At 46.9% G+C, this 143569-nt stretch overlaps 2 protein-coding genes across 2 annotated transcripts; one reads left to right on the top strand and one right to left on the bottom strand.

Annotated features, from left to right (window-relative positions):
* Window positions 1-31603: 31603 nt before the first annotated feature.
* On the top strand, window positions 31604-58278 carry ATP1A1 (ATPase Na+/K+ transporting subunit alpha 1). The gene is made up of 23 exons (XM_074167526.1): window positions 31604-31856; window positions 38255-38362; window positions 39504-39563; window positions 40582-40785; window positions 41143-41256; window positions 41831-41965; window positions 42156-42273; window positions 43760-44028; window positions 45053-45251; window positions 46737-46846; window positions 48244-48378; window positions 48910-49102; window positions 49592-49767; window positions 50295-50431; window positions 52292-52442; window positions 53005-53173; window positions 53776-53930; window positions 54284-54407; window positions 55181-55326; window positions 55445-55575; window positions 56164-56265; window positions 57394-57485; window positions 57939-58278. Exons 1-23 carry the CDS (start codon window positions 31845-31847, stop codon window positions 57965-57967), a joined length of 3069 nt encoding a protein of 1022 aa, XP_074023627.1. The 5' UTR covers window positions 31604-31844; the 3' UTR covers window positions 57968-58278.
* A 14453-nt stretch (window positions 58279-72731) lies between these two features.
* On the bottom strand, window positions 72732-143131 carry CD58 (CD58 molecule). Its single transcript, XM_074161998.1, has 12 exons — window positions 143077-143131; window positions 130275-130574; window positions 129391-129642; window positions 126923-127018; window positions 121169-121228; window positions 120903-120959; window positions 118039-118086; window positions 116050-116118; window positions 112985-113053; window positions 112578-112643; window positions 73273-73325; window positions 72732-72767 (listed from the first exon to the last, which is right to left on the bottom strand). The coding sequence occupies exons 1-12, from the start codon at window positions 143129-143131 to the stop codon at window positions 72732-72734; spliced, it is 1161 nt and encodes a 386-aa protein (XP_074018099.1).
* Between the last annotated feature and the right edge of the window lie 438 nt (window positions 143132-143569).

Here is a 143569-nt window from a genome sequence, read left to right as displayed (position 1 = left end):
TATGGGCAAGGGAGCCCAGGCACAGAGCCACGCTGGAGTCCCCCAGCCCTGGACCAGCACCATGCACAGGGCCATGAGATACACCAGTTCGGAGGTCTCTGAGGCAGACCCATGCTCTGCGGGGTGGGGGGACCTCTCCCTGTGTCCTTTGCTTAGGTGGCAGTGGAGGGGACAGCAGCATAGCTTTACTTCACGGGGGCCATCAGACAGACCTTCTCCAGATCCTGGCTGCCCTTCTGACATCACTGCTGGGCTGGTATAAAAGGTGGCTTTCTCAGCCCTCTCCACATCCATTAGCACTTCTCAAAGCAATGAGTTACCTAAACGAGTGATTGCAGCACCAAAATAATATTGCTGCCGCTTTCAAACCTGCGGTTGCACCCAACGCCCCTGAAGAGGGGAGGAGGAGGGAGGCTTCTGCTGCAAGCCCAGGAGGAGAGCTGTTAGTCACAATGAGATGGCAGAGCTGGGTGGGCAGCAGGGGCTGGCTGCTTTGGTCCGTGGCCTTGCAGAAGCTCTGGGAGGGACAGAAATCAGGAGTGATGTGGGGGCTTCCCCCCACACATAGGCATTCCCAGTTGTGTGCCTCACCTAGATAAAGAAAAGGCAGCTCTTTCCAGGCTCACTGGTGCATTTCCTGCCATCGTCACACAGACAAAATCACAATTTGCTTCCTTCTGAGCTGTCCCTAAGATGTAGTTTGTGCTGAGGTAGAGGCAACCTGGAAAACAGACTTTCCCATCAGAGCTATAAACTTCCTTTAAACCTTGACTCAGAAAACACTCAGATTTCTTTTTCTTCCCCTAAAGTTCCCACCATAAAAAACATTTGCAGTGCTTGCTGCTTCACATCTCAGGGCTGTAATACGGTATGGGCATTTTAGACCCACAAGGGTTGGTGCCACACTTCGTTAAGCTGGGGCCCTTCCTAAGCGCTGGCCCTCTCGGTCTGGCTTGGTCAGGGAAGCAGTGGGCTGGTCTGATGGTGTCTGTGAGAAGATACGCTGCATGGTTATTGTAGGGCAGCTCGAGATCCTGCAGACAGCTGACCTGTAGCTGCAGGTTTACTATTGCAGGCTTGCTCTCGAGTGTTGCTGTGTTCCCACTTGTTTAGTGCATGATGGCGATGGTCTGATGATGGCTGAATCACTGATACTGATCTCCCACATCTTCCTCTTTCCTTCTCACCTCCCGAAGGCCACTTCAAGTGTCTTTTGGAGAAAGAGGAAACACAAAGGGCTCTGCAAGCCCACAGCAAGGAATAAAGCATCTGTTTGGGTTTCCCTGCAGGCCCTGACTCCTTCCATGCACATGTGTGCACATGCATGCCATGGGCACCATTCCTATTAGAAAGTCTCCTTTGTGAGCTTTCTTCTAGCTCTTAGAGAAAGAGAACTTTTCCTGTGCTTCAATTCATGCGTTGAATTGAAACTGGGTTTTCCTGCTTCTCCCCTGCGGGGACTAGAAGACCAGGATAGGAGTTAGGGACAAGGAGGAAGCGAGGGGGTCCCGGGTGTCCTGTCCCATCCCTGGGGCTGCGATGGAGCCACCCCCTTGCAGCCACAGGCGTGCAGGGAAGCTGGCTGACACAGGGCCAGCAAGGCTCATTCTGGGACATCCCGGAGCCAGTCCTTCCTACATCCTTGTCAAACAGGTCCAAATCCAGTTGGCTTCCCAGCAGCAGAGCTAGGAAGGGCCTGAGCAACCATCAGGCTGCGAGCCAGTCACTTGGTGACTGTGCGATGCCTGCAAAGCTGGGTTCCTCAGCTCCAGCAAGCCCTCCGTCTGGGACAAAAGCCCCAAAACAATGGCTTGGCTTCCCAGCGGCCGGTGACCAGAAGGATGCCGCGTGCTGAGGCAGTCAAGCACGCAAGGATTAATGACAGCTAGAGGAAGCCGCTCTCTGGCTGCACCGCTGTGGGATTCGGCAATACAATAGCCAGAAGGAGCACACAGGCTCCTAGGCTTTTTCTCAGGGTCTAGGTAAATAATCCCCTTCCACTGGAGCTGTGTGGATTCCCATAAAGCTGAATAGAAAAAGCAGTTCCCAGGCTTATGGGTAGTTATCATTGTTTCCCAGGCCATGTAATTATTATTTTGACTGTCAGGAACCTGGGAGAAAGAGCAAGGGGCACAATATTTTTCCAATCAGCTCATGGACCGCAATTTAATTCCACTTAAAAGGAGCCAGCTGTGGAACAAGAAGCATGGCCGGTGCCCGTGCCCAGTGCAGCCCCTGCAGATGCGCTGCCCCCTGCACCAGCAAGCACTGAGGGCTGAGGGCGCATGAGGGAAAACCACATCTCCACATCTCATGAATTTGTCTCCAGGTCTCAGATGCCACAAAAATGCTTTAGAAATTGCTGCAGGGCAGAGCGAAGCGAGGAGGGAGGAAGGAATGTGCTCAACCCGGCAGCTTGTGTGCAAGGGTTAGGAAGAAGCAGGGGGCATGGCTTTCTGTAGCCATGGCCGAAATATTTTGCATGGCTCCCACAGGAGAAAGCAGCTGATGGGCATTCATTTGCAGGCAAGCTGGCAGCGTGGGAAGACAGGTCTCTCCTGGCACCTACGCGGAGCTGGCAGCTTGGGGCTTTTAGCAGGAAGAAAAGGAGGACAGGAATCCCCAGCAGCTCCGACATGTGTAGATGGTGCAGAGCACTGGTTAGATCACGCTTCTTGATTACCGGCAAATTAATTTGCATGGCTGGAATAAAAACGATGCTGTGGGCAAAATCCTGCCTTTACAGGTCGGAGCAATTCCCCTGGCAGCAGTGGTGGGACCAGCCTCAAGGAGACTCGAGCTGGTACCGTCCCACCGCATAGTGATGCACACACCGGCGAGCCCGTGCAAAGAAAGAGGATACATGCCCTGCCGCTCACATGTGCCAGAGCCGGCCTTGCCACAGCCAAACCCTGCCCTTGGGAGCAGCAGGGATCTGGCTAGCAGAGGAGCCGGCTCTGTGGCACAGCATGGCATGGCACAGCATGGCACGGCACGGCACGGCACGGTGCGGCACAGCACAGCACGCTTGCTGGGGCAGTGCGTGGTGAGGTTTGCCTATGGCCCCAGCACCTTCCCTGCTCTGCCTGGGGGTTCTCCCCCAGCTGAGGTGACATCAGGAGAGGGAAGACACGATACAATTTGAAGAACATGTGGCTGACTTGACAACTTTGGACACTGACAGGTGATGCTTGAAATCCATGCAGGGTGAACAGGGTCTGTGCGGGTCTCCCATCTGCTGGCTTTTCGGAATGGCTCACCCTGTTTGTCAGCAGTGCCGTCACCCAGTTGTCCAGATCTGTTCACGATTCATGGCAGAGATGGTTTGGGAGAGCAACAGCCAGGAGGGAGACAGTTGCTGGAGTGGATTCGTCCATCTCCTCTCTCCTGGGCTCCTCGGGGGATGTGTGGGTGTTGACCCCGGGGATGGGAGCCTCCCACCTGAATCTCCTTTCCAAAAGGCTTTCACCTCCTGGATATTGTGTAAGTGCTTTCCAGTGCCAGCACCAATTTTGGCTGCTCAGGTTACAGGGGGATTGCAGGAGCCACTTGAAATAAAGGAGCAGCATTTAAAGGGGCAAGACCACAGCCCCAGAGGGTCTGTCTGCTTGCAGCAGGCACAGCTGCAAAATCTGCCGGCTAAATGCAAAGCCTGCGATGTGCTGGGCTTGCAGAGGGATTCGTGATCTCGGAGAGTTAAAGCAAGACTAGGGAAGGCTGCTTTTAGCAGGTTTGAGGTGCAGGCAACCCAGGCAGTGACTTGCCTGAGGTTACAGGCAGCAGCCTCCTCCCCAGCATTAGGATTTTTGTCTGCAGTCTGGTTTCAAGGCAGTTGGTGGTTACTGATATTCTCAGAACCATGCTATGGAGGGAAGAAATGTTGGCTTTTCTGCTTCCAGGTCTGGGTAAAGAGTTCTCCAGCTTCAAGGGCTGCGATTCCCTCAGCCTCTGCAGCTCTGCCAGCGAAGGGGGAGCCAAGTTCAGGAGTCTGCCTTGTCCCCATCGCCCAGATGGTAACATTGCCAGTCAAATGGAGAAAAATAAATGCCTTTTCCCTCAATCCAGTTCTAGGGCAGATTGGTCTTCTGGGTGAGATTGGTCCCATTGGTCCCATGGGTGAGATTCTGGCTCAAAAGGGAATCTTCTCCAAATAGACCTTCTCCGGGGACTTTCCTGGCATCATGTCCTCTGCAAACCTTTCTCTGCAGACCTTTCTCTGCAGACTGTGATACTGTCATGGAAACAGGCAGCTGAAGTTGCCAGACTGTTGGAGTGGAGCACGGATAACCCATGCGCTGTAGCTTTCCTGCTGAACGGGGATGGAGGCAGGTGGGCAGGGAAGGGTGAAGAAGGTTGCCTGATGGACATATCGCATCCCTGAACCCCATGCTGCATGTGTAACCCTTGAGAAGGTAGGGCATGGCCCAGCCAGTGGCAAAGCAATCTTTCTCCATGCATGCTCCTTTGCAGGACAGGACCTGTCTGGACCACTCACTCCTTGGTCATTCAGCGGAGCCAGCCAGAAGAGGGGCTATGTTGGAACAGTTGGCAAGGGCCAGGTTTCTTTAAGGGAGGTAGATGCCTATGGCATTCGTCTTCTGCCAAGGACAGTTTGGGGGTGGTGCCGCAGGAGATGGGCACCTTCTATATGGTTTGAGCTTTGAGCAATGGGCTTGTCGATGCTTCACAAAGACACTCCCAGCAACACAAATGACAATAAAATTCCTGTTGCCTTCAATTGCTGTCATATTTGAGCCATTGTATCTGTTGACAATATGCTGTGGGGAGAGCTGAAGCGCTTCCAAAAATGTCTCTTCAGAGCCAGCCTGTGAGTGATATAATTCTTTGGTACCCTGTTGAGGCACCAGTGCAAACATCAGCTCAGCACCCTAAGTGGCAGCGGCAGTGGGATGCTGGAGAGAAAGAGAGTCCGGGGGGCATGAAGGACAGAAGAGAGAGTGAGTGGAAGGATGGAGACTATAATCTAGACCTCTTGCTTTCCTCTCTCTGATAGTGCTCTCCTCCTGTAGTACTGTATGGTGACAGAACCTAGAACCTGTTTATATTTTGTTTCTGTTCCATTTCTCTCTTTGGGCTTGATAGAAAAAAAAAAAAGCAGCGGATGCAATGGAAAAATGAAGTGAGAACAGCAATGCTCCTAGGTCACCCTCTTTTTCCTTTCCACTGCACTTGCCAAGCACAACCCATTTTGGTCTCCGCTAACAACGCTCCATGCTGCACTACAGCCTGCTCCAGCCCCATGGGGCATAAGTTGAAACAGAAACTCCTGGCAGCCTCCGGGGGAAATGCAGCAGTGAGGAACTACTGGGGCATGGGGCTTTTACCCTGAGTCCAAAGCCGTGGGGTGTCACCACTGTGAGATATGCCTGTCAGAGAACTTTATGAGGGTTGCAAATGGCCTAGGAAGACACAACGTCCAGCAGCTGAGCGAACGGCCAGCTTCATTTCAGAGTGCGTGAGAAATGGCATGGCAGTTATGATGAGGCTGTTGATGAGCCTCGGGGGGTTTATAGACCAGTCTGTTGTTGTTAATCAAAAATATTTTTTTTTTTTCTTTTTTTCCCTCCAACTGTCCACAGTCCTCTCGACTCTGAACTGCTTGGCTTTTGGTCTGTCCCGAAGAAGAGCTTCAAAATACAAATTGCTTCCTGGGAGCATAATCCAAGGTAGAGACCAGACAATATCACATTCAGATGCTTGATCCCTTGCACTCAGTTTTAAAGAGCTTAAGTCTGAACTCTCTTCAACAAAGCGACCTTTGGCCTGTGGTCTGCAGACTCCTTATTTCTGAAAGCTCCATGAAAGGTAATTAAGGAGAGCAAGCCTTTCGCTGGCCAGTCTAAATTCACTGTATGGGGCCTGCGTCCTCAGAGGGAGAAAATCTTGTGAAGATCTATAATCAGAAAGATTCAAAGCCACTGGTGCAAGAAACTGCAGGCATTTACAGGAGAGATGGCTGTGCTGGCTGTGCCATATATTTTTGTTCCCGAAGGAGAAGTTTTGCCTGCTTTTAGAAAGCACGGCAAGACCTGATTGCTCTCACAATCCTCCCTTAAGCACTGGCTACAGACTAAATGGAGGATGTTTTCCTTCCCTGAATATCTGTTTCCTTCCTAAATAAACCATGGGTGATTCTGTTGGGTTTTTACTATTTTTTTTTTTAATGGGAGAAACACAAACGAGTAGGGATCTTACAAAGCTTTTAATAGCTGAGTTTGGTCCCTGTGTACTATGAGGACTGGTGAAATCACCGAACACGGAACAGGAAAGAGGCTTGGGATCGGCTAACCCATCCTCCTCTCCAAGGCAGGATTAACTAAACCTATCCCATGCTTGACATGTTTTTTTGACATGCCTTTAACAGCCCTCCAGTCCTCCCGCCTACTCAGGAAGTGATTCACTCACCTTATTATTTAGAGATGGTTCATGGTATTGACCTAGATCTATCTTCTCACTGCGTCTTAGGCACGTGAGTTTGACTTTTCCCCAGTGGGCAAAGAGAACGGGTTATTCCCTTCCCTTCTGCAGTGACCTTTCACATGTTTGAAGCCTATTACTGCGGCTCCTCTCAGTCTCCTGTAGATTGGATGAAAACACAAGGCATGCTTTCTAGACCTCCCATTGCAGTCGGGATGCGGGGGAGGAGCCGGGGGGCTGTGATGGGAAAGCAGCTGGGCAACCCTTTGTGCAATTCTTCCACTGTCTGTGATGGTGATGATACAGAGGGAGTGGATAAAACTAGGATAGGTCAAATGCCACCCGTGCTCTGTACTCACAGATCTCAGCTGAGGGCAATTCACATGCATCAGCACCAAGATGCCTTTTTGCAAACCATCCAAACACCTGAAGCTGTGATTCTGCAAAACTCCCCTTGTCCTCATGAGTCACAGGATAAAGGAGCTGATGGATTTGGACTCTGTTACCTGGTCTGTACCCTCTACTGATATGAACCCTGTGATCTCTTCTGCTCTGACTCTTACCTCTTACACCACTAAGCTTCCAGGAAGGCTTGGACTGACACTCGAACACCCGCTCTGCGTGGGCAAGTTCAGACACAGGTTTTTGCAAGCAGGTCTTTGCTTCAACCACAGACAATTTTTGTAGGGATGGTTTGCTTCCAGCCCCATCTGTTGTTGTGGGCTCACACATACAGCTCGTGGCTTGTTCTTGCCTCCTACTACTTGGCCTGCCGAAGTCCCATCCTTGTTGCAAATACCATAGCAAGGTACTGTGCTTCTTATCATGTTACAGGAAAATTGATCTTTTTCATCCACAGAGACCTAAAACTGCACTTAACTATTTTCTGAGTCAGTGACACTCTCGAAGCTAATGAAATGTTAGGATTTGTTCCATGGTTTCTGCAAGGCTGTGGCATGGTAAACCTAGGCTCATCCCTTCTACGTAGGTGAGGCCAAACTTTGTTTATGACAGGACATTGCCCCATATCTAACCTATTGCATGGACACACTTTCTATCTCTAGTGTTATTATCTAGCTGTCCCACACTTATGATGGTGTCACCCCATCAATATTGCAATGGGGTGCAATATTGTCTCGCAAGACACAATCATGTTTGCAGGTAACATTTCAACAGCTTTCCTTAGCCAGGCTGAAGCACAGGGCGTGTTTAAGGTGTTTGGCTAAGTGCAGATTGGCATGCTGACAGGACCTTACACTGTGGCCCTGTCCTCCAGAGGCTTCCCCTTAGCTTCAGCGCAACATCAAAGCATCCTTTCTGCAACCATACAGACACACCTAATGGCGTGCCTTGCACTTCTCCTGTGGCCAGGACCGTGGCCTATATCACCTAAGTGTGCTTGTACTGATATCACCCTCTTCATGCACTCAGAAAGAGAAGCCTCTCACCCACCAACAGTGTGGTAATGAAATGGTGGGTTTGGTCACACAGGTGGCCTGGGAAATGCCCAGCTATAGAGTTCTCTCTGCCAGGTGTTCCTTCCCTTCACCTGAAAGGATTTTGCCGGTGCAGCTAGATATGGCATCCATCTAGCATGGAAGTGCTACTGCTGGGGAGGTTCTGCCTGCAGAAGGCCCTGCAAAGCCACTATGAGGCTCCTGCACTGGGACTTTTCTTGGGATACAGTTGTCACTGCACAGTGTACCTTTTTAATTCCCCCCAGTACGTACTCGTACAAGCTTTCAAGAGCGGGTAAGTGCTTTTCACAACCAGAGCGATTGCATGCTGCAAATAAGGTTGTACTCCATGTCGGTGGTTGGATGCCCCCTCCCAATGGCAGTTTTTGGTTGGTCACTGACACACATGGGGACCACACCACATCCTCAGCAACCAGCACAGCAGTGCGTCTGATGGCTCGGCCTCTCTCTGCTCGGTGCTGAACAGCTTTGCCTCCATCCCCAGAGCAGCTGTTTCACTGGCCTTGGAGTTTTGATCGACCTCACAGGTCCCCGCTCAGGTTGCATGGAAAAGAAACATCCTTGAAGCCGTAAATGATGACATATTACTTCTATTGAGGGCAAAACTGGGAGTCTCTGCTCTGAGATGAGTTTTCCAGTGGAGATGTGTGCAAACAGACATACTCTGTGCGAACTCCCGTACCGGTCTGCTTTCCACCTGGGGTCTGAACGAGTCACATCTCTACTGCGGAAATGCAGATGCAAATACAAACTCTCCTCATGCATGCAGAGCAAACACTGCCTGTCTTTTGGAGTTCCCAGCTCCAAATGATGACTTTTTAAGTTTCCGGAGAAATTTATTCTGAATTCATGTTCGAAAAGGGCAGAAACTCTTCATGTGTTTCCATGTTCCAGAAAAGGCAGAAAAGCTTTGATGACGACCTACCCTTTAACATGTTGCTTTTGTTCAGAGGGTTTCTGACACCGAAAGCCGGGTCTGATGCTTGCTTAGCTGCTCTGAGCAGTGTGAAAATACTGTATTATGTGGTTGTGAGAAAACCATGATGAGGCTTGTCCACTTGGGAAATTTTACTGACATAACTTCTTTGACTGTATGAATTATGCTGGCATAGCTAAACAGATGATAGATATGACCACATATTATATGACATTCCTTAGCTAACAATACCGTGCAAAGAACATGTTGTGGGCAATACCCTGTTTTGATGTCTCTGGCCCGCGTAGACAGCGGCTTCCTCAGACTGCAATCAATTCCCAAGATTGCACAAAGGTTATGGACTGCCTCCAGGCTTCCAGTTGGGGACAACTGTTGTGTATAGGGGTATAGTAATAACTAAACTCTATAATTACTTCTGATCATATTCACATCAGGGACTTTAGGACCAGGCCTTTGCTACATCTGCTATCAGTTAAGGATGCGTGATCTTTTGCTTACTGGGCTGTCAGCAAGTCTCTGCTGTCTTGTACATGGAGGAGTTGAAATAAACTACAATTTTAGCGTAAAGCCCCATGTGTGTTGCTGTGCAATATAGCAGGGAGCTACCTTGAGAAGGAGTTTCTTAATGTAGACCTTGCAGGAGAGTGGCCAGCCAAGAGAGTTTTGCATCTAGCAGCCTGCAATCAGCCTCACCAAGCACCTGCATGAAGAAAGGAAAATAATTTTGTGGTCTGAAGGGCAGCAGAGGCAGGTCCCAAAGCAACCAAGTCCTGCAAAGTCCAAGCAGGGATCAGACCCATGCAGTGAGCTATTTGACAGCAAAGCCAAACAACTCTTTGCATCCTGCCTGGTCGTCCTTGCCTGTGGACACCTTGCCGGCTTCACCAGCTGATGGGGAAAGCAGGCTCACAGCAAAGAGAAGCGAGATAGCCCTCTTCCACACCACTCAGTCCCATGTCCCTTCCATACTGTCAGCTCCAGAGATGGGCAAGACACAAACACAACTAAAGTAGAAATGTAAGACATCTTTTTTAGCTGCAAGGAAAAAGAAGACTCTGGTCTTTTACGTTCCCTTATGTGAGATGGCTGATTAGGAAAGGGCAAAGCTGGGAGGCTGAGCGTGTAATCGAGATCTGTGTTATGCCAACGAGGAGCTTTGCTACACACGGCGCCATTTGTTATGCCGCTGTTTGGCCAGGGCTCCTGCTGCTCAGCCAGTCATGCAATAACCTCTCGCTCTCATTAATGCCAGATTGAGTTCCCCCCGCCGCTCTCCCGCTGCTTTTAATCATGTGGCCACCGGCCAAGGACTGCTGGGGAAAACCCTACCCCTTAGGTTGGGTGTCAGCTGATCCTAAATAAACCACAGAGCTGTCAGGATGGGGGGCACATAAAGGAAAGCAGCTGAAATGGGGACAATTCACAGGAGAAAAAGAATGAAGGTCAAAGGGTTGAAAGTGGAAGAACAGGGAACCAGGAGAAGACAAGGAGCAGAGCCCCACCATTCGTGCCCACCTCTCCCTGGTGCATCCAAAGTGCAGGGAGAGAAATAGTCGCTGTGGTCCTCCCTCTTCATTCTCTTCCTCCTGAGGCTGCATATGATCAGCCTGCCCAAGGCCAGGAGGAGGCTGCCACGGTCTTGTGACATGGTGGGGCCACAGGTGGAGAGAGTGTGAGTAGAGAGGTGGGGAGAAAACCCTTGGGGGAGCTGGGAGAGTGGCTGGGGCATGCCGGGTGTATGTCTGCCAGGGTCTCGCTCATGCTGCACAAGGGATTTGTGCCTGGGGGCCCCATAAACCATGCTATGACCGTGTTTGTTCCTGCTGCTTCTGTGGGGTGTGGAGCTGGCTCACAGAGCAAGCAGTCCTGCTTGTGCCCTTCCACATCTGAGAGTAAGGGCTGACTCCATTTAGGGGCTGGGAAAGGGAAACAAGTGGAGTCCAACCACTTGTAGTCCAGAAAGGCTCTGATTTTGGTGACACCTGCTAGGACCCTCCTCTGGAGCAGTAGGGTCTCTCTGCTATCTGCAGGTGGAGGATACACCATGGGGACTCACCAAGGACATCCCTCTCTGCCCCTTGGTGGTTGCAGGAGACCTGGTTGCTCTGAGATGTTTGCTCTGGGCTGGAGAGGAATCTGTGGCAGAGGCAGGCCTGGGCAGAGCATGCAGCTGGTGTCCCATGGAATGGCACAGAGCACAGGTGAAGGGACCCGTGTGGTCGGCATTTTTGGCCCCACTAATGTGGGCAGGGGAGGCTGTCATATAGGTGACCAGGCAGTCTCCATGTGCACCAGGTCTTCTGTGTGAGGAGGAATGCTCTTCAGCATGTGCCATGAGAAATACCTACAAGCTCAGCTCTCAGCACGAGCCCTCTTGCCTCAATGTGCATTGAGACAAGGGTCCCTCGTGATTCAGAAGGCAGGGCCAGCCCAGAGGCACTTGCTGTACAGGGGTACAGCTGTAGCACTTGTACTGTGGTGGTATTTTTAGGGGCAATGACACTTGTGTTCCCGGGAACATAGACACAAGGTCAGTGTGACCCTGGTACTCCTTCCTATTCCCTGGCCCCAGGCAATTCCCCCTCTGAATTTCTCACCAGCCTCCTAGCTGTCCCTAACAATTCCCACTATCTGCGCACGGGGGAGCTCAGGAGGGACACAGGCCACCTGAACAAAAGGACAATGTGGTGGACTGACCTAGGCCAGCTGCCAGACACCCAGCCAGCCGCTCTCTCACTACCCCAACCTCAACAGGACGGGGGAGGAAATAAGATGAAAAAAACCCCCTCGTGGTCAAAATAGTGGCAGTTTAACAAGAAAAGTAAAAGCTGCACACAGAAGCAAAGCAAAAAGATTAATTCCTTCACTACTTCTCATCAGCAGGCAGATGTCCAGCGACGTTCTGGGAAGCAAGACCTCAGTACACATAGTGGTTACTTGGGAAGACAAATGTCATAACCATGATCACTCCTCCTTCCTCCTTTTCCTAAGCTTTTACTGTTGAGCATGATATATGCTATAGTCATATGGTATAGAATATCCCTTTGGACAGTTTGGGTCAGCTGTCCTGGCTGTGTCCTTCAAACCTCTTGTCCACCCCCAGCCTACTTACTTGTGGAGTGCAGGGAGGAGACAGACAAAGCCTTGACACTGTGCAAGGATTTTTCAGCAGTAGCCAAAACACTGGTGTATTATCAGAGCTGTTTTAGTCACAAATGCAAAACACAGTACCATACGGGCTGCTGTGAAGAAAGTTAACTTCCTAACATCCCAGACAGACCCAGTACAGACAGCAGCATGTCCTTGTCTTTTTTGTTACACACGCTTGCAATCGCTTACCTTTTGGGGTTTTTTGCACATTCTTGCCATCTCATTTGGACCTGCGTCTGCCTCCCCAGTGATACCCACTTCTTAAATGCTATCGTGTCAGCTCCCTCAGGTATACAGTGAACCATTCTCTGATGTCGTCAGCAACCTCAGGAGTGCTCCCGCTCAGAGATGCCCATTTCCCTCGCAAATGCTACCACAAACACCCGCAAACAAGCCATTACACACATTTGTACTCATACACACCCATTTGTTCCTACCATAAATACAGCTCGAACATGAATTTGAACTTCTGCACTGGCAAGCTACTTAGCAACCTGAACTCTTAACACAAACCGGACTGACTGCACTAGTGAGCAGCACTTAGCAATAAAAATCACGTTAGTTTCCCTTCTGGCTTCCCATCCAGACAATGTGGCAGCCTGGGAGTCATGTTAGGTCAAGAGATGTGAAAGTCTGAACTAGCTGCAGCTGCCTCTAACAGCTCTGGAAAGTTCTTTGTCTTTGTTCAGTTTTGATCCTGCTTTAATAGGCAAGAGTAACTGGTTTAAGGCAGCATGCAGAGTCCCTGGGAAACCACTGCTAGAGCAGACACTTGGCTTTGTCGTGTGCCTGAGCACCTCCTGCAGAATGGGGACTTTGTGTTTGCGTTTGGAAGATAACTAATTCATATAGGAGATTCATGAATATTCAGCTTGTGCTTATGTTGGGGAGAAAAATCCCTAAAACAAAGAGGCAAATTCTTTTACCCTTCATTTGAGGGAATGCAGTTCTCAGCCTACAGGCTGCAAGTAGCCTGCGGTTCCTGTCTGTCACAGTAGGATCCATTAATGACCCGTGTTTTTCCAAGCCTGAGCATGCATCGCTTTTCAAAAAGGGGTGCAGTCAGCGAGGGCTTGGAGTTAATGTTTCTGGATAAAGGAGAGTTTGGAGGTGACTCCAAGAGCATAAGGAGGCAGGCTGAAGTCAGTCCACCTAGCTGTTGCAGCCTGTCTGGTTTTGTCCCCTTTCTGTGGCTGTACCTGTCCTGGGAAGCTGTGGCAGAGAATTCTCCCAGCAGTGTGGACATGGCTTTTTCTGCATAGGCACTGTAGCTATTCCTCCATGCAGTGAAAAACAACTGGTGAAGACTTTGTCTTCACTGAAGAGGTTTGTCGGTAGCATGCTAGTCCCATATGGCCTCCTCCCCCACATTTCTTGCACAGCACACATTTTAGAGCTTAGACACACTGTCAAGGTATTGATGCTAATAAACTACTAATAAATAATGATTGTACCTTGTTTGTCTATGCTCAATGACCCTGCAAGTGCTGTGAACTCAGAATTCTTTCCCAGGCAATATCCAGCTGATGAGCAGGAGTTTGCTACGCCAGAGTGACCTGGGTACATATCCAGGCTCCTGTATACATACTTCTCCACACACAGCAGTTGTTGACATTGTTTGCAGGAACTTCCGAGTGAAATAAGCTTCCCTGGCAAAAGTGAAATAAGCTTTCCTGGTAAAAGTGTTCTTTTGCAGCATAACTCTACCTGCACTTGGGTTGTTGCTGCTCTGACAAAGTGCTGTCTTCCCTCCTCTTCCCAGCCCCCTTCCAAAATGATTACACTGGTAACACTTTTAAATACATCCTTGTTTTCCTTGTCTTCACCCCCACAGGAACTCTCCAGGCTCCTGTAACTGTTCAGTGTTGTCCAACCAAAGCGGTAGAACAAGTTGGGTGACCACTGTGTGACTGATTGCCACCCCACATTGAGGAAGGCAAACAGTCAGGGTGTTCACATGGGTGAAGTGGGTGCTGCTTGTGTCAAATGAAAGCGGTGTTACTTTTGTGGATCTCTGGTCTGGCCCCAAAACTCTTGTCCAGTGGTGGCAGGTGAAGATGGTTGCTAAATGTGTTCAACAGCGCTGCCTCCTGGGAGTGCAAGGCACCTGCCCAGAGATGCGTGTGCTAGGAAGGAGGCTCTATGTGACCTCTAGTCTTTGCTATATTTTCCCACTTGCCAGGAAATGTGCGTGCAACATCAGGTCCCATCACCAGACCCTCCTCCATACTCTCACCCATTGCCTTTCTTTTGCAAGGGTGTCTGTGTGCTCCTTTCTCCCCACCCCTCTTTTACCCCAGATTCTCCGCTTTCTCCTTTTGCTCAGCTCCAGCTTCTCCATCCCACCCCATACTGCAACCCTCCATTCCCCCTGCCTTCCTCCAACCCTGTCTTCCCCCTCCATCACCATTCCTCTTTTTGTTTTCCCAGGGAAGGGGCCATCCACCTGCTGACCAAGGAGGAGGAACAGAGATGAAGGAGAGACCGGGTCCATGGGCAGCAGGACCTCATGCAGCATAACCACATGCTGGTTTTGCCCTGAATGGTGATGGAGCGGGCTGTCACACCGTTATTGTGTTGGCATGGCAAAGGTGGGAGGGAGAAGGCAGGGGATGAGGGGGAAGAGACTTGAAACTTCAGCTGCCCCTTTGTTTTTTCACCTCCTCCGGTTTATCTGGTGCCCTGTGGAATTTATGAGCCTTCCCCCTGCAAAGGACTGTTGTATTTCAAGTCACATAGTGCCTTCCAGCCGGGTGATAGACCTCACATCGTTCAGCCAGCTACTCTGCCCTTTAACAACCTCGAAGGGCTTAATGAGCAATAACAAACTTTCTCCCAGCAACAGATTCGGGAAGACTGATTATCTCTCTTTTACAAGTGGGGACACAATGTCAATCCGTTCCAAGTCTCTGTGGCAGAGCTGAGCGATGGAAGCAGCCCACGATTTCTCATACATTACTCTGAGCCTGCTAACAATTCCTTGCCCTTTCTCCCTCTCCATGCTCAGCTGGATACTTGCCCAACTCAGGGAGAGTAAGGACATTAACTCTTGCCACTTGAAGAGACAGAAGGCAGGTAAGGCAGAGGAGAATGGGAACGAGTCCAGCAGAAGTCAGACGGAAAAATCCCATCTCAGCAGCAGGAGTTGGCATCTAGGTATTGCTTTTCAGGTAACCCAGGTGAAGGACCTTAGGAGTGTCAACCTTATCTGTTTCTTATGTCATGGTGATACTGTGTTGTGAAGGGGACAAGGGACATGGTTTGAGAGGACACAGCCCCTGCAACCTGCAATTGGAAAACCACGGCTTCCAGAGCAGTTCTGCCAGCGCTGGTTGTTACAAACAGAGCAGCCCCTCAGTGAAGTCCCAACACCAGCAAGCACGAGGGGCAACCTCCCGACCAATCACCCCATGTCAGATCACTAATCAGGGTCCACCTTCCCCTCTCCAGGCAAGGTCATGCATGACATGGGTCCCAGCAGTGCCAGAGCAGCCCTGGCAGCAGACTCTTCCCAAGCACTGTGCCTTTTTCTGATTAATGGGACACATCTGAGGGGCACTGGGAATTAGAGAACGGCCCCACAACCGGGACCATGTCTCCTGCCAGCCCTGTAACATGGTGAGAGAGGTAGATGAATGCCAGAGATGTGGATTTCATACCCCTTGTACAAGGTTTGAGGCATCCCCAGCTCCAGAGGAGGGAGGTGAGCCCTGAGCATGTGGGGATGTGCCAGGCTGACCAGAAGCCCTCTGAGGACATGGGTAGGTGCCAATGCAGCCACCTGCATGCTGGGTGAAGCACCAGGTGCCCCAGCTCCTGGTGATTCTGTGATTCTGTAGCAGGTACAGGGCTGCAAGTGTTGCTGGTGGCTCCGTGCCCCTTGCCAGCTCAGCTGCGGGGGTGGAAGAACACACAGGCTTCCAGCAAGCACAGCGCCTGGCAGGTACGGCTTTCTCTGAGCATTACCAACCCAGCCTGCTTTGCCTCTGGACCTGGGATGGCTTTGCTGCGCTGGCACAAAATGCAGCTGCATCAGTGCTGCTGTGTGTTCCCCGAGAGCACTAAGGCATCACCCTGCAACCCTCCCTTTCCCTATGTACACAGAAGCCTGAGGGCCCATCAATCCACCCCTCCTCTCTGTCTAGGCAGGTACAGTGCCTTCAGGCTGTAGGAGGTAGCTGTAAGACTGTTAACTCCTTCCTCTCCTTCCCGAGAGGGAAATCCACAGATGCAGTCATGCCAGGCAGAGCTCCTGTGCAGGCTGTTGGCTTGAGAGAAGTGTCCTGCTCTGTGTATCACCTGGCACTCCAGATGCCCCAGTCTTCTTCCTGGATGTTACGTTTCAGAGGTCAAGCAGATACCCATGAGATCCAGCTCTCTCATCATCACTTTCCTACACGTGATCTCTCAGATTCTCAGTGCCTGGGACAGGGACACATAAGCTGCAAGCTCGGTGGGTTTGCATTTATTTTTATATTCATAAAACATGAGAGGCCTGCTCTTCAATAATCTCCGATACTGCTGTACTGACATCCTCTCAGTGGGATTTGCAACGGGATAGCTGATGGACTACACGTTTCTTGGATCGATTTCAGCTTGCCTTCCTCGTGGCTCTGCCATGGCTTCTCTGGTTACCGCATGTAGGTGTGCATGAAACGCAGATCAGTAACGCACACCGTGCCTTCTGCTGCCCGCGCTGGTGGGACAGAGATAAGGAAAGCCACCTGCAAAGGCTCCTCAACCTTGCCACCACAGAGGGGTCGTGCAAGCCTCAGTGCTAAGACCTGCAACTCAATCCATGGGCACGGCCTTTTTGGTAAATCAAGCCAGGTGTCCCAGGTTTCTCATTCTCCTGCATTATTAATGTTTTGCTCAGGGATTAATGTGGGTCAGGCTCTTCTTACGGGCCTATGTGCTCATTTCAAGTGTAAGCTTATCCAGAGTTTGAAGGTGGCAAAAGGCAGGATTTTGGTTCAGTCTTTTTAAAAAAGACTGCATGAAGTTATGACCCAGGGACAAGCATCCTCATAGAGGGATGGGACCCCTGTTTCAGTTTGGTTTCTATTCCCTTGACAGGGAAATTTTTCACTTAGGGCCACAGGGAATTTTATGTTGGGGTCAGAATCCAGACTAAGTTTGCATTATATTGGGTTAGACACCAGAGAGGTGAGCAAAATCTTTAAGAGAAAGCAGCAAGCTGGGCAGAGGGCTCAGAAAAGATGACCTCTGAGGAACACATGATAGAGTCTGGCGTGTTTTCCTCTGGACATAACAACTGGGGAGAAACCAGAAAACCTGCCCTTTCGTAAAAGTTGTGTGCATTATCCTCCATGGCCACAGAGGCAAGGCAGGCCTGGCTTGATTTATAATAAGGATGATTTATGGAAGGCATTTGGAAAATAGTTTCAAGTTTTTAAGGGCTGCTAGTCCTCCAATAAGTACCCACAGCCTCTGCTGTTTTGCTACCACCCATCAGTTCTTAAAAGTCTCTGCAGTTCGGGCAGGGTGGGGTAAGTATCCTTCATCCTGTCTCAGAGCAACGGGTGGGTTAGATCAGCATGTGCTAATCGGTGAGGCAACTGGGTACGGCCCATGGCCTTTTTCCTTGGAAGAAGATGTCTTTTGGGGTATGCACTCCATCAGCATCCCCTTCATTCAGCTGTGTGGGGCTGGGTGACGAGAGCCAGAGATGTCCCCTCTGTAGGAGAAAGTGTGGAGGCACCTTGTGTACAAATGCATGGCCCCATGGGGAACTACACTTTCTATTTAGATTGTAGCTGGAGTTTCCTAGGCTCTGTGGTGAATACACACCAACTAGTACATGGTGGTTTAGACTTAAGTACGGCTAGAACTGGGGCAATGCCTGTGCAGTGAAGGTTACAGCTTGATCTTCATGATTCAGCTCTAAACTCTACACTTTAGATCAAATTTTTCTTTCTCTTTGAGCTTTAAGGCAGAAATCTAGTCTCACAGTCAGACTGGTGTAAAGGTCTAGTAAAAGTGAGTAACATCTCAGCTACACAGTGCTAAGCACAGAATTAGCTGCAGTACTTTGATTATCTCTTTTATTACACTATAGTATTCCTTCAAGGCATTTCCTTTTATAGTGGCAATGACCCCGTTCATACACATTAACTTAGGTGGACTGACAGCAAGGAGCTTGGCTTTCCTGCCCCAACCACATCAAACAAACAAAATGAATTCTGCATCAAAAGAGGCACAAGCACTACTTGCCAGCGGGAACCAGAGGTGTAACCTGCATCCACTTGCATAGTTGTTTTCCACCTCAGCCTTCTCTGACCATTACATTTGCTAATGGCCTTGCATCTGCAAGAGACCTTTTGCAATCACTGGTCCTGAGCAGAGGAAATGAGGCTCCACATGGCACAACAGGAGAGTGGAAATTTAAAAAAATAACAGCGCAAGGTGGAACACCAGATATGCCCAGGTCCCTCTGCAGTCCTGAAGACCTTCGGGTGAAGAAGGGGAGCTGACATCTTTCTATTGCCCTCCAGCTTGCCACAGCTGCCTCATGGCACCGTGCCTGGAATACTCATCTCTGATCACACACTGGTGCTTGTTGTGCTGTGACGATTTCTCACCACCTTAGAAGCTGATTTCAGGATTGCTCAATGGCTACGGATCACTAAGGCACCCATGTTTTGCTACAGGGGACTCGGACAGTGGTGCCAGAATCTGGCCAGCTCCCAATACACTGCTGCCTGTGTTGGCAACATGGACAAAAAGTATTTCCAAAACTGAAGTGCAGAGCAGACTCTCTCTTTGGAAAAGCAGTAAACAAATCTCCCCATCTCTTTTACCCAAACAATCCCTTTTTTTTTTTTTTCCTTTTCTATTTTTTTCCTCCTACTTCTCAGGGGGTTGTGCCCTTTTATCAGCCTGTCACCTGGGAGAGGCAGAAAACCCAACATGACAGAGCCATCTTTCTTAGGGTGGAAGCTCTCCCAAAAGCCTCAGCATGTTCATGAAATCCAATACCTCAGAGAATCACCCACCACACTCATGCTAAAACCATTTCTTGAAAGATCGTGTGAACCAGTTTGTTGCGTAACTCTTCTTGACCATCAAACAACACCCTTATTTATAGTACATACACTTACAACAATAAACCTCCCTTTTGAACTGCATTGGCCAATATAGATTTAAAAGGCCCTTTTCCTATTAATCAACATCTCAATTTGTTGTTTAAGCATTCAGTGCTTTGGCTTGAGAGGAACTGGTCTCGTGACTTCCCGTAGGACTAGTTGATTAGGTTTGCAAAACCTTCTGTTTCCTGCACTGTGGTTCTCCGGGAGAAGATGGTACCGCTCCAATTTAGTAAGTAATGCCAGCTTCTTGCTCAAAACACTTAGCTTGCATCAGGAAGCCTGTGTTTTGAGTTTGGAAGTATACCTGGGAAATGTTGCCCCAAAAATGAAGGAAGAGGAAAAGGATATTTCTTCAAGCTGTTAGTCAAGATTTGAAAAGTCAAGATCTGCAAAATTCGAGAAGCCCTTTCTGCAATAGCTCCAGCCTGTAAAGGTCAGCAGCAGAGCATTGACCACTTGCAAGCAGTCCCCTCCATGCCCACTGCAGCTCCTTTGGTCAGTCAGCTGAAATAATGTGTTTCTGCCAGCGCCCTGGGCACTAAGTCAGGCCCCAGAAGACACACTTCTCTAAGCTCCAAGCTGGTGGCCTTGGCCAAGGCCAGCTGTCCATTGCCCAGATGAAGTCCCCTGTGATGGCCAAGAGAGCCAGGCTAGCTCAGGCTGGGTGGCAGGTCCTGGCCAGGCGCAGCACCTGAGCCACCCTGGTCCTGCTGGATCAGAAGCACCCTGAACCCAGACAAGGGCCACCATAGCTGATCAGCTCAGGGTGCCCTCTGCTCCACTTCCTGGTCCTGCTGGCCAGCACGGTCGTTTTGGCTTTCCCATCACTCAGCTTGTTCCAGCACCAGACCCCTTTTATTTTACCTAGAGAACAGCTGACCCCCTCCACTTCTTTCCCAGTCTTTTCCATCTCTCCATTGCCGGTGATGTCCTCAGGGCGAGGAAATACTTTCTTTTACGCGTTGGTACAATACTTAGGGAATGATTTGCATGCTTTTATGGGTGGTGCATGCCCTTGCCTGGAGATGCAGGAAAAGAGGATTGTATGGGTGTGACGTGCATTAGCTCTTCAGAACATACCTCGGGGAGGCTGTCTGGTGAGTTTGGTAATGCCCTTGGAGAGGCTTGTGTGCACACTGTGAGGGTAATAAGCTGCTAAGAATGAAGACAAGGCCGGTGGTGTTTGTTACTGCCGTCTTCCTACTCATCGGGGCATAAATAACAGAGAGGAAGCTCCCGCTGTTTAATGTAGCAACTGGAAGCAAGGCACAGCTTTCTCACCTGTCCATTGGGATAGACTGGAGATGAGTCAGGTTGTTTTCCTCACTAGCTCTTTGCAATATATATACTTTTATAGATCTTTACTTCAGCAAGGTCTTATTCTTAACATTTCCAAGTGTAAGTATTCCAGAAGAGCTATCCCAGCAAATATTCCTCACGGGAGTACTGCTTTTGCTGTCACAAGAGAGCTCTGTTGGTTTAGCTGATTTTGATAAGCGAAACAAAAATGACTATATATTTGCAAAAAGTCTTATAAGTGGATTCAACAGCATTTGCACTAGGGTTTTTACAATTATGGAAATTTCAATTTCTCTGCCAAAAAAAAGGGCGGGGAGGGGCAAAGATGTTCCTTAACAATATTGCTATTCTGGCACAAAAAAGAGACTTTTACAGACCTGCCTTAAAATTAATTTTCCCAGGTATTGACTCAACTCATGATTAGCGTCTCCTCCACTAAACACTTTCAGTGTAACTAAAGACCAGGCTTGAAACAAGCTAGCACATTCAGCAGTCCTCCTGAACACTGATGCACGGGAACAAGGTCTGAACTCTGACACCGAGCCCTCAAACCAAAATAAAATCCTCGGGCTCTTTAGAACTGGGAAAATTCATCTTTGGAAATGCTGGGTCTGGTGTTTTTTGCTTTTATCTGCAACAGAGGAATCTGCTGGATTTGAGCATTGGATCAGAACATCTTGAGGCTTAAGGTTGGATCTCAATCATGCAGCTCGGGTCTATCACTAACCACAATGGGCTTTCTGCATTGGTACTTGAGGACTTGCCCGTGCAGACAATAGCTATGTGCTGGCAAGCCAAGGTCTAAACGCATCTAAACACTATATAATCATAAAAAAAATACCACACTGAGGGATAGGGAGCTGGGCTGCTGTACTGCGTGTACTTGGCAAATACCTGTGCACTATGTCATTAGGGGAGCAAAGCACGTTTCTCCTGGGACATGGTATTCCTCCGGGCTGCTCCCTTGATCTACTGTCTCCAGCGTAATTGCCACTTGGAGTGCTAGATGTTAATGCTATGGCCCCAGGGAGCACTGCTTTTTCAACAGCCTATGGGAAAGAACAAAGAGGGCAGCAGGAGAGCGCTGGGAGCAAAGCACCTCTTTCTTCATCAGGAAAATCCCAAGCTACGAGTCAGCAGATTTACCACAATTTCAAGCACTGCTAAAACTTCATTACAGCCCTGATACAAGTATGTGTTGCATGAAAGCAAAGCTGTGCTTTGCCCCAAACCAGCTAAAACATTGGAAAGAACCATTAGTATCCTGGTGAAGAGCTGGTATCCACCTAAGCAGAGGCTGGGCTTTCAGGTTAACCTGGAACTGGATTCCCAAGCAGAATATGGGCAGATCTTACCTCTGCCATGAAATTTCCACGAAGCTCAGGCAAAACAAGTTTTGGTGCAATTCACTGCTCCTAACTTTAGCTTATTCAAAAGCTTAGGTCTTTGAATAGGGCCAGAGGTACTGGAGAAACATGGGGTCTTCCACAGTCACTCACCCCACTCTCAGTTCAATGGTGGACATCAGTAGAACAAATTGCTTTTTGGAGAGGTGCTTTCTAGTGCGTATGAAAAAACCATGAATCCTACCCTTGCCCCTCTCTGCTGTGTTTCTTTCTGCCTCCTGTGGAACGTAGACAATGGCGCGATGTGTGGGATAATAGCTCTTAGTGTGGGACTACACTTGGAGATAAAGTTTGCCAGATGAGTAAATCCACAAGTAGCTAATGCAAGTGCAGCTAAGCAGCTATGAGAGCACAAGCAAACTCTCAGAAGGGTGTACCACACGCACCTCTTGTTACTCATGGCAAATGGACAGCATCCTCCCCTCAGCAGGCATTGCCTTGGGCAGCCAAGGGAATTGAGGCATTGTAAATCCACGTGATCTTCCCCAGCAATAACTTGTCCCCACGTGCACAGCTTGCGCTGCTCTTGGCTGCCAGCTGGTCCTTCAGACTTTTGCTAATTTGATTAAACCCAGGACCACATTTTCTTAATCTGGGTGTAATCCCTCAGACAGACCTGATCACAGCCTCTGGCTGATGTGCAACTCTTTTATCTAGAGCAGCCAGAAGCGCTGCCCACGAGTGTGATGGCTGCATGATAGTCTGCCTGGTACAGCTGGGTGGAGATGGGTGGCCCCCATTGGGAAGAAAGGACCTGCCACCCTGTTCCCCTCAGCAGCATGGAGGGACTGCTAGGGTGCCTTGCTGGTACAGGGGAGTGCCTGGGGCAGGCCAAAAGTTGTAACTCAGAAGCACATCGGGACAGACAACTCAGAGCAGCCTTTTGGCCACCTCAGAGCAGGGCTGTAAATGCCCTTGGCCTGTACAGCCCCAGGGTAAGAGAAGGTGGAGGAAGAAAGGGAGCAGCATCTTCCCCAGAGCTTTTCCTCGGCAGCTGGCTCTGTCCTGCCAACAAGGACCGTGTGACTTGCAGGCCTGGAGGAGGCAACGCAGATCCTTCCCTGGATTGAATCTGCATCACCATTGCTCTGCACTAACTTTTGGAAAGATGATGAGCTCCCTGCTGCTGTGGTCTGCCTGCAGCTATGCTCAGCATAGGGTCGCGCAGGGGTGCAGGGCTGGCAGTGTCCAGACACGCTCCTGTGGCTGTATTGTACGTTCATGCCCATTCAAACCCTTTCTTTGCAACGCATGCTGAAGCTGATTAAAGTAAGAGAGCCTCTGTGTTCTCTAGTCTTTGCGCAGAGTAAGAAGCAATACAGACAACACTTGCTAAGACTTCACTCTAATTTTCTGCAGTCTAACGAACTTCATCCACAGTAAAGGCGAAATTGCAGCTTCATGCAGGTTCCTTCTGAAACTGTAGGGGAACTACATCTTGTCTTTCCCATTGCAGTAAGCAGCCATCCCCAGCTTATTTGAAAAATGAAGCAAACATATATGCATGTATTTGTGTGAAACTGCTGGAAAAATCTCTGGGCTAGCACTTGTCCTTGGGGGCACCAGAAATCCCAAGTAATGCCAGTGAAGGAGAGGGAGTTAAGCTGCACTCTTGTGACAAAGGACAGAATGGATTTCTAAGTATTTGCCTTTAAAGACATGCTATACCTCTCCACCATGCAAAGGCCCCCTTCTCAAGATCTCAATTACTGGTAGTCAAGGCTGCTTCTTAGGCTCTCGTTGGAGTTCTGAACACATAGACACAAAATTTTTAAAATGACATTTCTGTGAAAGCCCGCAACCTCGTCAACTATGCCTGTTACCTGAGTTGTCTCTCTCTCGTCAATCCTCTTCTTGTAATTAATTTCCTGACTTTTTTCCATTAGCTAATATTACAGAGTGTTGATAAGTAGCTCTTTTCTTTTGCCCCAGAACAGTGGTCAATGCAAACAGGTAGGTTTTAAAGTCCTTGAAGAGAAAGATGTTCTGCAACCTGAACTTGTTACTGAATCAAAATTGTGTTGCAGATATGGAGGACTCGTGAACTTAAAGCAAAAATCTATAGCTGGTCAGCACTTTGCTTGCTCATGCCTATTTGAGTTGCTCTGGGCAGTAAACACTCTGGGAATACAATGCATCCTTGGGCTATAGCCCATCTGCATAGAACAATTTTGCTGCTGAATGTGCATTTCTTGCTAAGGGTAACTGCTCATCTCAAGGCTATAATGATACTGATGCACTCACGCCATGAACTGCAACCCACTGTTCTGGCAGTTCTCTTGCTTTATTTCCCCGCCGCAAGAGCTGGAATGAATTGTATTTGTTGGTGAAGCTTATTTTTGCTGGCTTTCCATCTCAGGCAGTGAAGGATTTTATGGAGCTATCCTGTCTGTTTCAAAACGTTTTTTTAATCATCCTTTTTCCCAGCCATTGCATTGTCCTGAAATAGCCCCGTATATAAACACCAATCATGTGTATGGGCTTCGTGTTTCCCAGGGTACAAAACTCTCTCTACAAACACGATTTAGGAGAACTACTGTGAGCCTGCACCTTCTGGCCACCAGGCTGGCTGGCTGCAGCTGGTATAGCTGACATCCTTGCTCTTCCCTAGACTTCTTGTGCATCTCAGCTGAGATGACAAGCAATTTCTCTGCATGTAAACTCCAGGAGACAGGAGTACTTCTGAGCATCAGGGATTTGCACCATACTCAGACAGTCCCAAATCCGGACTGGAGTGAGACTGGGGTGTTTCCTAGCCCCTTCCCCAGTTCTGTCACTTCTGCAGGATCCCAGAGGCATCTTACTTGAGGCCCTGCCTCTGTGCCCCAGGGAGACGAGCATTTCCTTACTATTTCCAGGTAGGCATGATGCTTTTCCAAACAGCTGTGAAGCACTTGGGCATTATAAGCTGTGGGACCCATATAGGAACTCTGCTTGATTACCAGCAAATCTGGGGGCTCCTGCCTCCCACACTGTGGTGGCAATGCCAGTTTGTGGCAATGCTGCCTTGTGCTGGCAGTGCTGTTTGTGTGGACCTGATGTGAGAACAGATCCCCCCAAAAAAGTCTCCAAGGACAAAAAAATGGGGGACGCTTTCTGCATGTTTGTTTCAAGTGGGATTGGTTCTTCAACCTGTTTCACAGTGTTTGTCCACAGCACTTGGGCCAACATAGCTCCTGGGAGAGATGGGAAGTGCCAGGGCAGCAAGAGGAAGGGCCAGAGGATTACGGCAATGAGGCAAAGCTTTTGCCCTCCTGGTGCTGATAGATGTTTTGGGACATCCAGGCACAGCCCCAGACTCTCAAATGATGAGATTACCCTCTTTCTCAGTGAGACATGCTTCGAATGTACCTGGGGGATATGCCTTTCTTCATCTTGGTTTCCTCTTTACCACACGCTGCTTTTTAGACAATTACATAGAGGAACTCCTAAAAAGTCTACTCTGTAGTGCTTGCCTTACAACAATACCCGATTTTGTAGATTTTTGCAAAAATCTTCATGGGGGTTGTATTATCCCAAGAGTGAACCTGCACAATGACTGACTCCCATTTCAGAGCCCAATACTTTCAAACTTTTCTCTATAATCCTGAGGCTGTATAGAAGAATTTCCCTGGTTCAGGGCAAAAAGAAACCCAAGAAATCAGTACCACTTCTAAACAACAACTAGCTCCTTCCCAAAGCTCAAACGCTCCCATGCCAGTTGGATCACTACCAGTTGAAAAATGTGTCTGGTGGAAGACCCAGAGTAAGAGTCTGGACCTTGAGAGCAGGGTCCTAATCCATAACCTATTACTGTGTGTGGCACTTGCCAAGAGAGCCCACACAGTGAGGTAAGGTTGCACCACACTCTCTCCTCTAATGAGAAGCAAGTCCCTGATTCAGCAAAGCACTTAAGTGTTTCGATGAACCAGTGCCAGATTGAACATCTTGTGCAGAACTCAGTTGTCTAGTGAACAGTATCAAATATTTTATTGATGGATGCAGACTTAAATGAAAATTAAAGACGTGGCTATTTAAGGCTGTAGGTGCCCAAACACATATTGTTCGTTTTTTATTGTATTAAAGTAATCATTTGTACGGGAACAGAAGCAGCCACCTCCAGAAAATCCATCCCTGTCATGCTGGGAAGAATATTCTCAGTCCTCCCCCAGTGCCCTGTCAATTTGATGGCTTATGTAGCTTGCTTAGAAACTCAGCACATTCAGGCTATTTCAGATCAACAAGTTTCAGTCATATCCTTTCTTTTCCTACCAGGAACGCCCAGCTTTCATACCCTTATTGGTTGCATAAGGTATGGGGAAGTGAGGCATGGCCTCCTGTAGGCCAGATCAGATATTAGAAAGTATGATCAACATGGTGGAGCACCACTAGACAGGTCTCCAGATCCTGCCACCACCCTTACTTGGCAGTCAGTCAAGAGGCAGGACGCTGAGCTCCGTGTTGACCTCGGTCTCTGAGGCTGCAGCTAGTGAGGGTCCCCATCAGCCTGCTTTCCTCTCTGTAACATCTCTGGCCATCCTGATAAAAAGGGCTCTCAAACTCAGAGAACATTAATCCTGGAAAATGAAGCATTATGGCAGGTGAAGATAAACCTCAGCCTATTAAAGCTGGCTCCCTCTCATTCACTGTGCAGCCTTTCACCTGAAATGCTGTGTGCAGCAGTGCCTCATAACTTAAGGCTGCAGCACAGAGCATGCAGACAGGTGGAGAGAGCAGAGGTTGGACTTTGGCACATCCTGACTTCGGGATTGAAGGCTTTGTCTTTGAAAACATATTTTTCTGATGCAAAATTTTAATGGCAAGTTATCGATATCTTTGATATGTTTGAAAACATATCTATAGCATAGTAAAATGTCAAACATAGCTTTTTCTAATATAGCAACACATATGTTCTTCTCTCTCCTTCTCCACCCTATAGCAACAATCTTCATTCCCCTTTTACTGATCAATAATACACCCATTGGCCCTCTCAGCTAGGTAAAAAAACAGTGGAAGCATGGATCGAAAAAAAAAGAAATCTGGCATTTTTCACCAGCTTGTATATATACTTAAATGCAATCACCTCACTGCCATGGAATATAGGCAGGTGCAAATGGGAGGAAAAGAAAAAAGAGTACATGCAGAGGTTTTTTGCTCAACCTTATGCTCTTTTAAATAAATTTCCATACAGCCACTAGCACTCAAACAATTTGCAGAGAAGGCGTAAGTTACATGGCACTCGGTTTATCTGCTCAGGCATGGCAAAGTGCACACACGATATACACTGCGGTTCCAGGCAGTCTAGGGATTTCAAAGCTGCTTTATCTCCCAGATAACTCACTGGCAAAGAAGGGTGAATTAAAAACAGCGTCGGTGACTAAAAATGGAACGGTAGATTGTGATTACGGCCTTTAAAAAAGAAGTGTCACTTAAATGCATGTTACAGCTTTGTCCCGAGCAAGAGTTTAACATTTTTCCTGAAAACATGCAAATCCTTGAATAATGTATCTCAGTCTATTGGTAATGGCTTTGCTTTTCATGCTCTCACACCATCCCCGCCCCCCACCTCCAAGTAGTTTTGGGGATTTACGAACCGTAGTAAAAACCCATCTCCTAGCAGCCGGACAGAAACCACACTCTCCTGAATCCCACACATTGATCTGATCCACTACACGACTCTAGTAAGCCTCCACCTCCTCTCTGGTAAAAATACAAAAAATCCACAGTTTTTAAGTTCTTGGGCTGAGCCACGTTGAGCTTACTATTGAGAAAGGCTGCGCAGCCTAAGTTCCCACCTACGGAAGTGCCAAGTGCTCAGGAATTTTGTACAGGCAAAACACTGAGGCACTCGAAATGACGGGAATGCTGCGTATTTCTGCCCTTCGCCTCTGCAGCCTGCAACACCATTGCTCTGAAGGAAGGTAAAGCCATTTATGTGCAGCAGCAAAGGCTGGAGCCCTAATTTTCACAGGGCCTTTGAGGAGTCATGTTTTTGCAACAGTATTTGAATGACTGACTTGAAAGGCTTCAGAAAAAAATGCAAAATACTGTCAAAAATGCAAAACGTTTGTATCCCTCAGCCAGGGGGAAGAAAAAAGCGCAGGAAGGAGCTTAGCCAAGCCTGACCGGGTGCAGTGGATCTTGATCTTTGCTCGCCCCATAGTTAGATATTGTTTCCACCCCCCATTTAATGCACTCACAGCCTTATCTTTTAAAGTGATCTCATTAAAGGCAGGGGACAAGCCAGCAGGGGGTGTGAGGCCCGTAATTATAGATGGAAGGTCGATAGAAATACAGTTACATACAATCCCCTTGTCTTCTCTGGGCCCCTTCTTAAGGGAATTACCCTTCAAAAAGCATGAATCCCTTCTGGCCGCCTTTCTGAACCACGCTGACAGAGAGCTCATGGTGGAGCACATCTCGCTTTGTCTACGCTGCTGCCGCTTCTGTTGCCTGCTTTAGTTTGCTGTAGGTAACCCCATCCTCTGGAGGCTCTTGAGATAAGGTACAAGTGGATGGCAGAAAATAGCTTATTTGGGCCCAGCTCCACTCTTTGTTTTGCTGAGTAAGTGGGAGCCTCTGCTGTGAAGGGCGCTGTACTGTCCCCAGGCAAACTGCCCCACTGCGCACAGACTAACTGCCACTGAAGAAGCGGCTGCGGTTCTCAAGGCGAAGGCCAAAGCGTGGCTCTTGTTGCGACACACGCAAAACGCTGGTGAACAGAGATGTCACAGAAAGAAAAACCAGGTGGCAGACGACATTCTTTCCTGTTCTGTGTAGTATCCACTGCTGGGATGCCAGTTTTCCCAGCAAACGCTGTCCTAGGCTGTGGCAGTCGCAAAGGGATAAAGATTTTCTTCTCTGTGTCGAGCTACACGCAGTCTGTTACGGGAAGCAGCAATATGCCTCAGCAGAAGCTGTTGTATCCAGCAGCAAGAGCAAAGGGCTTTCAGACCCTTGGACTCTTTAACTAGAACCTGCTAAAGTTTTTCTGCGTGCTTGCCTTCCCTCTCTGTGACTCCGTTTTCCCGTCCTTAAAGTGGCCATAATAAAAATTCCTTCTGTAAAACACTCTCGGCTTCTTGAAGTAAAAAATGCAGCAGAAGGGCCGTGTGAGGACCACAGCAACAAGCACTCACATAACACCCTGCACTGCTTACCTAAGCCCACCCTTCTTGTTTCATCACAATGTCCCATGCTACCTACCCCTGGAATTCAACTGCTGTTCAGCAGCGCACAACCGCACCACAAACAATGAGCAGTCCAAAGGGGAAAGTGATGTATCACTGCAAATCTGCAAAATAACAATTTGTGATTACTCCCAGAACAAGGACACACAAGCCAAAGGCCAGGAATTTTCAGGTATTAAAACCTGATTTGGATCTGACCCACTGGCAGGAGTGAAGTTCGCTGTACATTATCTCTGTTTCCCCCTGCCAGGGTATCAAAAAGAGCTTGTAATTGCTTGTAGATACTGAAAACAGAGCTCTCCTGATTTTTCTTAAGTTAATCTGATACCTATTACAGGAGGAGAACACAAGTACTCTACCCTCCCTGCCTGTTTGGACATAATAAAATTTCCTTTGACCTGTATGGATTTGCTCTCTGTTTAAATCACTCCCAGTAAGAGAACTGAGATGCATTTTCTCCTGAAAGAGACACTAGGTCTGGGTTTACAGCACCACAGCTGCACGCTACAGTTTCATGCCATGAAGAAATGGCAAAGTGTCAACTATCCCAAGGCAAAAGATGGATCAAACTGATAGTGTGCCAAACCAACTACACTGGTTAAGTGGCACTTCCAGTAGAAACATGGCTCAGAAGTTGTCTGGAGGTCTTCTTTTAGTGTCCTATTGATGGTGTTTCACCACCATTCAAAGAAACCTAAGTTTGGTACACTAGATTGCTCTTAAGGACTGAAATGATGTTAAGGAGTGAAAATGAAATGAATAGGTGATTTCAGGCTCTGAAAATTTCTATCCAGTTCCTTATGCCCACCCCCTTCTCCCCAAGAGCCAGGCCTTTCATGGGAAGAGCCTGGCAAGAGCCAGGCCTTTCATGGGAAGTCTTAAAAGAAAACCTCAAACATGAGTAACGAGCAAAATGAGAGCGCTGCCTCAGGGTCAAGACAGTGCAGCTTGGAAGGGAGAGAGCTGCCCAGGTGCCATGTATTTTCTAGGTAAACTCGTAAGTTTCAGTCTCCAAGTCTGTCAACACAGTGCCAGATCCAATAAAGACCATCAGAAGCATAAAACAGAACTTATGCAGAAAACTAAAAAACTGAAATGCTGGCCTACCATCTAAAATTGCATCTGATGTCACCGCTGGTTTTTACTTCAAAGTTCACTATGTACAGTTCCAGTAGCCCCTCAGTACTGAGCAGGCTGAGCCCCTTGTAAATCTAGCTGGAATTGCAAAGACAAAGCATCCTGCATGTCCACAGGAGCCAGATCTATCCAACGCTCTAAGCTTTAAGCTCATCCAAAGATCTAGGGCACAGTGACAGGACCACACTCCACCAATGCTGTGGTGCCTCCAACACCTTTGAAAGGCTGTGATGGTTGTTGTGGCATCCCTTCCCCTTATATACATGAATCTGTAACAGTCTGATAAGCTTTTGTCCAAGATGTTTAAGGCCTGAATTCAGTTCTCTTCTACTGAGGGGAGTGTTGACCCTTGCTCACCACAGAAGCGTATGGAGCAAGAACGTCCCTAGCACCCCCATAGCTAATTTATGGGGCCCTCAGTAAGCGAAGCCTCCTGTGGGGAAGAGCCTATTGAAATGCTTTCTCATTTCCAAGCTCATACAGGGTCCAGGAAGTTCTTCTAAGCTATCAAGAATGAAAAAGAGCAGGAGCTGATTTTCTTTGCCAGTGCATCTAGACAGAAGTAAAAAGCAAAGTGACCAAACACAGAGTCACAACTCCTGCGTCCCTCTTTCCCAGACGTTGAAGCGTAAGGGCAGGATGATGGTCCCCTAGCCAGGCTCCCTGAGCAGCAGAGGGCAAAGACACCCTGTAGCTCCTCACCGAGTCCTCGAGCACCAAGTGTTGCGACCGCCGCGCTTTAAAGTAGTTTCTGGCAAGTATATGCACATCTCCCAGCGTACGGAGCGAGCTTTAGCCTCGGAAGGTCTGGAGCACCGTGGGCGCCATGCCACCCACAACTGCCCCTCACAGCCCACCAATGTCCCCCTCACAGCCCACCAGTGTCCCCCTCACAGCCCACCAGTGTCCCCCTCACAGCCCACCAGTGCCGCCTCCCCCCACCGTGCCACAAGCTGAGGTTTGGCTGGCAAAGCCCTTCCGGAGGTCTTGTGAGTGGGAGCAGTGCCGGCAAGGAAACCCACGGAGCACCCCGTGGCTTCCAGCGGCCACGATGGCAGAGATGCCCCCCCACCCCCGACGTGTGGGCAGCGGAGGGAAAGCGCGGCCCGGCCCGGCATGGCGGCGGCGCTGGGGCTCGGCCCGGCGCGGCGCCCCCCGGCGGCCTCACCCCGGGGGAGGGCGGGCGGAGCTTTCCCCGTCGTCCGAGGATCCCCCGCGCCCCGACCCTCCTCCCCCGACCCCGGCGAGGCGCGGCGCGGCTGGGGCAGCCGAGGTGAGGCCCACGGTGCACCCCCGGGGGGGGCGGTGAGGGGGGGCCGGACCCGCGGGCACCGCCGCCGCCCACAGTCACCGCCCCCCCAACCCGCGCTCCGGTCCCGTCCCGTCCCGTCCCCGCCTGCCCGCCGCCGGGGAGGGGCGGGGCGGCGGGCGGGGCGCCGTGGCGAGGGCTCTTTATGCGGCGGGAAGCCGGCGGCTCTACGAGCTGCGGGCGGCTGCGGCGACAGAGAAGAGGGACCCGGACGGGGGCAGAGGAGGAGGAGGCGGGGGGGCGGCGGCGAGGCGAAGGAGAGGAGCCACCGAGGAGGAAGGAGGAGGAAAGAGAGCGGCGGCCGGGGCGCTGCCATTGTTCCGCACCTGCCGTCGGCCCGGGACACGTGGCGCCGCTTGAGCCCCGCTCCTCGCCCCCCGCCGCCTGACCCCGCACGCAGCCGCCCGGCACCATGGGCAAGGGGGTGAGCGCCGGGGCCGGGGCGGAGCGCATGGGCTCGAGGCGGTGGCGTGCGGCCGGGAGTGGGAAATTCAAGGAGCCGGAGCGTGGCCGGTTCCCCCTTTTCCCTCTCCGCCTGGGGCAGGCGGGGCTCCGCTTTGTCTGGTGCCGGGCTGGGGCGGCCACGTCGTGTTGTGAGGGGGCCGGGGCGGGCGGGTAACGGCCGTTGGAGGGCGGCGCCGGTGCCGCCTGCCCCCGAGCAACGTGCGCTGGCCGCCGCCGGGAGAGGAAGTAACGGGCTGGGGCGGCGGGAGACGGGCCACGGGCGGAGCTGTCTCTCCACGCGTGGCCGGCCGCCGACATGGCCGCGGTGGGACGGGGCGGGAGGGGGCGGCCTGTGCCGGTGAGCCCGGGAGGAGGTGGTGGCCCAAACCTTCCCCGGCTTTGAGGCCGGGTTCCCCCCCCCCCTCCCAGAAAGGGGGGGGCCTCCTCCCGCCGCACACCCCCGGGCCCGTATGGGGCCCGCAGCCCCCGGGGCTGGTGTTATCTGATGCCCTTTTGGAGCTGAGCTGCGGAGCGTGGCTGCTCCCCGGTCTCCCAAGAGTACTTTAGACTTCTTGAGACACGAGGGCCCGTGGGGGGGAAGGAGGGTTGTTTGGATTATTAAGGCTTATTAAGGCTAATTTGCCTATTGGTAGCGGTGAAGGCGAGGTGGGAGTTGGTGTCGGGAGGGAGGTGGTCGCCCCCTCGCTCTGTGATGTCCGCCCTCTTCGCTGGGGTGATAAACGCCTGCCAGGAGGCCCTGCGGCGTTATTTTGCCCTGAACCAGCGTTGTTTCTACCTCACAGCCCACAAGGAGGCGGGGTCCTTAATTCAGATCCTATCTTTTAATTTAAAGAAAAGTGTCTCTGAAGGCTCTGGAAAACAGGGCTGAAGACTTTTTCTGAAGTTGGGTGGCGTGGTCAAATGCCCACGTGTGGAGCACAAAACACCTCTGGGGTTGCTCCAGTTTTATTTTATGTTGGAAAAAGCAAGGACCAGTTTCAGGGGTTTATTGTTTGGATGTTTGGTTTTTTTTCCCTTTCAAATAACTTCCCTGTGTATCTTGTGTAGTTGGAGGAGGGTAGACTTTTATTTACTCTTCTTTTAGACTCATTCCTGGAAAATTCCCAAATCTCTCTGCTTACTGAGGGGAGTGTGACGGCGCGGGGTCTTGAGGTGGTAGCATTGTCCCTGCCTACAGGTGTTCTGTGCTTCCCTAGCCCTGTTCAAACATTGACTTGACTTTGCATTGTCCTCATCCATGCGGTGGCAATGTTGACATAACTGCATGAACAGTTGGGGACCTGTGAGAACATGGCTGAGCAGACAGTTACTTGGAAAAGTGGGTTGAGGAGTGCGTGGGGTGGGTTTGGGGGACTTTTTTTTTGTGGGTTTTTTCCTCAGTGAAGTATTTTTGATGTGTGTCAGCCCAGCGTGATGTTTTGCAGTCTGGTGGGCAACAGGCAGCATGCACAGTAAAAGGTCATCAAAGAGCTAAAACATTGAGGGGGTGTTTTAAGGTGTTGCAGTCTTCTAGATGCTTTAAATTGTCAAAGAAGCCTTGGAGTTGTGTGTGTATATGTATGACTGCTGTGCCAAAGGCTTCGGGGGCTGCCTTGGCTGGACTAATGGGACGTGCAAACACTTTCTAATGTGGAAGGCTGTTAGCTGTCTTGCTTGTATTCCAGATTTCATAGGTTGCATGGATAGTAAAGCAACTGGCTTGCAACTGAAGCACCGACACGAGGTAATTCAACAGTGTACAGCTGCCTCAGGCTTTCTGGTAGCAAGCCACAAGATTTGTTTCCTTAGCGGTGAGAATGCATGGAGGTTATTGGGGACCCCCTGAAAAAAATGGGGATGCGAGAGAGCAAGGCTGTGAAAAAGGCAGTGTGTGGTTGCAACACCAAACAGCATGTGCCTGCCTGGAGTTAGGGTGCCCCAAAAGGAAACCTCTTTTCCACGCAAGCATGGGATGGAAGAGAAAGTAGGAGCGTTAAGTGTGAGAGAACAAGTTCCTTGTCTCTGCAGCTGTGAGGAGAAGCCAAGTGTCTGTTTTACTTTAAATGGTAACAGGACGAGGGGAGGGCCGTGAGCTGCCCGAGTATGTTGTTCAGCCCAAAAAGCAGATTATCCAAGGGGGTGTGCGTAGTGGAAGAAAGCAGACAGGATTTCATTTCTCTTCAGAGCTGCCTGGAAACTGTCTGGGGAGAGCAGCGTGGTTCACTCCGTCCCCCTTGCAGCACTAGCATAGTGCACAGTTGCCAGTTGTGTGCTTTGAGTTGCTTCTGGAGGTCAGGGCTAATGCCTGAACCCCAATGAAGGCTTTTTTCCTGTCAGAAACTGGGAAGGCTTGTTGCATAATGGACCAATTGAGAGGAAATTATGCAAATCAGAGCAATCCTTATCTGGTGCGATTAAGAAATCTTAATATACTACTCTTTTCCCTCCCCCATCTCTTTCATTCCCACTTCTTATTACTATGGCTAGAGGATTCTCCTTTTGCCAAAGAAAACCCTGGGCCTAGCCATCGCACGTTTTCACGAAGCGCAGTGACAGGATGAAGGGTCTCTGGCAAGTGGTCTGTACCAGTGGTTTGCAATCCCATAACTCAGTGGGATCCTGACCTGCTGAAAACTGCAGAAAGCCATGCTTCACCCGGGCTTTTTCAAGGAGTAGTTGAAGTTACCAGCTCCTCTACGGGAGGACTGTGTCTGGCCCCCCACTGATCTTCATGTGTTTGACAACTACTAGAGATTTCTGGATTGATGGTAAAGGTGCACTAATGTTCCAGGTAAAGAGGCGTGGGAGATGACACTCCATAGTTGGCAAAGCACTGAAAAACCAGGAAGAGTTGCTCGGCTGTGCGGCAGTGGTGTTTGGAAAGCCAGCTCTGCACTTGGGTCCTCAAGCAGCTCCATGAGGAGTAGGACATGCTTATCCTAGTATCCAGAGAAGGCTCAAGGTGTGTGGGTGGTCCTGTTTTGACCCTGTTGATGAAAACCCTTGCAAAGTTTAGGTAGCTTGTCCTTCCATAATTTGGGAAGCAGCAGTCTGCTCATAATGAGCAATTATTAGCTGTTAAGTAAAAACTGCTCTGCACTGTCCTAGATGCTGAGTCTGTTTGATTGATGCAGCTGATTAGACTTTCAATTAAAGATACAAGATTGAACACAGCTCTTAGGAGGGAGTAAGAAGGATCCAGGGAAGGCATTAGCATCCCTTGCTAAGATTACGTAGGGTCATGGAGTGGTGTTTCCAGTCCAATAGGCATAGTCCTTATCATGACTCATCTGGTTAATATATTTACTGAAGACTGTCTCATGAGGCAGCAGGACAGTAACTTTTCTGTTTTCTCTGCACAGTTGGTTATAATGACATAAGTACCAGAACAGATCAGGCCTCCAGAGACTGCGTAATTTATTTTGGCTCTTACTTGATATTTCTTTTTGGATTAGGTGATGTTAGAATAAGGGTACTTCTGAGCTTGCCTGCTGATTTGCACCCCTCCCGTTTCCTGGTCAATCATGGCTTGTGTTGAGAACATCAGCTGTGAATGGCTCAATTAATCCAAGGCGGAAAAGCATAAGCTGTATCTGAAAGACAATAGGGTTTTCTGGGGGCTGTATAAAACTTCTTACACTGGTGTGTACAAATGTTGTGCTTAAGCCAATGGAAAAAAAAAAAAACTTGCATGGGGGGAAAAAAAAAAGGCTGTGTTGTTTTTTTTCTGTGGCAGTTTTGATGAGTCAGAGTTCCTAGGCAAAGTCAAGTAACAGGGGTGACATTTCTGATGAAACAGACCTTCCTTTGTGTTTGGGCCATGTGATTAATTTTCGATAAGATGTGAATCTGGAGTACCGTAGGCTGCCTTTTCATTGTATGGCAGGAAAAGGAGGGGAAAGCAGGGAAATCCTACAGCACTGAGGGGTGAGATGAGCCCCTCATCCCCTGGCAGCCCAGCCAGCAGGAGCCTTTGCTCAAAAGATTGGGCTCATCTTGCCAGAAGAGAGGCAATGGCCTTGAGGGCACAGAACAGGGGCATGACTTTGACTCTGATCTATGTCTCAAGTTCAGATTTAAGTGATGGAGCAGGAAGTTCAGTGTCTGTGAAATCAACCTATAGCAAAACCTGAAACCAGTGCTACTGGGTTACCTTTTCTGTAAGGGTGGGATGTGGTACTAAAGCAACAGAAGGGAAGGTATTGTCCTGTTTTGCTTTTAAGCTGAGGAACTCTGAGCTCCTCACTTGGGTGCTTAAAGAAATGAGTAACTCTATCCACTTTTTGTTCTGACTACAGCTGATTGCTAGATTTTTTGTTCAGGTTGTTGTTTTTTTTGAAGCAAATCATGCTTGAATAAGGGCAGTGAGCCTTTTCATGTTTGCCTACTTGCAGGTCATCTCTGCAGCTGAAAGAGCTAAACGCTTATATTCTTGGGCTGTTCACTGCTGCCCGCGATAAGCTGAGCGAGTGTACTTCTCACAGAAGTTTCAAAGAACAGTGAGGTTTTTACATCACCTGCAAGAGCTTGCCAGGCTTTTTGGGAGGAAAGGAGTGAAGCTGAAGGTTGTGGTCTGCTAGTCAAGACACCAGCTCCTTCACCTTCATTAGAAATCATTTCTTGTCTTAAGCAGTTATCAGGAAGCATGTGTTTTGTGCAGGACCGTGTTTGGACTTGTCTGCTAGAGTTCTAGCAGAAGTCAAAGTTGTTACCTTTGGAGACTGAAGGAGAGAGATGCTTCATGGTGACTTTTTGTGAATTGCCCCATGGCAAATTCTTGTGATGCAGGAATGCAAAGGCTTTCGCTTTTTTAAGAAGTGAAATGGGAGTTTAGGTGAAGGGACGAGAATGTCAGGAATGCTGATAGTCTGTGGTTTGGTGTCCAGGGAGAGGAGGCAAACAGCTCAGGCTCTGCTCCACTTCCTAAAAACTGTTTCCTGCCTTTACTGAACAGGGCAAGAGAGGGCTTCTGTGCATGTGAAATGTATGACTGCTGCTGCAGAGTGGTGTGCACAGAACTTTCTCGGAACAATAAAAGTCCTTGTCTAGATGTGACTGATGGATTCTTTTCTAAAAGTCATGATTTTTCTCCCTTTTTTTTTTTCCCTCGTGGAGTTTCACTTTTGGTTTTGGTTTGGAGTAAATAATAAAAATTTCCTGTGCTTGCTGCTCAACAGGACAATTTTTGGATCCTAACAGTAGCTTCTGTATCCAGATCACTTTCAGGAACTCAGTTTGTGATTTGAGGTGCTTGTGCAAAGACCAAGAAAGGCAGTGCCTTTGAAACCTTTTCTTAATCTTGTTAACGGTTTGACTCTGGGGCCACTAGCTGCTATTCCATCTCAAAATGCTTCTCGGGGATCTTATTGGGTGAAAATCTCATTGCATAAAACTTGGCAGGGATGTAATAGGTCCCATGCAGGAGGGAAGGGAGGGGAAAGCTGCTATTGGAGGCTTGTGAGAGTCTGGAAATGTATGGAGTACCTAATGGAGGAACTGCACTGTGAGGCTGTAGTGGTGTCTGGTTTTGGTACCTTACAGGGTGTCCGAACTTCTTGCAGTACATGGTTATTTCTGCCTGTAACTCTTCTGTACTTCTTTTTTGTATTTCAAATGATGTTTATATGTGGTATGTCATGGTTTCTTTGTCCTTAGATGCTTGTTTACTCCATCATGACAAGATCTAAATCTCATCATGATTTCATGTAGAATTAATCAGAATGAAAGTGAATGAACATGCGTCTGAATAAAGAGGCTTTAAGCGTATCATCTGTTCTGTGAAGTGTAAGCAGGACTGAGCACAGATCGAATCTGTGAAAGTGTACTGCTGCTTTGTATACCATTCTTGCTGGTCAAACTGCCATAAATTGAAAGCAGATTTCTGTTGCGTAACTAGCCAGCTAGAGTGCCAAACTGAGAATGAAAGTGTTGGAGCTTATCCCCCAGATTCAACCAGTTAGAGATACCACCTCTTATTTATCTTCAGTTGATAGGCTACTCCTTGCCAGAGGATGTGGAAGACTGAGGGGGGGAGGAGTTAGTGCCTTGAAGGGAGCATACGTATTCACTCAGGAATTGGTTTCTTCTGCTCTTCATCACTTTTCAGCTTGAGCTAGGGCTCGCACATCAAGACTGAATAGCATGTAGCTTGCTTTCCTCCTACCTAGACTTGCATAATGTCTGGCTGTAATCTGTGTATCAGGGATGCTGTTGAGCAGACTTGTCTGCTCACTAGCTTGGTGGTTTTTTTTAATTGAAGTGGTATAACTTTAATAAACCATAAGAATTTTGTCTGCCTGGCAGTCTCGTGTGCATAGTTCATATCTACTGCTGTAGAAGTTGACTGTATTTCTTATGGTACTGTGGCTTCTCTTGCAGGCTGGAAGAGACAAGTATGAGCCCACTGCTACATCAGAGCATGGCGCAAAGAAGAAAAAGGGGAAGAAGGAGAGGGACATGGATGAACTTAAAAAGGAAGTCTCAATGGTAAGAGTGTAGGGCATGGAAAGAGCAGCTTTTAGAATATTTACTGCCCCCAAAGCCCTGTGTTTTGTATGATTAAAAGAGAAAAGAGCTGGTGTGCTGACAGCATGCTGTGACTGAAGGTGCTGGTCTCCCTTCTGGTCCCCTCTGTTTCCAAGCCAGACATGCTGCAAGTGTTTCGTTATCAAGATAATCATGCAGTAGCCCTGAAAACATCACTTTTCAAAAGGCACTTGATGCAGAACCCAAGTCTCTGGTTGCCTGCATTACCTGTAGCACAGTGTAGCTGCATTTCCTCACCCAGGCAAGCACTGTCTGGATAGCAGCATTTCAGGCTGTTTTCATTCCAGTTGAGTCTGTACAGCTTCTTTGACTGCTGGCGTCTACTCAGGCTGACCTCAGTATTATTATTCCTTCTAATCATGTTTGAGGCTGTGGGGGGTGTCTCTCATCCCCATTTGTAAATGCTAGATGATGTTATACATGTGTCTACGCATATCATCCAGCTTAGATCTGCTTTCTTTGATCTTGATACAGGTTTTGGTTTTGTGCTGTGGATTTGAGTCTGGGCTCTCATGGATTTGGCCCCCTCTGTTAGGGAGAGGCAATACTAAAGCTTGCTTGAAGATGTGATTTTTGTGTTCAGCAGCAATGCTCACTTAAAGCATCTGCTCCCTCCCCTCTTTGGGGGAAGAAACACTGTTTAAGCTGGCAGCATTACTTAAAAATGTGTAAAATAACAGGGTTAATCTTCTGTACATTCCTGCCTTCCTTTCCAACTCCTTTCATTTCCCATTCTCCCTCACCCTCACAAAAAAAAGCAAAACAAACCCACTGAGGCTTCACAGAATCTACTGGGAGTGTAAAGACTGCACTGAGGTATAGTCAGAGCTTGTTTAAAAAGCTGTTATGTTGTACCCAAATAGTCACAAGAATGTTAAAGATGAGACCACTTTGAGTTGCGGAATGAGATTGAGACTCTCTTCACAGAGAGGATGAGCTAGAGTATTGCTATCTCACTGAACTGCTACAGATAGGAAACCTGGGGTGGAATTGCTGAGCTCTTGTTGATCAGCCTTCAGGGACTGTGATCTCCCCCCCCCCCCCCCCCCCCAATCCCCCTCAACAATTTCTTGTCTTTCAGGATGACCATAAGCTGAGCCTTGATGAACTTCATCGCAAATATGGAACAGACTTGAGCCGGGTAGGTAGACTTTGTTTTCCCTCCCTCCTTGCCATGATCTGAAAAGGAACAGTCTTGGCTCAGAGCACTTCACAAAGGGAGATCTGGGTGGTCTGTGGGTTTTTTTTTTTTCTCCTTTTTTGTTTAATCTCCCCTCCTCCAGTTAAGTTTCCCAGGCTTTGGGGGAATTGTTGAGCACACAAATACTTTTCTTCATCCTCCCACTGTACAGCCTGGCTGCAATAATTTAGTGACTTAGTTTCTAACAAAGTCACTGTTATCTGCCTCTGAATTGTTTCAAGGTCAAGTTGATTTTTGGATTTATTTTTTTTCCCCTGAGGAGCTTTTAATAAAGGCAAATGTTTGTTATATTGCAGATGTAGTCTAGTGAGATAGCACATGCCTAGAGACTTAATGATGGCTAGTGGCAGTTAAAATTTTACCCTTTTATAGTAAGAGATATGCAAATGTCCTACCTAGCCTCAAAGTCCATTGCAGAAGTACTGCAGTAGTTTTGCACCTTTGCTCTTGTTTAATGTGTTTTTTGCATGATTGCATATAGCAACAAGTCTGCTCTTACTCTGTAACAGCAGAGACTTGCATGTTTCTGTCGAAGACCTTGGTTTCTGAGAGCTGAACTTGGAAGGCCAATCCAATGTGTCAGGATCTTTATGGCCCCCAGCTTTCACTTGTTCCACAATTTGATAGATTGCACTGATGGATTGCACTGGGCTGTTCCTCAGAGCTCAAAGTCTACTGCTGTAGCCTTCTTCGGTGCCCTTCTTCGGTGTTTGTAGCCCCTTGGCCTGCAGGCTCCTCAAGCAGGATCCAGCATCCTATAGCTCCTCTTTTGGCATTCAGCTTTCAAATCCTCACTTGTGTTGCAGAGCCCTGGCATCTGTGGAGATCTGATACCTATTGGCATCTCCTTATTGTGGCAGGACTTTGCCTGCCTTTTCGAGCAAAAGATGAACAAATTCAGAGCCACCTTCCCCAGTCAGTCTTGCCACAATGTCTATAACAGGAGCCTCTCTTCTAGGGTTTGACTTCTGCACGTGCAGCTGAGATTTTGGCTCGTGATGGCCCAAATTCCCTCACCCCCCCACCCACCACTCCTGAATGGGTCAAGTTCTGTCGGCAGCTCTTTGGAGGATTCTCGCTCCTATTGTGGATTGGTGCTGTTCTATGTTTTCTGGCTTATGGCATACAAAGTGCCATGGAGGAGGAGCCCAACAATGATAATGTAAGTAAAAATGTCTGTTTTACCTCAAAGGCAGGCTGAGCAGCCTGTTTGGCTCAAAGCAAATTAACTTCCTCTAAGCAATCAGCTCAGAAGCTTTTCCCATAAGCACGGGAAATTCAGTGGGTGAGCTTTAACACATCTTGGAGTGCTTCCACGTAATGAAATGAACAGCCGACTTCCTTCATGTTGTGTTAACAACACTAGCTTGCGGACAGCCTTTGTGTACAAAATGTACAGAGTCTGCAAGTACCTCCATGCTTTTTTAATGGGGCACTTACATATCAAGCAATTTATCTAGACCAACTGGAAACCTTTCAGGCAGATCATCATCTGATTTGCTTTCTCTGCTCCTTGTAGCTGTACCTGGGTGTTGTGTTGGCAGCTGTGGTTATCATTACTGGCTGTTTCTCTTATTACCAAGAAGCAAAAAGTTCCAAGATCATGGAGTCCTTCAAGAACCTGGTGCCTCAGGTATGGAATACCTCATTTCCTTGAGATCTGCCAAGCTGTAGCTTGCTCAGGGTTACTAACTTATTTTAAACATGGGCTTCAATTGCAAAAGGCCTGGCTGTGAATGGTATGTATTGGTGTTTAGCAGACAAGGTGTCTCTTGTGCCAAGCTGTTAGTGTGGGTTCCTAGCTCTTAATGTTGGGGGATCTATGAGACTCCTTCCTCTTAATGTTGCAAGTAACTATGTTAATAGTCCAGGGCAGTTCCTTTCACCCTGTGAGTTCCACCATTCATAGGACACTTTTCTTGATAGTCTAGGGAGTTTAACTGATGTGATAAGCACTGAAACTCAGATTCCTTAACGGTCAGGGTCTGTATCATACCTAACCATCTGACTGTTACCTTGGCAACAAGGAACTTAAATATCAAGTAAACAAAAATGGCTGGTTTTCTTAAATAACATGTATCAGAGATCAACATTTTGGTATGAGTAGAAATGTTGTAGAACCATAGCACAACTATTTTAAGATACTCAGATCTCTTAAACCCCTTAAGAGTGCTTCTGACACAGGTTGTTTCTTTTCTGTTTTTCAGCAAGCTCTTGTAGTCAGAAATGGTGAGAAGATGAGCATAAATGCTGAAGGTGTTGTAGTTGGAGATCTAGTGGAGGTGAAAGGAGGAGACAGAATTCCAGCTGACCTTCGGATCATATCTGCACATGGTTGCAAGGTACAGCAGTGACAGGCTGTCTGAAAACTCCATTATGAAGGATAATGAATTAGTCTGGTTTCAAAGAGTGTCTTCTCTGCTGTGAATGGGTGGTGGAGTGGAAGAGAAGGGGGTGCCTAGTGTTTTATCTGCTTTCATTGCTGATGGCATCTGCCTCCTTGTGTATGACAAAGTACTCTCTTCCACGTAGGTGGATAACTCCTCACTTACTGGTGAATCAGAGCCTCAGACCAGGTCTCCAGACTTCTCCAATGAGAATCCCCTGGAGACCAGGAACATTGCCTTCTTTTCTACCAACTGTGTGGAAGGTATGTGATTCTCCTACTTAAAGTATTAACGGTGCTAGGGATTGAACTCCATAGGTAAGTAAGCAACACAAGTGCTGTGTGAGTTTAGTGTTACTAGTTGGTAGCCTACTACCATGCAGGAGTAGGCTGGAAGTTCCCAGCAAAGGCTTTGACCATTCCAACTGCAATACTGTACAATGGGCAAAGAAGACTCCACAGCATTAACTGGGTGGTTGTTTTTATTCTTTCTTACTCCTCCTAGAGGAGTAGCTATGTGGTGTGTCTTTGAGCATGACTGCCTTAATTACAGAATCATAGAATGGTAGGGGTTGGAAGGGACTTTTGGTGATCATCTAGTCCAACCCTCTTGCCAAAACAGGTTCACCTAGAGCAGGTTAGACAGGAATGTATCCGTGTGGGTATTGAATATCTCCAGCGAAGAACATTCCACAACTTCTCTGGGCAGCCTGTTCCAGTGCTCTGGCACCCTCAAAGTAAAGAAGTTTTTCCTTACATTGAGATGGAATTTCCTGTGTTCCAGTTTGTACCTATTGCCCCTTGTCCTATCACTGGGCACCACTGAAAAGTCTGGCCCCATCCTCTTGACACCCGCCCTATAGATACTGTTAAGCATTGATGAGATCCCCCTTTCAGTCAGTCTTCTCTTCTCCAGGCTAAACAGACAGGGGTCTTTCAGCCTTTCCTCATCAGAGAGGTGCTCCATTCTCTTGATCATCTTTGTAGCCCTTTGCTAGACTCTGTCTGTCTTGAACGGGGGAGCCCAGAACTGGACACAGCACTCCAGATGTGGCCTCGCTGGGGCAGAGTAGAGGGGAACGATGACCTCCCTCAACCTGCTGGCCACGCTCTTTTTAATGTACCCAGGAGACCATTGGCCGCCTGGGCCACAAGGACACGTTGCTGCCTCCTGGTCAACTTGTTCTCCACCAGGACACCCAGGTCCTTCTCTGCAGAGCTGCTTTCTAGCAGGTCAGCCTCTGACCTGTACTGGTGCATGGGATTATTGGTCCCTATGTGTAGGACCTATATTTCCTCTGCTGACAGATTCAGAGCAGCAAACTGCCTTCTGTTCTTTCTTCCCCCAAAAAACCCAACCCTGCAGTACTGAGGGATATTCTTGGTCTTTCTCAAGGGCCTCGGGGAGAGAAAACGGGCCTCCCCTTAAAATAGGGAAGAGGATGCTGGCTGCTTTTTGAGAATGACTTTGTCTAATTCCCTATGCAATTGGCACTTGATTCGCTGGGGTGGAAGGGAGAGGGCATATGGCTTGGCCAGTCACACAGGAGTCTTGCGCAGCGCATATCTCCAATTTATTTCTCATGCTGCTAAGAGAGGTAAAAAAGCTGCAGTAGGAGACTTTGCCATTGGAATGTCTACCTGCATTATCTTGGGCAAAGCTTGCTAAACTCTAAGACAGGCTGAACAAGCTTAATTTAGTGTGTTTTGGGAAAAGGTTTTTGTTCTCTAAAACCTGTCTCTCTCCTAGGCACTGCTCGCGGCATTGTCATTAGCACTGGGGATCGCACTGTGATGGGCCGTATTGCCAGTCTGGCTTCTGGACTGGAAGGGGGGAAAACTCCAATTGCCATGGAGATTGAGCACTTCATCCACCTCATCACTGGAGTGGCTGTGTTCCTGGGTGTCAGCTTCTTCATCCTTTCACTCATCCTTGAGTACACATGGCTGGAGGCTGTAATCTTCCTCATCGGGATCATTGTTGCCAATGTCCCTGAGGGGCTGCTTGCAACGGTCACGGTGAGTGAAGCTGGGAAAAAAAAAATTGAGTTACATATATACACTTAAGGAAGTAGAGTGCTTCATGCTCAGTGTGCAGAGGTAAACACGAAAGTAGTGGAAGGTACTCTACATGGTGAGCATGTAGGGCTAGATTTTATAAATTCAATGTAGTCAGTCTAGTTGCCCAAATCATTGTCAAGTTCTGCAGCGGTTTTTCCAATGAAGATGGGTTCCTAAGATAGACCTTCTCAGAGACTTGATAGTGTAGAATTGAAGTGAGCAAGTTCTGGACTTGTCTTGCCTTTTTCTGTGGCAAGAACAGGCCTTCCTGTTAAAACTGTTCAGGGGTTTCTACGCCCTTATGCACACCAGCCCGTCCAGCCCAGAATAGCTGGCAGAGCAAGCTTCACTCCAGTCTCAGCTTTTGATCTGGCGCCTGTCAGAGATTCTTGTAAGTTTTTGGTTTCCCAAAGAGACGGTGGGGGTATCTAGGTGTGCTCAGCTGCGTAGAGGGTGGTTGTGGATAGGGCTAGAGGTGTCTATCCAGCCTTAAGGAGCAGAGCAGCAACTGAGCTGGGGAATGAGCAGTTGGGAGCTACAACCAGATAAGAGCCTCTGGTGAGAAAGGGTAGCTGGGGCTTGTCACTTCTTACACCAGTAAGTTGCAACTCTGTCACCAGAGTTATTTGGGGCTTTCTCATATGTGGCCTGCTTTCACCTATTTTGAGAGTTCCTATGATTAGGGAACTGCAACTTAAAAATGTTAACCTGGGGCATGTTATTTCCTTCCTAATGCACTGAGAGCTGGGAGACTGAAACCTTGTGAGTCCTTTCTGGAGGTTTTGTGATGAGGAAAATGGGGAGTTTAAATTTAGCAGCTGGGCCTAAATGTAGCTGTTTATTTTGCACTGGCGGGGTGAGCGTGGAGTTAGGGAATCGCTACAGGGCATGGAAGCTGGTTGTCATTCCATGCCTACAGTGAGTTGGGTAGCAGGGTATTAAGGCACAAGTGCGTCTGACCTGTCATCTTCCTTGTCTCCAGGTCTGTCTGACACTAACAGCCAAGCGTATGGCTCGTAAGAACTGCTTGGTGAAGAACCTGGAAGCTGTGGAAACCCTGGGCTCCACATCCACTATCTGTTCTGACAAAACAGGCACTCTGACACAGAATCGCATGACGGTTGCGCACATGTGGTTTGACAATCAGATTCATGAGGCTGATACTACGGAGAACCAGAGTGGTAAGACCATCTCTTTGCGCTTGAGGCATCCCATTAAAAAATGGCTTTTCCTGGGGCTTCCTGTACTTCTAAGAAACAAAGTTTCTAGCTCTCTAGTCCAAGTGAAGTTCACAGTTCAAGCACTTGTAATATATGATCTACAATGAGCATTAAAAGACTTGGGGTGACACATAGAAAGCTTTGCACTGTAGCACAGTTCTGTTCAATCAGCAAATTCCATATAGACTCTTTTTGCTCAAAATTGCTCTATTGGAACTTAAGCCTCTTGAATGTTCAGCCCCTTACATCTGTCCTATATGTAGAAATATTTGCTGCTCCATACCTCAGAATACTTGATTATTTTTGCCAAAGTGTATCTGATGAAATTGCCCCATCTTAAGTCTGCTGAAAGTGTGGAAAGCAGAGGTGTTGATCCTGATAACAAATTACTTGAGACTGGACATAGACGGAAATTTCCCATGTTGAACTAGATGGCTACCCTTGAACAGGGGTTTTCCCAGAACATCCTGGGTGTGTTTGCAGAGTGGTAGCAATGACTGAAGTGACTGTAAGACAATTCAGCAGGAAGTTTCTTCCAGATATTGATAAGAATCTGAAATCTGAGTGCTGTGCAACTGAGAGAGGCACTTACTTCTCCAGAACTGTTTAGTACTACTAAATACAGGAGTTTCCTAGCTGTCATCTACCTTGTGAAATGTTGTTCTTGCAACATGTTATTAGCATAAACTTTTCCCAGTGGTGCTGCTGCACCCTGCTCATTGTCCCCAACCACTCCAAAACATTGTGCTTGGCTGAACCACTTCAAAAAGGTGCTTTACTGTTCTTGGTCTCTAACACTAGTGCAAAGTAACAAGCTATAAATAAAGTGTTACTTGGAAGCACTTGGTTTTGGCCTGGCAATGGTTGGCTTGGCTGCAGTAGAGGTAAGCCTCGAAGATTTCGCTTCATGGAAAATATATTAGCTTATCAGTTAACTGTCTGCTCAATTCATCTCCCTTGAAACCAGGTTAAGAGCAAGCATGGGAGAAGCAGTATCTCTCTCTTTATTTAAGCATTGTTCCTTTGGGAGCTATTTCATCCAGTTTTTGGGTGATGGATAGAGTGAGACAACCTGGAGGTGGAACCCAGCATCCCTTACTCAAGCCCCTCTGAAGGAAAGTTACCTGTCTGGAATTCCTTAGCTTTGTCAGCCTTGCCTCTGCTGCTGCTGGATGCAGCTGTTACTGGAATCTTGAAAGCAGGGGTGTTTTCTTGCACTGTTGCTATTTCACCCTTGGGTCTTATGATAATGTGCTGCTCATCAACTATCTCAGAAGGGAGGAGGAATGAAAGAGATGTAGTGTGCTAACAGGCTCTAAGTGTTTCCCATTTCTGAGGTAAAGGCTTCTTGCTGTTAAGCCTGTGGGATTTTGGGCGTATGTGATTATTTTTATTTTTTTTGTGAGGGCGAGTGGGGAGACTCTGACATTCTTCCTCTGCTTTCAGGTGCTTCCTTTGACAAGAGCTCAGCTACTTGGACAGCTTTGTCCAGAGTTGCAGGTCTCTGCAACCGTGCTGTGTTTCAGGCCAGCCAGGAAAATGTACCTATTCTCAAGGTGAGTTCATAAAAGAAATGTTTGTCCTGTTCCCCACCACCACCCTCCCATCATGGTAGTAAGATTACATCCTGCGACTGCAAAGTGGAGGCATCTGTCACTCTTAATCTTCTCTGCATTCTAGCACTCTTCTAGGAGAGGTGCTATGGGCAGAGGAGATGGGACTGAGAAGATACATTCCCACAGCAGATTCCCTGCCATCCACTAGCATCTACAGTCTGTTTAGGAGGTCACAGACTTCGGACAGGGCTAGGAAAGATCAGAAGGCTTTCCTAGGCATTTCCCAATATCTGGCTGTTCCAAGAATTGCTATCTCTGGCATTTGTACACTTAAAAGCTACAAACACCCGGTTCTGGGAGCAGTAGACACCAGAGCTGGGGGAGCAGCAGCTGTGGGAGACTGTCTTTGGCCAGTCTGTTCTTGCTGGCAAGTCTTGGCTTTTTAAGCTTTTCCTGGATCAGCACTGGTGCAAATGCCGGCATAACATCAATTCAGATTTCTGCTTCTGAACTGTGCCCCAACCAGGGCTGAAATTAACTGTACAGTGCTTATAATCTGTCAAATATTAGTCATGTTGCTTAGTAAGTAAACTTCTTCCCAAGGTCATTCTGCTGCTATGGCAATAGAAATGATAGAACAAACTCTTTTTCCATAGCACTCCTCTGACTATAACTTCAGGTCATGTTTTTTAGAACTAAGATAAAGAGCTGGAGTTCTTTCCATTTAAGGAAGATCTGGAAAGGAGGAGTTTTGAAAGGTCTTTAGATACCAAAAAGCAGTACAAAAATGAAAACAAAATTCTCATGAACAAAATGACCAGAAGGGCAAGAAATATTTGATTTAAATTGCAGCAAAGGAAACTCAGGCAGGGCATTGAGCATGCGCAGATCTCCAGAGCTATCTACAGTCTCCCTATCTACAATCTACCAGTGCTAACCTTACAGGGGAGGAGGCACAGACAAATTAAATCTTCTCTGCCAGAGGCTTGATAAACTGATTTTATATTGGGGTGAGAGATCACATACAAGTGTTTCTGTGTGCATTTCATCAGTCTTCATCTCACATTTGTTGTTCTTTGTGGCAAGCAACATACAGCAGTTCTCAAAAGTTTACCTTCCAGCCTCTCTTTCTCTGACTCCACCTGATTATCTGACTTTCTCTGCCCTTTAAAAGGGCTTCTCGACTTTGGCACCAGAAGACTGCTACTCTCTCAGGCTAGGTGGCCTGACATCCTGAAATGCAGTATTTGTCAATACTAGATAATAGAGTTATTTATTCTTTGCTCTTATATCATGTTATGTACAAGCTGGGACTGGGCTGAGATGAGTTTTTAAATGTTGTATCTTCTGTGGTGAGTCTACTGGATGTATGCTTTGATAGTTGTCTCTTTCCTCAGAGAGCAGTGGCAGGAGATGCTTCTGAGTCTGCACTTCTGAAATGCATTGAATTGTGCTGTGGCTCTGTCAAGGAGATGAGAGAAAGGTATCCCAAAGTGGTGGAAATACCATTTAACTCTACTAACAAATACCAGGTAAGCATGTGCCCTCTTGAGGAGAGCTGCTCTGTGAAACACTTATGTAAATTTGCCTGCAATGTGCCTTGAAACTTGTTTTGGTACCCAAATCTTATCTAGCCATTACTTTCTTGTAGACTGCTCAAGACTTAAGTTAAAGGACCGTACTTAGTTACACTGTGTAAGAGCTTCTGGAGTTGCCTTGACACGAAGGTGTCGGCTGCTGAGAAAAGATCAGGCACGCTTCCTGCCTGTGCAGCACCAGTGCACAGAGAATGGAAGAACTCAAATCTGGGAATAGAATTGAACTGTTGGGAAGTGATCTCAGCAGGTAGAACTTGGATACAAAAAAGGCCATTGTGACATGTTTGGTTTTATGTTAATATTAGTAATTCCTTAGTTTGTGAACCTCTTTGAAGTTAAATGAAAATTAGAGCAGAATATCAAACTGTCCTGAGCTATTGCAGTCACAAAACACTTGAGTGATGGTGATTACTCGTGACTTTCACAGTACACGTCTATAAAATGGTTTTGTTTCTTCCACCCTAGCTGTCTATCCACAAAAATGCAAATACATCAGAATCCCGTTACTTGCTGGTGATGAAGGGAGCTCCAGAGAGGATCTTGGATCGCTGCAGCACCATTCTTATTCATGGGAAAGAGCAACCACTGGATGAGGAAATGAAAGATGCTTTTCAGAATGCCTACCTTGAGTTGGGAGGCCTCGGGGAGAGAGTGCTAGGTAAGGAAAAGCAACCTTAAATTGGAAAAAATTTGTCACTCATGCTTCTGTGCAGAGTCCCCACAGATTGAGTGTAGGGTTGTACTCTGTTCCTGCAGTGTAACCATAATGAGTCAAGGTCACTTCAGCTATTCATGTAGGAACAGTCCTGTCTCTAGCCTTTAATTTAAAAAGCAACCTGCAGGGTCTTGCCCAGCAGCTGGGTTGCCTAGATCAAAATGAAGCAAAGCATTTGGGACCTTCAATCTCCATGGGGCCACATGGTGTATTAGATTTGCTCCACTGCATGTGAACTGAGCTGTGTCTGGGCACCTAGCAACAGCTATTAGTTATCAGAATATGAGTGTGACTCCTGCCTCAATAGCCCTGGCTAAACCTCTGATGCTGCCATGTTATTCTTGTGTGGCTGTTTGCAGAAGCAATAAGCGTTCGCTCTCTCTGCCTCCTGATATGTAGGAACAGAGTAAATGTGGGTTTGATGTGTTACAGGATTCTGTCACTTGGCTCTGCCTGATGATCAGTTCCCTGAAGGCTTCCAGTTTGATACAGATGAGGTGAACTTTCCTGTGGAGAAGCTCTGCTTTGTAGGACTGATGTCTATGATTGACCCTCCTCGTGCTGCTGTGCCAGATGCTGTCGGCAAATGCAGAAGTGCTGGGATCAAGGTACTTCATTCCTGGGTTCAAAATCACCTTGCTCTATCCTTATGACTATAAAGGGCTTCCCTCACTCTGTGTTTGCTGTAATGTGAATGAAGTATTGATCAGGATTTAACTAATACTACTTCAGGCTTCGTTTCTGAGTTAAATACAAACATTTCTATGTTAATGGACTGAAAAATGAGTTAGACTCCAAACTGCAAGGGCACTGGTGGTGTGTGCCTGAGCATGTGACTTGTCTTAGGTGTGTTCTGCATGTCCCACAGTACTGACTGAGATGAAAGAGTGGAGCACAGGCTGGAAACGGAACTGGATCTGTTGACTCAGGATTAACAATTTTTTGTCTTCCATCCACCACAATCCCGTGCACACTGGTTACAGGTTACTGCCTGTACCTCATGTTTGCTGTGTGCTAGGGCTTCCTAGTAGAACAAAAGCCACGTGGCCTTTTCAGTCTCAAGGGACGCTGCCTCTTGGGCAGTGTTGCTCTGCAGTACAGGCAAGGCTTTCACGGTAGTCTGTTTGCATTTCAGGTTATCATGGTTACTGGAGACCATCCGATCACAGCCAAAGCCATTGCCAAGGGTGTCGGCATCATCTCTGAGGGCAATGAAACAGTAGAAGATATTGCTGCTCGACTCAACATTCCTGTCAGCCAGGTCAACCCTAGGTACTGACTGGTGGGGAAGGCTGAAACTGTTCAAAGAATTAAGCATTTGCCCCCTCCTTGCCTTGGATAATCTCTAGACATCTAGATATCTCTCTTTAGACGTGAAAAGCTTGGCATCTCCTTAGCTCAGCACGTTGTGGCTCCTTAATCATGAGTTATCTGAGGAATGTACAAGGCTTTCTTGAATGCGTATGTCTCTTGTGCATGGGAACTAGTTAGGAGTAAGCCCTATACAGAAAACTCGAGCAGTTTCTTCTGTCCTTTCTCTGGCCCATAGCTGTGTGTCCTGATGGTTTGTCCCCAAGTTGGAGGAAAGAAACGGCTGGTTGGGTGGAGTCTCTTTGGAGGTCAGATTTTACCCCCCAAGCTGAACACTTGCCTCACCTGGTTCGTGTCACTGCACAAGTAGCATGTACTGGCTGATGTAGGGGGCAGGAAAAAAGTGTCTAAAGTGATATGGGGGAGGGAAGGGGCTGTTTTGAGCAATGCTACTGTAGAGCCTGAAACCATGTACTCCTGTGATTCTTTAAATGGAGGCTGGGTCTAGTTTTGCCTCCAAATGTATACTTAATCAAGGTTATTTAGTAAGATAACTTACAGGTTCATGGGAGAACTCTAGTAAAAAGAAGACACTTAGTTTGTTAGTCACAATCCAGACTGAATGGGCTACCAAAAGTAAACTGTTAACTGTTCTATGCTGTTTAGAGAAAAGAGCTGAAACATCACCTATAAACGTGATCCCTCAAAGCTCAGTTCTGCCCCTTTTGCTCTCAAACTCTCTTCTGGGTCGGACTGCGTATGGACAAAGGGAGTAGGACTTGGGCTGGGTAAAGCAGTTGACACTAGTCAGTGGCTACAAGCAGAATAAATGTGAAAATGGAATTCCTTTCTCTTTAATGTTTGCCTTTATGTCCTAGTGCAGAACTGAGGCATCTTCAGAAAATGTGCTTTGGCATACATGGGCTGTTTGCAGAATGGCTGGGCTGTCTGCATTGCTTAGTTTGACCCAGCCTGTGTTTGGGCTGGAGAGTAGCCATGTAGCTTATGAACTGTGAATAGAGACACCCTGTGGAATGAATTGTAGGGGGAAGACAAGTATTGTGGCTGGATTATTCTCTCTCTATATTTTTTTTTTTTTGAGGGTAACTTCACAAAGTAGCAATGCAGCCTGGGGATCACTGGGCTTTGTGACTGAGCAGGTCAGCAGCTGACTGTAAGGGTGGGGAAGGAATTTCCCTGTCTAAACTGGGTGATGTCATGAGCTGCGTGGATAGTCTCCTAGACCTATAAGGGATGGTATGCTGGGTTAGAGAGGTGGTATTTTGCTGTAGCATGCAGGGGACCAAACCAGTCTAAATATAACATTGCATGCTTTTCTTGCTGAAGAGTGTAAATGTCTGAACTGGCATAGTGTGAGTGCTCTCTGAAAAGCCATGTGTAGATCATCAGTCTGTTGCAAAAAGGATTACCTGTGGAAGACCACAGCATCTCTTATGGAGTTGGAAGCTAAATTGGCTAAGCCAGGGGTTCCTTTCTTGCAGACAGGCCAAGAGCTGTGGAAGCAACTAGTTTTTGCCTTGATGCTTTTTAAAAAGCCATAGAAATAATTAGTCTGCTCATGAGGCTCTCTGTCTGTTGCTTGGTGCTGTCTTACTGTCTTTTTCTTTGTGTTTCCCATCTACCTGTAAGCTTGGATCATCAAATTTCTGTGCAGAGGCAGCCTGGATTAGTATTTAGTTACAGTAGGAGCTGGTCTTTCACTAGAGCACTAGGGAGCCATAGCTTTATGGGGCAAATGCAACTAATGAAAAACTTGTTTTACTTCACAAGTTAAACTATGATATTGTCTCTTGATTGCAGGGATGCTAAGGCTTGTGTTGTTCATGGCTCGGATTTGAAGGACATGACTAGTGAGCAGCTGGATGACATCCTGAGGCATCATACAGAAATTGTCTTTGCCAGGACATCTCCTCAGCAGAAGCTTATAATTGTGGAAGGCTGTCAGCGACAGGTAAAGAGAGGGAGTCAAAGGACTTCATATTGGAGAAGTCCCCAAACATATATATGCTATATATGCTGAATAACAAAAGCTACTGTATATATAGATTGGTAGTTCATATCTATCAGTGTTGCCTTCTGAAGTGGTAGGGCTTAGTCTTCTCAGTGCCCTTAGGTAAAGGGCCGGACTAGATTTGCCAGGAGCCTTCAGCTGCTGTCAGGCTGCTCTATGAGACACAAGTATAAGGGTCTTGCAGGAAAACATCTTCAGTTTGTATTGAGGCCTTCTGATCTTAGGATGTTTGTTAACACCCTTAATTCCTAAATGCTCTGGAAATGCTTGGGAGAGGAGGATTCAACACGTTTATATGTCCAACATCTATTTGGAGAGAGTGGCACGGTTCTCTGATAAGCCTGATCAATGGGAAAGAGGTGAGGAGAGGACAAACTGAGGTCTCTATACAGTAAAGTGAAATAGCTTTTTATGCTTCATGTCCTGAAGGATGGGAGAAAGCTTTTCTGCCAAAAATATCTTCTATGATGATTTCAGTTTTTCTATCCCTCTCTTTGACTAGGGTGCCATTGTAGCAGTCACAGGTGATGGTGTGAATGATTCCCCAGCGCTGAAGAAGGCTGACATTGGTGTTGCTATGGGTATTGCTGGCTCAGATGTCTCCAAGCAGGCAGCTGACATGATTCTGCTGGATGATAACTTTGCCTCCATTGTCACTGGGGTTGAAGAAGGTGAGTTTATAACTGGTGCGCGGTGTTTTATAACTGCTTCAGCAGTGTTAGTTACTGATTGCCTCTGAAATAGAGATGTCTGGAGGGCTGCCCTTTGTTTCAGCTTGTCTCCTTGAAAAGTGTTTTCAAGGAGGGTGGCACTTTCCTTCTCCTTTCTTTCCGTGGGACCAGCATAACCCTTTGGGATGGGTAACAGTAGGAAGCAGCTGAGTAACAAAAGCTACTTTGTCCTTTTGCCTAACACTGACCCTACAGTCATCTTTGCCAGCTGAGTCTGACACAGTTTCCTCCCTGATGGAGCAATAGCTCTCAAACAGAAGCAGAACCAGGGGGTGCTCCAGGGGCTCTTGATCTTCAGAAACCAGAACTCTATATCCTGCTGCTGTATGCAGTGAATCCTGATTGCTGTAACCAAAAATACTACTTTGTGTAGGTGATGCTGTGCATGGAGCGCACAGTCCCACGCCTACATCCAAGAGAACTCTTCAATTTGTTGCACTAGCATTTTGCCTTTCAGTGTTATCACTGAAGATGCCTATGAGCTACTTGGTGGCCTTCTGCTGATAAGTGAGAGTTATGTTGTTCGTTCTTTGTTGACCCAGGGCGCCTGATCTTTGATAACCTGAAGAAGTCTATTGCTTACACCTTGACTAGTAACATTCCTGAAATCACACCGTTCCTGATCTTCATCATTGCGAACATACCCCTTCCACTGGGAACAGTCACCATCCTCTGTATTGACTTGGGCACTGACATGGTGAATGTCTTTTTTTTTTTTTGTCTCAAGAAGAAATATGGGTATTGTTAGGTATCCTGAAGAGAGGACAGGTGGAAGGAAAATGCTTGAATACAGTTTTCTTTAGTGTTCTGATTTAAAATAAGAGGCCATTTGATACTCCCTTAATCCACACTCCCTGTCTTGTGACTCTCTGTCTGAGGATCCTTTGGTTCCATGCAAGGACAACCTGGGGATGGGATAAGGTTCTTCCCAAATACTACAGCTAGGGCTTTTGGGCAGTGTTCTTTCTCAGCCTGAAAATGTGGGGCAGGGAAGGCTATATACAATGGAAAATTGAAATGGTTCTAACAGTGGTCCTACCACCTCCAAAGGTCCCTGCTATCTCCCTGGCATATGAGCAAGCAGAGAGTGATATCATGAAGAGGCAGCCCAGAAATCCCAAAACAGACAAGCTGGTGAACGAACGGCTGATCAGCATGGCCTATGGGCAGATTGGTAAGCTGGTCTGTTTTCTCTGTCACTGGTTTGAACTTGGGGGAGGGGTATACACCATACTGAGTCAGTGACTGTTCTGCTTATTTTGGTAGGGTTGAGGTTTGGGATGTCTAAACCAGAACCTCGGGCTGTTAAGAATGTGCCATGATTCTGCTTCCATGGCATATAGCGGTGGCTTGTGCAGCTTGATCCATTGAATCGCTTTCACAGTAATTTTGTTTAATTGCATAGCGCCGTGAAGGAACTGGCTGACAACCAGCTCTCCTCTGGTTCAGACTTGTTCAGCAAGAACATAGATCCCATTGTTAGTTTAATTAGAAGTAAAGGATTCTCTCCAGCATACCCTTAAACGCACAGTATTAGGAGCCTTGATTAAAGGCAGCTACAGAGATGTGCCCAGTTCACAGGATGGGAGCTCATGCTTAATTGCAGCAGACCTTGGGAACCTTCTTGACTGTATTTTGCAAGGGTTGAGGGTGGGCAATGCTTAATGAGAGTACAAAGGGAGTTTTATCTTGTGTCCTTGAGTACCATGCCATCACAGCACAGAACAGAAGTAACTGTGTACAGAGTTGGGAGCAGAGGCTGCCCAGCAGAAAGGTTGCAGCTGAGTTTGATGTCAGTGTGAACTATTTCTATAGTTGCTGCTTGGGAGACTGAGACTCACAAGGAGTAATTTTTTAGGTGGTTGGGGTGTTCTACAAATTGCTCTCAGTTATAATTGCACTGCGCAGTAGCTTCATCAGTTTTGTTGTTCTTTCTTACCTGTTTAGGTATGATCCAGGCCCTTGGAGGTTTCTTCACCTATTTTGTAATCATGGCAGAGAATGGGTTCTGGCCTTCTGGCTTGCTAGGAATTAGAGTTCAGTGGGATGACCGATGGATTAATGATGTGGAAGACAGCTATGGGCAGCAATGGGTAAGTTTTGAGGTGCAGCTTCAAGCCAGAATACTAATGCCAGCTGAACTTGATGTGAGCACCATAGAGCAAAGGAAGCATGTCTGAATAGATGTTCCCTGCTTTGTGTGTTTTCTAGACCTACGAACAGAGGAAAATAGTGGAGTTCACTTGCCATACAGCCTTCTTTGTCAGCATTGTGGTTGTGCAGTGGGCAGATTTGATCATTTGTAAGACCCGAAGAAACTCTGTCTTCCAGCAGGGAATGAAGTAAGTCAGGCTGTCTGTGAAGGATTTAGAATTGGACTCTGTGTATTCTCCAGCACATGGCATTCTAATTCTTTGTCCAAGCAGTGTCTGGGCATTTTGGCATAAGTCTTGAACAGTCTGGTGCCTTGGTGGTGGATAAAAGAGGGGCTGGGTGCTCGCTCTCTTGTGGTACCTGCTACGGTTGTCAGGCTGAGACAGAGTGAAATGCTGACTTTTGCTGGCACTGTGGGAGCTATCCCACCTCAAAGGACAGTGGTGTATTGCAGCACACAGCCTTGTGCAGCAGCAGAGCAGCTGACCTCAGGAGATCTTGTGGCATGAATCCTAGCCTCCTCCTGAATTTGTGATGAAGGCAATTGCTGGTTGACTTAGTTGTGAACTGGATTATCTTTGTCTAGAGACATAAGACCCTCGTGACAGCTCTGTGCTCTGCCATTGGCTTGGGAGGCCGATGATAGTCCCTACTTGATGGACTTCTGGCCTAGACCAAAACGTCTGTTTCCATTCACTACCTGTGGCAACTAGGTGTTTTTTAGGATGTCATCTGTTAAAGTACTTTGTCCCTGACTGCTTTCCTGTTTCTACTAGGAACAAGATCTTGATATTTGGTCTCTTTGAGGAGACTGCTCTGGCTGCCTTCCTCTCCTACTGCCCTGGGATGGATGTTGCTCTAAGGATGTACCCTCTCAAGTAAGTTGCATCATGCTTTTTGTGCAGCAGGCTGTACCCCAGAACAATAGCGTTTGGGTGGGGAGATGGACAAAGGTAATTGTGGGCTTGTGGAACATGAAACCTCTAGTCTTAACTTAGGAGAGCTCAGACTAGAAGGGGGCAAATGATCCTTTGCTGTAGTGTGGCACACAGGGGGTTTGCTTTGCTTTACTGCTTGTGGAAATTCTTACGGGGAGCCTGCAGTTCAATGCCCCACTGGAAATTAGCTACACAACTTCAGTTGTACCAGTGTGCTGTAGTGCGGTTGCTCCTGAACATACTTGACTGGAGTATTTTTATGGAGAGGGGACTGCACCTCCAAAGACAGCCAGTTGAATTGCTCTAAAGCATAGGCCAGGTGACTTCTTCACTAAAGAACTGGTGATGATATCTTGTGCTTTTTCTACCTTTCAAAAGACTTTACTACTTGTGCTATTTCTTTGGAAGATGCTTTGTAGGTGCGGTTGACCAGTTAGTGCATGGTAACTTTCCTAACGGTTGGGAGGGTGCCAACATCTTAGGCATTGCCCAACAGCATTGCAACATTTCATGGCAGGGTTTAGTCTCAGACTTTTAACAGTCCTCTGGCTTTAAGTGCTGTGAAATTTTTCATGGCAAAAAAAAAAACCTGGTACATCTTGCACTTCATTTAGAAGTGTTGTCTGGAGTTTGGTGCTGAAGTGTGAGCATTTCCTAACAAGAAAGCTAGCATCTGCCCAGTGCCTGTAGCAGCTAGATGTTAGCACGTGTAAATCACGAGGGAAACCAGTGCAGTTCAAATAAGCAAGGCTGTGGGCACAAAGGTTATGTGTACTTAGAGGAAATATTGCTAGATTAATAGGTAGGGAGGTGCTGGTACAGAGATGAACAAAGGTGCTATGACACACCTTGTGTTGGAATTAATATCCAACCTATTGCAGCAGAAAGATTGGTGGTAATTCTTGGCTTGGAGGATTCTCAGCTGAACCACAGCCTTGTGGGAGCTGGCACACTGGCAAGCTGGGTCATGCCAGCCTTCCTGCACTCTCCTGTGCCATCAAGTCAGAGCTTTGCTAGGCACAGAGCATCACTGCTGCCTGTGTTCTCACTGTCTCCTCTCCCAAACAGGCCGACGTGGTGGTTCTGCGCTTTCCCATACTCCCTCATCATATTCCTGTATGATGAAGTCAGAAAGCTCATTATCAGACGCAACCCTGGTGGTAAGAATACGCTGCTAATCTGTGTGTTTCCTTCCCCACCTTTTCGTGCTGCTGAGCTCTGTGGAAGCTCTGACAATGCTCAGGGACCCCCAGTGCCAAGCGCTATGTGGGGATGTATTTCGTGTTTTCCCTTCCTCAAGATTTATAGTGCTGTTAGTCCAAATTAAGGACTTTCTCTGTCCCTCTCCCTGTGTTCTCCCACAGTATATGAAAGTACCAATGCACTGAAGTAGATGGAAGAGACTGATTAGTGGTTGGGTAGTTTTAGAAAGCTGGAACAGGGCCTGAAATCTGCAGCACATCAAAAATTTGGCAAGATTTTTCCATTGTGATGGGTGGCTTACTAGCTCAGATGCTACAGTGCAAGTTTTCAGAGCCTAAAAGGAGCTCTAATGAACCTCATACTTGGTCTGCTTTAAGATTAACTCTGCTTTCTCCCTCTTTTTCCTTTAGGTTGGGTGGAAAAAGAGACCTACTACTAAAAAGCGCCTGTAAAACATTCCACGCACAGCCCATGCCACCTCTCCACCATCTCCCCTGTGTGCGTACTTCCATCTTTGCAAGTGCAGAACTGTGCCTGGGCAGGAGTAAGCTGAAACTGAAGGAAACATGAAGAAACATGGACTGGAGGAGAAAGCAAGGGGGAGGTTGGGGTGGGGGGAATGGCCAACCATCAGTCCATGGGGATGAGAGTCTGAGTAGTTTTATGTGCCTTTTTGTTTTTGTAAGAGGAAGCCGAAGATTTTATATGTGGATTTTTACAAATAAAGATGGATTATAAGAGGATGCCCCCACATGGTCTTAGGTGGATGTTTTTCTCAAAGCGAAACCTGGTTCAGAGCAACCTCCCCTCCCTGCTTAAGGTGTGATGGTAACAGCATGAGCTAGCCCCTGGCTTCCCATTTTTGTAGCAGAGCTGCTTGACCTGGCGACAACAGCATATGCAGTTTTTAAAAGCCCTCTGTAGCTCAGTGCCTAACGTGACAAACTGCTTGCAAGCTCAGGAATTTTGTTGGCTTCTAGCTGTGCATCTTGGCTGCTTTCTGTAAAGGTAATGTTGAGTGGAGAGAAGAGCTGGTGGCTGGATTGTGACTGACTTGCTGGGCTCGCAATGAAAACAGGCTTCCACTGAATGGCACTTGGATCCAAGCACCCTCGTTCTGAAAACTGTGACACTGATTTTCCTGCTTGCTTTGCCAAGCAAGGGGTAGTGTTTCCTAGTGTCCTCTTTGCATGCACACACCTGTTCCAGTGGGGCACTTGCCCTATACCCATAGTGTCTCTTGCCTGCTGTGGAGTGAGAGCAGAGGCTGATCATGGGTACAGGGTTCTGAATATTTTGGTTTTGAGGAAGGTATCGCTGTTGTCTAGACTCCAAGTTGGCTCTGTGGCCTGAAATCAGCCATGCTGTTTCCTTCTGTATGTTTTGATCTATTCTTTAATGCCTGTATGGCTCACTTCCGAGAACTTGGTGGGAGAGCTGGCCGCCTGCATGTGGACAGTCGCCATGAAGTCCTAACTCCATATTCCTGGTGCTGTTGTGCTGAAGCCACCTGGAGATGCTTCAGGCCCATGGTCCTCTTCCTGAACTGCTGGACTGTCCCTCTCTTGGGTATGTGTCTACCTCCGCAAAGGATCCCTCCAAACCACAGCACAGAAAGGATCTGCAGTTAAAATTGCATGCTGCTGTCCCTTCTTTCCTCATTCCTTTTTATTTTAAAAGCAGGTCACTTCTCTCATGTACTGAATGATATAAACTCAAACAGCAACGAGAGTGCTGTGGGGGTGAAAAAGGGGAGACTGAGGGTGGCAACTGTTTTAACATGTTTTGGACACTCATGTGGAATGCGCAGTTGGAGATCATTAAAAAAATTATAATTAAGTCTTCCAATTATTGGAGTCTGCCCATGCGAACACCTGAGTTGATGCAAGTGGACTTGAGATGAGCCTAGCTGGGAAGGGGAGATGAGGAGTTACACAAAGAGAGGAAGGAAGAAGGTGGGATGGATTTTACTGGATATGATGATGATGAAGCGGTGATGCAGAAATGACACTTGTTTGAACTTTTTGATTAGTGCCTGGGACCTGTTCTTCCCCCTGGCATTTCAGCTTTAAACAGCCTTAGCTTCTTGCTAGAATAAAAGATATAGGTGAGGAGAGACCCCTGAAGGTCCAGCTGCCTGCTCAAAGTGCAGCCATTTTTTAAAGCATGATCAAGTTGCTGATGGCCTTGTTCAGCTGAGATCTGAATATTTGCAGGGAGGATGGGCATCCCACACCTCTGAGTACCTGTGCCAGAGCTGAACCTGTACCCTGTGAGATTGCTAATGTTAAAGGAATGCTTCACTTTGCTGTGACTCTTTAACATCCTTGCCTGGATAAGGGAGGCACTGAGGGAGCTGTGACTGGGGCAAATGGGGCTCTGATGCTTGGGGAAGGGAGTAGGTAACCAGGGCTGGGGTGGTGGTAAAGGCAACACAAGATATTTTATGTTGGCCCTAGATGTTTGTCAGTATTTACAAGCTAAGCCATATATAGTAATTAGAAACTAAAATTATTAAATGTCATGGAATGCAGAATGTAAGGTTTGGCCTAAAACAGTTACAGGATTTTATAATGAGTGACCCTCATACCACTCTGTAGGGCTGGTCCTGGGAGGTCACGAAACTGAACAAGGCCAGGCAAATCCCTTCCTTCCTGTCATGGTGCAGAAGTGGAGTGACTATTTCAATGCATGTTCATTTCAGTGGTTTTCCCGGGGCTGAGGCTGCTGTGGTAACTATTTGCTCTGTTCTGCTCATGTTTATAGAGTCGGTATCAACTGCATGGGTTTTGTGTAGCTCAACAGATGAGCTGCATAGCTCAACTGATGTTGAAGCTACTGTGGATGGAATGGGTCATAGAATTGTTGTGGTTGGAAAAGACCTTAAAATCATCAAGTTCAACTGTTAGCCTAGCATTACCAAGTCCACCACTAAACCATGTCACTCACCACCACATCTATGCATCTTTTAAATACATCCAGGGATGGCAACTCAACCGATTCCCTGGGCAGCCTGCTCCAATGCTTGACAAACCTTTCTTGTGAAGAAATCTTTGCTAATGTCCAATCTAAACCTCCGCTGGTGCAGCTTGAGGCCATTTCCTCTTGTCCTGTTGCCTGGTGCTTGGGAAAAGAGACCAACCCCTACCTCGCTGGGACTTCCTTTCAGGTAGTTGTGAAGAGCAGTAAGTCTGACCAGAGCCTGGTCCCAGCTAGAGCAGCAGGCATAGACCATCAGAGAGACTTAAGATCACGAAGGTGATGAGCCTGGGCTGCACCACAGAGACCTGGGCACAGCTTGGAGAACACCTGGGCATCGTGCTTGCTCTTGCCTTGAAATCCAGATGCAGAGAACAAGAGCAGCCAGTCGGCAAAGATGTCCAGGGCCCTTTGGCCTTTCAGACTTGCAGGGGTGGGAACACGGTGCTGTGGCTGCGCTGTCCCCACAATTTGGCTGATGGTCACGGCTGAACTAAGCCGCCCCACCACCACCACCCCTGCTGCTGGACTCAGAGCACCAGAAGACGCAACGCCGCACGGCCTGCCCACTGGAGGGTATTTCCAGTGTGCTCGGTCACCCCACGCAGAGGTGGGCGGGTGGCCAGACGCGGCTTTGACTCAGTGGCCCATGATGGAGGAGCTCAGCGCCCACCTCTGGGTGTCTTCAGAGGTTGATGGCAGTGCCTGGTCACCAGCCTCCCATGTGCCCCTGACAAATCGGCTGCGTGTCCCCCAGCTCTGTGCCTGGCCCAAGCCTCGCAGCCCTCCTGCTTTTTTTGGGAAGCCAGCTTGGCTGCCCCAGGGCACAGGGCCAGCCATATCTGTGGCAGTGGCATGCTCCACCTTCGCTGGCAGAAGGGAGGTGAAAAAGCCCAACTGGAAAACACCTGAATTTGCTACACTGGTGCCAGAGGTGGAGGTTTAATCGCTGCCCTGGGGGGGCTTGGCAGCTGGGCCGAGCACGAGCAGCAGGCGCCTTGCACAAAGAGAACGGGGGGAAAAGCTGGAGCAGCTTCACTTCCCTGACCTTGGCTTTGGCAAGAGGCTCCTTCCCCAGCCTGGATGAGTTAGGCTTCAAGGGCAGACCAGTTTGCAAGACCTTGCAGACCTCTCACCCTCCCCGCCTGACACACGAGCAGATTGGAAAACCCATAGAGAGTCCCTGATGGCTCCTGCCCAGCCCCCGGCAGGGAGGGGAGGCAGGGCTGAGCCGTGGGGCGCCGGGGTGGCCAGGGGCAAGCTGGTGCAAGGATGGTTTTGAATAACAAGAAGGTCACGTCTGCAGTGATTAAACAGCACCGGACCTTGAGTGTCTGTCACCAGTCGGCCGGGTGTCATCGCACCACTGGCGGGTGTTGTTTTGCCTGTGGTTTTGTCACCATGCCGGGGAGAGTATGTGCAAGCGGCCCCGAAGGCAGCCTGCGTTTTGTTCTGCCCCTTTTTATGTGACTTATGGGCTCCGAATAAGGCTGTGGGCTCCCTTTTCTTTCCCACCCAGAACCTGAGGGCTTTCTGGGACTCTCTACATGTTGTCTCCTCTGAGAGACTTGCAGGCTGAGTGTTCCAGTGGTTTTCTAGAGGAACAAAGGATTTTTTTAGGAACCAGTTTGGAAACCACCTCGTGTGGCATGCTGGAGGGGTCAGACCCGTCCTCAACCTTGCAAGCACAAAGGCATTAGAGCAAATATCTGTTCGACAAGCCTTGTGCTCAGGAGGTCCAAAGTGGTGGAACAGCCACCACTGGCAGTCTCGTGGCTACGTCATACATAAAAGCACTTTCGTGGCGGGTCTGGCAGGAAGGCCAGCACTTACAGCAGCTTCCCCTTGGCGCAATGGGCTCTTGCCACACAGCTGAGCTCATCCTCCTGACTCTTTTTCCACTCTCAGAGGATGAGATGTGCTTCTGGTGGCAACAGCATCTCCTTTAACCTAAAGCGACAAGGAAGACTTTGCATGAGATGCTCGTGACTCACTCCCTCCCAGCCAGCAAAGGGACCTGAAATAGCAACAATCCCCGAGCAGACAGGCACAGAAGGGCTCCCAGAAGACAAAGGTCACAGGGGACAGAGGGACGGCAGAGGCATGGGCCAACCCACACATCTCCTTTGCTGGAGGTGGGACCCCAAGGCGGAATGCTGAGGGCAGGGCATGGGACCAGCTGGGGATGGTGCCTACCAGAATTTGGGAGCCTCCATAGACCCCTACAGAGCAGTTACCTCGCTTAGTGCCAGGCTCTGACCGAAGTGGATTTTTTTCCTCAGTAATCCTTCATTTTCATGAGACCCGCTAATTAAGGAGAAGAAAGGCACTAGTCCCTCCCAGGGACCTGCTCCCCAGCACTGTTCCTCAAGGGATAAAGCACTTTTCTGCCAGACCTGACAGCAGGCAGCTCTGAGCCCCTCCACAGCAGTTGCTCTCCCCCGACGCCATGGCCTGAAAACAGGAGGAGGGCAAAATACCCCCCCTCCAACCTATTAGACCTCTGAACAAGCCGATTAGCCAAAACACGGAGGAGATTAACCCCAATTAGGGGGAAATGTATAAACAAACATACTCAGCAAAGCATTTTGGTTAGGCTCCCCAGGAGCCCAGCTTTGAACACACCTCCCAGGGACCTCCCATAGCTCCTGCTCACAGCTTCATGCTCCTTCCATCAGATCCCAAACAGTACTGATACTTGGGGCCCCTTCTGAACTTTCCTACAGTGCCCTGCTGCAAGCCTGCCCAGACCCTGCCTGCTCTTGCTTCAGATATTGCTGTCCCTCTCCTCTCCTCTCCTCTCCTCTCCTCTCCTCTCCTCTCCTCTCCTCTCCTCTCCTCTCCTCTCCTCTCCTCTCCTCTCCTCTCCTCTCCTCTCCTCTCCTCTCCCTCTCCCTCTCCCTCTCCCTCTCCCTCTCCCTCTCCCCTTCTCTCCCTCTCCCTGCAGCTCTCCTCCTTACTCCATGTGCCACCCCAAGACCCTCTGGACCCCTGGGCTTTGCTGATGAAGAGTGTGGTAAATGTTCTGTATCTAGGAAAGTTTTACTTCCCATAGGGAATAATAGAGATCCCTCTCATCACACCCGTCTTTCCTCCCATAAGATCATCTGTCTCCCTCCTTCTTTCACCTGGCTTCCTAAACATGGGAACACCTTCACTTGTGTGAACTTTTGAGCTCTCTGACTTTTCAGAAGGCTGGAAAGCAAATACAGCCAGTTTTCCCAGCTCTGGTAACAGCAGCAATGGGATCTTGCATTTCTATGCTTCCTTTCACTTTAAAAGGCCCCAAATTTCCTGCATGGTACACAAAAAAGTTCCCTCTGCCTCCAGGAGGCTTGTGCTGCTGTCAGGCAAACAGCCAGTTCAAACAGCCCAGAGGGGAGATCTGATCGGGAAGGAGATACCGAAAAACCGCTCCAGTGAAATGCCACCGGAACTTTCCTACTATAGCTGGAAAAAAACCTGTGCTTCCTAAGGACCACAAGACTCCAGTCCCCGTGCCTGGGAAAGTTAGTGTCACCCCCCAGAGGCTTGCCCAGCCAGCATCCCCATGCCCAGTGCGCTTGCCAAACTGGATCCCCGATGTGCAGAAACAAGCCAGAAAGCGAGGGCTGGTTTGAAAACCGTCAGCCGTGAGGAATGGGAAACCTCTCCATAGGCAGCTCCTCCCAGTACTGTTGGAAAGAGGAGGTTGAACAGCTAGCAGAAAAAAAAACAAAACAAAAACACAGTAGTTTTTTAAATGTTAAAGAAAAAAAAAAAAGAAAGGATTCTTGACAACGTGTCACGTACATGGACTGGAAGCCACAGCTGACTGGAATCAGGGTTAAAAATAAACATCGGCACTAATGGGCTCAGCAGCCTTTGGTGAATGAATCCCAAGGTGAATTATGAAATCTAATACGCATTCTCTCCCTAACAAATGTGGTTTCTATTGAGGGTTGTTTACCTTGGTCTCCATACCTGCCGGACATAGGATACTACTCTCAGGTTTCACAGCTAATCAGATCTGGGCCTGATGGGGAGACAGCCAAGAAGCCAACAGAAGCACCATTATGGAGGCTGCAGCTCCACACAACTTCTCAGCAACAGCACTGGCCAAAGGAGCTTCTGGTTGTGGGCCTTTGCCCAGACATATGGACCCAGCTAAGCTGTGATGCCACTTGGTGAAGCTGGCTTTCAAATAACCTCCTGAAAACCTTCATTTGTACAACACCTACCTGGCTATCCATGCATATATTTGGTGATATGTATTAGCTGGCTTTGATTGTCTACATCCAACTGATGCCCACCTGCATTACCCATCCCTATAAATCTGATCTGGCCAAGGCAGTGTAACAGGGCAGCGTTTCTGTTGAAAGAGCCAGGGCACCCTATGGTGCTCATGATGGCTTCCTTCCATGTACAGGAAGATGGGCAGCACCTGATCCAGAAAAAAAAACCAAAACAGAGCAGCACAGGCAAGACGGCTGGCTGTACAAGAATTATTGTCTCAAAAATTCACAAAATGTTATGAACCAACAAGTTTATACTCATCTGACCTGTGCATGGCATGGCTGGGGTGTGTTTGATCTGATGTCAGGAGCCCTACAGTCAGGTTTACCACATTGTCAAGCTACAACCTGAAATGGCTGGGAAGAGTCTCCACGCAGCTCGGTGCTGTTCCAGTGTCCTAAACTGGGTGCACAGACAGAGGAGAGGGGGAAGAGTCTTAGCAGGCCATTGGATTTTCATCTCCCTGGCTAGGCTACTTTCCCCTGTTGTTTTCAGTTGTAACTACAGCTAATCCTCCAGGCGCTTTTTTCCTGTTTCTTTTATTTTTTTTTTCCTTTAAAAATACTTTCCAAAAGCAAATCAGTGCGACAGCCAGTCTGAAACGTGATTGTCCCCAGCCTCCTCTTTCTCACACGTGCTTCCCCACATGCTCTTACTTGTCTGCTCTCCCATTTTTTTGGGGAGGCGATTGATCCCCTGAGAGATTAAAATAGGAATGAAGAGAGATTTTCCTTGGAGAGAAGAATATTTTTGAGTGACCTTTCTCCTCCTTGGTGAAAAATGATGATCTTGGATGAATTGCTCCCAAAGCAACAGATACCACTTGCAGACTTTGAGGAAAGTTTTCTCATTACTGTAGACCAGGGGGTCAGGAATGGCTCAGCCACACTGCTGGCATCCAGCGCAAGCTGGTGGAAATAGTGTGATTGCCTGAAAATATGAAGGTATGATAGGAAAGAAAACTTAATACTGGCATGAGCACCCTCAGGATCTGCTGGGGAAGATCTATTTTGGTCACAGACAGAGCAGTCAAGGCAGGATCCTCACCACCTCCTCTGGAAGCAGTCAGATAGCTACAGTTTGTCTGAGCCTTCCTCTTTTGCATTCTGGATTTCAGTTTGGTTTTTTAATCAGCTCTCCGAAGTCATCAACATCTTGAAACCCCCATGTGTCATTACTGGCATTAAGGAACTTGCACCGGTGTCAGCAGGGTCCCTTTTCATGCCCTTATGAGGTAGCTGGTTTCATTTTATCAATGAGGTTGTGTGAAATCCCCAAAATGCTACCAAATTTGGAAGAAGTGCTAAGCATCTCTTCCTCCTCTCTGTGCCTCATCCTTGGGTTAGCCCCTCGCATGAAGCTCACCACTCACACTGCTGCATGTGCAGGATTGCTGGATCCTCAGCAACCATATGAACCCACCTCCCCAAAACATCCACCTCCCAAAAGCAATCGTGCTATAAGAGGACTTTTCTGTTTGTATTATCCTTAAGGATAGCCCTGTCTTCACACAGTATCAGTGGAATATTAACACCTGAACACTCAGGCAAGATCCAGTTGCTTAAACACCTGACCACAGATGTCTTACAGCTACAGCTGTATAAATACAGCTACATAAATACTATTTTGCCCGACCACCTTTCAGGCTTGAATAGGCTTGTCCTGGTATCTAGGGAGAGCACAGCAATGCTATTGATCTCAGGGTATCAGTGGAACCTCACCCCCTGCTGCCAGCAGCTCAACATCCTGGCCATGCCCTAAAGGAGAGCAGACAGCTGGCTCTGGATACCCTCCAGCAGCAGCCTGGGAAGGGTGCAGCAGCCCCCAGGGACAGGGCTTGCACCTTCTGCTCAGAAACACTGGGAAGGGCAGGTATTTTGCCCAAGGGTTCATGGAAATTAACTGAACTGCCAGCATCCCAGGGAAGCAGCTTAGGATGTGCCTTGTGGGGCCATATGATGTTCTCACAAGGGATGGGGGAGCAAAGCCTCCTAAGACATGTTTGAGAAAGGCACCTTGCTAGAGGCAAGCTAGTGGAAGGAAGGGGTACAGAAAAGCCTTTTCTTTCACAGCTTCACTCATACCACACCTCAAGCAGGAAAAGGGAGGCCAGTCCCTCTCTGAATTTCTGGGTAACATCTGTGATTTGACCCTAACAAAGCTTGATCCATCATGCTGAGGGACAAGTGTCCTCAGATGCCTTGTGTTGTGTTGTTGTTAGACAAGCAGCTCTTCACAGGTCAGTGGGATGAGTTTCCACACTCACCAAGTATGGTGAGGACACAACATTCCAGTCCCTCAGAGGTGAGGCAGGAGTCTCATGTTCACGGGAGGGCACAGTCAGAGGGGGACATTTCATGGAACAGGATGTGGCGCAGGCAGGAGAAGAAAAGCCCTTGAGTGCCTCAGCAACCTCATAAGCGAGTGCATGGCGTATTCTACCTCAGCCCTCTGGTTCCCCTTGAAGCTGTTCCTGATGTTTGGTGGGACATCTCCCGTGCACCCTGGACAGCTGTGATATAGGTTGAGACTGTTCAGCACACCACTGCTTCTATCCCCTTTCCTGCCAAAAAAGTGAGCAAGGGGATTTTTGCTTTCCTTCATTGTAAAGCACTTGGGAGCGGACAGATTTTTCTATAAATGGCAACTTTTTGCTGTGCTATGGGGAAAATTATGTCACCCTTGGCCTAGGAGTGCAGAGCTAGCCAAATTAGAGGTACTCTGTACTCACATCATTCCCAGCTCCTTAAACTTCCCATCACCATTCAAGGCTATGCATTGGGGAACGCAGGACACGGGGTGAGATGTAGGAGGAGAAGGGGTTCTTAGGAGAAGACCAAATCTCAAAACATCACATTTGCATTCATTAGGAGGCAGTAAAGAAGCTAGGCAGGCAGGACAATTAGAGATAAGGGCTAGCAACACGCTGTTCCCAGCCCAGTGTCCTGCCTGCTGGTAAAAGTGGGGGTGCAGCCTGATGCATTCTTGACATTTTGTTCTCCCAACTGATGCCAGCTCAGTTCTTATCAGATATCTTCACGGCCAATGATTTTTTTACAGTGGATAACACTGCTGAACTGCACAGGAAAAAAATCATAAACCTCTGTCCTAAGCAGCTAAGCAGAATGTTCCCTTCCTGGCCTTCATATGGGGGTGTTTTTGGCTTTACCTTTTCCACTCTTCTTCCCTTAACCTCTTTCCTGCCCTGGACATTTATGGCTCTGACCCAGCATGAGTTGCATGAAGATGAGGAACCTCAGACCAGATCCTTCCTCCACCCTCTTGGTCCAGTCTGGCCTCCTCTTCCACAAACAACCCAGACTCACTCCCCTTTTTCTTTAAGACTGGACACACTCTTTGTTCTTTGCTGGTCAAGCCAACTTTAAATTGCAGGCCCAGCGCATCCAGCAGGCAGGCTTGCAGCTGGGGCAGGAGGGCACAGCCAGAGTGGGGGACTGCTATCAGTCATCGGTGTGGCAGTGGGGAGAGGTTGTGCCTCGGTCCAGAACCCCCAACTCTCCATGGCAGGAGAAGGCCCCTGTCCACCCTTCCCACTGAGGAGAGCCATCCCCATGCCTGAGGATGCTCCTAGCTCTATAGTTTCCATGAGGATTCTGTGTCTGCAGTCTTGGTGGTGCTGGCCAAGGTGGAGGTGCCCCAGGTGCCCCTCACCATTTCAGATTTAATGTAGGGATCACCTTGCAGCCAACAGAGCCACCTCTGACAGGAATCTGACCTTGCACACACTGGCCTGATCTCCCAGCAGAAGTGGCACCTGAAGCTCCCTCCTGAGCGGATTTTGGCTGAATCTCAAGGATGCTTTTGGTGCTGTTCTTCCTTTACGCTGAACTACTTGAAATTGGGCTTGGTGTCACCATGCCGTGCAAGAGACACCCTCCTTGTTCTGCTCTGTATCCAACCCTGTTAAAGCAATATTTGGGGAGCTCAGTTATGTGTGCTGAAGCCAGGGAAGCCAGGGATTCAATCCAATTGTTTTCCCTTTAGATTCTGTTCTCTGGGATAAGGAAGCTTTCCAGTAAGCGATCATACCCCACCTTGCCTAGGGTAAAATGTGATGGCACTGTTAATGCAAGCAAGGTGCTGCTCTGCCCTCCACCCTCGCGTATGACAGGTTGAGGCTTTCTCAGGACTCCCTGGAATGGGTCCTCACAGGTTAGGCAACAAGGAGCATGTTAATTTTGGCCAGGCAGTGGCACCTTCAACCTACCCTGGGCTGCTCTGCCCTTGGGGGAGGAAGGAGTCTGGAGGAGCTGGGCAGAGGAGGGCAGTGGGCTACCCATCCCAGGGTGCTGAGCCTGGGATTGCTTGTGGTCTCAGGCTCTTTGCAAGAAATCTGCAGATCTGCCTTTTTTCTGCTCAGCACAGCTCTCACTGCAGCCTGCCCGGACCATCAGGGCTATATCTGGCAGGTACCAAGCCCAGTCCCATATCTTCCTTTCAGATCAAAGTGGGAGAACAACAGCAGAGTTTGTTAGTGCAGGGCACCACTATAAACAACCAGAACAACCCGCCTGGAGAGCAGTGTCTGAGAGCTACTGTAGCACCCACTGCCATTGTTCAAACTTATAGGGCTCCTCCAGGACATAAGCAATTGCCACCAGGAGCAGATATTTTCCTCTGATGGGTATTTCACAGACCCTGTGGGGCTCAGGGATCTCTTTCTGCTGTAGCACTTCCCTGCTCCCTAACCGCAGATTCTGGGGGGGCATTTGTTGTTTCATCTTCCTTGTTTCTTTGTACTGCTTCAAATCCCCCATGTCTCAGGGGATTTGAAGGTCTTTCTCTTCAGGTTTCTGTCAAAGGTGATGATGTCATCAGGCAGAAACTCACTCTTCATTATGTGCTCTGTTGTAACATATATAATTATTATATAACGTATATAATAAGTATACTATATGTACATTGTCTGTGAGTGTGTGTATATATCCATACATATACAAACACACACGTGTATGCACATACATATATCTCTGTCATCTCTGTCTATATTTATACACGTGACACTGTACTCACACATCACTAGTTGCTCTGCAGTGCTTTCCAGTAGAAGTGTTCTTGAAACTGTGATAGCAGCATATCTGGCAGATGAGCTCCATGGAAGCTTTCTGAGCCAGTTTAGGCCCTTCTTTGAGTTTCTTTCAAAACAAGCATGATTATTTTCCATTTTGTCCATTCCTTGATTATATTGGTGATGATAAGTATCAGCAGCCACCAGTCTGAATCTCTTCTGTGCCGCTGCTCTACCACAGACTCACTGAACTACAGCCAGTTTCAAGCATTATCATATTACACCATCAGATATCAGGCTACATCCAGCCATGTTGATGTTTTTGTGGCTTTCATGGCTTGCCTAGGGCCCACAGGTCTGCGTGCAGTCATCCTTGGCCCACACGTGTCACTCTGCAGGTCCTAACTCCCTTTCTTGCAGTGCTGTAAATTCCTAGCTCTACAGTTTCAGGACCCTATTCACCCAGCCGTAGCCAGGCTTGTGGAGGGGATGCGCTGTGTTGCTTGGCATAGCCGGGGTTAGCTCTGGCTCTCCAGCAGTCCTTCTTGTTTTCATTTCCCGCCATGGGCTGGTCTCCTCTAAGGGAGTTGGCTATGCTCCTCTTTTCCTTTCTCCTCCCCTAAAAGTACCAAACCTATCAAGCACATCAGAGCCAGCCAGTTTAAGAACTAGGGCTATTTCTCAAGGCATATTTATTTCCTCGCACCTTGTACAGACACAGAGTGAAATAGTCTTTGACCTTGCTCTACTGCTTCCTGCAGCCCCAGGACTCCAGTGCAGCTTTAAATGCCCCATCCCTATGCACTGATGTTTTCTCTGGATATTTGGCGCTATGTGATCATCAGAGATTACTCAATAATTCAGGTTTTAATTTGCAGGACAGGGACATGTGGTCAACAAGGGGGTGCCTTTCTGTTTATTGCACGCAAATTCTGCCCCTTCTTTGTCCCAAGAAATGCTTCCCAGCGCCCTTCAATACAAAAGCCTGGAAGCCACAGGACTGCCAGTTCCAACTACTTGCAATAGCAGGACTAGATCTGCCAGGTGAAATTCCAGGGGATGAAATCATATCCCCACGATTCTTCCCTATCTGACCAGGACAAAGTTTTTTTTCCTGGCTCACATCTGGATGCTGGTTTACCCTTGAGTATATGAACAAGATGGACCAGGGAGGTCCTTGAGAGGTTTCCCAGCTCAGCCTCCACACATACCAGCTGGTCTCTCTATCTGTGGCTAATCTCTAGCACTTCAGATAGTCAGCCAGAATTGTCCTGATTTTACAGGAAAGTGTAGCAACAGGGAGCAGTTGAGCAAGTGGCTTGCAGACAGAGACAAAATCTAGCCAGACTGCATGCCTTCCTCTTGACCATGGGGATGGTAAGCACATCTGTGATGGAGAAGGAAACGTAAAGAGTGCTCTTTGCACCTGGATCACAGCTCAAGAGAAAAGGGAAGATGTAGCTCAGTAGTTGCTCCTGGACACCAGGTATACACTGCTACAGGTGCCACAAGGTGCAAGGACACCGGCAGTCAGATGACTCTGCAACCCATTTCCTCTCTCCTTCACCCCATCATCTGTGTTGGGGCCCTGCAAGCGCCTAGTGAGAGCCACATGGTCAGAACTGTCTTTTTCAGCAAACAGGGGAAGGCACGCTTTTGCCAAGGGCAGATGGGTGGTGAGGGCAGGGACAGCTCACCTGGGCTAGCTGCTGCACGTGGAGCTCCTGGCTGGCTCTTGTTCCAGGGGTTAGCTAACGACCACACAAGGTCGTCAGCCAGTAGCCAAGCTATGTCACTCAAGATCCATTCAATGTTCATACATCCAGCATCCAACGTCACAGCCTTGCTTCCTTGCCTGTTTTCCCCACCCAGAGACCAGCCCCTAGCAGGAACTGGCTGTGGCCTCTCTCCAAAGCCCAGAGGAAACTTGCTGGAAGACCCTGGTCCAGTGTCTACTCAAGACCCCAGCAAAGGCAGCCTGAAAGAGCAAGGTGCAGTGTCTCAGTCATTCAGGCGGACATGATGCCACCGGTACATACCAATGCTGATTTCAGTGGTTAACATTGTTTGCTTCTCTGAGGGCTGTGTTGGCAAAAACATTTGATCTCCCTAGCAATATAAATGCACAGCTGCTTCCTCCAAAATAGGAGGGAAATGGAAGGGAGAGGAGTGAAAGTGTGTGCATGTTTGTGGCGCTTGTGCTGCAGAGAAGGAGAGAGAGGAAATGAGTCTTGGTGCAAAATAGAGGAAGTGGGAGAAAAACAACACAAAGCAAATGCTGCATCCATTGAACGGGACTTGAATTGGTAACTTGGCCGCTGTTTGACTAACTTCTGCTATCACTAAATCCCATTCTCCTTGCCGGGAAAGAAACCCTGCAACTGTGCATTGTCAGCGTGACGGAAGAAACAACGGCAGCTGATGCTGGTTGGGTCAGTATTACTCTCAGTCTCACAGACCGGCCTTTGTTCCAGAGCGGTGACAAAGGGCTCCCTTCTTTCTTTTACCTCCCTTGAGTTGTTCATAGGCATATTGGAACAGTGCATGTTTTAGACTGTATCAGCTATGGGTGACATGCCTTGGCCAGCTCCCATCAGGACCTCTGCCACCCCTACCCCTTGGGAGGTGCTCCACTCGTGCACCAGTGCCCTCCACGGAGGGCATAGGCAAAGGCTCATCTCCTTATCGCTTGGCAGAGCTGCATGTCCCCAGGAGCCTGTTGGTACTAAGCACAAGCACAGGCAGATCACAAGCCCTGAGCCAACAGGTCCGCAGGATGCCAGCAGCGTGCCTGGTGCTCCTATTGCCTTCTGGTTCATCTCTCCAGTTACCCTCAGCACCTCCTAAACTTGTAACTTGGGCACCCTGCTCTTGCGCCTCTCCTGGCAGATGAGTGCAGAGGAAAGGGTGTTAGTGAGTCTTAGCTGGCGTTCATCAGGGTGACCTCTTTCTCCCTCTGCATGGAAGAAAAGACTTCAGAAGCTTTTGACAGTGCCCAAGAAGAGGCAAGTTACCACTGCTGGTGTAATCCCAGCCTGTGGTGCATGCTTTTCCAAGATGATGTAGCTTCTCAGCCAGTGATCTTTGGCAAGCAACTGTGCCCAGCATCTGGCAGAGGGAGAGAGTCTGCAGGACATTGTGGTGGGTGGCAGAGCTCTTCCAGACAGGGGACTCAGCTAGAGGACATGCTTTCCATGTTCATCTGTCCTCTGGTAGCCCCTCTGCTACTGCCAGGCAGTGAAGGTCTTCCCTCCCAGAATTTGCATGTTGTAAATGGAGAGCACACACAGGGGCAGTATCTGAAGACCTGAGAGTGGTGCACCCGCAAGGCCGTTTGATGTGATACCAGTATTCCCAGTCTGTGCACTCTGCACAGCTCTAGTCTAAGCTATCAGAGTGACAGGATTATTCCAGCCACATTTCTAGTGCTCTTTAATTTAGCAGCATAAGGATTTCGTTACATTCTCATGTACCTTCAATACATTTCTCATGTTGTTGGTACAGAGGAATGAACCTGCACAGAGACATACGGAGACACAAAATAGGGCCCATGCCCTGATGCACACAGGTCCTGACATACAAGAAGACATATTTGGAGGTGTATACACAGAGAACCACTTGCAAAATACCAATCTTGCATGGACAAGCAGACCAGTACACGGAGGTAATGACAGAGACACAGCTATCTTCTACTGCTCTACAAGAAATCCTAAGCGTAATTGCCCCCCAAGGGAATCTGACAAAAGCAGCATAGTACACTAGATCTGAAGTTTATGTTTCAGTGTTTCCCTTTCAGAAAACAGGGAAATATTTTTTTAACCTCTGAGAGCAGCAAACAGAAGTGTATGGAGGAGCCAACATAGGTACCACAACCTCCGCTACAGTTTTGACCTCAGCAGGAACATCACATGCTGGTCACTGTGTCTGCACACAAGCCACACCACTGGGCGATGCCTGCTCTCAGGGACTTCCAAATCTGTCTTTGGAAGTTGTGTCTCCAGGTCACATTTGTACAGGGTAGCGCCACTACAAGGAGTTACCTTCCTTGAATGAAAGATGAACATTTCTGAATGGAAGTTAAACATGTGGAGCTGACCACATCAGTCAAAACAAGGAGCTCATGACTAATGCTCTCCTCCTCTCTCCTTACGCCTTCTTGGGAGCTGATTTTTCCCCTCTGAGCTGTGTCTGATGCCAGGCAACACAATTCACATGAAGCCTAGTAGGCACTGGTGCACGCATATGAGAACAGACCTGCCTGTGTCCTGAGGCCTCCACAGGCAGCCCAGGAACACAGCTCAGACTCTCCTCTGGTGTTTGGGTCCTAGATTGTTATTTTTTAGAGTAGGAACGGGCCAGATGACCAGGCCTCATAAATGTAGAGTAAGTTCAGGAGAAAAATGAAAAGGGAAGATGAAAGATGCTTTGTAGTGCAAGACATCTGGCTTAATCCATATGTCTTGATTTCCCTTACCTTGTGGGCTACTGTCCAGAGCCCCATGAGGAGCCATGGTAATATGTTGACTTGTATCAGAGAGTGTGCAACAGTAAAGGTGGTGCCAAATGTGTGCATTTTAGGGAGGTCAGCAAAAAGTCTCCTCTTTATGCTAGTAGCAGCCACCCATGCATCCAGATCACAGGAGCAATGAGGCCAGGGACTGTACTTCATAGCTCATGTGAAGCTGGGCAAAAGCACATGACCTTGAATCTATGACATCTGGGGAGGATTGACCTTCTGCAGCAGGAATTACGAGTTACCTACAGCATGGCTCAGCTAAGATTTCCCACAATAGAGCAGGGAGAAGGGCTTAAGCTTATTTGAGATTAGTCAAAGGAGAGATAGTTTGTCTCCAGAGCTGTTTTTTACGGTACACATCTGAAAACAGTTTACATGTGGCTAGAAGGAAGCCTCTATGTTATTGTGGTTAAAATGACCGCTTAGTATCTAGCTTCTATTTTAAGTAGGTGATGCATATATGTTCTCATGCCAGTACTCTTCAGTCTTTTAGCTGAAATAGCAGTTCTCTTTCACTGGGATTTACCCATCTGATGTATTAATAGACAGCAATCATATGCCCTCTTAACATTCCTTTTGCTAGGCTAAAAAAAGCAAAGACTGTCTAGACTCCTACCATCACCTCTCTCTTTTCCCCCAGATCACTCTAGTGCCATTCTTTGCACTTGTTAAGTTTTTCCTCTCTCCTTTTCCAGCTTATCTGGAAAGTACTTCTCTCCTCCTCAGTACTGGCAATGTCTCCTTGTTTTGTCTCTTCAGCAAACATCTACTTTTCTTCTCCAAGGTCATCAGTGAAGATATGAAATTAACTGGTGCCAAAACCAGTCCCTTAGGAATTTCATTAGCAATTGCCTACTACTTCGTGTTTCAGGGTCTCTTCATTAAGCAATTCGTTACCTACTTTTCAGTTCAAGTGTGAATCCCTGTACTCCCCTGTTTTCACAACTTTCCAACCACCCTCTGTGAAACCTAGGTACATTTCACATACCACATAACCAATCTTTTAAAAATTATCTATTCTCTCCCCCTAAGCATAAAAATGATTGAAAACCTTTACCTTTCAAACAGCCATGCTGAATTGCTGGAATAATGCTGAATTGGATAAAAAGAAAAGTTGTTCTAAGCCATTGGGTCTGTAAGTAGCCACAGCCCTTTTTTCTTCCTTAATTAAGTTTACTTAAAATTGTTGATACTATGCAACCATTCAACCTTCAGTCAAACAGGCTGACTGAACATCAATGCTATGGGATTTACTATTTGATGTGTCTCTGGGAACCTTCTGATCTTAATAATCCTTATGAGTTTTGCCTTGACCTCTGATGGGATTGTTTCTATTTCGAGACACTTTTAGCCATCAACTTGTAATGGCCTTCTTCTACACTGTCTTTTCTGCAAAGTGAGGCAAAATTTTTGGTTTCTGAGGCGTACCTTGATCTTAGCCACACTGCACAGAGGTCTGATCTCTTGCCTTGTTCTTTTTGCCTTTACAAAGAACTTTCAGCAACTCATAACTTCCTCTGCCAGGCCTATCTCACCTTGATTTCTGCCAACTGACGTGTCTTTTTCCCTAAACTTTGTGACCTCTGCAGTGTAGATTTCGTTGCTGACCACTCCCATATTCCACTGAGGAAATTTTTTCTCCAGAGACAGACACCTTTTCTGCATGTTCTCCCTCCACTCTTGCTCAGAAAAGCAAGTTAGCTTTTGCAGTGCTGAGCCTGAGTGTCTTGCACATACAAGTACTTGTGGCTTTTAGCTCAAATTCCTTCACCACTTCAGTCCCATTAACTTCTCTGATCATTCAGTTTTGAGGCTGAAAAAATCTTAGCTGTGGCCCCGTGATATTTACTCTTCCATTTAATTTAAACAGAATCAGTCTGTGCCCAGTCAAGGTTAAAAGTTATCTTCTGCCACATTGTTCTGTAATGTCTCACTGGTTACCAAGACCAGGTCAAACACAACAGCAGCTCTGATTAGTTTGCTGCTTCTTTAGTGAAGAAATGTCAGACAGTGCATCCAGGAATACCTGGGCCAGCCTATGCTAGTTACAATTAGTCTCCACTTAAGAAGGTAAAATCTGTAGTAATGACAATCCCTGGTACTGGATATCTTTCTAAAAATATTAGAGACCTTCATCAATATCCTGATGCAACCTTGGATAACTGCAGCAGAACTACAGTTGGTTTTCTTCAAGGTGATTTAAACCCAAACTGATTCTGTTTTATCACCTCTGCTGCTTCTTGTTTCTTCACACTCAACAATACCATGAACAGACAATACTACCACATACCCCACTTTTCTTTGTTCTTCTGAGAAGCACAAATCCTTCAGTGTCTGTGGCCCAGCCATGCCAGCTGCCCATCCTGCCTCCAAAAGCCCTGGAATACAGTTTCGTACCCTAGTTCTTAGTCTAAATCCTGTCTTGGCCGTCTCGCTCCTAGCAGACTGTGTTCCTCCACATGCACACTCAAGCTGACAAGGAGACCCCTCTTTCTCTAGATGTCTTCAAAGAGGCAGCGCATTGCTGGCAGCAGTTCCCAAAGTACCTGTAATGTTTGTGCCATGGATTTGTACTTTTTCTCTTAGGACATGTTTCACTGAGGTATGTAAAGCGCCTTGAGCAGTATCTGCAGTCATCCTTCCATTTCAGTGGGTATCTGGCTCCCTTATTTGTCTCAACATGAAGGGAATCAGTAGATTATTCTCGCTTCCCATCAGGATCCTTTTCATTTCCAGATCCCCTTTGTAACAGGGTGATGCTTTGTCTTAAAGCATCCCATCCCCCCTCATACAGGCCTCTCTTTCATGATGCTCTTGGGGGGTCTCCGGCTCCATTTTGTCCCTTTTCCTTGCCATTTGCAGCTACTCCTGCAGCCTCTCCTCCTTTGCAGGTTCCAGGACTCATGCTTCCCTGGCCATCCCTCATGCCATCCCCATCTCCTCTTTTCATTCTCTGATGGGTTTAGTTTTAACTTTCTCCTTGTTGCTTTTCCTCCCCATTCCCAGTCCGCAAGCTTTTTCTTGAACTTCAAACGATGCAGTAGCAAGGAAGAACTTGCTAATGTGCCTGATAAGCTCTGCTCTGATGTTTGCTCAGAAGGTACGGTAGGGATGACCTGAGTGCACCCGTCTCTATACAGAAAACCTGAACTCCCGAAAAAGGGCTCGGAGATTTCTTCTGCATGGAAGCTGTAATCCTAGTTTAGCCTTACCCACATACCAGTTCTGAGGTGGCATGCTGTCTTAAAGCAGCAAGGGCGGGCTGCAGCAGTACAAGGCCAGAATACGCAACTGCCTTTACCTCGAGAGAGCAATTCCCGTTACAAGTCTGAGTTGGGAATCTCAAGGAATCTCAGGCCCCAGAAGGTAAGCAGCTACTACTACATGCATGGTACATCATGAGCTGCCAGAGGGGTGGGGGACTTAGATTATATGTCTCTGTTGTAGGTATCTCCACCTGGCCATGTTGCCTAGACTCCCTGGTCCTAGACAACTAACTCAGGTGGAGGCAGAAACGATGGACACATCTTCAGCACCTAAATCCAAGTGCCATACCTCCTGCTCCCCTCTGCTAACACCTGAACCGCAGTTCTTCCCACAGCTCCCCTGCCTCTTTGGCCTGGGTACCGCACTGTTCAGCACAGCACCGCTGGGTAGCATCTCTCAGGTGGAGCACATGTGTTTCCTCTCTTAAATTTCCACCCCAGACAGGGCTGCATTGTCCAGGGCGAGTGACATGATGCTCCCACTTGCTGGGCTGAGAAGCAAACTGCCACAGCACAGCAAAGAACGGTGGCAGCGTCACGGGACCGTCTCCCCTCACCTCCCATCAGCCTTGCTCAAGGTCACGCCGCGTGGCAGCAACAGGAATAGACCTCACGAATGCCACCTCCTTATCCCTCTTGTCCCAGGGCCAGGCCCTGTTGGGAAAAAGCAATATCCATCCAAGTGCGGCAGCAATGGCGGCGTGTTGTTGTGAAGCTCAAGAACAGGTTAACATTTGTGCTGAAACCCCAGCCACGCACACAATAGGCAGCGCGAGGTGCCAGCTCTGGAGGCTGGAGGCCTTGGGGACACGTTGTGCTGGAAACGCTGGGGCCCCATCCAGCTGCGCCAGCACTCCTTCGCCCGTGGGACTTCGAGTTCCTCCCCGGGAAAGCAGCAACGCCCAGCTGACTGTGCTCCAGCCCCGGCAGGAAAACACTGATTTACGGACAATGCCCAGGCAGGGTGATTAATCAGCCCCTTCAGAAACGCACCGGCCGACGCGTGAGCCGTGTGTGCGCCGCACTGCACACCTGCACTCCCAGCTGTATTTTGTGCTTATATGTAAAGGTCTGTGTGTTAGGGATGCTTTCCCCCGGAGAGACAAGGGAGTAGTACGGTTTTTCTCCCCACACCTGCCAGGCAGCTTCAGCTCTGCCCCAGAGGCCTCCTGGAGGAGACTTTGGGGGTCATTTACCCTCACTGAGACAGCTATCAACTCCGGTAGCACGGCCTTCGAGAGCTTGAGGGGTCTGGGCACCCAACCACTAGGAAGTAAAATGTGCTTCTTTGGCTTCAGTGGAAAAAGGTCAGGGAGCACAGGCTACTGCCAGCTAATGAGAAATTAGTCTGGACAATTAATCAATACACAATCTCCTCCACTATCATATTGATGGAAGATGAGCTCCATCCCACAAGAAGGGCAAAGGCCATTGAGCTAAACCATTTAGCGACATTTATTTATATCCTCGGTGGTTCAGCAATTTGAGTTGATAGCATCAGGACCTCAAGGCCTAGGCAATATTGTCCAGCTGGAAAAAAACCCACTACAGGTACTACTTAACAGAAAAGTAGCCTTTTAATGGAAATGAACACTTCAAAAGGCAAATGCATTCATTTTCTCTAATTTTTCAACCACATGCATGTGAGCACAAAGAATTTCTGAAATGTTCTATGCAAATAGTCCAAAAAAGGTAATTTTTCTACGGGGAATATTCAAGAAAATATTGACAAGGTCTCAGGGCATACATTACTCTCAGTTGCACCAGAACGCCCTGTTGTAGAAGTCTACCATGAAGCATTAAAAGAATTTGTCCCTCATTCATCTGTTGTAAAACCATGCCTTTCCTCCAGCAGGCACAAACTGCTTTGTGAGAAACCTGGCCCTGTAGGTAAGGTGAGTTCATGCTTGTGTAATTAGAGCCTGTGTTGAAACACATAACGCACCAAGGGACAAAGATGATGTCACGGCACAGCTGTTTCTGCAACAAGCTGGTTTCCTGGCTCCCTGACACAAATCCTGCTCTTGCTGAGCTGCAGTGAAGAGGGTGGTAAAACTGTCAGTTGGTGGCTGCGGATTGTCCCTGCCTGGTGTGCGTGGTGCTTAGGCTGTCCCTGCAAAAGCTAGCACAGCCCTTCTGTGGCACCCTCCGCCAGACCAAGTAACCAGCGGAGAAAGGGACTGGTGCTCGCAAAGAAGCTGTTTACTTACACAGTTGCCTGCTGGGACTTATTTACAGAGCCCTACTGAGAGCCACCAAAATCTGCTTGTATAGCTCTGGAGACAGTTCAAATCCTCTGTTCCCAGACCAGTGATTAACGCTGTATGGAGAGAAGTTAGGACTGAGGATAAAACCGAGCTTTCAAAACAAGGGCCTCTGATCTCAAACTGAACAAACATTTGCCCTTGCCTATGTCAGCTAGTCTGATTTCCAATAAGAGAGCAGATTGCTTTGGAAACCACAGCCATGCCGGTGAATTACCTTCCTACTAGCCAGAGAGAGCTGCCTCAAGCACCTTGTCCTGCTTTCTCAGTCAGGTCCCAGGCAGAGCAAAGTATGCTCAGAGGTAAGTCTCCCAGCTCAAACCTTGGCAGGAACAAGGCTACGCTCTTTAGAGCCCCACCTCCTCATTAACCCTTACTTAAAAACAGCCACAGGGCCAACGCGTGCTCAGAAGGTCCACCTGATCCTGCCAGCAGCAGATCCGAACACAAAAGCATCAACGCAACAGCTAAGCCCACCCTTTGAAAGGACTACAGAAGCCAGAACAGGATTTTCTCACAGTTTGAAAGCATCTCTGGACAGGAAAGACTTAGGTGTATTGCCAAAGATGTGCTCCATGTAAACAGGGTCTGTGGCAGCAATACACAGAGCGCTGTGATAACAACAGCCTGAGGCACGGTGTCAAGATAGCACCGTCCTCTGCAAGACAGGACTGGGCCTCCCCCACTGCCCTCTCTGCCATACACAGAATATATGAAAAGTGGTGGGTGAATATTAACAGTTCTGTGGCTTTTAGTCTACGTGTACAGAAAATGCATGCAATTGTGGACACATATATGAGCATGCACACACCATCATTCATCTGCTCATGGTGTGGAAAGCCCATCCAACCTGCAGTCATTGCCTTGGGCACTGTCAATAACTGATAAGAACTTGCTGAAAAGTGCTCTAAGCCTGCCTGTGCTCAGGTTTAACTTTGTGCTAGCCTTTCCCAGCTGAGTCCACAGAGAACGCCATTATTGTGAGGGCCAGAGCCTTTCTGCCATGCCAGCACACGCAAAGGCTGACGTTTCATAAGCTGCCTGCCATCAGGAGGACAAAGTCCCGTTGAGTGGGCATTGGCTCTGCCTTCCCTCGCAGATAGCGAGGGATCAGCTGAACACAAGTTTGGCAGCCTCCCAGGACATGGCACAAGGCTAGCCAAGCATGTGAGGCAGAGTCATTATCAGTGCCCTGTTCCTAACGAAGTGAAGACATTCACTTTCATCTCAGACTAATATTTGTCCCTGCTCTTTCCAAGCAGAGGAAGACACACACACACTGTGCCAGATCCCCTGCTGTGATACGTACCTCCTAATCTCTAGCTTGTACGGTTACAGGGAGGCTGCAGGCATAAAATGAGAAAATGCTTTAACATCCGAATTCTGGAATAACATCCAGTCAAGGTGTAAAGTAGAAACAATAAATAAAGGCTTTTTGGGAAGGAGGGAGGACAAAATTACTTAATTCCATGTGTTTTCCCATCATAATGGCTCAGGAAGCTATGGTTTGCAAGGGACAAGTGAAGAAGGCCTGTCCATTCCCCTTTAGGATAAAGAAGGAACTGGCTGCCCAGACCCAGTATCCAGAGCCCTCGTATCTCCTCAGTCACCTTTAATTCCAAAGTCAGGAAAGATCAAGATCTAGGACCTCTCTCAGGTTTAGGGCACAGACCAGTCACCCTCACAAGTTAGCCAAGATCCTGAGCAATCAAATTCTGCGCAACATTTGTGTATTTACTTTGTAACTTGGCTCTGTCCATGAACCAGATTCACTTGCATTTGTAAGTAAATAAAATCCATCTCTAAGCAGTGACTTATGGCTAAGCTGAGCCTAAGTGATATGACACGTACTGCAGACATCCTGCTCCTGCTGGGACACTGAATATTTTATGCAGAGCTGTCCTGGGAAACTGCCTGCATGTCTGCTGCCCGTGAAGAGGTGGAGGTGCTCAGAGCCCACAAAGCACTGAGTTGCAAGGTCCTGGTCCTAGGCAGGCAAGACAGGCTGTGTGGTTACAGAGGGGTGTCTGTTCCTCTGCAAGGGTTAGGCAGGAGGCAGGAGAAGAGAGGAGTATCTCAGGGGGTCACTGTGAACCAGTCCAGAATGACCTGAGAGTGATCAGCCTGCTGCTGTATCCTCAGTCAGCTGAACTCTCAAGAAATCCTGGTGGGGAAGGCACCAGGGGGGACTTTGCCATGTGTACTTGCAGCTTCCTGGGTCAGCTGATTTCAAACATAGAGGAATAAAAAGAGGGAGAGGGAAGCACCCTTATGGTTTATGCCAGCAGTAAACATACAGAAGTGGAAAGCATGCAGAATACAGACACCAAGAGGCAGGGTACAACAACTCAGCCACAGGTCTCATGCACCTATGTCTCCCCTGAACTGGAGCTATTTTGCATCCAGCCAGTGCAGAGCACAGGCAAGGAGATAGGCTTTGTCCCCCTGTCCCCATGGATGTGTGCCCTCGTTTGCTTCAGTGAGGAATGAAACAGTGCAGTGCCTCTGAAGCTGGTCAGCTTTTCAGTTTTATCCAGGTCCAGGATTTCCCTAGTCTTGGGCCCCTTCACACCATGACCCCGTGATGCTCTCTGGAGGATGGGGAAGCAGAGTGAAGGAAGTCAGTGATAAAATGGACAACACAGCCCTGGAGTGCCAGGTGTCAACCCCTTTTCTCACCAGCTTTCCTTTCCTTTAGCAGCCTGCTGGACATCCTTTGCAGGTTACTACAGATCTCTCACGCAGCATCTATGTCCCTGAAACAGAGGTGGTGTATGGCCGGGTGGCTCTGGCAGTGTGAGCAGTCAGTGAAGCAAGTGCCTCATCAAAGGGCCTGAACTGGGCATAGAGCAATGCCCAACACCACACAGGGGATAGAATCATAGAATGGTTTGAGTTGGAGGGACCTTGAAGATCATCTAGTTCCAAATCCCCTGCCATGGGCAGGGACACCTCCCACGAGACCCAGGTACTACAGTGCAGGCCATGGGGTCACAGGTGAGGAAGGTGGCCACAGCACAGAGCTGCAGAAGTGTGTAATACATGCAAGGAGTGGGACAGGACCTCACCACATGCCTCATATTCAGCCATGGCTGTGCATTAGCAGGCCTGCAAGCACAGATAGCCAGCCTGTAACCGGCCCTGGAGCGTGCAGATTTCTTGATGACTCAGTCTACTCCAGACACTCCTGCATCCAGAGGGCAACCAGAGTCACTGCAGTCATTTCACAGCATGCCGGTGAAGCAACAGGGAAAGCGCCAAGGTAAGTTCTTGAAGTAAAGCAAGAGCCACCACCACAAACACACCTGACTGAGCCCGACAGGAGCAAGCATGTGCTTGGTGTTGTCCCTTTAAACAACATTCAGGGAAGAAATTCAAGCCAGCAGTTGGCTCCCAGAAGCCAGGAGTCCTGGCTTCCATGGCCAGCCTTGCCAGTCACCTTGCTTTTTGGCTTTGCCTAGGCCACGGGACCTCTGTATTTCTATTTCCCTGCTATGACAGCACATAGCAAAGGGAGAGGAGTCCTTCCACAAGAAGTCTGCCCCCTTTGAAAAGAGCAGCAAAGGACCAACTCAGCTTGGCACTGCTCGGTAAAGACAGGAAGATCTTAATGCCTGTGTCATGTTCAGAGGCCACCTGCCAAAGTGCTTGGAGCACAGATCCTCAGGAAGTAAATCCCTGGGGAAATAAATATTGTTGCCCATCTGTTTCCTCCCAGCCACCCTGCAGTGCTCTGCCTCCATGGGGCTGCTCTGCCAGGTGGCGAAAGGCAGAGGCTTAGGTATCTGTCTCCATGCAGTAGTTTAAACACCTGAATGTCACATTATCTGTGACAAGATAAATACCTAAGCAATGCCTGAGTCCCTTGACCTGACTCACCCCACTGCCAGCATCTCTGGCATCTAGCATCTCACTGCCTACCCCTCAGTCAGAGTCCTCCTGCAGCCTGGGTGCATGCCGGAGCTCTGCAGGGGTCTCAGCCCATGCACCCTTCCTGCCCCAGCACGTCCTTTCCAGACCTCCCACACCTGCCAGGTTTAGCAGCCACAGAGGAGAGAACCTTCCCCTTCTGTGTGAAAGAAGGAGCATCAGAGAGGCTTCACAGCAGAAAAACCAGACTGGCTCTCTGCCATCCCCTCCCAGAGCTAAGGTGACCAGCTATTTCAGCAAAGGGGACCGCTTCCTGGGTGGTTGGCATCTGTGGAGCTCGCCTGTAAGCCTTTGGTTTTTCCTGTGTGTCTCTCAAGTGAAACTAGTCACAGATGTATTTTAAAGTGCTGGATGCTATCTCACCATCTCTGTCCTGGCGTCTGTCTGCTTATTTGTACTGCTGCTTGACAGCTGGCTGGGGCCTCTGCACCTCGTCCAGGAGTTAGTATTTTATCTAGAGGTCCAGGGAAGCTCAATGGAAATTGTGCTGCCCTTGAAATGTCAAAGGTAACTTTAAAATATTTCCTTCTGGACTCTGGAATGTTGCTAGTAGAAATGTATTCTCTGATAAGGAAATGGCTCTGGACCCAGGCTAACAGCTGGGGAGATTATTCATTGGAATCAGTGCCACGAGTCTCTGTATCACTTCGATCTGTCTTTCCCAAACTCCACCTTTAAGGAGACCAAGTGCAACACTCTTCTGGCTCCAGGGAGATGAAGTGGGAACAGCTCTCCAGCAGAGGAAAGTCTGCTCATCCTGAAAAGGTTTCTTTGTTCCCATTGCACAGGATCATTTTGCTACCATGCAGAAGATTTATGTAGGAACAGTGGTGGCACAGGGAATAATGACTCTATTTTGTTTAATAATTAACTCACACAGTCGCCTGGTACCACACGTTCCAACAGGTGCTGCAAGGTGGTCAGGCTGTGCCGGCTGGAGAGCTAAGCAGGAGGTGGGCACTAAGGAAAAACTCTTTTCTCCTTCTGCTCACTGATGTTGTGCCCTGACCTGCCAGTGCTTGGGTCTTCCTACATGCAGTGCACCGTCCCAACAGCTCTTTAAACTCTGCAGATTCTGCACACTCTGAGTATTTCACAGAAACAACTGACACTGTGGTGTATTATTTGGATGGGGGCTGTATAACAACTATTTCAAAGAGCAAAGCTGAACTATGCAGCAAGAGTAAGAACGGAAGCCAAGAGAAATTCGTCTCATTCAGTTCTCCAGATGCCATCAAGAAGCTCTGTCTTGCCACCCGTCACTGCTCAGTTTGCAAACCGTCAGGAGAACTTTACAGCTCAAAGATGCAGGCTTCAGGAGAATTTTCTGGAAACCTTTCACCAAACTTTTCTCAAATTTTAATGCTAGTTACTCACAACTAAACCATTTCCAGGGACGAGCCCCTTTCAAAGAACTTCTCAGTGTGAAATATTGCTGAGGGGATCCCATTTCTAAGTGTCATAACATTTAGACATTTTTAAAGAAAAAAAATTCACCACAGATTTACAACACTTAGTTGTTAAAAGCCAGAAGAAAACATTTTAGCGCTACTGAAAGAAAATATTTCAAAAAGAGATTTTTTTTTTCTAGCACAATATAAATCCTTTGAAAATTTAGAGCTTTTAACTTTTTCTCTCACTTCAAGGTATGTATTTTTCCTCAAAACCTCAAACATTTGGGAGAGCGGGAATCTATTTCCCACTCGGCTTGACTTTTAGAGGAGCAGAAAACAACAAAACAGAAAGGATTCTGGCTGGAAAAGAAAATCTCAAGCAGAACCCTTTACTTGAGTGAAGATGACCTTTGGGCTACCAGTGACACTTGCAGCTGCAGTTTTAGCAGCACTTGCCTTTGTGAACGAACACCCGAGATGCCAGCAAGTCCATGCTGCCTGGGACCTGAACTCTGTTCCTATATCTATGTCTATTTTAAGGTATATCCTGTACGCAGTCCTTTCAGCTCTTCATGGTCAGGAATGTGGCTCCTTGTGGAAACCATCTGCTCAGCGAGACAGCTGGGCTTTTACTGAGGGTTGAATCTGCACCCTGCAATGCAGCCCCTGCTGGGTGGGTTAGAATGCCCTGAGCAATGCTATCAGGGTGAGGACCTCCTCACAACCTTCCAGGGTTTCACAACTTCAGCACTTGGGTCAGACCAGTGAACATGGGAGGGACTTTGGCTTACACAAGTCCCACTTATTCCCAGTCTTCAGGTATCAAACAACACTTTGGATACACCCTGATACCCACATCTTCCCTTTTTTCCCTGATTCCCCATCTTCTTTTCCAGGCCTCCTCCACCCTCTGCACTTGTCAGGCCACAAGACTGATAGCTTGTGCCAGGTGACTGCTGCTCCACGTCCCATGGAGGCTGCCAGCCAAGCTTTGCTGCCCTGCTAGTCCAACCGTCTGAAATGACCTTCAAGAGAGTGGCCGCAAGGGGAAAGTACACAGGCAGATTGAAGTTGGTTATTCAGCATCCAGGGATTAGAGCAAGCGAGAGGAAACAAAGCTGGTTTGAATGTCTTCTGCAACATGTCATAGTCTAAAAGTCAGATCTGCAAGCCCCAAAGCAGAAGCTAAGAAGAGCCAAGGGCCAAGGTAACCCAAACTCAGGGGACTGGAGGACTCCTGGCTGGGCTACCAGGAGAGAGGATGAGAGCGAGTGAGAAGTGGGAGAATATTATTCCAGGCCATGTCTAACTGGGGACTGAAGTGTGGATCCCAATCAGCGCCCTGTCATCTCTCCTACTGTCAGTCCTGGGCAAATTCTGTATGATGGCATCATCTCTGATTCGAAGTGGGAGAGACAACAGTCCAAACCAGGAAAAGACATTGGTAATGGGCAAGTTTCAGAAGAGAATCTTGAAAATCATCCCCCAACTGAATATCATAGTAATGTTCTAGTGGTTCCTGAGAGTCCAAATTTTATCTGCCCTGTGACCACTGAATTGTACTATGTACTGCACCCCGTGAGAGCCTCCAGAGCAGACTGCCTGGGAGGATGCACAACAGCACAATTGCCCCTCAAAATCATCAGGTGGTTGCTTAAGTCCTCCAGAGGAGGGGTGACTGATCTGGAGAGAGGAAGGTGGGAAGGATATCAACAGATCCCAACCCCCTGCTTTTGCTTACCACCACCACATGCCTTCTGCAATGCCTAGTCTGTAAAGCTGGTGCCCAAGATCAGGGAGTAATGAGGATTTATGGCTAAAATTCTCCCCCTTCAGTCCTTGAACAAGCAAAGGGTGGCTCCACATTTCCTCCCAGTCCCATCAAGCTCAATGATGTGTGACTAACTCTTTCATTGACCAAAGCCCAACCACTTCCCTCACGTGACCTTACATAACTGCTCATCTATTTCGTTAATGAATGGAGCTTGAGAAAATTTCCATTGCCCAAGGCCCTTAGGGAAAATGCGTGAGCGCCACCGACTCCACCTTTTGTGTGTCGATGTGGGATTTTCCTATGGATTAACTGAGTACAGTGGAATTATTTTTTGGTTGCCGTCATTGGTGCCTGAAATGGTAAGCTAACAGCTGGGTGCCATGGAGATGGAAAAAAAAAAAAAAGGAGACCTTGCCTGAGCCAGAGGAAAGAGGAGACTCCCTCTGCCAGGAGGAGCAGCAGGGACGTCACAACTGTGGCCAGGGACTGCACCTATTCCCAGGCAAAAGCTGCTGTGTTTGCTCAGCCCTGCACGGAGCCAAAACACCTCCCAGCCTCTCTTCCCTCCCCATTGCAGGCCCAGTAGCTGCTGGTGTCCTGGGGGGTCAGACCTGGTGCTGGAGCTGGCAAGTGGCTCTCTCTACCCTGCCACAGCCAGAATGGAGCAGCCAGGACAACAAACCTCATGGACAGGGCTGTTGGGGGTGCTCCATAAGCTCAGTTACTTCCTCCATGCACTCTTCAGCTTTTTCCCTGCTCTAAGGGAAGGAGTCAGTGCCCTAGAGCGTCTGTGGGAGCCTGGTCTGCTCTTCTTCTTCTGAGAGCAGTATAAATACCTGACTCCCAGTCCGATGCTGGGCAGCAGTGGAAGAGGGTAATAGGTTCCTGTTGGCTATATCAGTATGTCAAAGGCACACACACCAGCATTTACAGCAGATAGGAGCTGGAGGGAAGATGGGGATATCCCAGTGTTTCTGAAAGGCTATGCTGATGCTTCAGGTTTTCCCACTTCCCTGCCGTGCTGCCTAAGATAGAAATTACTTTAACATAAAAGCCCTTCTGCTGGTGGCAGGCTAGGGAGGGGGAAGCTCTACCTCTCCCAAAGCAATGGGAGTTTGTAAGTGCTAGAGACACGTGATTTTTAGAAATGCAATTCATGCTGTTCTCTGAAGACGTACTTTGGAACTGAGGTATTTGTTGGGTGTGCAATGTGGGCTCCCCATGGCATGAACTACAAATCTCATGGCCATAGGTATAGGAATGTTGCTGAAGCTAACAAGATAGCTAGGTTGAACTGGGCATGACTAGACTACCATGAAGGATGGAAGTGGCAGCACCGAAATACTGGAGGATGCTCCTTTCAGGTCACGGGGAGAAAATGCGAATCTAGCCCTAGCCTCGTAATGCCTTGTCCATGTGCAATGATAAGTAAATATTTAACTGCAGGAAGAACATTCCCTTCCAGAGATCGAAGTAGCTGAGTTAATCAGTTCCAGATTATATTCAAGTCATGGGTGTCAAGAGACAATACAAGTTCAAAACCTTGAGGATGTTCAAAGTCTTCTACTACAGCTGGGCAGTTGCCATGTCTTCCTGAGATGCTAAAAAGGAGGATCTTTTCATCTGCTGAGAAAGCAGGGTCATTAACTCACTCAAGGACATGCCTCACAGAGAGGGGGAAGGGCTGGACATGTGGCAAACAGGGAGTTTGCAGATCCTCCTGTTGCATCTGGATGGTGCTTCAGAAACTTGGGAACAGAGGCTGCTGCAGGAGGTGGGTTGGGCTGGGAAAGCCCGCAGGCAAGTCTTGAGATGTTTCCTGGCCTGGCAGCACACTGGATGTTCACCTTTAGGGCTGATGACAGAAGCTGTCACTGGTAGTAGTTCTCAGGCTTTGGAAGGTGCTCAGTTTCTGCCAGACCCTCCTCTTGCACAACAACATATTTCCAGTTATTCTTTTACCCCAGTATAGTTAATTTGCCCTCATCTGTCTCTCCCTCACAAAGGCAGTCTGTTCCCTTCAGAGATTATGCAGTGGAGAGAAGGTTGCTAGTGTTCAACTCTATAATAAAACAAGCTCCTCCAGACATGATGTAGTTCGTATTTTCTTACAGTGTCTGTAGGGCTCACACTATGCTCCTGGAGCCTTGGAAAGAGTCTGAGCTACCAGCATACCCCCTCCCACCTGCATCAGCAGCTGACCAGATGATGAGCTGGGGTGTTGGCTGCTCTTGACTGCTTATTCATCTCTGACTTTTGCTGGTGCTTCAGAGTAGAGATGTCTCTCTGTGGAGAAAGAAAAAACCACTCTAAGACTATGTTTATCTTTAGGCCCATATCTCCTCTGCTGTCTCCCTCACAAAACCCCCTGAGGTTCAAGGTAAATGTTGCCAGTCCCCTGCACCAAACACTATTCTTTTCTCAGGAGACTATTTTGCTTGAAAGAACATCATTTAAAGTTGAGAGGACAAAGGAGGGAAGTGATTCAGTGTCCAAGTCCATTTGGATGACAGCATCTCTTAAGTGCTTCAGCCAAAGCACTCAACATTTACTATTTGGGGTATTTTTTTGTTAACAGTCAAAAGAGCCAAATATCTTACCATGCAATTGAAACCTTTGTGTATTATTCAAAGCTCAACTCCTAGAGGAATGACAAATCAGAAACTGTAATGGTAAACTGAATTCTGGATACAAAATAAAAAAAAAAAAAAAAAAAAACAGAAGTCTACGTTGCTATTTTTCACATTGGATTTAAATCCTCTTGACTGAACAGTCCTCGCCAGGCACTGTGTAAAGTTTTTTCCTAAAATAAGATGACAGGGGTCAGGGGCCCAAGCTAAGCTGATTAGAACAGCTAAAGCCGTATCACATTGCCACAGTGGGGTCATATGATTGATCACTGGGGTAAATATTTAGGAAGCTTCCCAAGGAAGGGGAGTAGATGGGACAGACCATAAAAGCGAGGGAAAATGGGCATCTGGGGTGTAGCTAAGGGAGTGGTCTGATACCATTTGCCTGTTGTAATGCAGATCAAAAAAGCAGGGGTAGCTTTGCTTTGAGCTACATCTCCAGTCGGCTTTCCCCCTGAACACATGCTCTACACCATTGACCCAGGACTCCAGCTCACCTTCACTGCAAGGCAGCGTGTTCAGCAGGCAGGACAGGGAGACATGGAGGCAGTCCATGTCACTCTACGACTACATGACATCGTCCCACCCAGCCTTGCCTGTGCCAGTCAGCCCTGCCCACCTCTCCCCATGGCAGAAGGGCGAATATGCTCATCAGTGGGTCCCATTTGAGGGCTCTCCACGGGCTTTGACTTTCCCATAGGCAGCATGGGACCCTCCATGAAGGGCAGGCAGGGCAGGAAGTTTTATGGGGGCTCTAAACAGCCCCCAGACCCTGCCAGCATAGGAATAGCGTGGTGGGGGAGTGGCACCAGCCACACTCCCTGACCCTTCCCTCCACGATTGTCACACCTCCTCCTGGGGGAGTAAATGGGAAAACCAAAAAAGCTGTGCTAAAGCAAATGCTGGTTTGCATCTACAGCAGGTGTAACCTGGGGGGAACATTTCTTCCTCTCCTACCTCCAGCATAGGTGCTTGAAGAGCTGGACCCTGCTCTCAGAGTGGTACCCAGATCACCTCAGCCCCCTGTGTCCTCCTCTGGGGCTCTGTTAGCGGGGCGCTGACTGGCCTCAGGGGCTTTACCCCATCCACAGCCACAGTAGCTGTCCCCACAGGACCTTCCCCCACTGGTGGGGTCTGCAAGATGGCTGCCCTTCTTCACGGGTGTACCAGAAAGCTTGTGGAGACCCCCTTCCCTGCCAGGCTCAGAGACCCCACTAAGGCACCATCTCAGGAACAAGGGGAGCACCCCAAGATGGCACCCGTTGGGCAGGCCCAGGAGGGGGAACCAGCAACCAACCTTCTTCTGCTGTCCCACAGTTCAGAGGTTTCATAAGCACTGCCAGGACCTGGCTCAGCCACCAACCCTCTCACCATGAGGCACCCAGAGCCATGACATAGAATCATAGAATCATCTAGGTTGGAAGGGACCTTAAAGATCATCTAGTCCAACCATCAACCTAACTCTGACAAAAAAAAAAAAAAAAAATAAAATCACTAAACCACATCCCCCAGCACCATGTCAACCCATCTTTTGAACACCTCCAGGGATGGTGCCTCAACCACTTCCCTGGGCAGCCCATTCCAATGCTTAATAACCCTTTCAGTGTAAAAATTCTTCCTAATATCCAACCTGAACCTCCCTTGGTGCAACTTGAGGCTGTTTCCTCTAGTCCTGTCGCCTGTGACTTGGGAGAAGAGACCAACCTCCGCCTCTCTACAATGACATGAAGAGTTTCCTGAGCTCTGTCCGTAATTAATGGCAGCCAAGACAGTATCTGGGAGGGCTGAGGGACAGGCAGGAGGGACCGGCAGGAGGGAGGCACTGCCCCACTGACCACCATGGGGTCCCACTGCAGCACTTTCCTTTGTCCTGGTGGGTCCTGGGTGCCAGAGCAGCAGGGGAGCAAAGGCAAGGCCTGAGGATTTAAGAGGATAAACATGAAGGCAAAGAGGCTGTGAGTGATGGAAAGCGAGCGGGCGGCCATCCTGGAGAACCTGTATTATTAAAGAGGTGCGAGTGACAGCTGCCTGGGGAGGGGGCAGCTTTCCACACATGCAGGGCTTTTACAAACCTTTACCCCCATCAAACCCGGTAGTTAAAAAAGAAGCCACCAAAAGTTAACCTTCTGCTTTAACCACAGTTTTAACAGCTCTCGTTTCTTCGCTGTTTGTCTTTTCCTGCCCTATTGCAGACTGAGGTCGTTTGCCAGAAAAAAAGACAAAGGCTCGTTGCTGCCAGAATCTGCCCTCCAACAACAAGGAATAGCAGTAAGTGGGCAAGTAGGGACACACAGAGCTGCACAGAGAGCAGAAGAGAATAGCTCCTATTATTTTGGTAAGTTGCTGTTGACTTTGAGGCAGGACTCTCAGGGAAAGGTAACAGCTGGTGTTAGACAAATGATACAGCTAGAAAAAACAGAGGAGCTTTTAGACACACAAATCCTTCTTCCGAGCTGAAGCAAAAGGCTGTAAACGTCAGCCTAAGCACAGACTGGAAAAGCTTCCTCCAAATCTCTCCTTCAGGGAAAAATGAGGCTGCATGGGGACAGAACTCGCCCCTCAGCACACAGCAAAAAAGCGGCACGACTGGATCCTGATCCCGGCTCTTCTGTGATGAGATGGTGCTTCTCCATCTGCAGAAGCCATTGCTGTTGCTGGGTCCATCAAACAAATCCTGTTACGGGACTGCGATAACACCCTCAGTACTTGTGAAGCACTGGCAGATGCTTTGCCACACCGCATTGCTGCACACGGGCGGTTTGCAAACGCAACTCAGACCCAGCCTTGTGATGCTGAGCTGTGATTTACACCGACTCCAGAGATTTCACCTCATGCAACTGCTACAACTCAGTCTTCACTGCAAACATTCACAGCATTTTATGAAAAAGGAGCAGTTTGCAGACCTTGGGGAGAGGCACCAGGGTTAAGGAGAGCTCAGGAACTGCATCAGCACTAAAAGAAGCAGGTGAATTAGAGGAGGCACAGCACAAAGGTACTGTTGAGCTGTGACTTGACGATGGCCAGTGAAGCAAACGATGCTCTGCCAGATTACAGGGTCAAGCAGCAGTAGTATATTGATTAATGATGTCAAAGCCGCCAGAGGACCTGTTTCAGATGCAGCAGACAGTTCACATTGCGTTCTGAGATCCATATGTCTGCTTTAGGCAAGCACTCTCAATTTGAACTGCAGTGCCATTTGTCCTTAGGCAGGCGCCTTGGCTTCGATATTGCACAATGGGATTTGCACAGGAGACTGCATTCGAGTATAACCACATTGATTGTCACAGGAGAAACCCAGCCTATAGGCAGCAAACTCTGTCCCTGTGACTGGCGCTCAGCTATGCAATTTCCTATTGCACGGTGTAGACATTTTCTGACTTGCTGTTTCAGGCCTGTCTCACCCTCTGCTTTCCCTCTGTTACGAAACTCTGGAGATGCTCCCCCAGCAACAACACTGTTTTGTTCAGGAGAGAAAAACCTGGGACTGATCAACGCTGCTATCAACAAGCAGGTGTCTCTGATAGCAACAAAAGAACCAGCATCAATAATGGAGAGAGGAGAGAGAGACAGAGATGCAATGAAGTGGAGAGAGGGAAGCCAATCAACTTAATGAAATAAGGCGCAAGGTTAGTGAAGGGCTATTTATAGACTCCGACTGGTTCAGCCCTGTGCACTTAGAGGCTGGTTCAAACTGGCTGCTTAACAGCAGTAATAATCATTACAGAAAAGAAAGAGAAAAAAAGTGAAAGCTTGGAAAATTCACTGCCCGAGGTAAAGCTTTAGAGCCAGGGCTGGCTGGAGTCAGAAGTAACTGCATTACTGAGAGATTGAAAGGTTAATAGGAAACCAGCTGACACTGAAAGGGAACAATTAGAGAGGTTAAGGGCCTTAATATTAGATTAACAGTTGCCTGGAGGAGCAAAAGCAGAGATTTCAGGAAAATGGGAGAATGGTTCACAGAAGGCTGTTTTTTCATGGATGGAGAGCCCCAAGTCTGCTCCTACCGCTCCCCAGACAAACTGGAAGAAGGTGGCTCTGCCATTCCTTGCCAGTCTTGCTCAGTCTCCTGTTTTCATCTCTCTTCCTCCCCTCCCATCTGTTTGTCTCTTGAACTCCCTTTGGGCTTGCTCTTCCCCCCTTAAGCGCTGTGTGGTCTTGTCTTAGCATCTTCCTTGCATTCCTCCTCCATCCTCCCACTGTCTCCTTAAAGGTCATGATAATAAAATGATGCTTAGCATTCCCATGGCCCTTTCATTCCTCTTCAGCATGCTGCTTTCTTGAGGCAGGGGTGGTGGGGATGGACACTTTTATCCGCATTACCTGTAACTAGGAGTTAAAGCTTCAAAGAGAAGGAAAAAAAAAAAAGAGTTTACAAGGATCAGATGGCAGGCCTCTTCCCCAGCAAATTCTCCCCAACTAGATGGACAAGACTGACACTGGTGAGGTCCCTGACTACCAGCAGTCATATTTAAAAGGCTTTTTGGCAGGGGCATGCTGCAGAGAGTACTGATTTAGCAAGATGAGAACTTATAGCATGGATCAATGGCATCTCCAAAACCCAAAAGGGGGGTTGAAGATACTAAGGAGGTGACATTCAGCACAAGGAAAACAGTCCTACCAGAGGAAGGGCCATACACATGCTGTGTGGTGGGCTGAGCACTGAATGGACAGAAGGTTAAAATATGCCTCTTACAGGAAGACAACAAAGAAAAGAGGATGTTCTGTAGCTCAGAGATGCTGGATGTTCCCCTGAAACTTCATGCTGCAAAGGGAAGGATATAAGATGTTTTCCGTTCCCACACAGTATGGGATGAGTAGCACAGGATTTGGGATGGACTCACTGCATTTGTACGATGCAGACTCAGCCACAACCTGACCCAGCCTGTTTCCCCATGGTCACTGCAGTTGCTGACGTACTCTCTACCCTGAGAGTCCCTGTACCTCGGTGTCAGGAGAGCCTTGTAGCAGAGCACCACCAGCTGCTGCTTAGGATGATGCCGGGAGCCCTGGACCCACCCCAAGGGACTCCTGAGACCCAGAGAGAAATTATCCCTTCCAGCACCATCCGTGGCTGCTGCACTCAAGGATCTTTCCAAGCGCATGTAGTCCTCCCACGGGACAGGGAGAACTTTCCCCGAGTGCCTGGCCCTTGGCGGCTTCTTGTGGATTCAAACAAGCACAAGCTGGCTTGATCCATCCCTACCTTACGCTGCTTCCCACAGCACAGCCTCAACTCTAAAAATTCCACAGCAAGATGAGAAAGCAATGCACTCAGCACTTCCTTCTAGGGCTGTAAAAGCCAGGCTGGGACTTCGATACTGCGGGCACCTGACAGAAAAATTTCCTTCCTTGTGATAATGACAGTGAATGTCCCAGCCTAGATGAGTCGTGGCCGTATTAGCACCAAAACACTTGAAATGCAGTGCTCTGGCTTAATGCAACCTATGGAGGTCACCCATGGGTTCCTGAGGGAAAAAGACCAAGGCACCAGAGGCAATTCAAGCTGTTTTCTTCTTACATCCATGGCAGCTGAGCACTGACTTTTTCTTCCCAGCTGGGACACTGCTGGTTGATGGAAAGGTGGCTAGAGAAGCATTCACTGGATGTATTTTTCCTCAGGTCTCTCTTCCATGGGGCCACATCTGTTCAAAAGACAACGAGCCTGAAGAGACAGGCTCCCCCTCCCACCTTCCCATCCTACATCCACGTCCCTGCAGCTGCGTCTCTGTTTCAAAAGATCTGATATCCTCCCAGTCTTGACCTCTGCTAGAGCCCAGGGGTACCCATCACCTCCAGTCCCTGGTGCCCCGGAGTTAACAGCACATTTCAGCTAAGGATCTCCAAGTGCTGTACAAAAAGCCATTAATCCTCAAGCCACCCCTAGGAGCCAGATTTATAATTATTTGGCTCGCTATTTATCTCTGGAACTCGCTGTGCCATTCCCCCAGCCTGGGGAAGAAGGAAGGTAAAACAATACCTACCATTTCGTAACAATTGCAAATTAAATCGACTGCAGCTCAGCCGTTAAGGGAAATGTTACCTTTTCCATAATCACCCCCTGCAGGCAAGAGCCTGAGAAAATGTAGCAACAGCTACTCTTTAACTGTTAGGTAAACTTTGACACGAAATTTAAGTGACAAGCTCCGACTGAGACAGCCAACAACTGGCAGAAGATTTCTGAGAGCAGAAATCAGGAATCCTACCTCTTAGTTTCTTGTTTTATCAACTGAATTGTCTTTCCTCCACGCCCCACTCCCGCCTCACCCCAAAGATGACCATCAAAGGAAAAGAAATGCTGCTTATGCCCTTTATGTGCCTTTGTAATAGATTAAGGTGCCTGTAGGATTTCAGTCCAAGGGAAAAAGATTAAGTGTTTTTCCACTTGTTTTCTTATATTAGAAATACAGGTCTTTAGGAGCCTAAAAGTCTCCAGTCTGTCTAGTCTAGATCATGACAAAACCAGGAACAAATGAAAGACAAGAGAGCAAGAAAGGGGCAGGGGAGAGTGCTGTTTGCAAGCAGCAACTGCATAAACACGCTAACACAAAAACGCACAAAGTATCAGTAAGAAATGATGTGCCGTGTAAGAGTTGACCCTCCTGCAGCTCCAGCCAAGGTGTGAGAACCCACAGAGGCCAAACCCTGAGTACCCCAGGAGCTCTGCATGGGAAGAAGAAAAGGAAAAAAGAGAAGGATCCTCATACCTTTTTCTTTTTCTCAAACAGAAGCCGTAAGTGGTCTCTCAAGTAAGACAGACCCAACCTACAGGAACAGGAAGGACTGGGCAACAAAAGCAGAGCAATGGCTGTCCTTTTTATGGCTCCTGTTTTGGCCGGGTTCATGCAGAGGAATCCCTGGAGAGGAGATGCTGAAGGGAAGGAGCATGGGTTTGGGTGGGGTAAACCAACAATACAAAAGGCAATTAGAGTGAAGCGGAGGTGAAGAAAGCGGCAGAAGGACAGAGCTGGAGCAAATGTCAGCCCACAGAGGAAATTGTCCCACTTCAGTCCAGAGAGCAGAAAGGTCACTCAATTGGTTTCTAGCTGACAAAGCCGTCCCTTTTACAGTCTTTCTCTGCCCTCCTCCTGCAGCTCCCTCCCCTACCTGTTCCAGGGAGGCAGCAGGACACTGTTCTGGTCTAAGCCCAGAAGGCAGTAAAGAAAAATTTCAGTCAGCTCCAGCTGTACCTGTTTAAACTACTTCTGTGGCTGGGAGATTTAATTACAGCTAGTCTGAAATATGCAGGCTTTGCGCTGCTTTAACAGTCTGGGATGGAAACCTGTATGACCAGAAAGTGGAGGGAAGGGCAGGGGGGTTGCAGCTGTATTGAAAGAGGCGCACTAGAACAGGTCGTGTCTGGATGTGGCTGAGGGGTACACAGACTGTGTTTGCACAAGGGCACCTGGTTGCACGTCACTAGGCACTCTGAGGGCTGCAACCCAATTCAGTAAGCAAAAGTCTTCCCTTAGGAAATCTATTTTCTCAGTTCTTTGAACATCCACTCAGGTAGCTCCTCCAGAAATCTCCAAGAACAGAGCATTAATAATAAGCTGTTGAAATTACCTCCTTCCTCAACAACTACCTGCCAGATCATTGCTACACCTAGGTGTACTGAAACCTGGGAGAAGCCCAAGAACCACCTGCAGTAACCAAGCACAAATCTTGTGGAAACCCCTTCCCTGTGTCAGGAAGCGGGTAAATACACTCACTGCCCAGCCCACAGTCCCCTCAGGCCATGCCCGAGCTTTTCAGGCCAAACCGGTGCCTTGAACTACAGCCACCCCATTCCCCTTGTAAAAGGGAGCAGGAAGGGATTGCGAGGAGCTCTTCCCCACAGCAGCCCAGCAATTGCTGATGCTAGAGCGGTGCCTGCTGGCCGGTCATATCAGAAGCACTTGGAAACGTTTCCACAGAGGGTGAACTTGCAGTCAAGTTCAGGAAAACGTTTCTAGTGAAGAGCTGCGTGTCCAGCTCCACCGTGTTTCTGCCAGAAAGCTGGCCTCCAAGTTCCCACCCGCTGCAAACAAAGATGTCCCAGTTTTGTGAATCAGTCTGGTATTTATTTCTATTGGACCTCCAGCCCCATGCCATTTCTCAATAAGGTTTTGTGATTTTTAAGCCAACCCCAAGGGAATAGATTACTTTATTACTTTGGCATATCTGATGCAGTTTCAATAATGCCACTCCCTGTGAAAGTTCAGATTCTGGACAGTGTTATCGCAGCAAGCTCCTTAACTCGTCTAATGCTGGATGCTAAAAATGTAAGGCACTTCAAATCACTGAGAGCTTTTGAAAGATCTGACAGTTTACATGCCTTTTACACATAGAAAACTGCTCAAAATGCCAATAATACCACTGCTATGCAAACTGGGTGCCAAAACTGCTGTCCTCTTACTGTCCTTATGATGTGCTGGAAGAGAGAAATGGTGCTATGGGTGAAACAGTTCTCATCACAGAGGTAGCGTCCTGGATGCTCACAAAATGATGAATATAAAAAAAGATTAAATCCCAAAGAAATAACCTTCAGAGATATAATGCAGCACTCCTATGCCACTTCCGCAGGTATATAACAATGTATAATACTGGACTTTGTCCTCAGCCCGAGGATCTGGAGACAATTTAGATATGAACAAAAGAAAATAGGCAGTTTATCACATAGTTCCAGAATTTACAGTATGAAAGAAAATAGAGTTCTACCAGAAGATTGGGACTACGTCCCCCTGAGCCTGCAGCTCTTCTAGGTAACAACACACACCTATCCATACACACACTACCCCCTACGCACCCCGTTTCTGAGGCCGGAGTTTAAAATGGGTAAGACTAGGATGCGTCCATCTTCATGGGTCTTCCAGGGGCTGAAACTGTACAGCAAACTCTTTCTTGGACACTCACAGACCCATGTTTCCTCACTGATGGCAGGTGGTGCCATGTTATGCAGCCTCAACTACAGACTTCCTGTTATTCATATTTGTTTGCTATTTTGCCGGACTTGAACTGTCAGGCTGACATTTTACATCATCAGCACAAACAGGGCAGATGTAGGTGGGAGGTGGGCAGACAGACAAAAACAACGTAAGGCCGTTAAATGCCTTTCTGAAGGACTGGATGTTATCTGTACTGCTGATTGAACTCCCCCATGCTCTACATACACCAAAACATTCAGTTGAATACATATTGAAGGTAGACATTGGCCAAATTTCTGTGTTGGGCCAGCAGCCACACAGATTTTAACCATCCTACGGTTTCAGTAGTAGAAATCAACCCCTTTCCCAAACCCACTCCCCCACAGTTGAGTGGAGACCACTATGGCTGGGGAAAATGGACTCCACACAAGCACTGATCTAGTAGCTGTAGTAGCTAAATACTGTAGTAACTTAAACCCTTTCTACTCTAAAAGCTCCAGCACACTAAGAGGCTAATGATGTACCTCTTCAGGATACTTCTCACCCCTGTACGAGCAGTGCACAATACAGCGATGCACGTACATTCATGGATGTATACAGAACACAAACATTTGTACAGAGATGAAGCACAGGATCTCCAGACATCACTGGCCTTTAACAAGTCAAAGCAGCAGCTTGTACAGCTCATTTATAAACAGCTTCTCTCCTGAATGTACCGTTTCTCTTTCCAGCAGAAGGGGAGGACAAGAGCACAGGGAACCCCATTTTCTCTGCTGCCTAAACACACGGAGTTTCACGCAAACAGGATTCATACATGGATTGCCATGCTAAAGCTGTTTGTGCATTCCCTGTTTCCCCAGGTGCGCAACAAAAGATCTTGCTAGTAGCTTGTAGCTGCAACTGGAGGTGAATGGAACTCCACCTTAACCATAGAAAGGCCTCCAGACCACCCAAGACTTAGTCATGTATGCTCCCAAATCAGTGAACACATCTGACAGACTCGGTCATAATTTCATACACTGTATGTCAAGTTTGCCCATCTGTAAAAAGGGGAGCGACTGTACAACCATCTGTCTTTGAGGGTAGAAAATTTGTTTGCGAAATGGTCAGATGCTGTGGTGTGAACAATATAACTCAAAAACATCTCAAAGAAAGTGAATCACTCTAAAGTGTATCTTGGATTGTGCCTAAAAGAGGAAGCCAGGGGGCTACACAAAGTTAATGCGAAAAATCAAATGAAATTTTGAAGCAGGATCCATTTACCACCAGCCACAGGAATCTGCTGAAAATACCAGTCTATTTTTAGAATGCATTAAGGACAGAGGGAATAAGGGAAGATTGTGCAGAAATTCTTGAATTCAGTATGCTCTAATCTTTCAGTGTTTGATTTCGCTGCTGCAATGAACTTGTCCTAATTTATTTGGCTCCAGAAATAGAGAATCAAAAAAACACCAGATAATAAATAATTATTAATATAGAGCATATTAATTATGATTGCAATGTTTCGATTCACCACATACTTGTTAGCACTGTGGTACCATAGCGATTACAAAATGCGTGTGGGTTTTGGTTGATACACTGCGGAGTTGAACCAGAGAACTTTCATATTTAACCGGTGCTGTTGAGCAAAACTCATTATTCAGAGCCACGATGACGGAACCAAAGAACAGTAAATAGTCTGGCACTGACATATTTCAGGATCATATAACAGAGGTCCCACATTAGGTATTATTTCCCGTGACCTTTTTCCCTGCTAGATTGGCCTCAAGAACCAACCCCGGTCCCCACCCATTGGAAGACAGCAAAACTTTTCTCTGGACGCTGGCATGCCTCAGAGCAGATGTCATTCAGCAACTGTGCAAGGACATTGAGCAACAAAACTCTGCATGGAACTCACCTCACCCCTCAGTGGGAAATTCTGCTGCCCTGGTAAAATTTTTGTCCTCCCACTGTTGACGGGGAAAAGAAAAGCGGTAGAGATGGGAAGTAGAAGGGTCCCCAGAGCCCGGCACACAAGCACAAGACACCAGCAGTCTACGTGTAATGGGAAACGTGACCCACAGCATCCATGGGTCACAACGTATTTTTACAAAGAACAAGTCCCCCACCCCCATGGGCTGGCCCTCAGCCATAAAGGCCTTCAACCTTAAAGTCTCACAGCCAGTTTCTTTTCAAATCCAAACTTTGGCCCATCTTGCCTGCTGGCCTTGTATTACCCTAAATCATGATGCTGCTGCTAAGATCATTTCTCCCATGGGTCCAGGCCCTTCTTTCTGATGTTCTAAAGATAATAAAAAACATCACATATCTTTACCAATTTCTAATTCCTCTAGACTTCAGAGCCAGTCACGCATCAGTTTCAGGCATGAAACAACTCAAATTTATTCTGGTCTTTTGTCTGGACCTCCAACCAATGTCAAGATTTAGCATTTATTGAACTTTAAATAAAGAGAGGGCAGGCTGTTTTATCAAATGGTTTGAACCGTCATATCACTGGTATGTAATTGTACATCGTCAGCATTGAACACTGCACTCAGGCAGGGACTGAAAATTCATTAACTAATACTTACATCCACGAGTCAGCAGCTGTACAGGGAAATCCTTGTTGTCACTTGTCTAGTGAAAGAAAGGGTATGGTATGGTGTGCTGTGATACAGTACAGTATGGTACGGTATGATTATGGTAGACAAAAAATTATTGGCCCTTGAAAACATCTGCAACAAACCATCCCACAGAGTAATCCACCCCCACACTCGCCAAACGTCCTTTGTCTGAGTAAGTGGGCAGCAACCTGCCTCCTACAGCTCTTAACGCAAAAGAGTTAATCCATAAGGGATTCATCTTCAGGAGCCATTTTCTCTCCACCCAGATCAATGGCCTGCCCTAGAAACCCTCCCTCTTCCCTCAGCAGAGGTAACTAGGAAAAACCCCACATGCTGCTGGGTTCTGCCCTGGGGTAAGTCCTGCCACGGCAGGGCAACACCATGGGGACACACAGAGCATCAGGCTGCCACCCTGGCCCCTAAAGCTTCTCACCTCTCTTTCAAATGTTTTCTCCCTGGGACAGTCCTCTATCTTGAGTGACAGACTATTACCCCCAAAGACTTTCCTTGATTAGTTTAGTTAAATTAGTTATTTAGGTTATCTTAACATTCACTTAAAACTGAGAACTCGCAACTGGAAGTGAAACCTCTGAATGTGTACTTCTCAACCAGAACTAGGCAGGGAAATGCTGACATCAATGGAAAGGCACGGCTTCTCTGTTGCCAGGGTTGCAAGACACACCTATTGCAGCATAAAGCAAGCATTTCAAGAGATGATTCTGGGACGAATTTACCCTTGCAGCCCCAAAAAACAGTCTCTTTTGCAGTACTGGAGACAGAATTTCTGGACCATATTTGCACTTACCTCCACCTACCATTCCTCTCTCCGTTCCCCTCTATTCCATCTTCCCAGTCCAACTCTCCACTCTTTTCCCTTCTCTCCCAAACAAGGAACTAAACAAGGATCAAAAATACATACTCGAAGAGCACTGAATTGCCCAGTGAAGAGGAATGGCAAACAAACTCAACTGGATATGATTGGAGAGGAAAACACAATCTAAATGTGAAAGAAACTTGAGATTTGTAAGGCTAAGAATGACTTTTTCTAAGTAGAGAGACACGGTTTGCCTCTCTAACTACTAGAAAAAATTGAGACATTTTGGAACTCATAAGCCCGTCCTCAGATATCCAACAGGGATGAGGCAGAAGCTGCATTATATCCATGTTTTATATTTGAGTCATATAAAACTTGACAAAGTAGAAACTTAGGTATGTCCTTGGGCATAGGATGCACCGATTTCTCCCATGACTGCACTAGTTAAGCCACAGTGACCCACATGGTGCCCTATGGTCAACTCTACTCACAACCTTTTAAGAACGAAAGTCCCCTTGAGGTCAACCCTAAGGCAAAGCTCCTCAGAATTTTGTTCACATGCTCATTAGGGTCCACAGAAATGTTCCATGTCCTTTTACTTACACCACAGTTCAAACTGCACACAGAGACAGTGGGAGCACACAAGCTTACCTCCTCTTTGCTGCTTTGGGTGCTAGTAAATCAACCTGCTACTGCTTGAAGAGGATTGTATTCCAGCAGCAGCGTGCCACCTCCTTGCAGTCCGCTAGGTGTTATCAGCCCCTGGTTTTAAGGCATAGCTATAAGTCTGCTCAAAAGACAACCATGCTGCCTGTTAGTGTTCCTGCTGTCCCTAGCTTTTGCTGCAATCCTGCTCCTGGAAGCCAGTCCTCACAACTCTGCCTGTGGAGCTTCATATGAAGTTGGCTCTTGGGCAACAATGAAGGCTTTCAGCTCACACGACTGCTTTCACACTGTAATCTATTAGAGATTGTTCCCAACAGTTGCACAGACAAAGATAAAGCGAAGAAAGCGTAACTTTTCAACCAGCACAGCTAGATCCAGGACAGGGTGTTTGCAAACAACCAAAAACTAGCCTGTGCATGTCAGTACAACACAACACTGCCTTGACAACTGTGGTTTGACTTTGATGCCCAAAATCCATAAAAACAGTTATACACCAGCACTCGTGCTCTGATCTCATTTATTCTGTGATAAATGAGGAGCAACATCTCCTGCAGGCACTGCTTCGGTAGGTTAAAGCTACTACAAAGAAAAGGAGAGTCAGGACCAAGGAATCAATTGGGATGTGTCTTGTGAGCACAAATTCTTAGCTGAAGCTTCTACTCACTGTGAGTTTCTGTTATTAGCCACAATCAGGTCTTGACATCAGCATGAGCTGGGACACCGGGGTGGCAGAGGGCAGGCTCACTGCCTGTAATACAGTCAGCATTTCCTGGACTCAAGTCGTACGCAAGCCAGAAGTAACTCTTTCCATCTCGAGTGAGCTTCTGCTCTCTGCTATTAATAACTGCCTATTTTTGCATTCAGTGCAAGATAAGACTGGACACAAAATTTTTATAGAAAGAAAAAGTTTATTCTTCTTTAGTTACTGTGCAAGAGACATTTGGAGAGAGAGATATGGGGAATGGCACTGCAAATCCTGTCACCAAAACTGGCAGGAAGGAAGGTTCAATTTATTTTCCCAAACCTCTGGCTTCACATCCCTATGGAAAAAAAGTATCCACCCATCATAAAAAACAAAGAAACGACAATGCCAATAAAAAAAGCCCTGAGCTTCACTCTTGCTTTGAAAGCTGCGAAGTCTATACTTCTACCAGTGCAAAGTGAGTGGGTGAAAGCAGGCAGTGAAACGCTGTAGAGCCTGTAGTTCTTGATCTTATGTCGGCCTGCCACAAAGTGCTATTTTCTACTTCTGATAAAGCTAAAAAATTCCACAAATAATGCTGAAGTCTTCCAGCAACTGTGGATGATTAACCACAACTGCTTACTATTTTTGAGGGCTGTTGCTTTTTGCTTTAGAAACAAAGTTGCTGATACCAGGATTCAAGGAATTTTCAAAATCACAACCTGTGCAAGACTTTTGCATGCTGTTTAGTATTAAATTGCACAGGCTGAATGCAGTGTATTAGATGAACTGGTATAGTTTCTGGGAGCAATTTCAGCCAGCTCCTCCAAATAATCATTTTTGGACCATTATTTCTCCTATTAATATCAGAAAGTGAGTCTTTGTCCAAGCAGGAAAACAAGGTACAGGTTTGCCCTTACCACAATAAACATGACAAAGGACATCTTTATGTGGAAACTTGTTAAAAAGTTTCTGAGAAGTAGACAGCATCATCCTGATAAACCTGTTGAAGCCGCAATGGAGAAGGACACTTGGCTCAGGAGCTGTGACTTAAAAATATATATATATATATATATATTAAAAAAATAAATCACTTTGGGTTAAAAATTATTTTGGGGATGAGTTACTGATTTTTAAGGCTAAATTAAAAGTGTAAGTGCATATTACAAAAAGATATTGCAAAGTCTTTTAAATCTTAAATTTTTTTAAATAAATTATCAGCAAGTATTTACAGACAGCTGTAGAGGTAAGATGGTCTAACAAAAGGTCCTGTTGAACACTCCTGCAGTGCAGCTGCAAAGAGCAGAAGAAACTGTCTGAGTGGAAGTAAATATCTAAATGGTATGTGTAACAATAAAGAAAGATCTGAAGTTTGCTGTAGGGTCTGTACTTTCTACAACAGGACAGAGCAGGGGCATAAGCTACCTGTAACCCTTCTCATACTGTTAGTAACTGCTAGTTAGGTTTCATTACCAGAAAAAGCACACAGGAGTAGTTTAAATGTCCTATGGAGCTGCCTAATGTGAAATCTTCACCAACAGGCTCACCAACCTCATGAGGAAAGCTCTGAAGAAGGAATGATGGGAAGGGAGATCACAACCCACAGTTAAGTAGTAGTGAACAGGGGTCCAAATTAAAGGGAACAAAAGAGACCTCAGAAGCAATAAAAAAAAAAAAAATGGCCGGAGGAGGCATGAAGGTATATGCACAAATACATGCAGCATGGAAATCAAATAGGGAGAATTATAGTTCTCCGTGAGTTCACAGAACTACAACATTGTTGGAATAACTGAGACATGGCGAGCCAGCTTGTACAACTGGAGCACTGCAGTGGATGGGCAGAAGCTCTACAGGAAAGTAATGGATGGAGGAGAAGAGAGGCTGCCCTCTCTGTGAAAGAGTGTCCTGAGTGTATGGAGCTCTGATACAGAGCAGGTGACAGGCTGTGAGCCTGTGGAGTATTGTCACCAGCAAAACACAGACATGAACCTGTTAGAGTGGATCCAGAGAAGAACCATGAAGATGATCAGAGGGATGGAACATCTCTTCTATGAATAAAGGCCAAGAGAGTTGGGGTTGTTCAGCCTGGAGAAAAAGTGGCTTTGGGGAGACCTTATTGTGACCTTTCAATACATAAAGGGGGCTTATAAGAAAGATAAAGACTTTTTACTAAGGCCTGTAGTGACAGGACAAGGGGCAACGGTTTTAAACTGAACGAGGGTAGATTTAGGTTGGACATAAGGACGACATTTTCTACCACGAGGGTGGTGAGACATGGGATTATGTTGCCCAGAGAAGTTGTGGATGCCCCGTTATTGGGACTGTTCAAAGTCAGGCTGGACAGGGTGTTGAGAAATCTGATCTAGTGAAAGATGTCCTTGCCCATGGCAGAGGGGTTGGACTAGGTACTCTTTAAAGGTCCCTTCCAACCCAAACCATTCTATGATTCTATACATAGGTAAAGAACTGGTTGGATGATTTGGCTTAGATGGTAGTGGATAACAGGTCATACTCTACCTGGATGGCTGAGACAAAGTGGAATACTACAAGGGTCTATGCAGGAACTCACCACATTTAACATTTCCAATTAGTGGCCTTGACAAGGAGATAAAGTGCAGTCTTGTCAAGTTTGTAGATGATACCAAACTGAGGAGAATCAGACAACATGCTGAAGGGCTGGGCTGTCAGAGAGACCTAGTCAGGTTAAAATTAAGAAAGGACAAATGTAAAGCTCTGGGAAAGAGGAACCACTTGCAACGATACAAGCTAGGGTCTGGCTGGCAGGGGAGCAGTTCTGCTGAAAAGAAACAGGGGGATCTCAGTAAGCAGCAAGCTGAACATGAGCCAGCACTGTCCCCTGGCAGCAAAGGTGGCCAAGAGCATCCCGGACTGTATTAACAGGAACTTAACCAGTAAATTGAGGGTAGTGATTATGCCCCTCTAGTCAGCACACATTAGAGTGCATTTAGAATACTGCATCCAGTTTTGGACCCCTTCAAGAAGACAGACGTCAATAAAATTAGAGCACGTTCAGTGGAGGGCTACCAAGATGGTCAGAGCACTTATCCTGTGAGGAGAAGCTGGAAGCACTGTACTTGTTCAAGCCTGAAGAAGAGTAGACTTTAGGAGAGTATGTAATAGCAACCTTCCTGTACTTACAAACTGATCATCAAGAAGATGGAGACACGTTCTTCATAGTAGTGCCTGGTCAGGGAACAAGAGGTAATGGGCATAAGTTGAAACAAGAGGGAAGATGAAGGGGGAGTTTCTGATCTCTGATTATTGTTGTGAAACCTTCATGATTCTTCACACATACCAAGTTCAAAATCAACTGAAACGGCTTTCAGCTTTCATAAACAACCAGCATGCAGAAATCACAAAACACACTCCGTAGTTTGATGTTCTGAAAAAATTAATACATGGTATTCTTTTTTTTTTTCTGATTCTTTTTGAGCTTCAGTGTATTTATGTTTTCAAGTTTTGTTTCCAGTTACAAGCAACCTAAAAATATATTATTCTTTAGAAAAGAGTAGCTTGACATTCTCTTACAATAACGTGAAGCAGAGCTAAAACATAAAAAAAACCCCTAAAAGTGCAAAAAATATCATAAGTTCTAGAAAAAATAACCAACCACTGCTAATAGTAGCACCTTTGTTCCAATGCAACAGCAAACTGAACTGTAGCTTTATCACAAAGTCAACCACCATCAGGAGATGATCAGTCTGCCAGTCCTCTGCCAACTCCAGGAGATAGCTATCTGGGAGAATATTTGTCTGTTGCACTGAGTTCCTGCTGGAGAACTGAGACTAGCAAATGCGAACTTCCATCCATCTGGAACTGCTGAAAGATGCACCATCCTTCTTCTGACTGTAAAAAAGTACTGATCCAAAATTCCATAGAAAGCTGATTAGTTTTCGATTTATCCTCATTCATGCAAATGGATATGGCTTTTTTAACTCTAAATACCAATTATAAAAAAAGTCCTTAGCTCTTACATTTTGTGTTAGTAGAGCGCTGTTTGTTAAAACTGGATACAAAACAATAGAAAAGGTTTTCTGCATGATTTGGCCTACTTATCTTCATGCAGTAACACTAGAAAAGGAGGCTGTCTCTTCTGAGAAAGAAAAGTAGGCACCGGAAACAGTTCGGCTAGTCTTCATCTTTACAGATAACTCCAGTGCTCGTGGAAAACCTCCAAGAGAAAAGATAGCAGTTCCTTCACCGTTGAATTCTACCGCTTCTCTTCCATTGTTGTTTGGTTCACAAAGCACTTCTTTGCTTATGATTTAACATCTGAAGCAAAAAGAAAAAGAAAAGCACATGGGTAAATTATTATGTCTTCTCTTCTACAAATGGAACTAGTTATATAAGAATACTGCAGGATTTAAATACTAATGAAGTGTGAAGATGAATTAAGACATTGTCACATGATCCAAAACAATCCAATTACAGCAGCTACGTGATCTGTGGTATCCAATAGCCGCTAGCCATTTTACCCAAATTATCTATTTATGGTTAGACATGTTCCTCTGCAACTAGAGCAGGTTAAGAACATTTAGCACTTATTTCCAGCCTCCTGCTAAGCAGCTGGTAACCTGTGAGACTGTTCTGAGTCCGTGACCTTGGATCACATAACTAGGCACTTAAGACACCACATTTATGCAAAGATTCAGGTCTATAATCTTAGTATCAGCTGTGCACCACACATGCATGTGATGCTGCTGCTATTTCTTTCACACAGTAATGCCAGGTGCTTTTGGAGTTTTCTCTTTTGAGGACTGCAAATAGAGTTCTTATTTGACAAGCAATGAAACTGAAAGCAAAGGAACATTATAGTGCAGGAAGTTAGAATCCAGCAAGTTGAAGACTCTGTGCCCAACCAAATTCACTGCATGCAACATGCATCAACCTCGAACCTAGGCTGATTTCCAGTAAAGCATACACAAGGCCCACTTACACCGGTGTTTCCGTCTTGATGCACAGAGAGCAATAGTATAAGGGGAACCAACTGGATGTGTCATGGCACCGTGTCATTCAGTCTTTGCTCCTATTTTGATAGCACTACCTCTCCCTTCCACTAGTATCTAGCTCAGCATCACTCCAACATAGGACAAGATGCCAGGAGGCAGTCTAGGAGAGCAGCACATGACGACACATGGCACTCATCTCTATAGACAATGAGAAAAAGACAGATGTCCCTAGTCTGGTTCTCATAAAGTTCCTGGATAGGCCTGAAGTATTTCTATGATTTATATCCTTAAAATCCAAGAAGGTTTACTACTATGGCTGCCTTATGCCACTTGATGACAAGACCAACAAACGTGATTGAGAAGCCAGCCTAGGGAGGCAGGGGCTGCTATGTGCTTGTGTCTGTGCAGTGAGAGGGCCTGAATACGAAAGTAGCGTTCTCCTCTCATTTTATAGCTGTGGTGAAAAGCATCGTGTTTCACACTCCCCACAGAACATGGAAAACATTGTCTCCCCACAGCGTGCAAACAGCACCAAAGAAAGTACATCTACATCTGATGTCTTGATATAACATAACAACATAACTATTTCAGATGCTAAACCTTTAAGCGTGACGTAGGAGCACAGTTTAGCCAAGTAAGTAGCCCTTGCAGAGCAGCACGTCACATAGGCCAGGAATAATGACTTACTTCATTTGGTCTTCAGTATTGCTCCTTGGCAACTAACAGGATCTGACTCAGTTATGACAAGATACCACAGCTTCCCCTCCAGCTATACGGCCCTGTAAAATCTGTTTCCTTGTTTGGTGACAGTTTCATCGGCAGCTTCCTCTGCATCACAGTTAGGTTTCTTATACTCAGTGCTAACTCCCTCCCACCCTTCCACTCATCCACATTTTTTTTTTTCCTTGTTTCAACATTGTCTTCAGCAAACATCTGAATGTGATTGCTTGGCTGGTAATTCAACAGAAGAATCAAACCTGGCAGAACAGAAAACTGCAGCAGTAAGGTGCCACTAGCTTCCACATTCCTGTGCATTTTGAGAATCTTTAAATGGATGATCTGCATCAGTGGTCTCCAAAGTGGGGTGTGTGCAAGGCAAGCCATTGCAGTGCAGGAAGAAAATATTTTTACACCATTAATAAAATAAAAAAGCTAAAATACTTATTCTTCTTTAATTTCTATTTTTGTGCATGTTTTATCATGTACTACTACTCGAGTATGGTAGCACATGTATATAATTTATAAATAAATATGCATAAATTGTGTATGTTCAAAATATTTTACTGATGGGGCGTACAATCAAAAAAGTTTGGAGACCACTGATCTACAACACAAAAAGGAGAAACCAGTATGAAATGCCCATAGTTACACCACTTAACTAAGGGATATATAACACACAAAACAACATTTTTCCTTTTCTTTTGAGGGAAGGAAAATTGTTTTCAGTCTATCTGCAAACTTCATTTCTTACCAAGCAAAAATGCTTTGATACACACCGTCTTATAGTACACATTTTCTAAGAGCTTTTTAAATTTTCTTTTTAAACATTTAAGTCAGATACAAACCCAAGAAGTTTCTGGTGACTCAGTTAATAAATTTGGAAACAAAAGCCTTTCATAGAATATCTCAAGTTGGAAGGGAACCCCAAGGATCATTGAGTCCAAGTCCCTGCTCCTCATAGGACTACCTAAAACTAAACCATATGACCAAGAGCATCATCCAGATGCTCCTTGAACTCTGACAGGCTTGGTGCTGTGACCACTTCCCTGGGGAGCCTGTTCTAGTGACCAACCACCCTCTCAGTGAAGAGCCTTTTTCTAGTGTCCAGTCTGAACTTCCCATGATGCAGCTTCATTCCATTTCCTTGTGTCCTATCGCTGGTCACCAGAGAGAGGAGATCAACAGTTCCCCCTCCGCTGCCCCCCTTGAGGAAGTTGTAGACTGCGATGACGTCACCCTTCTCATTTCACAAGCAGCAAAACAATTTTTTCCATCCATTCCTTTCTTTCCTCACTCAAGTTTATTTGCTATAGCTGACCTAATTTCACATCCCTCCAAAAACTTTATTTCTTCACAGATGTTCCATTTGTCAGATACTTTTTAACTAGCTACATTCTTTGTAGAACAGTCAGCACTGACAAAGGCTTCAGCTCTGCGAAACAAGATCATGCCCTCTACTGCTAGGCTTACTCTCAGTTAAACTACGGCTGTTAAACTACACATTTCACACTTGCATCTCAGCCTGTCCTTCTATCACTGCAACAGCACACACCCCCCCATCCCTTTCCCCATCTCCCACCCTTCCTTCAGCCTTTGAATTCGCTGCTGACCAGCATCCCATCCCCTCCAGCATGTCAGCCCAGTGCTTACCAAGGCCCTTTATGATCAGATTTAACCTATTAGTCCAGCAGAGGGCCACCCAGATTTTTCTGCTGGGTCAGTTCCCTGCTACATGAGGTAGCTAAACTGGCTAACAGGAACGTGATGAACATCAGAGGTGGTCCAAAGAGCACAGCCTCCACTTTTAGTGATAGTAGTTTGAGCCAATGTGGCCACATATCTTACAAATTATAGTCTACAAAGAACAATTTTCACCCACGCACAGGGAAGACAGAGCTCCCTAGAGTCAGAATAAAGCTTGAACTATGGTAAATTACAGTGAGTCTCTGACACCCAGATAAGCTGAATGCCCTCATTAGACTGGATTCAAAGTTCAGCAACGGTTCTCAGTATCATCTTAATCTGTGTAAGCTTTGCAGACACACCAGCAACAGGAAAGTTTTATTAAATACTTACTTACAGTTTTACTTCTGAAAAATCTTACATAACTCCAGTGAATTATCTCATGACCTGCTGGTCATACACTTCAACTATATCCCTTAGGAATTGAGACATTCACAATTATTGATGGCCACTGATTTCACTTCTCCGTGCTGCCACTGAATCTGCTACGTTGAGGAAATTACTTCTACCTCCACCACCTGGCTGTCACAAAGACCAAAGACTTTGAGATATAGTACTATGGTACAGCTTCAACTATTCTGCCTGGAACCTTCCTGTTTCACAGATAGGAACTTCGGATTTTCTACAGATGTGTTCAGTAGGATTTTCTCCAATACTACCAGGTGCTTTGGAAACCAAATTTAGAGCGTAGTAATTGCTCTCTTGGTAAGGGCTCGACCTTTTTTGTGTTCTTTGTTAGATTTAGATGTCTCAGTAAGACTTTTCACTATAAACAAAAGGTCAATGATCTCAGCTGCAAACCTACGATCTTTAATACTTCTTGGGAATCACAGTGCAAAACTACTGAATAAAAAGAGTGAAACCAGTTAGCATTCTATAGGCTTTCTCTACTCTAGAAAAATTCTACAGAAACAGTATTCTCGTCTGGATGGATGACAGACAGCTTTGGGACAGGACGAATCTGAGTTTTTATATTCTCCACGTTGAGGTAGTCCAAGAAGCAGCTGTGCAACCTCACAGATGTTCTGGTCTGCACACATACCATAGAAAACAGACTGAGAGGGCAAAACATCTTTGGAGATACATAAATGGAGGCCTGTTATGTCCCCCATAGTAAATGCAGCATACAGAAACAATGACTCTGTAAAGGTTCTAACTAATTCATGGAATATGAAACAACTCGAGAAACATTGTGGTTTTGCAGCCTGAATTTCATATCCGTAAGTTGTAGTGTTGATCAACTATTCCCCCATAGAGAGTAATAACCAGTCTTCTCATTTCACGTGTTAGTCCCTAGGCCCACTTGTCTGTTTATTTAGAACTTTCCCACCATGTCCTTTGTAGGTTTAAAAAACAACAAACTACACGAAAAACACAAATAAGTAAACTCTGCATTCTTTGTGACCAAAGAAGACAGAGCTGCAATAAAAAACCTAAGCAATAAAAAACCTCTTCAGCATTACGCAACATCTCTCTACTTTGATATGATGTTCAACAACACTCATAATTAAGAAGGTTGAATTGCAGTTCAGAAACCCACTGACTCCTCAGCCACTATAAGCCTTTATCACTTGTTAAGGCATGGAATAAAGTAAAAATGCAAGGATGAGCAAGAGGTGTGTTATTAATGAAGATTAGTAACATTTAATCCTACAGTTTTAAACTGGCTAAATTAGCCAGTCTTCTAAATGCTTCCATCACAAACATATGATTCCCTAGCACACATCACATAAGCATGTGCTCACCACACATGCACCCCCTGCCTCCTAATAACTCTCACTTTTTTCTACTTGACCAAAAAGGGTTCAGGGTTGTACATAGCTTGGCCCAGCACTTGCCACTCCCAGGCTGCACACTCTCCTGAGACACAGGGAGCTTCCCCCTCACGTACCTTCTTCACTGCAGCTGGGAGAGTTGCTCAGGCGCTTGTTTCCATCTTCTGCACCCTGGGTCACTTCTGCAAGGACAACAGGCAACAGTCAGACAATCCTGGCGCTCACAACACTCCCCTTTCCCAGCCCATACAGATGAAGAGTAATCTGACTGAGAGCTGGGCCTTTTGTTCTGCATCAATAATAGCCCTGACCAATGACCCCCGCCCCCAGGGGTCATCATACAACACCTCCCCTCTGTCCTCCATAACTGACTCCATACGCTGTCCTCATGCTCCCTTCCAGATCTTGCAAAGGCCAAGCACAGAAGGCACTTGGCACTCATGGTGCCACCGTAACTTCACATCAAGAAGCATTAGGCAAAAGTCACAAAGAACGAGGATCGCTCCAGAGTGCAGGCACTTACCTCCCTCATTTACGCCATGGTCATCTACATGCTTGTCCTGCAAGCTGCTGCTCTCCTCCTTAGAGATGTCTGAAGAGAGATCAGAAGACAGCTACAGTCCCCTGTCTTGCTCAGCTTCAAAGTACTGGCCTTTGCATAAAAGTGAGTTACTAGCTACAACTCAACATGTTGCCATTAGCTAACACCAGAAAGCCAACGCCTTTCCCGCACAGCTCTCCACCACAGAACAGGCACTCGCCTCCCTCAGTTACACCATGGTAATCTGCACACATCAGGGTGCTGTTCTGCTTGGTAGAGAGCTCTGAGAAGACATCACAGGACAGCTACATCCCACCACTTAACTTCACAGCAGTATCGGTCACTACTTAGAGATGAGTCACCAGCTACAATTCATAAGAATTGTAATAATTATTCAGGTTTGCCCGGGGGGGAATCCAGGAGATCTCTAACCCAACACTTCCTCAATGAAAGGTCAACATTCATTTTCAGGCAGGTTGCTCAGAAATTTCTCCTGTCAAGTCTTAAAAACCCCCAAGGGTAGAGACTCCATGACAACTCCTTGCAGCCTGTTCTAGTGATTAGTCATGCTTAAAAGGCAGAAATCTTTTTCTTATATCCGCACAGAATGTCCCCTGCTTCAATTTAGGACCACCACCTTGATATCCCCCTATACAGCTAAGTAAACAGCCTGGCTTGGTCTTCTTGTCAATATCCTCACAGATATTGGCAGCTGCTGTTAATGTACCCTGAAAGCCTGCTCTTCTCTGGACTCGAACAAGCCCACTTTCTTCAACATCTCCACAGATGAATTGTGCTCCAGCCTCTGACCACATTGGTGACACTCCGCCAAACTTGCTCAAATTTATCAGCACTTTTCCAGCACTGGGTGGGCCACAAACTAGATGTAATACTCCACATGTCCCCTAACAAGTGCCAAGTATTGGAAAATAACCATTTGCTTCAATGTACTGGCTTAAGCACTCCTTAAAACAACCTAGGATGCTATCAGCTGCCTCTGCTGCCAGGGAGCACTGTTGACTAATACTGTAGCATCCATAAGGACTCCCTGGTACCTTTCAGCAGAGCTGCTCCCCTGCCAGTCAGTCCCCATTTTGCACCAGTGCAAGCTGTTGGTCCTTCCAGGTGCAGGACCCTGCATTGTCTCTGAAGAACCTCATGAGGTTCACGCAGGACTCTTCCCCTCCAGTTCTCTCCGAACGACAATCCTGCCCTCTTATTGATTGACTGCACTCCACATTTTGCTGTCATCTATAAATTCAGTAACACTGTTTTCTCTCCCTTGTCCAGGTCACCAAAAAAATAAGACCGCTGCAGTACTCCAGCTGCCACCAGCATCCATGTGGAGTACAACCATTAACCACTACCTGCAGCATGACAATCTACCAAGTCTTCTACCCATGTAGATAGACATTCATTCAGACTAGGACATCCCAACTTAGGATTCCAATAATGCTGTGGGATGTTGCATAAAAAGCCTTGCTAAAGTCAAAGTGTATGACACCCATTCTTTCCCCCCATCCGCAGATCTAGTAATTTCATCCAAAAAAGCTTGTCAAGTTGGTCAATTGTGATTTATGCCTGGTAAAACCATGCTGCTTACTCACACTCAACAACTTTCTCCTGGGACAAGAAACATGTTCAGGTTTCAGTCCATCCCACTGTCTGCTCATTTAGCCTACACTACAGCCTATCAGCATCAGACATCACTAAATCAATCCCCTGTTTAGCAACAGGCCCACATTTTCCTCATTTATTCTTTTACAGATAAACTCACAGCAGAAGCTGCTTTCATGGTCCTGGTCATCCCATAGTGTTTTCAAGCCTCCCTGAGCTTTAGCTTTCCTGACAACATCCTTACTTGCCCGGACAGTGTTCCTAAATTCCTCCATTATAGCCTGCCCCTGCCTCCACATCTAATATAAGCAATTTTTGCACTGGAGCCCTGTCAGGAGCTCCCTGCTCAGCCAAGGTGATCTGATTTGCTTGCCTGCTTTCCTTACCATCAGGGTGGCCTGTGCTCATGCTTGGAGAAAGTCCTCCTTAAAGGCCTGATAGCTCTCTTGAACTCCTTTGCCCTTTGGAACTGTCTCCCATGAGATCCTGCCTCCCATCTTCCTGAAGAAGCACAAATTTGCTCTCCGAAAGCACAGGGCCTGTACTCTGATGCTTTATCTTCCTCCCTCCTCCCAGGATCTAGAGCTGTTTCTTGGTCACTACAGCCACGACAGCCATTCATGACCTCATCCCCATCCAATCCGTCCTGTTAGTGAGCAGCAGATACAGCTGCACATCAGCCCTTGCCGGTGCATCTGACAGCCTGTGAGAAGAAGTTGTCCCTGATGCTGCCCAGAAATCTTCCTGACTGCTTGAATTTCTGTGTTGCCTTCCCAGCAGATGTCAGGGAGGCTGATGACAGACACACATGGAGTACTGTCTTCCACCATAGACAATGACAGACAGCCTGACTCCATTTCACAGAGTATTAATCTCTGCAAACCCAGACAGAAGCTCGCAAAGCTTCCTCTTGGTCACATCAACTCTTGCTCCTCACTTAAGTGCTTCTTGTGCATACACTGGGGGACTGGAGGCTCCCTTGCAGGTATCTCCCAACAGGCAGCATTAACCACAAGACTAGAAGCCAGCACTTCATCAGTAACTACCACTTGACCAGTATTCTCATCTCAGTCTGACTGGGATTTTTTTATTTTTTTTTTAAAACCCCACTGATCTCCAGAACACACACACCTCCTTGAAGCACGTACACTCTGCTGGGATTATTTCCAAAGGCTGTGAGAATGCAGACTCGCTCTGCCCTAGAAGAACATAAACCAGCTGCTTTTGACTACAGCCTGAAAGCTGGTTAATTTTGCTCCTGAAACTGCTGCACAGAGGACAGGTATTCAGCATTCATGGCACAATTGCCCCCAACACCACCATTGAGAAGCATTACACAGAAGTCACCCTGAGCCTTCAGCTCTAAGGGATCCTGGCCAGTTTGCCCACTGGGTCATTAGCACTAACTGCTCCACAGAACAGGCACTTACCTTCCTGTTTTACACCATCATTAACCATCTGATTGTCTTTCAGGGCATTGTCCTCGTTCAATCCTTTGTCTGAAAAGAGATGAAAGAAGAGCTACAGTCCCTCAGAAGCACACTGCGCCGGCTTCTTCCCTACACCAGCATAAGTCATTGCTCTGTGCTGTCCAGAGCTCAGCAGCACACCACCTCCTCTGCAACTGTTACATACTACTGTCCTACCAGCAGAAGCCCTATTTAGAATTGCTTTTTACATGGATTTTGGAGAACATCATAGCCTTGCCTACTGTTCCCCAGCTGCACAGCAGTGATTGCATGCTACCTAGGTGCTGCAGGGTGCGCTGCGCAAAGGTGCACCAACTCCCCTTCCTCATATAAAGTATTTTATTTTGTTCCTCTAGTGTCCAATCAGACAACCCTTATCTATGGACATGATTCTCTTTTGCCCAAACTGTACGTTTCCCTCCTTTCTTCCATAAGACAGGCATAAAATAAACCTCCTTCTCTTATATCCATGTCTATGTATGTGGAAGTAGTTACACAAGTGATAAGACAATGAAATTTACAGTCCAATCCCATAGTGTACCACACCTTTGCCATCAGCTACACAACCCTTTATTCTTCAGATGAGGAAAGCTGTGCTATGCCCATTACAATTCATGCAGGAAGAACGAGCAGTGAAACCCAAGGGCTTCTGGGTTTCCTTTTCCTTATTGTCACCATTAGTGATTTTTCCCCTTAATAAGAAAACACCTCTCTACCTTCTTCAACCCCCTTTACAGAATCACAGAATCACATGGGGTCAGAAGGAACTTCTGGAGATCATCTAGTCCAACCCCCCTGCCAAAGCAGGTCCACCTAGAGCAAGTTGCACAGGAACTTGTCCAGGTGGGTTTTAAATGTCTCCAGAGGAGGAGACTCCACCACCTCCCTGGGCAGCCTATTCCAGTGCTCTGCCACCCTCAAAGTAAAGAAGTTCCTCCTCATGTTTAGGTGGAGCTTCTTATATTCCAGTTTGTGCCCAGTTCCTCTTGTCCTATTGCTGGGCTTTATTATCAGCCATTTGTGGAAAACGGTAGAAGAGTGAGTGAGTGAGTGAGTGAATCATCAGTGCAACAGCTTGGGGAAAACCCCCATTTTTTTGCTGACTTGAACTATAACGTTCGTATATCACTATGCCTCTGGAGTAAGAAGAACTTATAAAAAAAAATACTAGTCGCAGAATTTCCTTGAAATTTACACTGGTTGTACTAAGAAAACAAAACCAGGGCTGTGCTTAGTTGCCTGATGAATGCAGTCAAAAGACTTCCCTAGAGCATAAAGCAAGTGGAAGACATTGCATCCATAAATGCGCTTCTCTAAGGAAAGAAGCCTGCTATATCTCCCAAATTAGCATTCTGCAAACTTGTAAGCATCCCATCTCTGAATCGGTGTGTTGAGGCTCAGATATATTTACCATCAATACAAAGAAAGTTTTGAAGCTGCAGCATTTCATTATCTTAGGTCCTGTTTGAGGGCTTCCTTCCAGCAGAAAGCAAAGATCACCTACCCATGATGACATATCAAAAAAATATCTTTGCACTCTTTGGCATGCAAATAAAAGGTAGCATTAGACAAAAGGACAATTTGCTTATTTACCATATAAAGGGGTTCCCTCATACATATTTAGTTGTTCTTTCCACAGATGAAGTGATTTGCAAACACAGCATGCAGCATCATTCTCATCATAATCAAGAGAGAAGTTTAAGCCCCAAGAAGGTATTTGCTCAGTGCAGTTTAACAGAGACAAGAATGCAGGTCTTTTTGATTTCTTATCTAGTGATCTATCCATCAACATTTACTGTTTCTAAGGCAACAGGTCTTTCTAGGCCAACAGGGGAATGGTAAAATCTCTGCAATGAGAACATGCTAATATGTTTTTGACTGCAAAAGGACGTGCAAAATTAATTCCTCCCTTCATGTTCCTCTGGTTTAGGGCACCATCTCACTTCTTACCTGCTTCAGGCTTTTCATTCTCAGAATCAGCAACTTCTGAAGAGTTAGCTGCAAGCAAACAGAAATACTTTTTAGAAATGAGAGTGGAGGTAGCACAGTAGTCTGCAAAATATGCAACTCTGCCTTAGACAGTTTCACGATAACACTTTTCACAGATACTCTTGAGAACTAGTATGTTATGCCACTTTATTGAAGGACTCACAATTAATTTCAACTTCAACTTCCCTCCAGCAACCTCTTAAGGTCTCAGACCATAACCAGCATTATCTATAGTTATGCCTACAGCTTTACAAAGTCTTTCTGAAGTGGGTTTACTTAAGGTGATAAAGCTGCACAGATTTGCCATAAGAAGCCAGAGACAGCTGAGAAGAGAATCCGTATCTCCTTTCTTTACTTCGTCTATGTGTTACACTAACATTGTGACTTTTTATAAGCCCCTTCTTTTTGCAGACCTTAAAGAATCTCTAATAGAAGCATGGGCCATACTAAGGTAAATTTAAATGCAGTAGGAAAAGGGGGTTCTTTTGGTTTTGTCTTCTCCTCACGCCCCCTCCATCCTTCTCCTTTTTTCACCTTCAAAGTCATCAGTAGTCTCTGAACCATGGGCTAGAACCACAGCTTTATTAAACGTATGAAAATATCAGAAGAAAAATGAAGTTCTTTATCCAAAAATCCTGCTAAAAAGCTCATAAGACTTTGATATGCTGGGGCATGGGGGAAAAAGGGAAAGAAAAATCCCCAAAAAACCCAACAACCAAAAATCTCCAAACCCTGCTTTCATAGAACTGCCTCCCTACCTGTGGCATCTTTTCCAGACCCATCACCAAGGACCTTATCACGTTTATTTAACCTCCAAAACCATAAAAACATTAAGAATCTACATAAATTAAAGAACAACTTAAGAAATTAAATTAAATATACAGAAAATCTCTGCAAAGGTGATACAGTAGCTCGTAACCCAAGAAACATGCTGCTTCCAGCCTTGTGCTTACTCCAGCAGCTCATGTAAGATACCACATCGAGTACCCCACATGAAGCCACCATTGGTTCAACACTGGCCACACTTCTTTCGATGCAGCCCAGGATGGAGTCGGCTTTCTGGGTTGTGAGCACACATCACCGGCTCTTGTTGAGCTTCTCACCAACCAACAACCCCAAGTTCTCGTCCTCAGAGCTGCTCGCAATCCATTCATCGCTCAGCCAGTACTAGTGCTTGGGATTGCCATGTCCCAGGTGCAGGACCTTGCACTTGGCCTGGTTGAACTTCATAAGGTTTGCACAGGCCCACGTCTCAAGCCTGTCCAGGTCCCTCTAGATGGCATCCCTTCCCTCTAGTGTGTCAACCACACCACACAGGTTGGTGTCACTGGCGAACCTGCTGAAGGTGCACTCAATCCTGCTGTCCATGTTAAATAGCACTGGTCCCAGTATCAACCCCTGAGGAATGCCACTTGTCACTTGGACATTGAGCTGTTGACCACAACTCTTTGAGTGCAGTCACCCAGGCAATTCCTTATCCACCGAGTGGTCCATCCGCCAAATCCATGTCTCTTCAATTTTGAGACAAAGATGGCACGCAGGGCAGTGTCAAATGCTTTCCACAAGTCCAGGCAGATGATGTCAGTCACTCTTCCCTTATCCACCAATGCTGTAACCCTGTTGTAGAAGGCCACCAAATTTGTCAGGCACGATTTGCCCTCAGTAAAGCCATGGTGACTGTCATTTCCCATGTGCCTTAGTATAGTTTCCAGCAGGATCTGCTCCATGATATGGCCTGGCACAGAGATGAGACTGACTGGCTTGTAGTTCCCCAGGTCTTCCCTTTTTTCCTTTCTAAAAATGGGGGTTATGTTTCCCGTTTTCCAACCAGCAGGAACTTCACCGGACTGCCACGACTTCTCAAATATGATGAATAGTAGCTTAGAAACTTCATCCGCCAGCTCCCTCAGGACCTGTGGATGAACCTCATCAGGTTCCATGGACTTGTGCACCTTCAGGTGCCTTAGATGGTCTCAAACCTGGAGTCATGCACCAAAAGCAAGGACCAGAGTTCTGCACACCAGGCTAGCAATATACCTGTCTTCACCAGTCTTGGGTGGATTTTCAAGATATGACCAAGGTAAACTAACAGCAAGATCCTGCCAGTTTGATGTGATAATACCTTCAGTCATCATTAAATCTACTGCTACATGCACAGCATCACCCCCCACCCACTGGAACTACCAGCTTTCCAAGTCAAATTCAATGCACAGAGAAAAATCTAGCTGCCCAATTTCCAAGATGGGCCAGCAAGGAATTGCCATGGGGGACACTGGGAATGAGCAATGTATTACATTCACAACCAGCCCTAAGCACTTGATATGAATACTGGGTTCAGAAAAATAATCAACCGCATTTCTGAAAGAGTTTATATAAATGGAACAGGCAGGTAAGATTAAAATAGATGTTAGAAATATTAACCTCATTTCAGCATATAAACCAGCCCTAACCAAACAGGTAAAGAGTAAGTTCTCCAACAGACAGATTGCCCTATAGTGTTCTCTTTTCCAGCCCTCATCCCAAGGCCAGCCCCCATCCTCCATTGTCAGAAGTGTAATTCACCTCCAAAGAGAACGGCTGACCAGGCAAATCTCAGGTCATTCACCGTCAGTAATTCTGCCAGCCCCACTAACACATCTACTAAGTGCAGGTACCTAGGATTATCCAATATTGGACCTCAACTGAGACTTTGAGGCTGCATGTGCACACAATGTAAACCAACTCAAAAGCTTAGACCTTGAAAAAAGGGAAGAGGAGATCAGACTCCTTGCCCCAACCAACAGCAAATGCTTACAAACATCTATACCTCAAAACAGGTTTCTTACCTCTCTCTGAGTTAGGCTGTTCTTGGCTGTCCACAGAGCAAAGTGGCTCATGTTCTCCTAAAATAAAATTTATTTATTTTAGAAATGTATTACTGACCTGGAAAAAATAACTACACTCTGTAAAACAACTAAGGCCTGAAAGAAAACTTCCTCCTTTACCTCTTCAATGAAAGACTGTACTGCCACAGAGAAAAAATTTACAAGCCTAGACCAAATTAAAGCAATAGCCCAATTTCCACACATTTGTGACACTCTAGCTCTCTTACCTGAGCCACACACTGGACTATTCCTCTGAGCAGCATCTCCTGTTGCAGGTTTAGTTCTACCTGTACCAAAACAAATAGAATACCTGGTGAAATTACTCAGAAACAAAGTTTTGTGCCTTTGGAAACTAGCGGAGAGCCTCCATCCATTCCACCCACTCCCCAAACCAAATTATAAAAAAATTCACTGAGGACATGCGACTGAATACTTGACTTGGGAAAGAGGAAGAGTGAAATATTGTTTTGGGGCAAAGACAACCAGTGAGAGATCAACAAGATGGGCCTCCTGCAACAATAAATCAGAACATATCTAACCAAATCTAAAGCAGAGCTTAGCAATTCATGATTTTGAGTCTTATATTTAAATCAGCAAATCATATACACAGAATCTTCTTGGCTGGAAGGGACCTCTGAGATCATCGAGTCCAACCACAAAAAAAAAAAAAAAACCCAACCAAAAAAACCCCCAAAACACCAAAACCAAAACAAAACCCACACAAAACAAACACCCACAACCGCACCCCACACCCACCCACAAACAGACGCAAACCAACAATCTCAGGCACTAGAGCATGCCCTGAAGTGCCATGTCTACACATTCCTTAAATACCTCCAGGGATGGTGACTCCACCACCTCCCTGGGCAGGCCGTTCCAGTGCCTGACCACTCTCTCAGTAAAGTAATTCTTCCTAATATCCAATCTAATCCTTTCCTGCCGCAACTTTACACCATTTCCTCTGGTCCTGTCGTTACTCGCTTGAGAGAAGAGGCCAACACCCACCTCTCTACAACCTCCTTTCAGGTAGTTGTAGAGGGCAATGAGGTCCCCCCTCAGCCTCCTCTTCTCCAAACTAAACATGCCCAGTTCCCTCAGCCTCTCCTCATATGACTTGTTCTCTAGACCCCGCACCAGCTTGGTGGCTCTCCTCTGGACATGCTACAGCAGCTCAATGTCCTTCCTGTAGGGAGGAGCCCAGAACTGAACATAGCACTCGAGGTGAGGCCTCACCAGTGCCCAGTACAGAGGCACCATCACTTCCCTACTCCTGCTGGCCACGCTATTCCTGATACAGGCCAGGATGCTGTTGGCCTTCTTGGTCACCTGGGCACACTGCTGGCTCATGTTAAGACGGCTGTCCACCAACACCCCCAGGTCCTTTTCTGCCGGGCAGCTTTCCAGCCACTCTTCCCCAAGCCTGTAGCATTGCCTGGGGTTGTCGTGACCGAAATGCAGGACCCAGCACTTGGCCTTATTAAACCTCATCCCGTTGGCCTTGGCCCATTGATCCAACCTGTCCAGGTCCCTCTGTAGAGCCTTCCGACCCTCAAGCAGATCAACACTCCCACCTAGTTTGGTGTCATCTGCAAACTTACTGAGGGTGCACTCAATCCCCTTATCTAGATCATCAATAAAGATATTAAACAAGACTAGCCCCAAAACTGAGCCCTGAGGGACACCACTGGTGACCAGCTGCCAACTGGATTTCACCCCATTAATTACAACTCTCTGGGCACGGCCACCCAGCCAGTTTTTTACCCCGTGAAGAGTACACTTGTCTATGCCATGATTCACCAGCTTCTCCAGGAGAACGCTGTGGGGGACAGTGTCAAAGGCCTTACCAAAGTCCAGGTAGACAACGTCCACAGCCTTCCCCGCATCGAGAAGGTGGGTCACATGGTCATAGAAAGAGATCAAGTTGGTTAAGCAAGGAACTCCCTTTCATAAACCCATGCTGGCTGGCCCTGATCCCTTGGCTGCCCTGCACTTGCCGTGAGAGCTCACTCAAGATGATCCTCTCCATGATCTTTCCCGGTACCGAGGTCAGACTGACAGGCCTATAGTTTCCCAGATCCTCCTTCCGGCCCTTCTCGTAGATGGGCATCACATTGGCCACCCTCCAGTCATCTGGTACCTCTCCTGTTGACCAGGATTGTTGATAGATAATGGAGAGAGGCTTGGTGAGCTCTCCCGACAGCTCCCTGAGTACCTTTGGGTGAATCCCATCCAGCCCCATAGACTTATGCATGTCCAGGTGCATAAGCAAATCATTAACTACTTTCTCCTGGATTACAGGGGGGTTGTTCTGCTCTCCATCCTTATCTTCTAGCCCAGGAGGCTGAGCACCCTGGGGGTAGCTGGCCCGACTATTGAAGACAGAGGCAAAGAAGGCATTAAGTATCTCAGCCTTCTCCTCATCCTTGGTCGCAATGTTTCCCCCCGCATCCAGTAAGGGATGGAGATTCTCCCTGACTCTCTTTTTGTTGACGTATTTATAAAAACTTTTTTTGTTGTCCCTTATATTAATGGCCAGGTTGAGTTCCAGCTGGGCTTTTGCCTTCCTAATTTTTTCTCTGTATAACCTAACAAGATCTCTGTACTCTTCCTGAGTTGCCTGTCCCTTCTTCCAAAGGTGGTAAACCTTCCTTTTTTCCCTAAGTCCCATCAAAAGCTCTTTGTCCAACCAGGGCGGCCATTTTCCTCACCCTTTAATTTTGCACCTCATGGGGACAGCCTGTTCCTGGGCCTTTAGGATTTCCTTCTTGAAGAGCGTCCAGCCTTCCTGGACCCCTTTGCCCCACAGGATTATCTCCCAAGGGACTCTCCCAACCAGAGTTCTGAACAGGCTAAAGTCTGCCCTCTAGAAGTCCAAGGTGGAGGTTTTGCTAACCCCCTTCCTTACCTCACTAAGAATTGAAAACTTAACCATTTCATGATCGCTAAGACCAAGACAGCCTCCCACCTCCGCATCTCCCACTAGTCCTTCTTTGTTTGTGAAAAGTAGGTCTAGCAAGGCGCCTCCCCTGGTAGGCTCTCCTACCAGTTGTGTCAGGAAGTTATCTTCCATACACTCAAGGAACCTCTTAGATTGCCTGCTCTCTGCTGTGTTATTTTTCCAGCAGATATCTGGTAGGCTGAAGTCCCCAACCAGAACAAGGGCTGGCGATTGCGAGACTTCAGCCAGCTGCTTATAGAATACTTCATCAACCTGCTCATCCTGGTTGGGTGGTCTGTAGCAGACTCCCAACACAAAATCCCCCTTGTTAGCCTTCCCCTTCATCCTTACCCATAAACACTCAACTTCATCGTCACTGGAATCTAGCTCTGTACAGTCAAAACACTCCCAAATAAATGTACAGAGCCACACCCCCACCTCTCCTTCCTTGCCTATTCTTTTTGAAGAGCTTATAGCCACTCATCGCAGCATTCCAGTCATGACCATCATCCCACCACGTTTCCGTGATGGCGACTATGTCATAGCTGTCCTGCTGCACAATGGCTTCCAGCTCATCCTGTTTGTTGCCCATGCTACGTGCACTAGTGTAGATGCACTTGAGCTGGGCTCCCGATTTCAGCCCCATCCTTGGCCCTTTACCCCCAGGCTCATTACCAGTGGGCCTGGTTTTATCCCCTTCCCCCTCCACTTCTAGTTTAAAGCTCCGTCCATGAGCTTTGTTAACTCCTGGCCTAGTACCCTTTTTGCCTTTCGGGATAAGGTTTTCCCATTGTTCACAATCAGAAATTTCTAAACGTCTATCCCTTTCCTCAAATGAAATGACAGAGCAAGAGTCCTCACTAATCCAGCATTCTTCAAGCCTTGGCGTGCTTCCCTTGGGTTTAATCCTGACAGGCCCAGTTAGCTCCCCTTCCCCCCTCATATCTAGTTTAAAACCCTACCGATGAGCCCTGCTAACTCCTGCCCCAAAATTCTGTTCCCCCTCTGGGACAGGTGCATCTCCAAACATCTTCTGTTTGATTATACCTGTGCAGTGTTTACCCTACTGAGGTATAACGTTTATTTTCTAGTATAGCCAAACCTTTGCTGTTTCAAGGGAAGTAGCTGAATTGTTTTAAGTCTAACTGATGGCCAGTTACGAGTGATAGTCTTCATGTGTTGACACCAAGCATAGTGTTGTTCAACACCACCGACATGGACAAGGGTACAGAAGACACCCTCAGGAAGTTTGCAGATGACATCAAACTGGGGAAAGTAGGGGATACGCTGGAGAGCAGAACTGCAACTCAGAGGGACGTCAACAGGCTGGAGGAATGTGCTGGCAGAAAAGATGTGATGTTCAAAGGCAAACATAAAATCCTGCACCTCTTGAAATCATCGTGCGGATCAGTACAGGCTGAGCTCTGACTGGCTAGAAAATAGCTCTGCAGAAAAGGATCTGGAAGCCCTGGTAGATGACGAGGTGAATTTTAGTCAGAAATGTGCCCTTGCAGCAGAAGCCTACCAAACACTGGGCTGTGTTAGCAGAAGCATAGTCAGCACATCAACAGAAATAATTCTTCCCCTCTATTCAGCATTTGTGATACCACATGTGGAGTACTATAATCTAGCTTTGGGTTCCCAATTCATGAAAAAACATTGTCATTCTGAAGGTAGTTCAGCATATTTCCACCAAGATGTTTAGCAGGCAGGAGCTGTGCAAGGAGGTGCTGAGAGAATCATGTTTGTTCTTCAGCCTGAAGAAAAAGTAAGCTAAGGGGATGGCTAATTGCAATCTACAACTAACTTACAGAGAAAACAAAGGAAACTCCTCTCAGAAGTACAGAACAAAAAGACAAAAGGCAATAGCTGCAAGTTGCAAAAAGGAAAATCCCTAACAGAAATAAGGAAAATATCCTTCCCCATAAGGGAGATTCAGTGTTGGGACACGTGCTGAGAGAGACTGGGGAATTTCCATCCTTGGAAATATTCAAAATTTGACTGGACAAGGCCCTGAGCAACCTGATCTAGCTTTGAAGTTGGTCCTGTTCTGAACAGCAACTTTGATGAAACCTCTAGAGATTCCTTCCCACCCAGTTTATTTCACGATTCCACGCTAAACAGAAACTAAATGGAGAATGATCAGCAAAGCATAAGGTCCACATGCAATATACATCTATGTATGCTCTGATCAGAACCTCCCTCCAGAATATCATCAATCAGTCCTGCCTAGATAGGAGATGCATCCCATGCTCTTCATCCTGCAACCACCCCTAAATGGTGACCCCACTGGGAAGCCAACAGGAACTTTCCATGCAGAGCACCCTTAGGATGAACCAATGTATTCCTGGTTGGGACTCTCTCAAACACAAAGAGAAGAGATGCTGTGCATCTCTTTTTCAAGCCAGAATACAATCTGACACATTAACCTAAAAAGGTGCCAGTGAGATATACACAGTGATAGCCTACAATTACCACTTCCGAATAAGCTGTCAGATTTACAAGAGATACCCATATTCAGAGTAAGGATGAATCAAGAAACAAACCTAGAACTCCAAGATGATGGCAATACAGGCTGACAAGAAGTCCCTAGGTATCAGTTGAGCACACTAAATTGTCAGATTAGACTCAGCATAAGGTATTCAACAGGCCCTGGTAAGAGTCTATCCCAGCAATAAATCTGATCTTGAGGGCAGCTTTATGATGTTGTCAAAAGAAGCAGTGGAAGCACACTCAGGTAGCAACGGGAAAGGCCATACATACTTGGTAAGTAGAAACACATAGTAAGCAAAACACAGCCTGAAGGAGAAATACGCAAATACAAACTAGAGCGTTTCCTAGTACACAGAGGCCAGTGACTGAGTGCAGGCAAGTTCAGTATATTATTTCCTTCAAATCTACTAGTCTTTGCATAAGTTGTACTTGTTTCTACTACTGTATTTACAATACATCCCATGGTCAGAAACTTTCATACATTCTACAGAACCTTAAAACAGTATAACCTTGAAGCATGTGAAGTTCAATTAGGAAATGCTACACGTACCTCTTATGTATAGGAATCCTCCTATTCCTGCAACTGGAATTAAGAGAACAAAAGCTGCAATAAGACCACCTCTGCTTCTTTTGTGATAGCTGTCTCCTTTAAAAAAATAAAATAAATAGCAATCGGTTAGTTAAAAAGCAACTGTGTGATACACTACTTCAGTAGAAATACAACCCTGAATATGCTTTATAGCTATTTGTTTTTAAACAAGTAAACTCAAGAAACTAAGACACCAAAGCTAATAACCTTTGCTTAGGTTATTAGCAATACCCTAAGCCAGCTCCAGGAAAGTTACATGGTGTCCTGGGTCTGGTGGGGATAGGGTTAATTCTCCCCAGGATCTAGCAGGGACACAGGTACTCCATCCCATGTGAGCCATGCCCAGGGGGTAGCCGGAGCTGGCCGGGGAAGGGGAGGGACAGGAAATCGGGATGGGGGGGAGGAAGAAGAAGTCATCCCCCAGGGGAGCAGAGGGGTCAGGGCGTCCCGGGGCACGGTCGGCAAGTGGTGGTATCGTACTCGTGGTTGTATATCACCGCTTAAAAGGTGATGGCTATTCCGTTTTTCAGCCTATGAAAGGCTGAGCCAGGTCTCAGCCAAATGAAATTTCAGCAATGGGTTTGCATGGCAAGGTTTTGGTAGTGGGGAGGCTGCAAGGGTGGCTTCTTTGAGAAGATGCCAGAAGCTGCCTCCACGTCAGACAGAGCTAGTGCTAGCCGGCTCCAAAATGGACCCGCTGCTGGCAAAAGGTGTGCCCATCAGTGAGAGTGGAAGCACCTCTAGTGATAACATATTTAAGTAAGGGTAAAAACTGCTGCATAACAGCAGCTCAGAGAAAGGAGTGAAAACACATGAAAGAACTCTGCCAACACCAAGGCCAGTGAAGAAGGAGGGGGAGGATATCTTTGCTGGCACCGGAGCAAAGATACCCCTGCAGCCCACGGAGGTTAACAGTGGAGCAGATATCCACCTGCAGCCCGTGGAGAACCCCACGCTGGAGCAGGTGGATGCCCAATGGCAGCTGTGACCCCATGGGAAGCCCATGCTGGAGCAGGGTCCTGGAGGAACCTGTGACTCTGTGGAGAGAGGAGTCCACACTGGAGCAGGTTTTCTGGCAGGACCTGTGACTCCATGGGTGACCCACGCTGGAACAGACTGTTCCTGAAGCACTGCACCCCATGGAAGGGACCGACGCTGGTGTAGCTCTTGAAGAACTGCAGCCCATGGGAAGGACCCGTGCTGGAGAAATTTGTGGAGGACTGTCTCCCATGGGTAGGACCCCACACTGGAGCAGGGAAAGAGTGTGAGGAGTTCGTCATCATGTCCACAGAGAAAACATGTGATGAACTGGCAACACCACCCATTTCCCCATCCCCCTATGCTGCTCAAGAGGAGCAGGTAGAGAAACTGGGAGTGAAGTTGAGTCTAGGAAGAAGTGTAGAGGGAAGGGGGAGAAGGGGGGAAGATGTTTTAGATCTGTTCTTATTTTTCACTATCCTACTCTGATTTTGATTGGCAATAAACAGACTCCACTTGGGGAAAATAAATTTACTTTATCCTGTGATGGCAATTGTTGAGTGATCTCCCTGTCCTTATCTCAACCCATGAGGCTTCTGTGGTATCTTCTCCACGCCCTCCACCTCCCCACCCCACAATCATGTTGAGGAGGAGGAGTGATAGAGAGCTTGACGGGCACCTGGCACCCACTCAAGGTCAACTCACCACATACCTCCTTTCTGACAAGTCTCTAACACAATTCCAGAGAAGAAGGAAGAATTCTATACTGGTAAGCAATGAAAATTACTTTTGCACAAAAGTGGGAAATTCTGTCAGTTAAGAGACTGCCTTACACACCCTACAAACCAGATGGTTCCAAACATGTTCTTATTCTATGTTTAACAAAAAATAAAAAAAGGGGAGGGGACAAGCCTCAAGCTGAGGCGGTCCCAAAACAATAAGCAACAGCAGGAAAACTCTCTTTTCTCCTATTTATATCTGTCTTTGAAGGATGCTTATTGAATCATGCACATATCTTACACGCCATTTTAAATAAAATTATTTTATCTAATGGCTGCTAGATGACTTACTTGAAATGACTGAACGGTTTCATTCTAGTTCATGGAAAGCAGTACAAAGAGCACAATAGTCATTAGCATTCATTACAAAACGCCAGAAGGTTCAGAGAAGATCTAAGTGTGTCTCCCTCTTTATTATTACTCATTTCAAGCCATAGCTGAAGGCTTTATTCTGTTGAAATCCATGCAAAAAAGTATCTTTCCAGGAGGATCAAGCTGTCAACCTCATACCTTTTACCAACCTTAATCACACTTTTAGCAGACAAATCACTTCTGATGCTTTTTACTCTTTAAATTCAACTTCCTGAGAAGTCAGTAGAAATCTTACTAAGTCCATACTGCTTCCCAACCTACCCCCTCAGACTTGCATATAAAACCTGACACATTCATTACCTTTTTTATCTGGAAAGCACTGAGTTAGAGAGATTTCAGAGCTCTTTTCCGTTTGAGAGAATTTAATGAAACATGTAGCTTTCTCAGTAGCATCAACATTCTTAGGGAGAGAAACTTCCTGGGTCTGATATGTGCCTTGTAAGCTACTGAACTTCCAAGCATAATTCAGAGGCTTCTGGAAATTTGCTGTACATTTTAACACAAGACCATCACCACTGATGTTGCAACTTATTTCAGGTTCTGAAGGGGGAGCTAAAAGGAGAGAAAACATTCTGTATTACTTTGGTTATAAATTGCATAGGACAAAGGCTGGAGCAACAAAAGCAGCAGGAGTGTGCATAGATGAAAGCGTATGTGTAAACTGCGTGTGCATGTGCACACCTTGTGCGTGAAAGAGAAATGTATTTCTAGAAGTGGCCCTGTCTGTGGTTCTTCAGGGACTAGTTTGAGACTCCCAATGGTTCATTGTCAATAGGATTAATATACACACTGTCAAATATATTTCCCAAACACTACTAGTGAAGCTGCACAGATCTGCACAGGATGATGCCACAGATATTCAAGCACTTCTAATATGCCTGCAGGAGCATCTGTAATAGATACATAATGCCTAGGATAACTTGGTCAACTTGCTCAAAGAGCTTAGTTATCTACCTGAACGTACACAGTGTGCCATCTACACACATTCTAGAAGTCATTCCAAGCTGAATAATGATGGGCACACAAATTAGATGTCACCTTTGAAAAATTATTTGAAGTGCCTAAGCACCTTAATAAAGCCAAAGAACACCCTCCCCGTTCTGTTTGCTTCCCCGACAAATAAACAATATTCTTTCTAGCCTTCTTAAAGCAAAGTGGTACAAAATCATTATGCACGTACTTACCTAATACAGCAAGTATGAAGGTTAAGTTATATTTTTTATTCACAGAATCCAAGTATTCTAACACATACATGCCAGCATCATTGTCCTCCAAGTTAAATATAGTCAAGGACCCATTCTCCTTGTTAAGCAAGCCTCTCTTACGGAGAGGAACAAAATATGTCGTTTTGTTTTGCCCTTCCCATTCAGCCACTTTATTTTTGTTTTTTGTCCAACAAATTTCCACTGTTTTTTGGTCTATTTTTGCTGGAAAAGTAAAATTTTCTCCCACAATGCCATAAACGTTCTCACAGTGGACATGTGCTGCAGGGGAAGAAAAAGAAAAAAGTTACTTTAGCAGTCGTTTTAATAACTATTGCTTGACTGATTCTGTACACACAGATACATTCACACTTAGGTTAGAAGCACATCACAATATTGCAAAGTCAGGCATGCGTCAATTAAGAATTTCCCAAACCCAGCCTGTCTGCACAATCATGTCACAGGAACCGCAAAGGGATCCAGTTTCCACATTCTGGTCCTGGCAGAATCATTGTTCTGATCATCTTCCCTACCCTAAGCTCCTCTATCCTCCGTACTTTCCCGCTGTTCACTTGAATTAGGCCTCCTGCCTGTGGTCTGGTAAAAACATGAAATGAGATTTTGCTGGTGACAACGATTCTCTCAGAATTTTGTTGCAGAATGCCCAGACTGAAGACCCTGCTGAGCAAATAAACTGCAATTTTTCCGCTATGAATATTAACAGAGTTAATAGTTTTTTACTAAAAAGCACCCTTTTTACACAAAATTGCTACTCGATTCAAAGTGCCTGCTCTGAAGACATAGGAATACTAGGGATTTCCCTTGGAAATGTCACTTAAGCAAGTTTATTTCACAGCCAATGTATATGAAATAGCACCCCAACCTCTGAGATCTAGCAGAGCTGCAAGCAAGAAATGGTAGCCATCCAGAAACCTTAACTGCTATTAGTTTTGAATCAATCATGTTCTGCTAAAAAAGGCCGAAACATTGACTATAAATCAACAAACAACAACAGGAAAGAAGAGGGATAAGAGATTTTCCCCAATTTTTATTAAAAACAGCTACATGTGCGAAAAAAAAATATCTACTGATCTAACAGATGAGATAAAACTCTGCTGTGGGGAAGGGATACTATAAACCATTAGCATCTCTGTGTCCCTGCTTCAGTCTTCAGCAATCGCATCCTACTTCTGAATAACTCTGAAAGGCTCTAAAAAAATCACAAGACTACTGTCATGGCAGACATGTATGCAGACATAAATAAAAACATGTCAAAACTGAGTTCAAGTTACACTTGCATTAAGGACTTGATTCCGCTCCACGGTAGCTGGTAACTTTTTACTACTAAATTGAAGGAGGCAAGATTAAGATATAAATGAGGTCTCACATTAAGGCAAGATTCCCAATATGCACCATGGAAAACTTCCCTTTAAAACGTAATTGTGAATGGCGAAAGAGAAATATTTCAGAAGTCTACTCTTCAAGCTAACTGCTCACAAGTGACGGCTACTTATTCTGGTTTTGATTTTTTTTTTTAAATTTCTAAATGGCATCAAGAACCCACCAATCCCTGTATCATTCTGTGCTTCCCTTGCTTCTCATGTCATCATCATATGAAAACTTACTACTGTTCATAAAGCTGTATTATCCACATTGATTTATCACATCAAAACAAGAAGTCACTTCCCTTCACTGTATATGAGTCCAGACTAGAAGCTATAACCCATCTTGCTTCACGTGCTATCTCCTTTCCATATGAAAGCAGTTGGGAGGTCAGTCAGGCCAGTCATTAGGAAGATTAGGATCCCCATCGGCAAAGAACAATACTTGCCAGCGTACTAAGTGTCCTGCTCTTCTGCCTGGTGCCACACCACAGAAACAAAGACTTTCTCAGACAGGAGACTGCAAGCAAGCAATAGGAAACAAACTTCTGTGCTTCGGTACAGAACCGCACACACAGAAGGTCTTCTCCATGCCTTACTTCTCATGGACTATCCAATTTCTTTGCAATTTACCCATGAAAAGTATTTTTCACATGCCACTACAGTTTCTACTTCTTGTTGTCTGCACTTACACTGTGGTGTTTTCCAGGCACAGGAACTGGAAAAGTAAACAGGCTTAAGACAGCTCAGCTATCACTCCCACATCTTTTCAACACAATCCACCTCTCTTTCTTTGTCTTCTATCCTGTTCACATCTCACTTGCTCCTGCTGCTCCAGTATCAGCATCTCTTTCCACCCACTTCAATTAACAATGTCCAGAATAGAGAAGAACCCAGGAGCTCCAACATTTTTGTTTGGAGACCTTGTGGTCCAAGGCAGGATGCTGGGCAAGATTAAACGCTGTTTTGCTTTGATGAAGCTTGCAGTCTTGTTAGACACTTCATAAAGACAATTTTTAGGAGTGCATTTTCTTCAAGAAGTCAGCTCTCACTGCCTAGGGACCTACAGTATTCCCAGCACAGAGAAAAACTCCCTGCTCTACCCACTGTGAAATTCTACCTCTTGGTAACTTTGGCTCACGGACACAACCAAGCTGTGGTGGTTTAACGTCAGCATGAATAAGCCAAACCACAGTGGCTGTTGACAAGAGCAAGGTAATGCAACACTCTTCTGGGAGGAAAGCAGCCACTTGCTGGGGAGTAAGAACACGAGCAAGGACAGCCACTACTACTCTGCCAACCACTAATAACTTCCTATGCCTGGGTGTTGATGCGTGTGAACTCTTCATGTCTTTGCTCTCTTTCAGTCATAAGAGCCAGGCTGGAGTTATGAGGATAAGACTGTTTCTCCTCTCTTCCAGAAATGAGACTGGAGGAAAGCAGAGCTAAAAACACATTTTCCCTTCCACAGCTTCTATTTGGCTTGGGAGAGCACTGTCCTCTTCAGCGCACTCTTTTCTTGCTGGCTGGGGAAACAAAGATTTGGCAGCAAGGAACTGATGAGTTCCTGCCCAAGGACACTCAGGGCTCCCAGAAGCAAGACAGGGGAAAGGTTATCCTTTCAGGATAACCATTGTCTCGTGTCTAAAACCAGGGACCAGACGCTTCCCTGCTTCACTACTCTAGTGAACACGTAAAGAAACCTCCCACGCAATGCTGTCAGCTTCCTTTTTTCAAAGAAACTGTACAACATACAGAAATGTTGCATAAGGTCTCCACCACATGGAGCTCATCTTTGAGCTTCTAAAGAAAGTATGTCATCACATATTTTCTAATTTTCTAAGGAACCCTTCCTCCTTTTCTCTACTTCATTCTATACAGAGACATATTTCCCATTTCACAGCAGTTACTTCTCTCTCTTTGCTCACAGCAGAGAAATTAACAGCTAAACACTCTCATACGCTGTTTTTGGAAGGCTAAAAATAACAATGATGTTCCTCTGCTTTCTCCCTCTCTCCTCATTGTACCCTATTATTCCAAGATAAAGTTCACACAACAAAATAGTGCTGTGCTAAGGCCTCCAGGAGCCTCCACACAAAGTGTCAGACTACCTGCCTCGGTATCTCCTTCAGTCCACTCCAAATAACTTCTTATGCCATGTCTTTGCATTCTACCCTTCCAAACAAATCACATCGTGAAAGTGTTACTGACAAGGAAAAGCTGATGTTGTGCACGCAAATCCTCTTCTGCAAACCCACCACCTCATCTCGTCTACATCATCTTCTGTTCCCACTTCTCCAGCAGCCATATATCTTTGCCTACACAGTCTGCTCATCCTACCCAGGACTCAGAGCCACGGTCAAGCATTCTGCCTACCACGCATCAGCTGAACCGCGACAACAGCATGAGTGCATGGATTTGGCCTGCAGCAAGCAGCAAACCACGAATCTTAGCCTGCTTTGCAGTATATGAAGACATTTCAGATCATCTCATGTTTGACAGTGACTCAGCTAATGCACACAACCTGGAATTCCATGCTAATTGAATCATGTCTCTGAATGCAGATCTCAGATTGCAGCCTACGCAAGACAAGGCGGAGTCCTTCACTCACAGTGTAACAGGTCACTCATGCAATCTAGCATGCTATACTCAAATTTTAATATTCACCTGAATAATTCTGACTTTTTAAGCATTTAAGGAGGCTAAAGGTATCCACGTGCTCTGTTCAGATTGGGTAAGTGGAATTTAATATTCCATTTATCAGCAATAAATGCTTCATTACTATATTTGCCTATCTGATTTGATTTTCTTCACTACTTTTCTCGGAGCTCGCATAAGGCTTAGTTATTCTTGAGAACTTCTGTAATCGAATTCCCTTTTTATTTTTAATGCTACGATTATCACCTTTTTTGATCTCAAGTACCTATTCAAAATGCACACCTGCTGAAGCTGGGTGGCAAAGTCCTTAATGATTAGCATATAGCAAGGAACTGTCTGCCTCAGGAGTTGGGCTTTTTAAATAGTGGATTTTTGTTCTATTTTTTTAACTTCCCAACTACCCCTTTCTTGGGCTTTTTTTTTAAATTGTGAATTCCCCCAGGAACTGTAAGCAGCAGAGAGCTACATCTACATTCCCTCATAACCCTCAGAACCACCAGTTGCCAAGAACCCTGAAATAAAAGTTCACTCCAGAAGGACTATCAGAACACTCACCCATAGTCCTCCTAATTCCCCCACAGGCCACAAACATGACCTGCTTCCCAAACTTCAATAAGAAAGCTCTTAGACCTGTGGTATAAAAGCAGGGGCAAAGGCTACCACCAGGAAAGAGGGAATGTAGATGACACTAAGCTGTAGCAGCGTCCCAGGTTGTTCCAAGAGAAAATCAGATTTGTGCAGAAATGACTGCAGATCTGACATGTAACATCAAAAGCAGAGTTTTTCACTTGCATACTGCAGCAAGTTCACAAGGGTATGTGTTGCTACTCCTGGACAATATGGGCCTGCCTGCATCTGGAGAGCTCTACACAGGAGCAAAGGCAGGACCTAAGGGTGGCTACCCACCAACAAGCCTGGGTCCCTCCCCACCACAAAATACCTACCTTCGGTTATATCGCTCAACACAGGCCTAACAACAGGCAGCATCCCCGTGCAAAGGTTGCCCAGTCATTTTAAAGCTACGCTGCTGACCAAAAGTGTGGGGATGACCTACCCATTCCTCCCTCTCCTTTGTTTTTGTCTGCCTGTTCCCGCAATGAAACAGTCATGAGGAAAATACAATCCGCTGACAGTTAAATTGAGGCACACCCCCACTCCAAAAAAACCAAACCCAAACAAACAAAAAAACCCACAGAAGGATTGTTAATTCCCAGGTGTGACTTGCTGCGGGAACAGCAGTGCTTGTGCATGGGATGGTGTGGAAACAAGTGAACGAGGGAAGACCATGAGTAAGGCCGTCCCCCTGGCCAGCAGCCACGGGCCTGGCTCAGAGCACAGCAACCGCACCCATGCTCCAGAGCAGACTTCTTAAAATTGCTACCAGGAAATTATGAGGATTGAGCAACACCTTAAATCCAACCCTTTCACTGAGGGTGCTCACCTTTCTCCACTCTGGGTTCACAGCCCTGAATCTTCCTAGCACAGAGGTGAACCCTTCCAAATGGCTGTCAGATGGAGACACTGCTTCCCTATTCTCCAATAACTCAGTAGTCAAACCACATGTTCAAGACATTTTCCAACATTAAAGAGATGAAATGCACAGTCAAGTGAAGAAGAGCCTAAGAACTTCTCCCTAGTGTCCTGACCAGACCCTCTTGGGCCCAGCTGTATTATAATTCCCTTGTGGGCACTGACACAGTCTGAAGAGGAGGAAGAGCGAGGACACTCCACTGCACAGCTCAGGGAAGCTGATGGTAGGGTTATCAAAGCCTTGTTATGTGACTCACAGAAAGACTAGGCAAATTCCAACAGAGCAGCTTAGGTACGAGCAAGACGCATAAAAGCTTGGCTATGACAAGGACTAGGCGATTCTGGATACTTCCAGGGAAAGAAGTTGAGGAATGCGGAAAACAGAGGACCCAAACATCAGCTCTGAGGGAACAAAGGTGCCACTGGAGTCAGACACCAGATGATTGACACCAGAATTGACAGGAAGGTGCAAATCTCCCAACAACTTTTGTAAGTTTAGTTTCAAAGACTTCTTTTCTTTTTTTATAATAGCCAGAATTCTCAGTTCCTCTGCCCTGTTCCCACTTATACCTCTCTTTCATTTGCTGAACCTCACAGATCTCTCCAGCTCCCTCCACCCTGCTTCCTGCCCAAGCCTCTTCCACTCCCCTTATCCTCTGATTACTTGCCCAGTCCTACTTTTCCTACTACTTCCCATGGTCACTCTACCATGCACTTGTGTACTAGATCTGCTTGGAAAAGAGTTAATTTTCTTCATAGCAGCCCATATGGTGCTGTGTTTTAGACTTGTGACCAAAACAGTGTTAATACACACCCATGTTTTAGCTATTACCGAACACTGCTTGTGCAGCATCAAGGCCTTCTCTCATTCTCACTCTGCCCAATCCGAGAAGTAGGCTGGGGATGGGCAAGACATTAGGAGGGGACACGGCCGTGACAGTTGACCACAACCGATCAGAGAGATATTCCCTATCATATGTCATGGTCAGCAATAAAAATTAGGGAGAGGAGTGTTTTTCCAAAGTAGCCATTGCTCAAAAAGTCCACTGGTGGGAAGAGGTGACTGCTTTTACATCTGCTGGTTCACCCTCTCCCTTTGTTTTCCCCCTGCTCTCCTGATTCTCTACCCCATCCTGATGAGGGGGTGTGAGTGAGTGAGCAAGCAACTGGGTTGGGCTTCACAACTTGTTTCCAGATCTTTACCAACCTCTGACTCTCCTGTGAGCCAGGAGGATCTGGTTCACAACAATGCACCTGAAATTCTGGTGTCTTTGCCTTTGAATTAAGGACAGAACCTCTCCAATCCAAAATTTTGCAGCTCAGGCTTGTTTCTTCAATGATCTGAAACTGAAGATCCGAGCCCAGTGTGGTGCACATCTCAACATGGATACTGATTGTGCAGCTCCAGCAAATTTTCCTAAGTGTGAAAACTTTTGATATATAAGCAACTTTGAAGAAATGCCTCTAAATAATCTTCATATTAGAAGTATCCACTGGGCTATATTTCTAAGTTGGAAAGGATACTCCTCTTTCAAAATGTAAATGTATGAGCTCTTATTTTTGTTGCACCTTCTAGATTTGGGTGTTTTCTTTTTGCCAAAGCATTGCCTTAGTTTAGTTCTAGGTAAGTCTATTCATTTCATAGTAAACAAACATCAACAAAAATATTCCATCTCTAGCAAATCTGCCTGTTCATACACCAGGAAAAAGGTACAGTGTCACCAGGGCCACACTAAAGGTAGCAGAGAGAGAAAAAGCTTCACAAAATTACTGGTACTTTAGCTAATGTGGCATCTCTGCCTTTTAAGTACCATGGTACAGTCGGCTAACACATCGGTCAACCAGCACTTGCACCTCTCTCATACTTGGTTATGTTGTGCTCTGTTAATAGCAAGGGGAAATTTCTGATGTAACGGCCTAGATACACACAACATTATTAGCAAACTTCACCTACTCGCCACCATGGGTTAAGTAAAGAGTTTTCACTTCTGCTAAGCAAACCACATGCAGTTTGTCATGCTGCTTCTCACTATCCATCTAGCACAAACGTGAACTCACCTCCATCATTCCTATCGCTCAGACATTACTGCAGCCTTACAACCCAAGAATTTTAGCTTTATATAGTCCTTCTACATCCTGAGCCTCAGTTCCCAGAAATTACCTCTGAATAGCATTATGACTTTATTAATAATTATTCAGTCACAGTTATTTTGATCATTGGTTTAACCCATCTTACTAAGAAAGACCATGAAAGTACAAGACATTCTCTAGGAGGCAAAGAAAGACTTGGCCCTGCCTTACAAGACTTTTTCTTAAGTGCTGTTCTAGAGCAAGAATCTTCATCTATTCTGTGGAAGTCTAAGTCCACTAACAGAACAGTACTTCAAGGAATCCATCATTCAGAGGAGGGGTTAGTGCAGGACCATGGTTTCCAAACAACTGTTTGTTCACAACAAAGAGTTCATTAACTTTATAGGGTTTTTTTGACACATTACATTGCCATTAATGCAATGGGCTAAATCCAGTGAATGCCCAGACCAACACATGGCAGTGTGAAGTGAGAGAGGAAGGGGGAGAATGAGGAATTCCCATTTAATAGTGAACTATTAAAGAGGATCACTGTGTACCGTAGAACACTAATTATTTTTCATCTCTGGGCTTTGTTCAGAGACAGAGCCTACTTGAATTTAAGCCTACCCTGGTGTGTCAGAAAAAAAAAAGCAGTTTAAATCCTCTGGCTACTTACTCACAACATCCAAATAGCACTTCTATGCTGTACCAGCCCAGCTTTTATGTTGCTGTATCATCAATAGGACTGAGAAAATAATATGTCTCAATAACGTTTTTCCTTCAACCAAGTTCTTTTTCAGCAAGATCATCTCTGCTGTTGTTTGTAAAGAATGACACAAATGGATGAGAGAGAGGAACTGTTCTTGTCCTGTGGCAGCACCAGCTTAAATGTATTCCAAACTACAACTCGTGTCTCTTCCAAACCCTGTATCACCCAGACAGCCTACAGCCATACCACCCTGAACATGGCCAATACAGTCTCATGAAACTGTAAACTCAGAGGAGGACAATTAAAAAAAAAAAAAAGACAAATCAATATACACGATCAAATCTTTTTTTTTTTTGGCAAACACCTTTAACCACAGTCAACTCTCAAAACCAAAGTAGTCTGTGCATGGAAGCCAGAGAACGATCCTGGCTTTCTAAGGACTAAGACCATTAATCACATCAAGCCAAGAAACTATCAGTAACATTTTCCACTCTGTCTTCATCCTGTAGTGTTAAATATCAATGGCAAATTTTTTTTTTTTCTTTTTGTTTTCAGTATAATGTAACAGCCAAAGCTCTGGAGGCAAGGATTTATCAAGAGCCCTTAAGAAGGGGGGTGGCGGATATTTTTTTCCCCCCTTTGTGAGAAATTCAGAACTTCGTTTATTCAGGAAGATTCAAAAGGTAACAGGACAACACAATCAGGTGTCAGCTTCATACAGCTAATGACATTTTTCCACTCACACCATTTAAAACTGTGTTTAATGTTTCTGTTAACAACCTACTGAAGTAACCACATTCTACAAGCAACCTGAATTTGTTAGGAGTCTGGCTCTTCCCCTGTTCATATGAATACCTTGTGATGTCATTCCCATGACATCCCTCATGGAGCGGAAAGACATAGGAAAAAACACTGAGCAATCCTGGTATTTTTTTAATCAACAGAAAACTTAGAAAGGATCATGTATTTCTGTGTGTAGAGAAAGAAAGTAAGGAAATGTTAAAACCAAAAAGCCAGCCCAAACTTGTCAAACTGTCTAATGGTAAAGAAACAAAAAGCCACATTAAGGTGAGTTTGGTTTCTGTGCTGGTCACTTTTGAGAAGTCAGTAAGAAAACAGGAGAGTTGCTAACAAATGCCTTTCTGTCAGCCCATATGCTGACAGCCCATGTTCCATATTGTATATGGTAACTTCAGCTCTTAAGTGAACCAGGTTTTCTTCCCTCAGTTTATAAAAATCTCAATTTTTATAAAAAGAAGTTGAATTGGGAAATGAAGCATTAAGGAACTCAGCAAAATATGCAAGAACTAGAAGGCAGTAATACTGCTTAAAAATGAGTTGATGCTCAGAACACTGTAAGAGTTCCCTGGCTTTCAGATGAGTCTTCACTACAGACAAGAATGCTTCTAGATGCTCTAGTTCACTCATCTGGCTTACCTCCCATATCCCTTACCAACCCTCTGCCTTGGGTTGAAGTCTTGACTCTGCTGAAGTCACTAGAAGTTTGGCTGCCATCTGCAGTGCAGCAGAATGTCCCCACCGGTGTGGCTGGCACTGCGATCCTCCTGCTGGTGTGGCAAGCAACAATTTATTCACTCCATACAGGGAAGGTGCAAAGATCCCTCTGTGGGTTCCTTCAACAAACTGGGCCACAGATACTACACCAACTTTTTTTCCACACACATACAATCTCCAGGGTCCCAAAACTGAGCACAGTTTTGGCCTGACTTTCCAACGACAGAGCGTGATCTCAGTAGGTTCAAAATCAAAGTCCTTCCTAGTCTCAATGTGACCTTTACACTTTAAGAATTGTATTTGCAAGTCTGAGGTTTCGTTAGACAGAGAACTGACCTGGCAGAGCGTCAAGTAATCCTTACGTGTCAAGTAGGGATTCTGAAGAAGCCAAAGCTACACCTCAGCTTCTGTGTGTCACAGGTTCCCACAGGAGGATGAATAAGCATGGCTCAAGGATGGATTATGCTATGTGCTTCTCTTCCCCTTCCCCCCCATCTCCAGATGTTCAGTGACATGAGACTGTGATAGGTGCAGTGCTTTGAATTTGGATGAAGAAGTGGGGAGGCTGGGAAGGATTCAGGAGGGGAAGGCTGACAGAGGATGAGGATCTACCAACAGCATCCCAATGTTTACAACAAGTGTTCACAAGGCTAGAAACTTACATGCCGAGTCAAACTGCTACTAAGTTACTTTATGCACTTGGGCAAATCAGTCTGACTTTCAGAGTCTTGATTTTCTCATAGGGAGATGACAGTTTATTTTACCTTGACAAAATTAACATAAAACATTTACACACAGGCAACAACACACATAATAGCAATAATGCAGGCATGCAAACAAAAAGAGAGCGTGAAATCTTGCTGATTTAGTTTCGTGAACAACAGTAAAGAGTTTGTATTTGTTTTCCTGATCTCCTATCCTAATCGACCGCTGCAGAATCGAAGTTTTATAGAGAGGAAAAGACAACAGAGGTAGTTAATTTTAAATGAGGATATTATGGGGATATGTATGTATAAATGAGGATACTTGCAGCCACAACTGCCCCCTCCAGTTGTCCAATTACCATCATCTCTCCCTTTCAATTGTACGTTGCTTGGAACAAGAAATCTCATTTTTCTGGATAAATCTACAGCACCTGGACTGAGATGCTCACAGTGGCAGCAGCATGCCAACTTACGTAATGTAAGGTAACAAAGCACCTTCACACACACAAAAAGTCACAAGAGGGCACTCAATTAATCATGTATTACTAATAGTCATTTAGAACCATCTGCAAAAGCACCGCAGGTGAGGTTGCGTCTAAGGCCGAACACAGGCAGACTGACTCACACAGGTATGCAGAGTCCTATCTTCTCCACTGGTCCTCTGCACACACCTGCAGAACAGGATCTCACAATCTTAACTAAACAAAACAAGCTGAAGACTTCTCAAATAGTACAGGAGGAAATCTCAGTCAGTTATTCTGAACACTCAGTAGAAGAACCAGCTGCTTAAAGCCTTCAGGAAAAGCAAAAGGAGACCGTTCTTTTTTTAAAAAAAGGGATGCAATAGGTCCTATTTTAGGCACATCCAGGAAACTCCCAAAGCAACGGAAAAGCCACTGAGAAATCCCTTAGACGAGAGGGATGATAAGAAGATCTACACAGAGCAAGCCATGCCGCTTGGCTCATCCAGCAATAGCAGCTACTTCTGATGACGCTGAGAAAGTTTGTGTATCTGTCTTCAATTTCAAAAATGAGCGAGTTTGGTTTGTACTTCTCATGTTCGTAGCCCTATGCAAGGGCTATGGGCGTGAGGGCTCTGCTCCTCAGGCACACAGATGGAATTTGGATTAAGGACTTTGTTTACTATTTCACCAGAAATAACTATTTCTACAAAAAAGCCCCATCAATTAAAAAAAAAAAAAAAAAAGACAAACAAAAAAACCCCCACAAAACCATTGAGAACTTTGATGATTTTTCCCTGAGAAAGAAGTAACACAGAATACAAAATAACAGCATTTTCACATGCAGGGATGACAAGAATTTTTCTTTACAATAAAAGCTAGTTTCCTAAACTCCTCAACACCTCAGGAATCAGGGGAAAACATGCTTTGGGGGTAGGAGGCTCCCTGCGTGTGGAGGAGCACTTCCCCGGTAAGGCAGAGAACCTTCACTGGGACAGGAAATTAACCGCCCAGTAAAAATCCCACCCATTTCCCACTGCAACCTTCATGTTTACAGAAGTTTGAGACAAACGGGGCACAAGTATTATTACCCGTACCACAAACGGGAAGGGTGGGCGTGGGGGGGTGCGTGTGTCCTAAACATACTGACCGGTAATACTAGGAAATCCTGATGTTCGACGTGGGGGAAGGCAGCTATTTGGTTGTGCCATTGAGAAGGACAGAAAGCAAACGGCCAGGCTCACAGAATCGTCTGGGTTGGAAGAGACCTTTAAGATCATCGAGTCCAACCATTAACCTAGCACTGCCAAAGGCACCACCGTGTCTACCCGCCTTCTAAATACCTCCAGGGATGGTGACTCTATCACTTCCCTCGCCAGCCCGTTCCCTTCAGCCCGCCGCAGGGAGTCACCGCCACGGAGCTCGGGGGGTGGGAGGGGGGGGGAGGCGCCACGACCGGCTCCCCGCGGACAGCCGGGGACGGCGGCAGTGGCCGGGGGAGCAGCTTATCCCAAGCCCGAACGGCGACGACGGAGCCGCCATTCCGTAGCCCGGGGCGTCACAAGGCCGCCCGGCCGCCTGAGGAGGGTCGGTTTAGGCGTGCCCCGCGCCCCGGCCGCCGTTAATGGCCGCTTCCCGCCCTGCTCCCGCGCGCCGTTCCCTCCGCCCCGGCACCGGCGAAGGGAGGCGGGCGGGGGCGGGAGAAACAGGCGGAGGGTCTGGGGAAGGGTCCCCGCCGCCCCCCTCACGACTTACCCAGGAGGAGGGACGCGACGAACAGGAGCCGCCCCAGACAAGCCGGCAGCCTCATCGCTGCCCTCCCGAGCAGCTCAAGGGAAACTGAAAGGTGAGGAGGACCTCCCCGCCGCTCGGCCCGCCGCGCCATCAGGCGGCCCAACCCCCGCCCGGCCCCTCAGTGGCGTCTCCCCGCCCTCCCGCCCCGGCGGGTCCCGGCTCCTCCGGGGTGCTGAGTAATCGGGGTTCTCTGGAAACTCCGGGCTTGCGGTAGGGGAGGGGATTTCAGCCTTCGCGGCCGCCGTCGATGTGTCGCGGTGGGTTGCGGCTGCCAGAGAGGAGGTGGGGTGCGGGGTGCGGTTTCTGGTCCCATGGGGCGCCTCTCCAGCAAGAGCCGGCCGTAGAAAACGTCGTGTTGTTCTTAGAGCGGGGAAGTTTCAGCTCTGCTAATCGAAAAAATGAAATGAGACCAGTTTTATGTGCAGCAGGAGCCCCACGGGTTAGGGGGAGGACA

Source organism: Numenius arquata, chromosome 1 (assembly GCF_964106895.1).
Source record: "Numenius arquata chromosome 1, bNumArq3.hap1.1, whole genome shotgun sequence".
Classification (NCBI taxonomy): domain Eukaryota; kingdom Metazoa; phylum Chordata; class Aves; order Charadriiformes; family Scolopacidae; genus Numenius; species Numenius arquata.
Note: the sequence above shows the minus strand (reverse complement) of the source record. Positions and strands in the feature narration are given on the sequence as shown.

Excerpts from the sequence above, each read along its gene's own strand:
- ATP1A1 (XM_074167526.1), top strand. Across the intron at positions 49,768-50,294 it reads GCAGAAGTGCTGGGATCAAG|GTTATCATGGTTACTGGAGA; the intron begins GTACTTCATTCC and ends TTTGCATTTCAG. Across the intron at positions 53,931-54,283 it reads TTGACTTGGGCACTGACATG|GTCCCTGCTATCTCCCTGGC; the intron begins GTGAATGTCTTT and ends CCACCTCCAAAG.
- CD58 (XM_074161998.1), bottom strand. The coding sequence starts at position 143,131 with ATGAGGCTGCCGGCTTGTCTGGGGCGGCTCCTGTTCGTCGCGTCCCTC. Across the intron at positions 129,643-130,274 it reads CTTCATACTTGCTGTATTAG|CTCCCCCTTCAGAACCTGAA; the intron begins GTAAGTACGTGC and ends CTCTCCTTTTAG. Across the intron at positions 127,019-129,390 it reads GTGCTTTCCAGATAAAAAAG|GAGACAGCTATCACAAAAGA; the intron begins GTAATGAATGTG and ends ATTTTTTTAAAG.